This window comes from Trachypithecus francoisi, unplaced genomic scaffold (genome assembly GCF_009764315.1).
Source record: "Trachypithecus francoisi isolate TF-2019V2 unplaced genomic scaffold, Tfra_2.0 Lachesis_group0, whole genome shotgun sequence".
NCBI classification, from domain to species: Eukaryota; Metazoa; Chordata; class Mammalia; order Primates; family Cercopithecidae; genus Trachypithecus; species Trachypithecus francoisi.
Genome location: NW_022681453.1, coordinates 97,234,677 through 97,364,084, shown reverse-complemented (window position 1 = coordinate 97,364,084; position 129,408 = coordinate 97,234,677). Strand labels below are relative to the sequence as shown.

The window sequence follows — 129,408 nt, the reverse complement described above, 5'->3', positions numbered from 1 at the left end:
CTCAGTTGTGGAGCTATGTGATTTTACATATATGACTTAATTTCCAAATCCCTCTTTGATCTGTGAGCTCCTCAAGGTCAGAGCTGTGACTTATCCATCTTTGTATGTCCAGTGTCTAGATTACAACCTGAAATATGTCAGGCATTCAGTAATAACTGAAATGAACAGAAAGAGAAGCAGAATGGGACTTGAACTTGGAAGAAATTTATTCTAATGGTCAAATTATTTTCATACTGTATGTCATATTTATTACCAAGCTGTTTTATAGCACTTTCTTTTCATGTATACACTTGCTACCAACCTCACAACAAAGTAGAAATTACTATCCTCATTTTATTAAAAAATAAAATAAAATAGTAAATCTAGTAGTTTGCCTGAGGTGAAACAGGATTAGTTTAAGTAGAAAAATTTAATTCCATTTTAAAAGTCTTAGCTCTTCTATCCCAATTCAACTGATTAAAAAATAGATATAGAATTTCTCCCAATTCCAACATGTTATCAACCATGGAAGTAGAAATATATGGGAGGAAATTGCCTGTTTCGAATAGGAGGTTGCCTGGGCAACCTCCTATTTCTAACATCAGCACATTTCTAACATCAGCATTTTGGGAGACTGAGGCGGGAGGCTCACTCAAGGCCAGGAATTTGAGATCAGCCTGGGCAACTTAGTGAGACCTAGTATTAGTTCATTTTCATGCTGCTAAAAATAACTTCCCTGAGAGTGGGTGATTTATAAAGGAAAGAGGTTTAATTGTCTCACAGTTCTGCTTGGCTGGAGAGGCCTCAGGAAACTTACAATCGTGGCAGAAGGGGAAGCAGGCATCTTCTTCACAAGGTGGCAGGAGAAAGAGAAGTGGAGGAGAAACTTCCAAACACTTACAAAACCAACAGATCTCGTGAGAACTCAGTCACTATCATGAGAACAGCATAAGGAAACCACCCCCATGATCCAATCACCTTCTCCCTCACACATGGGTATTACAGGTCCCTTCCTAGAGATGTGGAGATTACAATTAGATAAGAGATTTGGGTGGGGACAAAGAGCCAAACCATCAGACCTCATATCTACAAAAAAAAAAAATCAAAGGAATAATAAATAAACAAAGTTTTAAAAAATAAATAAGAGGCTGTTGGATCTTACCGAATAGGGCTTGGATTACCATTCAAAAAGACCTAAAGGAATTCTATGCCAACCCAGCTACCCAGAAATAGAAAGGAGAAGGAGCAAAAGAGAGCATAGGCAATTCTGTCTATATTTAACATTCAAGAAGTTATCAAAAAAGACCCAAGATTAGAAGGTCTGATTTTATAAACTGTCTTTCCGGTATACCACAAATCCAACAAAACATCAGGGAAAAAAGGATCTACTTTCTGGTTATCTATTGCATTTTATCATTTTATTTGGTTATCTATTGCTACATAACAAATTACCCCAAGATTTCGCCGTGTCAAACAACAATTTTCATTACATTATATCTCACAATTTTGTGGATAAAGAAGTTGAACAGATCTGAGCTGAGAGACTCTACTGCTCCGTGTGGGATTGATTGAGATAATCACTGGCACCTTTGTTAAAAAGTCTAAAAGGCTGACTTCAGTTGAAGCTATTAAACAGAGCACCAATATGTGACCTTACCATCATGGCAGTTGCAAGATAATATTTCTTACATGACAAGTTACAGCACCCAGAACGAGTTTTGTAAGTAACAGTTAGTAAAAGCTGTGAGTTTCTTAAGTCCTAGAGACTGGCATAGCATTATTTCTGCTGTCATCTATTTGTCAAAGTAGTCATTGAGCCCACTATGATTTAAAGTGAGGGAACATAGATCTTCATGTTAGGATGGAAGGAATGTCAAGGAATTCGGGGTCATATTTAATCTACCACACAGCCCAATTAACTTTTAACGCTCCTTGCTTGTAGAAGATATTTTTCAACTTTTTTTTGTGCAAAACCAAAAATGAAGAAATAAAGCTTTTTGTTCCTCTCTGTTCTCAGAGTACTACTCTTACAGCTGTATACCATTCTACCTTATATTATCGCCACTGTATATATTTTGTCACCACAACTAAAGTTGATGCTAAGATATTTTTACATTTATGCTTAACTTACTTATACACCAATATAAATGAGTAGTTCAGGAAGAAATTTCATAAGACCTACAGCTGTCTGGACTCTTTCCTTCTTGGCTTCTGACCATTTAAATACCTCCAGACTCTGCTCTTCGAAGAGCAGGCTGAGTGTTCTACCATATCAGCACCTCAACATATACCAGAACTTCTCTCATCGTTGTTAAACCAAAAAGTACTTTGGGGACCAGATAGACCAAACTTGCCATTTCACGGAAGTTAAAACAGATTCAGAGTTGATATGAACTCATCCAAATTATGCAAATAGTGTACGCACAAGTCAGAACTAACATCCAGGGCTTGTTGAACATCTTCAGTTGTATTTACAGCATATGTATTTCGTGTTGGTATTTTTTCAAAAGAAATTTTATTAGGAAACTAAGAAGGAAAAACTATCAAAAAATGACAAATTAACTAAATCCAGAACATCAAATCATAGAAACCATTAAATTTCCTGAAAGCAAGTTTAAAAAAAAAAAAACTTAATTAAAACTATTAATCATCAGTCAATGCCTGTCTCTTGGCTCAGTCTGATTGGTATCCATGACTCTTTTTTTTTGTTTGTTCATTTTGTTTTGAGACAGAGTATCGCTCTGTTGCCAGGCTGGAGTGCAATGGCGTGATGTCAGCTCACTGCAACCTCCTCCTCCTGAGTTCAAGCAATTCTCCTGCCTTAGCCTCCCTCTCAAGTAGCTGGGACTCAGGCATGCACCACCATACCCAGCTAGTTTTTGTATTTTTAATAGAGATGGGGTTTCACCATATTGGCCAGGATGGTCTCGATCTCTTGACCTCATGATCTGCCTGCCTCGGCCTCTCAGTGTGCTAGGATTTACAGGCGTGAGCCACTATGCCCGGCCAACTCTTACTTTTTTAAACTAACTTTCCTTCCTCAGCTGACCTTGCTGCTTCTTTTTTTTTTGTACACCATAAATGTATAAAAATTTTACCTGTCAGTTTAAAAATAAGTAATAGAAAACAGAAAACAAAGAAAGACAATAGAGAATATCAATAAAGTGAAATGTTGGTTCTTTGAAAATATTAACAAATTAATAAATTTTTAGCAAGCCCTGCCAAGAACAAAACAGATAAGACATAATTTATTAAAATCAGAAATAAGGATATCACCCAGACTCTACAAAACTTAACATTATACAGGGAAATGATGAACAACTTTATGCCAACAGATAAGAAAACATAGATGAAATTGGAAAAATTCCTAGAAAGATACAAAGATGGCATCAGAAAAAAATCAGATCAGAAATATAATAGATAGTGACAGTGGGTCACCCATAACAAGGAATTTCTTACACACACATATATGCACAAATATACAACAGAACAATTCACACGTAAATAACACTAAGAAGAAATTTATTCTCTCATAAATATAAAAACAGAACTTTATTTGGGACTAGTTGGTGAAAGATCAATGTAAATCAGTAAAAATCCTTAATTTTGAATTTTTTTAAAGTGGCTCGTTTCTTTTCCCCCTTTTTTTTTTTTTTTTTTTTTTGATGGAGTCTCACTCTGTCACCCAAGCTGGAGTGCAGTGGCACAATCTTGGCTCACTGCAACCTCCGCCTTCTGGGTTCAAGTGATTCTCCTGCCTCAGCCTCCCAAGTAACTGGGACTACAGGTGCCCGCCACCACGCCAGGCTAATTTTTGTATTTTCAGTAGAGGCGGAGTTTCACCAGGCTGGTTTCGAACTCCTGACTTAATCCACCCTCCTCGGCCTCTGAAAGTGCTAGGATTACAGGCATGAGCCACCATGCCCGGCCTATTTATTTATTTCTATTATGTATTCTCTATTATTTCCGAGGGGTTCTGTAGGTGATAACCTTTGGAGACTTTGCAGGTCAGAATATTTATTTATTTTGATCTCACATCTAAATTCTAGTTTGGATAAGTATATACTTTATATACTTGTAGTTTCAAAATAATTCATACTCAGCATTTCAAGCATTAATCTATTGACTTCTACAGTGTAATACCCATCCAATGCTACATCACTGCTCAGCTTTAGGGAACATTTTCTGGACCCTGAGACACAAAGCCAGGGAATATCATGCACATCTGAGACACAAAGCCAGGGAATATCATGCACATGGGGCTGCCTAGAGTTTGCAACAGCCAGTTCCTGTGCAGACAGCGTTCTTTCTTTCTGGAAGCTTTTAGAAATTTATTTGAGTCCTAATAGTTCTGAAATTTCACAAGTAATTGTCTAAGGCAAAGATTTTCTTTGTTTGTTTTTGTCTTAACATTTAGAGCACTCTGAAATCTCAATACCTGTGGTTTAGCAGATTATGGGAAATTTTTCTCAGTTGCATATTTGTTTATTCATCCCCCTCATTTTCTCTGTTTTTGTCTTCTTGGTACTATTAACTGATAGCATTATGTATGGTGAATTGTTCCTTTTTTTTTAATTTTTTTTTTCTTTGGTAATCATCTCTTTGCCATTTGCTCCATAGTTTGGGGGAGTTCTGTAACCTTATTTTCCAAATCTTCCACTAATATTTACTGTTTCTTAAACTTTAATTTTTTTAATTTGTAAAAACTATGTTTTCCTCTGATTGCCACCTTGTCATTGCTGTCTGTTCTTATTTTGTGGATACTTTATCCTGCTGTATGACACCTTCTCTGAAGATAGTCAATTCATTTTTTTCAATGTTCTCTTATGGTTACTTGGATCATCTAATTGGCCATGTTGGTGAATGCCTTTGGTTTTGTCCAATATGTGGTAAACTATCTGACTGATGCTCTAAGTTGATGGGTGAAGGTTCTGTTATACATTGAATTGTGTTACCCAAAAAGATACTTTGAAATCCTAGACCCCATCCCAGAGAAAGTGACTTTATTTGGAAATACAGTCTCTGCAAATGTAATCAAGTTAAGATGAAGTCATGAGGGTGGCCCTAATTCTATATGACTGGGATCCCCTATAAAAAGGGAGATTTGGATCCACATACAGAGGGAGAATGCCATGTGCCAACAGATGCCAAGATTGAATTCATGCAACTAGAAACCAAGACACATCAAAGATTGCCCACAAACCACCAGAAGCTAGGAAGAGGCAAGGAAGGATTCTCCCCTGCAGGCTTCAGAGAAGAATGACCCTGCTGACACCTTGATTTCAAACTTACAATCTTTAGAACAGTGGGAAAACATATTTGCGTTACTTTAAGCCACTGAGTTTATAGTGCCCTGTTACAGCAGCCCTGGGAAACTGATACAAGTGGATTTCCTGGGTTTCATTTGCAGCTGCTGTGTGAGTCCTTTTCCTCCCAGTCTTCTCCCCTGAATGGACGAACTTTGTAAGGGAGGCAGTACTCGAAAGCCTATGTAGGTGAAGAGCAAACAAACCAAAACAAGCAAACGAAAGAAATAAGGCTGTGCCTCCCCACCCTCCAGAAGGAAGGCTTTACTTGAGTGGTGCATGAGTCAGGGTTTTATTCAGGGCTCACCCGCATTAGAGAGGGCACTCTTCTTTCCTCAGACCACCAATTCAAGTGTTAATTTCATCCTAAAACACCTTCACAGACACACCCAGAATAAAGTTTGACCAAAGAGCTGGCCACCCCATGGCCTACTCAATTCACACATAAAACTGTCATAAACCTACCGCTTGTCAACCTGGTACCCATAGACATGTCCTTAAACCATATTTAATCTCAAAAAAGACAACAAGGTCATATTTCCTCCTATCATAATAAAACTATTCTGTGTACAACCAGAAACACACTAACGTTTTAGAAGAGGAGATAAAGTCCTGAAATGATGTTAACTCTTCTCCTTGATGTCCTGTAACTTACAAACAATGATGTAAAGTCAACACACCTTATTTTATATGATAAGGGGGTACGAGGGAAGAAAACAACAATATTTGCTTTATCCATCTATGTGCACACACAAACACACACACACACGCACATTTGTAACAAAATAAGAAGAAAATATTCATGACAATTATAGTCCTCATTTCTCATTTCTGTAACTGGTCATTTGGCCATAGCTGGTATTTTTAACTACCTTCTTCCACCACCCAACCTGTATTCCCTTTGCCTTCAGCAAAAACTTCAGCAGGCCGTAGTTCTTTACATAGTGGGTAGCCCAAGTTTTCCTTCCTGAAAAATCTGAGCTATGTATAGCCCTGCCTGAATTGGATTGTTGCAGTTTTACATTGGCCTTAATCACAGAGCATGGCAGTAATAACAGACACCCTAAGGGACCTCTTGTAGTCTAGACATACTCATCCTTACCACCATTGTTGTGTATTGGTTCTATTCCCCTTGGTAGTCAGGATCAGTCACCCACATCAGAACACTAACTCCCTTCTTTGACTGGTGATTCATAGGCATGAGGAGCCCAAAGTGCCCAAGTGGCAGTCTTAACTTCCAGTTAAATGGACTCATTGTGTCTTGCGGTGGAAGCATTCCTCTCTTAGGAACTAAGACTTCTAGACCAGCGGAACATAAGACTGAGGTATCACGAAGCAAGCATTTTGCTAGTGGGTCATTAGGGGTACTAGTGAATGGTGCTTCTCCCATTTTCAGTCCTTGATTCTGGGACTCATGAATCCTGGCCATGGGAGAAGCAGCACCATGTATTGGATGCTGATCCAAAGCATATAAAGCCCTCTGAAGAGCCTTGTCCTAGCCTTGAAAGGTAATGCCACCTAGCTGGTTCTGGAACCCTGTCTTTAGAAGGTCATTCCACTCCTCTATTAAGACAGCTTCTTGCAGATGATGAAAAATATGATAAGACTAGGGAACGCATGAGAATGGGCCCATTGCCATACTTTATTTGCTATAAGTTGAGTTCCTTGATGAAAACAAATGCTATATGGAATACTATTATGGTGTATAAGGCATGCTGTAGGTTCACAGGTGATAGATTGGGTAGAAATAGTGTGTAGGGGGAAGGCAAATCCATATCAAGAGTGTCTATTCCAGTAAGAACGAGATGCTGCCCCTTCTATGATGGAAGAGGTTTGATGTAACCTGCCACTAGATGCTGGGTGACCACCTCAGGCAATTGTGCCTATTAGTGTTAGTCTCTCCTACTGGCAGATTGGGAACTCAGTGGTGGCTATAGCCAGGTTGGTCTTGGTTGTGGGATTTTATACTACTGAGCCCCTGCATAACCTCCATCCTGTTGAAACAGGAGAGTTCCCTGACTCCCTCATGGGACGTGCAATAGAGGTGTGGTTCATTCGGTCAGCCACCATGCACTCAAACCCCTTACGGGAAGAGGAGCATGCAGGTGAGCAGGTGCAGGGGCCAGGGCAAGTGCTTTTGGTGTCTGGCCTCACAGCAGTGTCTAGGGGTATTCCAATGCTCTTTTAGCCCTCCCACTGTGGACAGCTTAAGCGTTAAACAGCTCAGTAAAGAGGCAGTGTGACAGCCTTTTTGGGTTCGCACACCCAGTGCATCCCAAATTCTTGTCTTGCATCCAGGAAGAATTAGATTACTCGGACTTGAAGAATGGTAAATGTGGGAATTTTATTGAGTGATTGAGGTGGGGAGCTGGAGAGGGAATGGGGTGGGAAGATGATCTTCCCTTGGAACTTGGCCATCCCGTCGTCAATCCCCTCTCCAACTGCCCCCAGCTGAACTCCTCTTGATGTTAAGATGCTTTCTCTCTTCTCTGCTTCTCTCCCACACCACTCTGCTGCTTTCTGCTCATGGATCCTGGGGTTTGGAGTTTATATGGGCAGAGGATAGGGGGCTGTGGTGGGCCAAAAGGCAATGTCTGGGGCAAAAACAGGAATGCCCGTTCTCATTTAGGGCCACAGGTCTAGGCTTGAGGGTGGGGCCCTTGCCAGGGACCCGATCCTCCTCCCTCCTGTCTGTATCACTGCCACCATGGCCGCTTTGTTCAAGAGCCCACTGGACAATGACAGGGATGGTTGGGGAAAGAGGCTGACTAGTATCCACAGAACAGGCCATCCTGTCCACTTAACTCCTAAAATCCTCCTCTGCTGAGGTCACATATTGGTGAACATTCCCATGGGATACAAATATCTCCACATTTTTTGGCCTATTTAAAGTGATCTATCCACATATCCTTTCCTCAGATTTCCTTGTCACCAATTTTCTAATCATGTTCCTTCCAAGTCCCTTGCCATTTAGCTAAACCACAGGTTGTAGCCCATGAATCAGCATATAATTGCATGTCTGGCCATTTCTCCATCCAATCAAAGTGAACAACCGGGTGCACAGATCAACATTCTGCACATTAAGACTTCCCTTCATCTTGGTACTTCACAGCCTCCAGAAAAGGGCTGTATTGCTGCAGCTGCTCACTTTGGGCTAGTGCCTGCATATTATGCGAAACTATCTGTAAACCATACCTGAATCTTCTCTTCCTCCACCAACTGAATGTAGAGAACTTCCCATGAGGCCATAGGTGCAGGCTGGGAGAGAGAAGGTAATGTAGCAGGTGTGGAGACCATGAGCATTTGGGTCACTTATTCATGTAAGATACTTGTGCTTGATGTAAATGTTTACCACTTTTATTGGATGATGGAGTACCACTGTACACACCTAACTTTATGACTAGGTAGATCAGATATCACTCCATTCATCATGGGCCACTCAGGTCATATGGTAACTTAGTGGTTGCCTATGGATAACAGTCAGCCTCTACTAAAATGTAGTAGCAGGCCAAGAGCTGTTTCTCAAAAACAGAGCAGTTACCTGCAAAGGACAGCAGTACTTTGCTCTAAATCCTAAGGGCCTCCACTGTCACTCACCTATAGAGGCCTGCCAAAAGCTCCAAACGGCATCCCTAGCTGCTGCTGACACTTCCAACACCACTGGATGGCAGGATCATGTGGCCCTGGCAAAGAAGTTGCAAGGCAGCCTGGATCTGTGGCGGAACCTTCTTTTGTTCTCAGGCAAAACTAGCAGTTTTTCTGATCATTCACTAGATGGGCTGGAGTAACATATCGAAATAAGGAACGTATTGCCTCCAAAATCCAAAGAGGTCCATGAAGCATTATGGCTCTTTTGTTTGTTTATTTGTTTGTTTGTTTGTTTTTGTAGGAGGGACCATATGCAGCAACTTATCCTCCATCTTAGAAGGAATATCTTGGCATGTTCCACACCACTAGACCCTGAGAAGCGTCACTGAGGTGGAAGATCACTATTTTTCCCCTATTTCGTTTGTCTTTTGTTTCCTTGACTTTATGGGCCTTCAGTTTGTGTCAGATGTATTTCTCTGACATGCAAGTGTCTTACCAATACATCGAGGGTAGTGGCTAGTTCTTGTTCACATGATTAACATACTATCATGGACCAGTGTGATCCCTTATAAAAGGGAAAGACAATAAAATCTCTGTGAACAAAATTATGACATATGGCTGGAGAGCTGATAGACCCCAGAAGTAGGATCATGAAGGTATATTTCTGGCTCTGGCAGCTAAAAGCAAACTGCTTCAAACTGTTTTTTCCTTCATACCTGTCTTTATTGATAGGTATGAAGGAAAAAGCACTTTTCAGATCAAATACAGGGGATGTATTCATTTGCTCAAGAAATTAAACCACATCTGATATGGCAGTTGCAATTGGAGTGACCACCTGGTGAAGCTTACAATAATCCACTGTCATTTTGAAAGATCCATCTGTCCTCTGCACAGGCCAAATAAATAAGTTGAATGGGGATGTGGTGGGAATCACCAGCTCTACGTCTTTCAAGTCTTTGAATGGGAGCACTGATCTCTGCAATCCCTTCAGGAATGTGCTCTGGCTATTGTTTTATTGTATCCTTAGGTAGAGGAAATTCTACTTGGCCGTTGCCACCAGAATAGCCCTCATGCCACAGGTCAGGGTACCAATGTGGGGATTATGTCAGCTGTTGAGTATATTTATGCCAATTTCTGGAACTGAAGAAACTGAAGAAACTTTCTGGAACTGAAGGAATAACCATAGGCTAGGCTTAGGGGTCCCTGGGACTCACTGTGAGATGGACCTCAACTAAAACTCCATTGATTACCGGACCTCCATAGGCCGACTCTAAGCTGCAACATTAAATGTCGAATCTCTGCTTAGTGGGCTCATATCAATAAATTTGGCCTCATCCAACTTTATATTTCTTCCACTATTCTCCCACACCCTTAGTAACTATTCCCATATATGTTGCCCTTGGATTTCTTCTTGTGTAAATTAAAAGCCCAAGTAATTCTTTTGGAGTGTAGCACTCCAACTTATGGACCACACTTTGCATCTCACCTCTAGGAACCACTAGGGTCTTAAGTCTATTTATGGGTCAAGAAGCAAGGAAGGGTATTGGGAGTGAATCCTGAGAAGACTCATGGTTGTCTTGCATGGCAACTGCAACTGCTTTAGTGGAGGCCATTACAATTTCCTCAGGTAATGTGGTTAATCTCCTCACATGGGAATGGAGAGGCAGCTCTCAGTCAAGGTGGAGTGGCTTCTCCTACTGGGGTTCAGGAGGGACACCACTGACATTTAGGGGTTCAAAGGCACTGAGGTTTATCAGGGACTTCCCATACATGCTCATGCCAACTTTCAGGATACCATTCCTTCCCAATCAGTATCCTCACTTTAACAGTTCACACTTAACAAGGCTGGGAGTTCAACTTGCATTGTAATTTAGCAAGTCACAGAATGAGAATCTGGGTTTGATTCTCAGCCATCTCAGCCCTGCACGTACCAGAGCTAAGGGTCTTCTTCAGGGCACACACAGAAGCTTTTAGGTCATTCATGCAGCATGTGAGTTGAAAATTCAAATGCCTGGGTTCATCGTTTTCCTTTCTTCACTTGATTCAGTGACATTAGAAGCAACCAGCCCATCTCATTATACTCATTAGTTTGCCAAAAATATTTCAAAGTATCTTATACATAAACAGATTCTTGCTTCTTGTAAGTAGTTGAGTATCCAATGGTGATATTTTGTGTATCTCCATTGTCAGATCATGCCATGAACTATTACTGCTCTTTTCCTACTGAAAATAAAATCATTAGTGTTTATAAATTTAATCAGCTTAGAGATCCAATTCCAGAAATCCCAGAATTAATTCCTAAAACTCATCGTTAAAATTCTGTTCTTCTGGAATCACTCTTAGTGACAAAATTTGTGTTACCATCCTATGTAAACAAATAGAGCCAATAGGATGTATATATTCAGAGAGAAAAAGATCCATTTATCTGGGTGAGAGAGATTTATTATAAAGAATTACCTCACACAAATATACAGAATGACAAGTCCCAAGAGGTGCAGTCAGCAAGCTGGAGACACAGAAGAGTTGGTGGTATCATTTCGGTGAGCCCGAAAACCAGGCAAACCAATCATGTGGCTTCATTACAATTGCTGATAGGCTCAAGACCCAGGAAGAGCCAATGTTTCAGTTTGGTTTTGAAGGTGGGAAGAAACCAATGTCCCAGCACAAGGCAGTCAGGCAGTAGAAGACTCTCCCTTACTTTCGGAAGGGTCAGTCTTTTTATTCTATTTAGGCCTTCATCTGATTGGATGGGCCCCCCACCCTGCACATTAGGGAGGGCAATCTGCTTTACTCAATCTTTTGATTCAAATGTTAATCTCATCCAAAACACCCTCATAGACATACCCCTAAATAATGTTTGACCAATATCCAGACACCCATGGCAAGTTGACACATAAAGTTAATCATCACAGATAGTAAAAGAGTTTGCTGCATTTAGGAGCTGGGCAGATATTTGCCTCTTTTCTTTCATTGACAGTAGTCTAGGCATCACAAATTCCTCTTTGGAATAATGTTTTCTAGGCCTTTCTATGTTATAACAGAAGGCATACTAGTGATAATAAGCAGTTCATTTTATTATAGTGTAGTTTATAGGTTTTATATTCTACTCTTAAACAATTAAACAGTGCTACCTTCTGTTTAGCATATATAAGAAGAATAGTAAGACACTGTACAATCATTCACTCTGATGATTATTCAGAGACAACATCTCCTCCTCTTCATTTTTGTTCAGTTTCATTTGCCATTTTTCTGAATCTGCTCTGAATTCAGAAGTGGTTTTTTCAGAAAGTGTTTTTCTTTGAAGCATTTTGAGCTTTGGATTTTCTCTGTTCTTTTGCTTCTCAATCAATCCAATACAATCTACTTTTCATCATCCATAAATCAACCTTTCCCTTGTCCAGAAATTCCTCAAGATATCTTATCTGCTCATCGGTTCCTTTCTTTCCTTTTAAGGCTACTATGAATTTCTTCTCAGTTATTAAAGTATTTGGTACACAGGAAAAGTCGTAATGAGGCTGTGTGTGGAAAATATAGTGTTTCTAATAGGAAAGAGACAGACTAAACAAGCAGTCAGAAATAGAGGAAACAGAGATGATGCAGAAGTAGAAGAAAGCTTTAAAAATTATATAGTTGACTGCGCACGGTGACTCACGCCTGTAATCCCAGCACTTTGGGAGGCTGAAGTGGGCAGATCGCGAGGTCAGGAGTTATAGACCAGCCTGACCAACATGGTGAAGCCCCATCTCTATTAAAAATACAAAAATTAGCCGGGTGTGGTGGTAGGCACCTGTAATCCCAGCTACTCGGGAGGTTGAGGCAAGATAATCCCTTGAAACCAGAAGGCAGAGGTTGCAGTGAGCCGAGACCGTGCCACTACACTCCAGCCTGGGTGGAAGGGTGAAACTCTGTCTCAAAAAAACAAAAGAAAGAAAGAAAGAAAGAAAATTGTAATAGTCACAGAGAGATAACAGAATATATTGTCATCATAGACCTAATATGGGATCCTATTAAAAGGAAACGTTCTGAAAAGAATAAAGATACCTTAGAAATTAAAAGCAGGATAAAGTTAGTGTAGGAGAGTATATTATCAAAGCGATAATGCAATATAACATAATATATATTACATTTATTTTTCTGAAGATCTCTCTTCTCATGCCTCTTTTCTCCTTCTCCAATCTGAACTTCTATTTCTCAGGTCTAATGCCCCAGTCATCCTGGGATATCTGTGCTTTGCTCTTTCTGAGGTGGTTAATATTCATATTATAAATATAAAATAATATAAAATCACACTATATATTTCAAAACAATGTTGAGAAAAGCACTATACTTCTTAATACAACTCTAGATACCAAAACACCAAATAATGCACTGTGATTTATATTTATGGAGCAATGCCTTCATATTATTAAAGAAAATTATTTTCGGTCCACTTAGCCAAACTTGTAATTAATCATGAGGGAATAATGAAGCTATTTTCAGTCACACAAGATATTAAGAAATATCCCTTCGGGGTCTTCCTCAGGAAGCTTTTGGAGGATATGCTTATGCCACGCAATGGATTAAGCAAGGCATAGGATCTGGGATACAGAAAAGGAAGGAACTAGCCAGAAAAGCAGTAAAGCAAAAGACATCCCAGGATAACCACTGCATTAGACCTAGAGGAAACTAAGTTCAGAATTATAAGCAGGAGGAAAGAAGGGGACAGGGGGCCTCAGGAAAGAAAAAAAGGAATTTATAGTTTAATTGACATGTATTAGCATTTGGAAAGATTATTTATAGGTGTTTGCCATATCTGTTGATGTATTTGGAAAAACTAGAATGCAAAACAAAGGGAAAAAAGATAAAATTATTAGATTTAAGAAAAATTATAGGAGATGGGGAAAAAAATCACAGTGTACTATTTGGTTCGATGGTGAACAATCATTTACATGGCCATAAAAACTGAAATACTGCCTACTGATTTTAACTCCATAAAAATCCTGTAGTGAGGAAAATGTGGGATGATAATAGAAAGAGAACAAAATCTTCGTTTTAAGCATCATGTGTAAAACTGATAATTCAAAAATGGTGGTATAAGCATATTACTTAAAACTATGAAAGTAAGTCCAGGTGCAGTGGCCCATGCCTGTAATCCCACTACTTTTGGAGACAGAGGCAGAAGGACAGCTTGAAGTCAGGAGTTTGAGACAAGCCTGGGCAACAAACCAAGACCCCCCACCCCAATCGCCTGCCTATATGTACACAATATTTTAAAAATTAGCTAAGCATGGTGGCATCTGCCTGTAGCCCCAGCTACTTAGGAGGTTGAGATGGGAGGATCCCTTGAGCCCAGGAGCTCAAGGCTACAGTGAGCTATCATTGTGCCACTGTATTCCAGCTTGGGTGACAGAGCACAAGGACCCATCTCTAAAAAGAAGGAAATAAAAAGTAAAAGTAAGTATCAGAAGAAATATCAGAAGAAATTTAGCATTATCTGATTTTTTAAACTGTGTGTACGTATTGTTTTAGCAAAAATATCAAATCTAAAAAGAATACAGATGCAAATAAAATGATACCAAGATATGCTGAATATAATTTTAAAACATATTTGTAAATGTTAGTTCTTTCCTAAATGTGGCATTGATATGGTTTGGCTCTGTGTCCCCACCCAAATCTCATGTCAAATTATAATCCCAACATGTCAAAGGAGGGACCTGTAATCTCCACATGTTGAGGGAGGGAGGTGCTTGGATCATGGGAGTGGTTTTTCCCATGCTCGTCTCATGACAATGAGTGAGTTCTCACAAGATCTGATGGTTTTACAAGTGTTTTTTTTTTTTTTTTTGAGGCGGAGTCTCGCTCTGTCGCCCAGACTGGAGTGCAGTGGCCAGATCTCAGCTCACTGCAACAGTTCCTCCTTCATATGCTCTCTCTTGCCTGCTGCCACGTAAGATGTGCCTGCTTACTCTTCTGCCATGATTGTACGTTTCTTGAGACCTCCCCAGCCATGCCGAACTCTGGGTCGATTAAACCTCTTTTCTTTATAAATTACCCAGTCTCGGGCAGTTCTTTATAGCAGTGTGAAAACAGACTAAAACAAGCTAGTGCTAACACATTGATACTTTATATAGCCTCAAGGAAACAATAAATTGATCGCACACACACACACATATATATATAGCATTAGCTTCATGGTTAATAGCAGTTAACAGACACAAAAGTCAAGGTGACAGACATTACTATTCACCTTATGAGTTAAAGGTTAATTGACTAACAATAGTGGCAAAAAATTTTATTGTAAAATATATTTCTATAGACATGTAGAATCCAGAGACATGAGCATGTATGTCTTGATGAAGATACTAGATGCAGCATTCTGGCAGTATTTGAAGACTGAATTACAAAAATCTGCTTCATTTCGTGGATGTACCTAAAAGTTTGGGCCAAAAGTGCAGCATTTAGAATCTGCAAGGGAGAGGAGGAGATATTAGGAGAGAAAGAAGAAAGTAATATAGGAAAGAAAGATTAAGAACGGATGGCCATTACTATAAGGAAAGAAGGCACCTTGACTGTATTATACTACTACTACACTAAGTAGTAAAAGAACTAGTATTTTATCACTAAGCAAGGAGATGCTAGGTGATCCCTCAGCAGGAAACAACACTCAAAGGACTGTACATTCTGAATTAGCAATCTTCCTGGAGAGGAAGATGACAAATGATTACGGGGCATGAAGTTCCAATCCTTATCTGATACCGGTTTTCTGAAAAAGAAAATTAAGGTGGCATATAGACATTGTTATAAGTTGTAAAGAATTACCTGATGATATGTATGCCATTGATCTTATTCCCATTAACTAGCAGATTTTGAAACCTATCTACAGAGTTTTAGTAGTGATTAAATTTATGTTTGTTATAGGCATTATTAAAGCAGAGTGGAGTAATTTATACAATTACTGTAAACATCTAGAAGGCATAGGCGATTTTTAGAGTAAAAATGCAGGGATAATAAAGTCATAGCTTTGAAACTGACCCTGCTCCCCAACTACCTGCTTGGTAACGAATGACTTGGAAAAAATAATGATGCCTTAACTTTGTAAAGGTGCAACTTAATTTTATAAAAGAGTTCAAAAAAGATATTTAAAAATACTTGCTAGGCCGGGTGCAGCGGCTCACGTCTGTAATCCCAGCACTTTGGAAGGCCAAGGAGGGCGGATCATGAGGTCAGATAGAGACCATCCTGGCCAACATGGTGAAACCCCATCTCTACTAAAAATACAAAAATTAGCTGGACATGGTGGCACATGCTTGTAATCCCAACTACTCAGGAGGCTGAGGCAGGAGAATCACTTGAACCCGGGAGGAGGAGGTTGCAGTGAGCCGAGGTCGCACCACCGCACTCCAGCCTGGGGACAGAGTGAGATGCCATCTCAAAAAAATAATAATTAAAAAAATGAATATTTGCTCATCAATTAAAATTCTTACATGAAAATTAAAATGATTTAATATTTTCATTAATAAGGTAGATGAATTATGTCATATTGCTCTTCTTTACAGTTTGGATATCACCATTGTGTGAACAGGTTTCAATAAAAGTCTACCTTATATTTTGTGTGTGACAAAAATAATATGTAATTGGTTTAAATAAGTCAACCATACAAGAATGTATAAAAAGGCAGATGAATATTCTCCCCCCTGCTCCATTTTGTGTCACAACTTGTCTGTTATTTTAACATTCGGCGTGTGTCTGCTCATCTGGTACAAATATATTGCACTTACATAGCCTTGTTCTATTTTTTTCAAAAGTGAGAAAATACACTGTAATTTTTTAAGCTAGCAATTACTGTAGACATCTCTTCTGATCCATACTTTTAGGTCACTTTAACAGCTCATAACATAGATGTGTTATAATGTTTTGACCACTGCCCTACTGAGGGACATTCAGAATATTTGTAGTTGTTTATTACTATATTAAAATGAACTTCCTTTTACAGATATCTTTATATATTGCTATTTTATTTCTGTAGGATATATTCATAAAAGTAGAATTTGCACTTTGGGAGGCTGAGGTGGGCAGATCACAAGGTCAGGAGATCCAGACTATCCTGGCTAACACAGTGAGATCCCATCTCTACTAAAACGACAAAAAATTAGCCGGGTGAGGTGGCACACGCCTGTAGTCCCAGCTATTCAGGAGGCACAGGCAGAAGTTACAGTGAGCCGAGATCGCACCACTGCACTCCAGCCTGGGGACAGAGACTTCATCTCAAAAAAACAAACAAAAAAGTAGAATTTCTAGATTAACAATACATAAAATGTTCATTATTATCATCATTATTACTGTTGAATAGGTACTACCTAAGCACAGTAAAAAGAAAAACATTCAAAAAGGAAAAAGGGATATAAAAACCAAGTCTATTACACACCGATTCCTGTTATGTTTTAAAAGTTTGGAGAGGCCGGGCACGGTGGCTCAACGCCTGTTATCCCAGCACTTTGGGAGGCCAAGCCGGGTGGATCACGAGGTCAGGAGATCGAGACCATTCTAGCCAACATGGTGAAACCCCGTCTCTACTAAAAAGTACAAAAAATTAGCCGGGCGCGGTGGCGGCGCCTGTAGTCCCAGCTACTCCAGAGGCTGAGGCAGGAGAATGGCGGGAACCCGGGGGGCGGAGCTTGCAGTGAGCTGAGATCTGGCCACTGCACTCCAGCCTGGGTGACAGAGCGAGACTTCGTCTCAAAAAAAAAAAAAAAAAAGTTTGGAGACGATATCATCTAATATACATACTAACCCAGACGACTGAATTATGATAATCATTAATGTGTCAATAGATACACCAGTGACTATCTTGATATCAAATATTCAATGAAGTGCCTTTCTTACTGTATTTCAGTAAAGTGTCTGTGGCAGGTTCTTACTTTACAGGCATTTAAATTGGTTAGCTACATCACCTAACAGATTCTGAAAACTATTATTTTATGGATTATATAGACTACCAGATTTTCAAAGGAGAAGCAGACCTTTTAAAAAATCTGCAAATTTTGAACTTTTATTGCTCTTCCAGTACAAAATGAGAAACCAGATGAACCAGTGATAACTATTTACTGGCAACAAGTTTCATGATGAATGCCTAAAGTAGCCGCCTAGAAAAAACAAAGACCTCTCTAATCACTCCCAACCCCCAGGGTCACTATATGGTAACAATGTCTCTTAACTAGAATGCATGCTCATTAAGGGCTGGGATTATTATTTTTTCTGTTGTATCCCCCAGTGGCTAGTGTCAGAGACAGAAATTCAGTAAACACCAGTTGATTGCATATTATTCAAATTTGGCCAAGAACTTGAGGACACGGGCTTTCAAATTATCTGATTCTAACATTTAAGCAAGGAAGAGCTAAGAAGCATTCACTCTAAATAATATACATAAAAACAATTGAAAGCAAGTAACATATGGGAAGGGTAATTCGTTAGAAGTGATGTTATTCATATGATGCAAATCACACATCACATCAAAGTCTTGTTCTACTTCCTACTTTTAAGCTTTTTAGCTTTCCACAGTGCTAGGGTTAGCTAGTCTGATCCCAGAAGTATCCTTGCATCATGACCTATCACAGGTACATAATTCAATTTAATTCACACATAAATGGGGGGTGGGGGGAAAAAGAGAAACTTATGAGACTCAGAGGCACATTCAATAGGTTTACATTTAATAAAGGTTGTGGTGAGACACTTTAGGAAAAGTGAAGGCAGAACTCTCATGGTTTGGTAACATTAAATTGGAAGCAGGGCCGGGCGCGGCAGCTCACGTTTGTAATCCCAGCACTTTGGGAGGCCAAGGTGGGTGGATCACCTGAGGTCAGGAGTTCGAGACCAGCCTGGCCAACATGGTGAAAGCCCGTCTCTACTAAAAATACAAAAACTAGCCAGGCGTGGTGGCACATGGCTGTAATCCCAGCTCCTCAGGAGGCTGAGGCAGAAGAATTGCTTGAACCCGAGAGGTGGAAGTTGCAGTGAGCTGAGATCGCGCCATTGCACTCCAGCCTGGGGGACAAGAGCGAGACTTCATCTCAAAAATAAATAAACAAACAAACAAATAAATAATAAACTGGAAGCAGAACTATTGACTTAAGGCCCTTTCTGCCATTTTGAGTCCAGAAAAAAATAAAAACTGCCTGATTTTTTGCCAAACAGAAGTGATTAGTAGCAGGTTTTCCCTCAAAATTATGTAAAATTGAAATAGTTTTGATTTGTATGCATTTTTTGTTACAAGTGGTAATGAGGATATAGCAGTGAAACTTACAAATTACATCCTTTAATAACTAATACTTCCAAAAGTAAAAAAAAACTAAAATATTTCCAATTAAAAGCAATGATTAAGCTTAAATACTCTCTATATAATTTGGGAGCAAAAGGGATATCTGTAGCTATGATGTGAATCTGATTTGACAGATTTTATACTTTTACACTGAGTATAATGACTAATATTATAAAAGGGAGCTATAACTAGTAGAAAAATAACTCAATAAGATTCTGCTGTTTTGGAATCAGGAGATATATTTGTCATTGACTCACAAAACAAAATGTGCTTTCAAAATCTTTTGAAGCAATTTTTCTGAAATTTATTTCTAAAAGAGACAAAACTTTAGAAGTGACACGTTTATACTAAGCATACATGCGTGAGCAAAAAATAAGCACGGAATACAAAAATGAAATAGTAAAATTTTAATACAGTATTCTGAATACAAGTAGAATACCACTAGATAAGAATTGTATTTACCTAAGAAATCTATGATAGTGTGGGTTGAGATAAACCAGTTTAGGACAGCCACTTCACTATTCACATTTTAATCAGTGCTGACCAGAAGTTACAACAATTTATTTTAGGCTAAGATTTGCAATAAAATCATAGACCCAATCTTCCTTGTTATGAATCAAATGAACACGTTTTAAGGTGATTTGTCCTCACTTAATGGTAGCCGGGGTAAGTCAAACAACAGAGAGCCCTTACAAAGACTAAGCACCAAATGATGAACTGTTTGTGGCTTTTGTTTTGGGCTATCTTAAGTTTTATTTTGTGTTTTCCATTAACATTCATGTGCAAATTCTTACAGGCAAAATTTTAACATGGAAGTTTCAGCTTGGAGATCTTGCCAACTGCACTTACAACAGTTTTTAAAGCAACTGATACTTTCAGAACAATCTCAAGCTTAATTGGTTACCATTACAAGATGCAGAACCTTTTCTTGAATGTTTTCTGGTCCCTGAAAATACATGGGGCCAAATGCATTAACTGGAAATAGCATTTTTTTAAGTCTTAATCAAAGATGATAATGGATAAAATAACTATACAAGCTCTCATACACAATCTTTCTAAATTTTCACCCTGTAAGAAATGATTACAATGTCCTTCAGGCTTGTTATACACCTCCACAGAATCAAAAAGAAAGCCAACAAAGAATTTAACATTTCAACAAGCTAGGAACTATTTACTGTAAGCATATCGTGAAATTCTGGAAGACATACTATCAATACTTTGAGAAAACACTATTAACATGTGTTGAAGAAGGCAGTTTATAAATGAAACATTACAAATCTTATGTTTATGCATACAACTTATAAAATAGAAAGAAGTCGCTATTTTTCCAATAGTATAGCATCACACTAACACTATATAGTTCAGATTGAAAACTTCTGTACACACGTTCACTACACCTCCAAAGCAGCATATGCCTCTTAGACATCCTCATTTGTTATCTAACATATGCCAATCATGGTCTCAGGGATGTGCATCAGTTCGAGCAGGCTACAACAATCATTCTGCCTTATTTCTTTCACTTTAGACAAAGTCAACTAGCTTCAGGGAACAAAAGTTTCATAATCAATGAAGAAACATTAATACCAAATCCCCACAACAAGATGGAAAACATTTCTAAGGGGAGGATATAATCCTAACAGAATGGACTATGCCCCTAGGTAAGTGAATGTGGGAATTAGGAGTCTGAAAAATACATTAAGATATGTAAAATTTAAGTGATTATCAAATCAGTAGTAACTACTAGAAACTTAAATATGAATTATTGATGTTTTTCTAATGCAACATCATCCAGTTTACTGCTTAGGACCACTCTCAAAGCTGATCTGCCATTACATTTTGCCATTAGTGCAAATTAATACCCAAATAATAGGGAGCAGTTTCAATCACATGGAATTTCAAAAAACAGAATGATTGTATAATCTAACTTTTTGTATTCTGAAAACAGTGCTATAAAACTCAAATTATTCCTAGCTTCTAAAATCTACCATCTTGGATAGTTCAAATTAAACATGGTTGCCTGCAAATTCTTTTCTAGAGGAAGTAAACGCAAAACACATATGGTTATGTTTTGCTGCTGGTTTCCTCATACATGTGCTTCATCAATGAGAGCACTACTCTAGGCATGCATTTATTATACTACTTTAACGTAACTGAACATGAGGAAAACAGTTCACATTTTGATAAGTGATTTGTTTTGGTGGCAGGCTTATTTTTTTAATGAAAACAAAGCAAATCTCTGAAGTTAAATGGCCAGTTTGACAACCTGAATTAGAAACTTAAGTCTGTAAAAAAGTCTTAAGACATGGAAAGCTGTTACTGAAAAATACACAACCTAACTTTTTTTCACTTTGGCTTTTTCTTTTATAAATGAAGATTTGTGGTAAAAGTCAAAGAACTCCAAGTCACATAGGGCATAATTTGTCACTGCTTTGTAATAGAAATATATCTCATAAGTATTTTTAACTTGAATTTCAAAGAATTTAAGATTTTTCATTAAAGCTCTAGTCCAAGTTTCCAGCTGTTAAATTTTCAAAAAATATAATTTGGGTCTCTGAGAGAACTTAGCTAGGCTAAGCTACTTGGATAACCTTACAGGACAGTGAGGTTCAAACAGAGATCATTTCCTGAACATGGTTGATCTTTAAGAGAACAATTTCCTCACCCAAAGTTATGCAGGATACTGCCAGATCTCCACTACAAAAAACCTGCCAGAATTTCTAGACAATTGTTTACCATCCATGTTAAAAACCTTGTACCACCGGAGGCAAAGCAGATAAAGTAAACTTGTTTCTAGTCTAGACTATTCATCTAAATAAATTCATAAAGTCATATAGAAAAATGAATAGAAAGTAATTTTATCTGATCTGTCAGCCAAAAAAATCATTACTAATTCTCTATAAAAAAGAGAAAACTCAACCATAACATGTTTAAATAAAAATGCCAACATTGAAGTCTTTTAACAGCAAGACATAGAAAAAAGTTTGCAAATGCAAGATGATGCTTAAAATGAAAGCTATGGTTTGAAATTAGTATTCATAGTAAGAGACTAAAATCTTGTCACTGCAAAATTCCCCTTGGCTTTTGGCATCGACATTGAAAGATTTTAGTCTTTTGGTCACTTGAAGCTGCTACCAAATACAACAAGAAGCCTTTAAAATGGGGGCAGGGGAAGTATGGAATTGAAAGGTAAGTAACTGCATCATATACAAGTAACACGTAGTTTGAAATACACAGTCATTTCTGCTAGGGATCTGAAGATATAAGAACACTTTTTCACTATCCCTTCCTTTTTGAAGAGGATCCTCTAAAGAAAATAATTCCTTTAAGTTACTGTTAAGTGGTGTTACCTGGCGGCAGCTTCAATAGGCTAGTCTTCCATCCAAGTAATTAAGTAATCTTACAAGGAATCATCATACACGGCAACAGAGTAAAAAAGCAGGGCAGTTCTTCCATGCACAAACATTTCAGGAGAAAAACCATTAATTTTAAAGATAACCATCAGGTTTCAGGTATCCTAGCACACTCTAAACCTAGGTTTTGCTTTATACCATTGGTGACTAAAATTAACAATAAGTTTTGCAGTGAGGTGTTTTGTTTTTGTTTTTGCCTGCAACTATATACACATTGCAAAACTATTCTGCGTCACATGATTTTAAATGAAATAAATACAAAAATGAACCACACAATCAACACATAACTTTAATACTCCACATTTATCTTGATCACAATGGTGGTAACCTCCTAGTCAACAATCTTGTGAGTTGAGGAGTTGATTCTCATTCTCATATCCATCAGGAAGATATGCCCTCCGTAGCTGGTCTGACTTAGGTATGGAGCCTCCATTCTTCACATGGCGAGATAGGAAAGCACGGACTGCTGGGTGATCAGCCTTCTCAAGTGGGATGTTGGCTTCCAGGCACATTTTCACAAAGTCCTGGATAACACTGACTTTCTCTGTTTGCGCAGTACTGTTGCATTGAAGAGATGCAGTTAGGGGCCTCTGCTTCTTCCTCACATTCTGCTCTTCAAATTCTGCCTTCCTCTTGGTATGAGTCTTTGACTTGAGGTGGTCACTAATGGCAGACTTGCGAACATGATTCAGAACCACATTGCAAGAAGTGCAGAAGAGTTTTCCTCCATCCTCATGCAGCTCACCTCCAAACTCAGTGACTCGATCCAGGGGAGTCACATACAAAGCAGTCTTAGAACGGTTTCGAGCAGGCGGTGCTGTTACTACAAATCGCTCCATTCTGACTCTAAATAAATATGGTTCTTTCAAGACAAAAGAAACAAAGATAAGTATTATAACAACAGTTCATTCTGGAACAATAAAAGGCAGTATATAAACATTTTAAGATTAAATACTTCAAAACAACTTAAATTAGTAGACTGTGTGTCTATTAATCTTAGCTTACCTGAAATATATAAGGAAAGGCAAAACTAGAACAAATTACTAAGCAGTAGCAATCAGGTCTGTTCCTTGATTTTTATGAAATTCAAATAAATTAGACTATAAAGAAAGAACTCAAACTATCCCAGATGTCACTATTATTTAGGGAAACCTAATAACAGGTCAACATTTAGGATATAAATTACATTCAGGATATAAATTGTATTAATCTCATCCAATTTAGATATGCCTTCAAGTTCAAAAGCGTTTCTTTCCTGTCACTGTTCTGGGACAACTGACTTTAGGAACACAAATGTGGACAAAGTTTTACAAACAGGTGGGCCTAAAAACTGCCATAATTCTATATGAAGATGAATGTAATTTCCAAAACTGTTCTGAGTAAAAACCACACAAAAAAAATTTAGTATAATTAACAGCAACAATGACATTAAATTGTAAAGCCAAAATACACAGTTCAAAGCAAGTTATTTCGTAATGCATGTATACTTCTGTTTTCCAAAAGGTGTTAAGATATGCAGTCTTATTTCTCTAATACTTTTTTGTTTCCTTTTCCCATTAAAATTAGTAATTACATTTAACATTTACTTCACTTATTAACTAGTAAGAACAAAATCAAGAACATACTGTCTAGTATACAGCAGAACCTCAATTAAAATTTGATGGAAAAAGTAAATGAGTACCTTCACTATTTGTCCAAATATTTGTATTTATTTAATCTACAAGCAGCTTAATAATTTCTCAATTTACAATAGTAACACACTTTTATGAGCACTGCACTAAATACCAACATCACAGCCTTACGGGCATTGAAACCTTCAGATAATGAACACATTTTGGTAGGTGACAAATCATCAAGTCTTAATTGTTCCCTGGCCACACCTTTGGGCTCTTACAATAACCAAGACTTAAGAAGTTAAAGTGAATTTGATAAAATTCAAGATAGAATTCTGTCTGCATAAATATGTTAGAGAAATAATTCTAAGTGTGCGCTAAAGAATTATGCTTTATAAGTGTAATCAGAAACGATGGAGTACTCCATGAATACATACTAGAGAATAGCTGGGTAACATGAACTCTGTTTCAAAAGAACTTTAAATTGCCAAGGTATCAGACATTCATGGATCCAGAAGATTAAACATTCCACAGAAATTCTGAAAAGTACGACAAAGTCTAGGTTTTAATAGATTTAATTTTATTTTTTCCATTTTTTTTTTTTTAATTGCACAGCTCTCATTTGCCAAATATTGTGTTAGGCTACAGGTTTGCAACGGCAGAGAAGGCAGCTCTGATTCCTACCCAATACTTACCATTACATGTTTATATTCTAAGTAAATGGTATGTGTTTTATACTCCCCCGACAAATCAGTACCAATTATGATTAATGGTTCTATCCTAGTTGTGGGAAATATTAAATATTTGTGCCCCGTAATGCGTAAATCTTACTTTCTATGTAAAAAGTCTTGTATGGTTAAACATTTGGATTTCAAAAACAATAAGCATGTAATTCTTTGTAGCATAAAATGCCCAAACATTTGTGCTAATGTTAAAGGCCTATACTTTCCAATGTGTTTGTAATTTCAAAAAGTCTGTTTGTGTTACTGCAGAGGCAAATTTCCACCCAGTAGAGGATGCTCGAGTTTACATACCCAAAGAACAAAAGTGTTTTCAGCAGAAGATAAAGACATTTTCAACAGATGAAGAAATTAAAAAGTGCAAGAATTAGCCAACAAAAGAGAAAAAGCAAATCGTTTACTAGATCAAAATAAAACTCATCATAAGTTTTCAAGTTTAAATGTTTACCGGATTAGTTTCCAGTTTTTTTCGTCTTGATACTTAGCAGGGAAGGGTCTCCAGAGCAAAACCAGAGACGCATCAAATCCTGGCACTTTCCGTTTGTTCAACCCCGGAGATGCCTTCAAATCAGTTTTTCAACAAGTGGTGGTGGGGAAATAGTTTCTGGGCTTGCACCCGATTTTCCCTGCGGTGCCAGGAAGTCATGCCTTTACTGTAAAACACGAAAAACAAATGGAAGGAAAAAATGGGGGACGGAAGGAGGGTGACTGAAAAGATGAACAAGAACGTCAACAACTGCCACCACGAAGGTGTTTCTAAAATCACTTTATAGGTAACTCCACACTACAAACCCGATCCCAGCGTTTACCCTTAACACTTCCCCTCCCATGTCCTCCTCCGTGGTCTGCCCGCTTGGCACCTCCTCCCGCTCCCCAGGCCCCGGGGTTCGGGCGGGGGCGGGGGAGAGGCGGGGCGCGGGACGTTCCAGACGTCTGGGCTCCCACCTCGGGCGCCGAGCCCAGCACGCCGGCGCCCCGCCGTCCCGACCCCGCTAGCCCGGCAGGGCCGAGTCCCAGTTGCCAGCTGGGGGCCCGGGAACTCGACAGCCGAGTTGGCGGCAGTCTCAAGGGAGGCGGCGGCAGGCGCCTGGCGGAGGCGGCCGCTGTCAGGCTTCCCGTCTCCTCCCTCTTCCTCCCGCCGACAACTGTGTCCCGACCCCGCCCCCGGTTCCAGCTTCAGGACGGAAGGCCCCGGGCCCAGAGCCCGCACCAACGGCTGGGCCCACCCTCGGCCTCCCTAGCTCCTTGGTACCGTAGGATCGAGGCCGCCGTTAGGGAAAGTGGACGAGGCCCGGCCGGAAAGGAAAAGAGAAGGAAAAAAGAGGAGCAAGGGAATAAGAGAGGAGGAAGATCCGTCGCTGCCGCCGTCGCCGCCGTTGCCCGATCGAGCCCCGCGGCGGCCGCCGTGTCCCCCGCCGCGCCCCGTCCGCCTGCACCGCCTATGGCAGAGCCCGTAGGCGGTCCCCAGCAACCGCCGAGCAGCATTGACCAACAGTCGGCCGGTCTATCAAACGGACTGCTGATTTCACCAATAGTAGTAGAAGGGCGGGCATGGGCATGATTGGCAGCTTGCGTCTTCCAATGAAAACTGGGGGCGTGGGTGGGCGGAGCCGGAAGTAGAGCCCAGCCGAGAGGCCCCTGTCCGGCTAGGGAGGAGGGAAGGGGGAGGGAACTAGAGAGGAGGAGGAGGTTAGCCTAGGCAGCTACAGCGGCGGCGGCGCAGGGGCTGGTACGCGCTGGGCGGCGAGAGCCTCATGGCGGAGGAAGAGAGCGATCAAGAGGCCGAACGCCTCGGAGAAGAGCTTGTGGCCATTGTGGAGTCCCCGCTGGGCCCTGTGGGGCTTAGATCTGCGGGCGACGGCAGAGGCGGCGCTGGCAGCGGCAACTGCGGCGGCGGCGTCGGGATCAGCAGTCGGGATTACTGCCGACGTTTCTGTCAGGTGAGGCGCCCGTTGGCCGCCCCGACTTGTCACCCGGGTCCTGGGCCTCTCTGCGTCTCCTGGCCTTCTCGTCCATGAATCTGGTCTACGTCCAGTGCCCGCTCCTCCCCAACAAGGAGGGTGAGGCTGAAGCTCCCTCCTCCACCTATCCGGCTTGGGGTGGGGGGCGGGGAGCAAGGCGAGGGTGACCCACGGGCTTAGGGTTGCTGAGAAAGTGAGAGTTTGTCGGCAATGGAGGGGCTGGAAAGAAGGAAGGTCGGCTGTCCAGAAAGCTCTGTCCTGACATGCCGTCCCTACCCCAAACAGACCTTCCTGCCCCAGAGTCCCGCCTTTCTTATGTTTCCTACCCTGCCTGGTCTTTCTCACCTCATTTGGCACCTCTGGAAACATTTTCTGCCTTCCCCTCTCCGCCGATTGCCCCCCGTGTTCTCCCCTTTTTTCCGGGATGGGAGACATGCCATCTTTCCTGTCACTGCCACTGTTCACCCTCTTCTAGGGTCTCCTGTCATCCCCTCACAAGATCTCACTGGGCCGGCTCTCCAGTTGGTGTAGACGCTGACCCACGGTGATTTAGTTACTTTTTTCGGACCGAGGGTGCGTTAAGGCAATGTGATTGTCATCTTTTTTTTTTTTTTTAACCTCCTTCCCTTGATACACGCACTCTTTTCTAATTAACTGCTCATAATGAAAGTAATTTTCCTTAAACTCTTGCTCCGGTTAACATCACCAATCTCCCTCACCCTTCAATTTATAATGTATTTTATTTAGCTTGTAAAATACAGTGTCTGAACGGTGACATTAAATTATTTACTCAGTCGACCGTCACAGGGGTTTGATGTTGTTCAAAGTGTTTGTAATCAAATATGGCAAATATACCCTACTTGTTTAGGGGTAAAGTTTGAGTACTCTGAATTCTCATCTATTTGCATTTATAAGTTAAACGGTTTGTTCCCATTCACAACAGTCTTTCTTTGCAAGCTATTTTGGAAAAAAAAAAATTAACTGCTCCTTTTCCATCCCATCCCTTTTAAAATGTGTCTATTATTTTGGATGTACAGGGTTCAGATTCTGGCTCCACCATCTCCTGGCAGAAATTACTACCTTGAACAAGTTACTCTGTGTCTCAGTTTCCTCTTCTGTCAAAGAGGAGTAATAGTTAAATAAATATGTGAAGGGTTTGAATCAGGTAGCTATTCATTTCATTCTGATAACAAGTAGGAAATAAAGTTAATGAGAAGTGGGCATCATGTTTGCTGACATTTCTTTCAATGCTTGTACGGAATTTCTTTCAATGCTTGTACGGAATTTCTTTCAATGCTTGTAAGGGAAAGCTTGTAAGAATTCTCTTACAAGCACTGAAAGAAAAAGGATGGAGTTGACATTTTTCAGGTAAGTTTTTAATGCTTTAATTTAAATTGCCTTTTGAATTCATGTTTTCCCCCAGTGTCATAAAGAAGTTGGTTTGAAGGGTGTGTCAGTTTCTTTGGCATTGCTATTTAATGACTTTCTTGAAAATGTATTTTTATTTTGATAATTGGCATTCACTTTTCTTTTGAAAATTGGCATTCAGTGTCTTGTTTTCAGAGCACTTGTTTTTCTAACTATACCTTTTACATCTAGAAACCACGCTATTGGTAGATTTTGTATCTATAGGAATTGTAAACTTCTGAAGATTAGGATACAATTTATATTTTTAATATATTCAGGGGCTGCAAATCTATTTAATTTTTTTGTTTTGCTTTTTATATCAATAATGATCAACTGAAATTTTAAAATAAATGACAAATTTAGCCTGAAAACACAGTGACTGAATAGTGACAGTACAATATTTTAAGAACAAATGAAGTTGACTATGACTTCCCTTCCTCCTGTATATCCAAGCAAATAAAACAGGAAGAACTTAATGAACGTTTATTTTATATTGCTAAATTATGTTAGACTGACATACTTTCATGTTACCAACTTTTACCTGGAACACAGTTTATTACCTGAAACTTTACATATTTTATAATACTCTGGATTACTGATAGATATGCTCTGAGGTTCTGTCCTGATTTTACTTTGAAGGTGAGCTTTGTGAAGTCCTTTTTCATATTAAAGCTTTTGGATGGAATAAAATATTCCTTTACTAATTTGGCTTGTATGTACCAGAAATAAAATTCTGCCATAGTAATTGCTTCATTTGTCAGTAAGGGAAGTAGGGGATTAATCTAATTCCTAGTCGAAGATTTCTTTTTAAAAATTTGGTTTTCTGACACTTACTGAGGCTAATATTAAGTATAATAATTTGTATTTATTAGTGAATGACTTATTCATGAGTAATGAAATGGATATTGTGCAGCTGGGGTATGTGACAGTTAACTAAATACGTGAATTATACAGACAGCCTAGTGGTGTTTCAAAGAAAGGCTCTGGTTTATCTTCCTCTTTTTAGAGGGAAATATGAATCAAAATTTCTTGGCAGTTAGTTGTGTGGGCAAAGGGAGAGAGGAAGGAACACTTCTTTTCCAGAGCGGTTTTTGTGTCTTTTACCATAAGGAAAAGTAAAACAGAAGATACAGTGTAATGTTGGACTGGCCCTATCACATCCTCCCTTGGCTCTTGTTAGCTGACTCAATAAATGCTTAAATAAAACTGGCCCTTAACTGATACTTAATTTGCTTTGAGGATGAAAAGTAGGGGAAAGTAACTGTTATGGAAGACCTACTAACTCTTAAGCTTCAGACAGCAAGTAACATAGCTGAAATTGAGGACTGAGCAAGTTAATGTGTCTTAGTTTCCATTATGTAGACATGCTGGGATTCGAACTCAGTCTTCAGTTTCTGCTGAAAAGCACATTGAAATTATAAGTAAATCCTCAATTATAGAGGGATTTTTTTTTTTTGCAAGTGGTGTGAAAGGAAAAATAAGTTACCGGAAATAACTTGTTATCATGGATGAAAATTTATAAAGTACTCCTTCATTATGACACAGTAGTAAACAATATTTCTTTTTTTTTTTTTTTTTTTTTGAGACGGAGTCTCGCTCTGTCGCCCAGGCTGGAGGGCAGTGACCGGATCTTGGCTCACTGCAAGCTCCGCCTCCCGGGTTTACGCCATTCTCCTGCCTCAGCCTCCCGAGTAGCTGGGACTACAGGCGCCCGCCACCTCGCCCGGCTAGTTTTTTGTATTTTTTAGTAGAGACGGGGTTTCACCATGTTAGCCAGGATGGTCTCGATCTCCTGACCTCGTGATCCGCCCGTCTCGGCCTCCCAAAGTGCTGGGATTACAGGCTTGAGCCACCGCGCCCGGCCGTAAACAATATTTCAAGAAGCAGACTATTATTGTCTGACTTGTTAAGTGCTGTAAACACTTTTCTAATTCCTGAAAGTTTTAATGATTCAATTTATTTTGTCACCAAATACATTGAATTTTTTTTGTTATAAATTGATTGTAAACTAAGGAAGTTAAGATACTTCTTAGTATGGTGCCAGAATGAATGTAATGAGTAATAAAAAAGGATTTCTGGAACCACTTTGATATGTTGATTGAAATATAATTTAAAATTACTTCACACTACAATGGAGTTAATATTCGTGCCACAAGGATGTCATGAATATAAAAAGAGAGAAGAATGTAAAGTACTTAGTACTGTACCTAGCACACAGACAGACTTAAATAGGTAGATGCTATTAGTATTTCTCTCTTGTAAAATCCTCTGAGGATTCAGGAGGGATGTTAGAGATAATCTGTAGGTAGCTTATAATTTGTGTTTTGCACTAAACTTGAGAGAAAATGTAGAAATGTTACAATTCTTAAATTCTGTTATTTAACTAGAAAAGCTGAATGCTCCTGGTGAAACACAATGATTTATAAAACAATTATGGCAGGGGTTTGTAACATCTCTATGGCAGGGGTTCTCCGATTTTGTTTCCCTTAGGAGACATTTGGCAATGTCAGGAGATACTTTTGGTTGTCATGATTGAGGTTTGCTGCTGACATCTAGTGCGTGGAGGCTAGAGATGCTACTGAACATCCTACAATGCACGGGATAGCTCTAACAGCAAAGAATTATCTGGTCCGGAATATCCATAGTGCCGAGGTTGAGAAACTTGGCTGTACCCTTACTTTGGGACTGTTAGTGGGTACCTTATATGTGTAATGCTGATATAAATGGCAGCAAAGTTTTTAATGATCCTCAAATACTTTTTAAGTAATGACTATGCGCCAGGCACTGGACTAGCTGCCTTAAGAGATGGTATTCACAGAAAAGAGAGTTTGTCTCATTGTATTATAAAACACATTCTAATGTCTGTTAATTTTGAGAAATTAAAATTTGTCTCAGGAAGAAACAATCCTTATTTCTTGGTCTTGGTATAGGATTTACATAATACTTATTAGAGCTCTATGAGTAGTTTTCTAGGGTAGAATGCATTTTTACTAATTCTTGCTATTAATTGGGATTATTTTTACTTTATCTTTAATTTTTATTAATGTACATAGTTTTAAGAAGTCATATAAGGCCTAAATACCAGGAATTGCATGTTGGTGCTAATGGAGACCTGGTTTAAACAAGGTGGGCATTTATTTCTTATGTAAAAAAATCTTGAATAGACAGTGTAGGGATGGTACAGTGGCCATACTATCATTTGCTCTTTCTTACCAGTCATCCTTGTCTTACCATCCCGAGTTTGTGACATGATCCAAGGTAGTTGCTTGAGTCCCAACTATCACATCTGACTTCCCAGTGGCAGGAGCTGGTTGTCTCTATGGTGTAAACCAAAACAACTTGTCCTAAGTCCTATTCAGTGACCCACTTTCGTCTTGTGAGTTATCCCCATCTGAAAAGAATGTTAGGAAATTTTTCTAGATTTTTGTTTCTTGATCAACACATGCCTATGATTCTGTCAGTATGGAAGAAAACAAGAATAGATACTATTGAAACAACTAGCTTCCTTCTTTTCCTTTCTTTTTGCCACAGCTTGTAACAAAAAATAGCAGTCATGTCCTGTCCTCTTCTTTTTCTACTTCTTATTCTCCAGAGGCTATCACTGGCAACTCTTTGAGTTTTGATGTTTACCTCTATATTTATAAGTAATTTTTTCCCTAGTTGTTTTAGATGGAATCAGTTGGCCTAGTACAGGAAGGAGATCGGGACTACCTTACTGTCTCACTATCGATCTCACTATTGAGCATGTTCACTATGTACACTTCGATTATACCCCGTTTTTGTTTATTCCCTTCCTTCCTCCTACCCTGTTTGTGTCCAAATGTTCAGTCTCTTCAGAGAATTAGGAGTTAGTTTCCATTGTTTTGTTAGGGGAGGGACCTGGGGGAGATTTTGAACTGATCTTTTTGTTTCTGACTCTGTTTTCACTTCTTTTGGTGGTATGTGGTGCCTCAAATTCCTGAGATGTTCTGGGGTTCCGGGGTTTTTTCAAGCACACATTAGCTTGTTCCCAAACTCCCTCTACTGATGGCTTGGCTTTCAGTTTCTTGGGTCTGTTAAGTCAGTTACCACCCGTCCATCTAATTTCCAATACCCATTTGTAGATATCTCTCCTTTCTCATTGCTTTGTCCTGTGGGTTTTGCTCTTTTAAAACACAAATATTTTTTACTGTTATTTTAGTGGAGTTTTCAAGTAGGATCAGACGTAAATGTGGTTCAGTCTGTCACATTTAACTAGAAGTCTCAAATTAGTTTTCTAGCTCAGTAAATAATAGTACGAAAGATGAAAAGTATTGAAAATAATTTGCAGTCACTTCCTTTTGAAAAAGAGTATCCTATTTTCTGATCTATTCTGTAGTGAATATCCAGAGCTAGAAATAATTTAATTGCATTGATTTACATTATGTGTTCCTTTTGGCCAAATTATTTTTATTTCTCAATTGCAAATGAAAATTTTAGCTTTTTAAAAAGTTTTCAAATTTTGGCACATTTGGGATATTTCAAGTCTTCATAAAAGGTGAATTCCCTGGAAAGACATTAACTTGTTTATTATAATTAGGAACAAACAAAGCAAATGAATCTTAGATGTTGATGGCTGTATTTGGGGAGCTAAATTTTTTGTTGTTGTTGTTGTTACTGTTGCTCCTCAATGCCTTTATAGGTTGACTTTCAGAGCTGAGTTGAACTGATTGTTCATAATGACATTATTTGTAATAGCAAATCATTGAAAACCACCTAAATGACTATTGTTAGGGGAGTTAGTACATATAATGTAATCCTATGTCCCTTGTCCCTAAACAATCATGTATTTAAAGAATATTTATTCATACAAGAAACTGTTTATAGTATAACTAAAAAGACACAGGACACAGGTGTTTCACTTTTGTAAACAAAAAGACTGAAATATACCAAATTGTTGTTAACTTTGTAGTGTTATGCTTATGGCTGAATTTTATTTTATTTTTTACATTTGTTTATTTTTTTAATTTTAAAAAATTAAACCTACTTTATAATCAAAGAAAAAATAAAGTATATAAAATAAATTTCATTTTCTGTTCCTCACAGATTGTTTATTATTACTATTTTTTTGAGACAGGGTCTGGCTGGCTGTGTCGCTCAGGCTGGAGTGCAGTGTCTGCCATCTAGGCTCACTGCTGCCTCCCCTGACCCAGGCTAAAGTGATTCTCAGCACCCACCAGCCCTCATTCCCAGTAGCTGGGACTACAGGCATGCACCACCATGCCTGGCTAAATTTTTGTAGTTTTAGTAGAGATGAGGTTTTACCATGATCTGCAGGCTGGCCTTTTTTTTTTTTTTTTTGAGACAGAGTCTCGCTCTGTCCCCCAGGCTGGAGTGCAGTGGCCTGATCTCAGCTCACTGCAAGCTCCGCCTCCCGGGTTTAAGCCATTCTCCTGCCTCAGCCTCCCGAGTAGCAGGGACTACAGGCGCCCGCCACCTCGCCCGGCTAGTTTTTTGTACTTTTTAGTAGAGACGGGGTTTCACCGGGTTAGCCAGGATGGTCTTGATCTCCTGACCTCGTGATCTCCCCGTCTCGGTCTCCCAAAGTGCTGGGATTACAGGCTTGAGCCACCGGGCCCGGCTGCAGGCTGGTCTTAACTCCTGAGGTCAAGTGATTCACCCACCGTAGCCTCCCATGGTGCTAGGATTACAGGCATGAGCCACCGCGCCTAGCCCTAGATTGGTTATTTTGTACAAATAGGTGCAAAGTTATTTTGAGTATGATGAAATTTTAATTCTTTGTTTCCCCAAAACATGTGAGATGCTTTTTTTAAAAAAATGAATTGGTTAAATAAACTTGTGGACATCATTTTAGAATGACCAATGAGGTTCTAAACTTCAGTGACTTTTTTATACACAGTCTTTCATTAGATACATGATTATTATTGCTTTCCAAATAACTCATTACATTGCTTCAAAAAATCTATCCCGGCCAGGGTGTGGTGGCTCACACCTGTAATCCCAGCACTTTGGGAGTCCAAGGCAGGCAAATCACTTGAGCTCAGGAGTTTGAGACCAGCCTGGGCAACATGGTGAAACCTTATCTCTACGAAAAAACAAAAAATTAGCTGGGTGTGGTGGCACACACCTGTAGTCCCAGCTACTTGGAAGGCTGAGGTGGGAGGATTGCTTATGCCCAGGAGGCGGAGTTTGCAGTGAGCAGAGATCTTCAGCCTGGGTGACAGAGCGAGACTCTGTAAAAAACAAAAAACAAAACCTCAATTTTAATTTTGTAGATAAAATGGCAGGAGGAAATACTATTTACATGGAGTCGTTCCTTTTAAGTTTTTTAGTTATAATCATCTTTTCACAGTTCTGCCAAACACAAGTAAGACACCATTTGTACTGTTATTATTGGCACTGAATTTTCTGGCTTTCCTGCCAAAATGTGCTAAACTATACCTTAAAAATTACAAACAAAAACAAGAACTTTACAAAACCTGTAGTAAAATATTTGTCTGGTAAGATATGTGAAGAAATAAAGTAAGATCAATTAAATGTGGCCCATTGAATGACACGTTAATTGTATATTAATATGTAATGTTAAAGATATTAGGAGGTGGTGGGATATTGTGTCAAACTAAATTTGAGAGAGGTTGAATTGTGTAATTTATGAAATCCTAGAGTCCAGTACATTAACACCGTATACTGTCAACTTTTCAATGCAGTGGTGAATATAAAAATATCTAAACAGTAGAAAAGTCATTAATATGAAGGTTGAAGCTTGTCAATTATATAAGGCATTGGGGATATAGTGGTAAGCAAACAGACATTGCCCAATTTTGTGTGCAGTTATAACTTTGGTAAGTGCTATGAAGAAAAGGTATGTAATACTATAAATGGGAACTAATAGGCTTGACTATGTATATTTGGATACCTGGGCAAGTTCTGCTCTACTGAGATCCTTTGGTTTGGTTTGATATGTTCAATTTAAGGTGCTTTTGCCTCATCCAAGGAAAGATCTTGAGGATAGTTGGATTTAACAGAAGCCAGAGCTCAAAAGGGAGGTCTGGTTATCATAGCTGTGTGGATGGTATTCAAAGTCATATGTGTGAATGAGCTCACATAGGGAGAGAAAATAGACTAGGAAAAGGAGAGGACCTTAAAACTAAAGCTTGAGGAGCCTCAAAATTGAATGTCTCAGTAGGAAAGAATGAGTCTTCAAATAAAGTCTGAGAAGGATTAAAGAGGTTTCAAAAATCCAGAGAACTGTGGTGTCACAAAAGGCAAGGGAAGAGAATGTTTTAAGATGGGGTGAATGGTAACTGGCATTGCAAACTGTTGAGATCCAATCGTTGAATTAACATGGAGTCTTGGGTGACTCTAAACAGAGCTGTTTTGGTGTAGTGATGGGATCAGGAGTCAGGCTGGAGTAGTTCCAAGAGTGGGAGGTGAAGGAATAGACAGTAAGTATAAATAACCTATAAAGGAGAAGGAAAGATATGGTGGTAACTGGAGGCATTGTGGATTGAAGGTAACAATTTTCTTTTCTTTTTTTTCTTTTAGTAAATTGGTGTGAGCTGTGTACACTTTTTTTTTTTTTTTTTTTTTTTTGAGACAGAGTCTCGCTCTGTCGCCCAGGCTAGAGTGCAGTGGCCAGATCTCAGCTCACTGCAAGCTCCACCTCCCGGGTTTACGCCATTCTCCTGCCTCAGCCTCCACCATCTCGCCCGGCTAGTTTTTTGTATTTTTTAGTAGAGACGGGGTTTCACCGTGTTAGCCAGGATGGTCTCGATCTCCTGACCTTGTGATCCGCCCGTCTCGGCCTCCCAAAGTGCTGGGATTACAGGCTTGAGCCACCGCGCCCGGCCGAGCTGTGTACACTTAAAATCTAGTGAGAATGATCCATTTGAAAGGAAGCTACAAATCTACAAAAGAAGGGATTATCTATATTATAAGACCCCTGAAGGGGAGGAAGGACAACACTGAAAGCACAAGTGGAGGGGTGTTACTTTATATAGGAGTTTTCGTGGTAGGAGTAAAGTTCATTTGTTAAGAGTACATGGAGGTGGTTGGTAGCTGATTAGAGAGGTATGTTGAATTGAACCATTTGAATTTGATCATTGTGAATGCAGAGTGACCACTAGTATGTACCTTTGTTCATCAGCTTATTTGTCTAGGTGAAGGCATAAAAAATGAGTTACATTCATTCAGGATTGGGTGTAGACTATGATGAATCAGTTAATTAACTTTGAGAAAGAAAGGGACAGACAGCAGACAGGTTCATTTTCGGGCTCCACTTGTGGCCAAACGTAGTACAGAGAAGTGAAAGGAGAATAGAAGTGGTTGTATCAGTACATATTAATAGACAGGTGCACAAAATTGCCCTGTGTACTGTGAAGATAAGTGTGCATATATAATGTTATAATAAAATATGTACAGTTTGTTAATATGTATTTCTACAACTAGAGTTTATTGACATTAATCAGTATGTTTTGGTTACTCTAAAGTTGAAATATTATAAATACTATTCCTAGTGATTTGATTTGTGTATGTTAATGTTTTTAATATCTGAAAGCTACTATGGGAATGCTTTGTATATGTATATGCTGTATATATGTATATAACTCATTTTGAATGCTTTTCATGAATCAGGGACTGCGATAAGTCCTTTACCTGTTTTAGCTTATTTAATCTACTACCCTACAAGCTATGTGCCATTATTCTCATTTTTATAGGTCAGGAAACTAAGACCAGAAGAGATGGCTTGACTAAGTCCTGTACCTAGTATGTGATAATCAGACTGTAACCTAGCCAGTTTGACAGTCAAAAGCCAGCCTGTGCACTCAGCCTCCACAGTATACATATACATTGTATTGTATCTAGGAATAAGCATTTGGTATCTATTGTATCACTGTGCATATATATTTGATATGTACTGTAGCTTACTAAAGCAGTTTTGATTGAGTGGAAGCATTGGAATGGACACTGTTGAAAAGACTCCAGGCAGCAGAAATTAAAGATGTTCATAAATGTGAAACAGAAGAAAAAAGTCAAATTCAATCTAGCAGAAGTTCCCCATCAGAGGTGATTCTCAGGCCAGGCGCGGTGGCTTACACCTGTAATCCCAGTACTTTGGGAGGCCGAGGCAGGTAGATTACCTGAGTCCAGGAGTTCAAGACCAGCCTGGCCAACATGGTGAAACCCCATGTCTATTAAAAATACAAAAATTAGTCGGGCATGATGGTACATGTCTGTATTCCCAGTTAGTCGGGAGGCTGAGGCAGGAGAATCACTTGAACTCTGGAGGCGGAGGTTGCAGTGCGTCTAGATTGTGCCACTGCACTTCAGCCTGGGTGACGAAGTGAGACTCTGTTTAAAAAAAAAAAAAAAAAAAGTGATTCTCAACTCTTAGTCCACCCCCCAACTCACTTGAATGGGATATGCTTAGATGAGATAGTAACAATGGCTTAGTTATAACTTTTCTTCATCGCACTTAACTACACAAAACAGGACAATGTTTGCTTACCACTATGTCCCCAGTGCCTTATATAATTGACAAGCTTCAACATTCACATCAGTGACTTTCCTACTACTTAGATGGAGAGTCTTTCAGTTATTTTTGTATTCACCATTGCTTTGGAAAGTTGACATTATAGAGTGTTAATGTACTGGACTTCAGTATCTCATATAATATATTACACAAATTATAGCAGTTCTCAAAATACAAAAGTTATGGTGACTACAAACCAGTAGAAGTTATTTTATGTTTATTATCTTGTGTTTTGAAAGTAGGAGGGTATGGGATGTGTTTTAAATGTTTATCATAAATGATTAAAGTTTGTCAGTCTCTCCATATTTAGATTTAACCTTGAATATCTGGAAATCTTGCCAGTCCCAAATACAATGAATGTGCTTTTTTGGCCTTTATCTGTCTTACTGTGGTTTGACAAATCTCTCAAATTACAGAATTTATTTTTAAAGTCTAAAATTTACATATATTCCATTCTTATGAGAGCATGAAGATCTCTTTCAGCTGATGGGAGTACAGATCACCACAACTTTTCTGGACTACAATTTACCAAGCTATGTTAGAAACCTTAAACTAATTTGTACCTTTTGACTTAGTCATTTTCCTGATAGCATTCATTTATGAGGAATTATAAATTTGGACACAATACTATTCTTCATAGCATTAATTATAATTAATGTAATGAATGAATTAAAATAGGAAACCAGAACATCTAAAATAGGTGAATATCTTTTCATCTCCCATAAATTAAAATTTTATGCAGCCATAAAAATGATCTTTTCAGTGTCTATGTAAAGTTTTATTTGCATTTTCTTGGTGAGCAGATCCAAATTTTTTTTTCAATCAGATTCTTTTAAGAATTTCAAAACTTGCCAAACAAGTCCAACCCAACAATAATTCAGACACACCAAAAAAAGTTATGAACCTTTACTATACACCACTGTGGCAAAGGCAACACTGCCGTTTTTTTTTTTTTTTTTGCAAATAAATCATATTGGTGTTTGCCCATTTAATTTTATATATTCTGTGATTGCTTTCATGATTATAACAGCAGGGCTGAATAATTGGGTTGGAGAAAGTATGGCCCATAAGCTACTTTCTGGCCCCTTAAGAAAAAGTATGTCAGTTCCTGTCCTAGATTCTCATTTATCCTTTGCAACAACTCTGTGAAATACTGTTTTGTTTTGTTTTGTTTGTTTGAGACGGAGTCTTGCTCTGTCGCCCGGGCTGGAGTGCAGTGGCCGGATCTCAGCTCACTGCAAGCTCCGCCTCCCGGGTTTACGCCATTCTCCTGCCTCAGCCTCCCGAGTAGCTGGGACTACAGGCGCCCGCCACCTCGCCCGGCTAGTTTTTGTTTTTTTTTAGTAGAGACGGGGTTTCGCCGTGTTAGCCAGGATGGTCTCGATCTCCTGACCTCGTGATCCGCCCGTCTCGGCCTCCCAAAGTGCTGGGATTACAGGCTTGAGCCACCGCGCCCAGCCATAAGTACTGTTTTTATCATCATTTTGTGAATGATGCAGCTGAGACTCTGAGAGATTAAGCAGCTACCTTAAGACACACAGCTAGAAAAGGGATCAAGATGTTAATAGTAGTTATATGTGGGCAGTGCAGTGATGGATACTTTTTTCTCATATATTATCCAAATTTAATGTAGTGAGTATAAAACATAAAGCATAATCAAGAGGAGGGAAAGATATAAAACGTAGGTAGAAGAGAGTTGTGAGAATGTTAAAACTCATTCTTTTCTCAATTTATTACTTTGATTTCCTGCATATCATCCTGTCATCCTGTGTTTATAAACTTAGAGTAGATAACACAATTTTTGCTTTCCTTCCTGGCACCTAAAACTGTATTATGCAGTTCCCCAATTCTTGATTTTATTTAAAAAGAAAGAAATTGTTATCTCGTTTCTTAAAAACTTATGTATTGGGCCGGGTGTGTTGGCTCACGGCTGTAATCCCAGCCCTTTGGGAGGCCAAGGCGGGCAGATCACCTGAGGTCAGGAGTTGGAGACCTGCCTGGCCAACACGGTTAAACTCCGTCTCCACTAAAGACACAAAAATTGGCCTGGCGCGGTGGCTCACGCCTGTAATCCCAGCACTTTGTAATCCCGCTGCCAAGGCAGGCGGATCACGAGGTCAGGAGATGGAGACTATCCTGGCTAACTCGGTGAAACCCCGTCTCTACTAAAAATACAAAAAAAATTAGCCCGGCGTGGTGGCGGCGCCTGTGGTCCCAGCTACTCGGGAGGCTGAGGCAGGAGAATGGCGGGAACCCAGGAGGCGGAGCTTGCAGTGAGCCGAGATCGCGCCACTACACTCCAACCTGGGCGACAGAGCGACACTCCGTCTCAAACAAACAAACAAAAAAACCCCACAAAAATTAGCCGGACTTGCTGGTGGATTCCTTTAATCTCAGCTACTCAGGAGGATGAGGCAAGAGAATCACCTGAATCCGGGAGGCAGAGGTTGCAGTGAAGTGAGATCGCGCTATTGCACTTCAGCCTGGGCGACAAGAGTGAGACTCCGTCACAAAAAAAAAAAATCAAAAAAATTTCTGTATCAAGTGAATCCATTTTGTACTTAACTTTTAAGACTTTTTATCTTCTCTCTCATATTTTGAAGTTAACTTCAACAACTATTAAATGCTCATAACTTTTAAGTCCTCATAGAATGCTGTATTTGTCTTGTCAGACAGTACATAAATTGCTTTTTCCTAATATCAATCAATTGAATATTCTTAGATATCTTAGGCATAAATCTACATACATAAAGTACAATAATTGAGTATTGCAGAGGGTATTCCTTTAAGAAAATAATAGGTGCTATGTGAAAAGCGTCATTTTAGTGATTATAGGGAACTTAAAGGAAAAACCACACAATCCTTGCCCTAAAGGAACTGAATTATCTAGTAAGGGGGAAAAGGCATATCTAACCATTATTTCTGTCTGTTATGACCCTGATCCAAACCGTAGTTATCTTTCTCCTGGATTATTTTATTTCCTTGTTTCTACCTTTCCTCACTTTCAGTTTATTCTTTACGCAGCCGTCAATGTGATCCTTTTAAAGATATGAGTGAGGTCTCTTCCAGACCTTCCATACTTTTCTCAGAGTCAAAGCCAAAATCCTTATAGTGGACCACAGGGCTCCATAATCCTGCCCCATCTAGCATTGTGACTTCTTCTTTTATTACCATACACTCACCAGCACTAGTGTTTTTGCCACTCCTTGTATGCATCTGCTTCTTGGCTTTTGTTTTGTCTGCCAGGAACATGTTTCATTTGGATATCTATATAGTTTGCTGTGGGACCCTGCTCAGATAGCCTCTTATTAGAGAGAGAGAGGCCTTCCCCTGAACACCCCATGTAAAGTAGCATCCTATCTCTAATATTCTTTTTCTCCTTACCTGTGTTTTATTAATATTATTTTAAGGTACTTAACACCATCTAATATACATTCATTTACCTCTTATCCCTCCACAAAAAAATGAAAGCATCAGTGAACTTGGTACACAGTAGGAACTCTAAGGTTTGAATAAATTAATGAATAAATATAAATAAACTCTAAAATAGGGAAAATGTGATTAGTGCCATTATTTTAATTCCTATGCGAGTTCACAGAGAGACCATTTCTCATAGAGATAATTTGGAAAATTTTAATGGATGAAACAGCATTTGACTTGACTCTTAAAAAGTTAGTATTAAAATGTACGCATGAAGAAAGGAAATAGTATGGGGTAGGTGGACATTTTAAGTAGAGGAGATAATCTGTCATGGCATATTTATGAATGGCAGTAGTTAATTGATTAGAATTATGGTTCTTAATGTGTGGATCTCCAGACCAGCAGTATGAGCATCACCTGCAAAACTATTAGCAGTACAAATTATTGGCTCCACCCAGACCTACAGAATCTGGAACTGTGGGACTAGGGTTCAGCAATGTGACTGTCACATTTTCCTGATGATTCTGATGCATGCTAAAGTTTGAGAGCCACTGGACTAGAACGTAGACTCAAAATAAAGTATTGGTAGATAATAAATTGGAAAAATGGATTGAGGCTTGGCTTAGGGGTTTGAATTCTGTGGGATAATATAGCATTTAAGGGCAAAGTCATGCCATTATTAATCTTAAAATATTGTTTTAAGATACCACAGGAGGTAAAGAATGAAAGTCTACATAAAAAAAGTAAGCTATCGAAGTATCCCAGAAAAGAAATTGAGGGCCTGGCTGAATAATGGCAATGAACATGGAGTGGCTGGAACAGTTTCAAGGAATATTATGTACAATAAAGTACTTAGCATTTTGCTAAAAGTGGAGACAAGGCACCTAAGAATTCTATGAAATTATATTGGGTTTCTAATCTAAATATCTGAGAGTATAGTGATGGTATTAACAATAAGTGGTGGGAGAAACAATTAAGATATCTAAACGAACAGCATAGTTTTGGTTCTATTGGGTTTGAAGAGTTAGTGCATTCTTTTTAAAAAAGGAAGAATAAAAATTGTTCATCAGTCGCTACAATGTACATTTTTATTAATCTTGAGTATATTTATCCCTATTTAAGAACAGAGCAGTGGATTTTCTAGTAACTTATGGTAAAGTTTACCAAAATGTAAAACTCATAATTTATTTTCTCCTTTTAGTAATATCCCAGTACTTAGAGTATAAGGCTTTTTAAGAGAGGCAGTTTCTGTGTTTGAGAAAGCTAATTAACCTATGATAGTTTTTTAGTTTAAAATTTCCAGTTTTAATTTGAGGACATAAGTAGCTTTGGTACAGGGGACCAAATGTCCACAAAAATAAGAATCTACCAGATTTGATCATTTGTCTCCCATTTTGAGTTCACAAAGAAAAATTAAAGTCTAGAGTCTAAAGATGTTAAGATCCCAATTCTTCCCTTTCTAGAGTATTACTGAATCCGAGCCAGTGGGTCTCATGTGCTCCTGTGATGCAGAGATGGGCATTTTTCAGGAGCTGCAACTTGGTTTGTCTTTCTCTGATTGGGAGTGGCTTCTTTTAGCCTTCTAAAGGAGAATTCTTTAACTTCCAGTCTCTTTTGTGTCTTACTTTTTTCTTTTTTTTTGTTTGAGACTGAGTCTTATTTTTTCTCCCAGGCTGGAGTGCAGTGGCTGATCTCGGCTCACTGCAAACCTCTGCCTCCCAGGTTGAAGCGATTCTCCTGCCTCAGCCTCCCAAGTAGCTGGGATTACAGGCACCCACTGCCACGCCCGGCTACTTTTTATATTTTTAGTAGAGGCGGGGTTTCACCCTGTTGGCCAGGCTGGCCTTGAACTCACCTCAAATGATCTGCCCGCCTCGGCCTTCCGAAATGCTGGGATTACAAGTGTGACCACTGCGCCCGGCCTGTGTCTTACTTTCTTAAGGGTCTTGAAGATCAGTAGGGCAAACATTTATTACTGCACCCAACCCAATACACATTAAATTTAGAAATATACTAATATTTCTGTCAACTATACTATGTACTAAATTCAGGGAATTACTTTTGCCAGTAAAAATTAGTGATATCAGAAGGATGATGGATGTACAGAAAACAGGATACCAAGTGAATGTTGTTTTCAACCTCACCAGGCTCACCAGTGTGCCAGTTAGTTGTGCCAACTGCCAGTGGCCATAACTTGTGCTTATATTTTACTAGGAAAACTCATCAAGTGGTTAATTGTGCCACTGTCTGTTTACCATATTTTGTAGAGGGTGCTCTTACCCTATTTCCTCCTTCCTGAAAGTAGTATCCGAATTTCTGTCTTATTGCAAAGTTTACAAATTTCCATGGATGGTAGCCCTAGGTACTTCATCTTAATTGATGTTTCCTACTTTAGATCTCCATCATATTAAAAGCTTTTAATTTCTATTTCTTCTGTGTTTTCCCAGTACTCCTTATGCTGAAATAAGTATGGAATCTGTTTAGTGGCACCACTTCTACTGCCTGTTACAAAGAGCATATCACTTACTTGTAGTTTGTAAAGCTTCAAGCATAGTCATTGCCTTGCAGTCTCCACAACCTGTGTTCTGCTCTTGCATCTGTATTTCTCTAGCCCCGAACGTGTGCCAAGACATTTTTAGTCCTGTGCTACCTAGACTGTTGCCATGCCCCCTGAACTAAAGTTTTAGGCCTATCATAAAAACACTCTTTGTGCCCCCATATTTGTATTATTTGGATAATAACCTTTGAATGGGTACCTAAAGTGGAAATGCTTTTGTCGTTTCTGATGTCTGTGCTTTTAGGAGCCCAGTAAAAACAGTATCTCTTCTGCTGCTTGCTCTTTTAGACCTTTTCTTTGCTCTGCTTTTAATTATTCTAGGCCTTGCATAATTTGTTCTACTTTATTGGTAGAATAAACATTCCTTTTTGTTACATTTCTTTCAGCAATAGTAGGATATGTCATTTCAGATAAGCAGCTGGTTTTTGTGTTTCTTTACATTTGAGCCTGTTCTTAAATTTGCTTCGCCTATCTTCCTTTTCTTTTCTCTTGGTTTTTTTGTTCCTTCAGTTATCTCTTGTAGTGTCTTCCATATTGTTAGAGAAGGAAAGTCAAGGAGTTCCAAGTTCATCAAAAAGCATTCAATATCAAGCAAATTTTGCTCACTCTCGTCTCTGACTTAAGAAAAAAAATCTTACCAGCACAACATTGAACCCAAGACTGACCTCTTAACTGTTTCTTTTCAGCATAGCTTTTCCCATTCACTCCCCTGAGACCTAACTTTGACTTTCTGGAGCACTTTTCTTTATGGCATAGTGCCATACCATATGTTATCATTTGTAGTAACTAGTAACCTGAAATGCACCTGAAATGCTTTAGATATTTTAAGGTAATCTCCCTGCTTTTTATCAAATCTGTACAGATTTTATATTACTTGTATAGTAGTCTCAGTCTTCAAGGTGTGGTTTTTCAGTTGCTTTTATTATAGACTTTCTATCTGTCTTTTAAAAAGCAAGCTTTTGCCATATTGCCATAGTTGGATCTCCAGTCTGGTTCACTCTTGACATTTCCATCCCATCGTTACCTTCTGTCCCGCAGTTAGGTACTTTTGTAACCAGTCACCCTTCCTTTATTTTCAGTAACATCTCTATTCTTTTTTTTCCCTCTAATTTCATCTTTAAGTACAGTAACTTCTGATATGTATCTCCTTTTCTTTTTTGATACTTGTCTAGTCTAGCCTCTAAGAGTAAACTCTTATTCCTAAGGAAGTCCCTCTTCTTTCTTAATCAGTATGCCCTCCTTTTATTTTTCTTTAATTCTTCCACTGTTAATTGTGAGTGCATCATCTGTTTTTTTTTTTTTTTAAACAAATTAGTTCTTGAAACTGAGCAAACCTCATCCTAGAGTTGGTGTTTGTTCATCTCTTATTTTAATCTGATCTTCATGTACTTCCTGTGCATATATTTTGGGGTTCCCTTGTCCATGCACCAATTTTAATATTTATGAAGGAAGCATTTAATATACTACTCTCAACTCTGATTTTGGAATCAAATGAAAAATTGGCAGGGGTCAAAATTCATCAAAAGCCTTTAAAATGACCTACTATTTATAAGAGGAAATTTGGATCTTTAGGCAGATACCTAAGCTGCCACATGGAGGACTCTGACCTGCCTCAAACGTGGTGGAAGTAGACAATTCAAGAGGGATATGAGAACCAGACCAATACATTAACCTTGGCCAGGAGCTGATAGACTCTTATTAGTATTGTTGATTTTACTTCCATGGAGTAAAAGAATTTTAGGGAAGGAGGAAAATCATTCTTTCACTAGTATTTTTTGAGATGGAGTAAGTAATTATTTTATAAACAGGAATGTAGAGGAAAAGATAAAAAGTTTGCCCCAAACTTACCATGTCCAGAATTTAGGAAGAGGATAAAAATACAAGGATCAGAGTAGAGGAGGAGGATTCTGAATGAATTTTTGTTGTTTAGCCATCTCTACTCATCTCTCTTTCACGCACCAATATAGGCAGTCTGTTTTCCATTTCTTTGCCATGGCTTATAAAATGTTGGTTGCTACAAAAAAGAGAAAAAGTTACAGACTTAAATTTGTATGGGGAATCATTGTTCTTCATTTAATTTATGAAATATATCTATGAAAAACTTGCATTTGTGGGAATGTCAGAAAAATTATACTGCTTCTGAGATAGGGATACCTTTTCAAAATAACACATAGGAAAGATAAATGAAACATGCTGTAATACTATTTTTATGTAAACTAACAGAATGCAATTTAACAGAATATTTTAAAAAACTGAAGAAGTCACAACTGATTTTAAATATTAATGTCAAATGTCTTGGTTCAAAGAGTTATTTACTGTGTGTTTAATGGAAATCATTTCTGAAAACCAAGTTTTTTTTAAGTGTAGAAGTAATTCTGTATACTCTGTGTTGTAGCTTCACCGTATTTCACGAGTCACCAAAGCCCCTTGTTTTGTATATGTTGAATTTTAGGTGACTATTGTGAATGTAAATAAAATACTTCATAGGCTGAATTCCTTTGTATAATTTCTTTGTATTTGATATAAAACATGCTTAATTCTGGAATCCCTATATTAGCAAGTATAATACTTACTACATTTGAAACTTTTGTGAGTATCTGACTGATTTCTTTGTTAAACTAGTTAGTAGGGTTTTGATACATATTCTTTCCTCTTGGATGGAATTAATTCCTATAACATTATTTAATTTCATTCCTTCTTGTGCATGTTCATTATCTTCTATTAAATCAGCCGGTGTGAATGAAGGGGGTAGACCCTCTGCTTTCCATAGAAAAATAAAACTACTTCATTTTATTTTTGAAATTTCTAACAAGGTGAATGATTTTTCAAATTAGTAACTAACTGTGGTTAAAAGTATTAAAGCCCCAAACAGGTAGGGAAAGCTGATAGGGTATTTTAAATAAGTTTAAATCTCATCCCAGGATACTGGGGAGGGGTGGGACAGGAAACACTTTATTTAAGATTTGAAGATACAAATAACTGAAGACATACTGTTAGTCTAGATATGGGGAAATATTGTTTTTCAAAAAGGTAGGTTATGGGAACAGATGACCACTAAAAGTAATATAATGTTGAGCAAAATTATTGATGGTTAGAAAGGGAGCTCCTCATTTCTAGCCATCACTATGGGTTCATTAAATCAGGTCATTCCAAATTTTTGTTTCTACTTTAAAAAAATGGATTACTGGTAATGGCTATGAGAGAGATGACAGACTCAGCATATATGGATTTCAACATGGTTTTGTATACAAAACTTCTCATAGTATTCTTATAGATAGATAGGGAGATGGGGGATGGATTGGTATTAGTAACTGACTTAACACTCTTGCCTAAAGAATACTGATTAATGGTTCTAAGGATAGGTAAGGAACTGAACTTGGTACTATTATAAATATCTCTGTGTGAATTTTTTTTGTATACAACTTTGATGATAAAATAAAAAACTAACTTTTCAGATTTATAGGTGCCACAAACTAGGAGGAAATGCTAATGTATTGGCTAAAAAGGCAGTGTTGAAGGTTTGGGCTGAAACTAAGAATGGGAAAAGTGAGAGGATTAACGTACAGTTATACCGTAAAAAATCAACTATAAAAAGTTATGGGATCTGGCCGGGCGCGGTGGCTCAAGCCTGTAATCCCAGCACTTTGGGAGGCCGAGACGGGCGGATCACGAGGTCAGGAGATCAAGACCATCCTGGCTAACACAGTGAAACCCCGTCTCTACTAAAAAAAATACAAAAAAACTAGCCGGGCGAGGTGGCGGGTGCCTGTAGTCCCAGCTACTCGGGAGGCTGAGGCAGGAGAATGGCGTGAACCCGGGAGGCGGAGCTTGCAGTGAGCCGAGATCCGGCCACTGCACTCCAGCCTGGGCGGCAGAGCCAGACTCCGTCTCAAAAAAAAAAAAAAAAAAAGTTATGGGATCTATATGAAAAAGTATTTTTGCTGAGTGAAACTAAAGGAACTTCAAGCTAAATTAATATTATCATAGAGTCAAAAACAGGGAGATAATAGTCCAACTAATTCTGACTAGAGTTGACGGAAGTCTTATGTTACATTTTGGGAGCTTTGTTTAAGAGGAACATGCACATTTTGGAGCACAGACAGATATGCTAATGAGAAATGAAAATTTTGTAGACTATGGAGAAATAGTTAAAATGATGAAAGGATAGCAGATATTTAATCTAAGTAGAGACTATAATAAAGATGTATCTGATAGCTGCCTTATAATATTTGATGGGATATTGCATGTTTTATTTACATAATTTTAAAACTTCAAACTAGAACTGATAGATGGATGTCACATCTATCTGTTTTTGCTTCATAATGAATAATTTTCTATTAAAGATGTCTGTAAAGTTAAGTAAATTGTCATTTGAGATGTTGCATTCCCCATCAGTAACAGTATTCATGTTGGTTAACTCTCTGGGAGTGATACTGTAATGGGTATTTTTGCTCTGGTTGGTAGGTTGGACTAGATAATCTTCAGGATTCCTTTTAACAGTATGATTGTATGGAATATTAATATTTTAGAGAGATGCTTACTCCATTTTCCATTTTGAAAAGGTTCTGTCTTATTACATTTACAGAACCTATCAAATACATTAATGTTGTATAAATACCAGCTTTTAAGGAGTAGTGAGTTGAACAGTATGCTTTACTAAGCCCCCAAAAGTACCAGGTTTTAGTTGCTTGCTACTGTAGATTATGTTCTTTGCATATTTCCAACAACTTTTAACTTGGAATGTATTTCTAAACCATTTTGGTGTTTTTTTTTTTTTTTTAAACATGACTTTTAGATTTCCATTACATGATTATCCTGATAGAAAAGGTCAAATTGACAAGTGACTCCCTTTTTTCCAAACAATTTATCTTTTTCACTCTCCAGGGAGAATTGTAAAAACAGTGAGTCTTCAGGTATCTGTTCAGGCATGTAGCGTTTTATTTATATTGCCGTATGTAGGATATGCTTCGTTTGTCAGATGAGTATCGAACTAAATAGCTGAAACTCAGCAGTCGTTTTCAGATTTTATTTAGGAGTGATCTGTTTGCTTGCTAAAAGTGAGTAAAATTTGTTGTAATTAATCATACTTGGAAACAAATAATGAACCAGTTGTTAATGACGTAATGAAATTGTCACTAAAGCAAGCTTGATTTTGTTATTTTCTTTTCTTAAAACAAGGTGCACTAGTAATGGTGCACTTTATATCTGTACCATTTTTATATCTGATAGCTCTTCTTTGTTACATGCCAGAAATTATCCTATATTTTAATATATGTCTTAAATTTTCAGTAGGCCTGTGGTTAAAATGATATTAAATTCATTTTATAGGTAATTTAGAATAGAAGTTTAATGACTTTGCTAAGGTTACCAGCTAACAAGTGACAGAGCTGGAATTTAAACCTAGGTCTGTCTGCTTCCAAAGCCTATACTCTTTCCATTCTGCTGCCAATTTACCTGCTTTATTTTTCCGTCTGACTCTTAAAATAATACCTACAGGCAAGGGCAAATCTTGAGGTGCAAATAGGCAATAAAGTAGAAAAAGTAAATGTAGAAATCTGCTTATGTTATCAAATAACATCCAGAAAATCTGTAACAACATTGAAATTTGAGGGAAAAGGTTGAACAGATAGATTTGTTTTTATAATTTTTAAAACTGAACTAATTTTAGACTTACAGAATACAGTACAGCTATCAAGAACAGGAAAGTAACATTGGTACAATAGTCACAAAATTGTAGACCTTTTCAAATTTTTCAACTAATGTTCTTTTCCGATTGCAGGATGTTATCCATGATCTCACGTTGTATTTAGTTGTTTCTCCTTAGTCCCTTCCAAACAGTTCCTCAGTCTTTCCTTGCCTTTGCTTGCCATTTTTGAAGAACACTGATCAGTTATTAATATTTTTTTAGAATATCCCTCAATTTGGGTTTGTCTGATGTTTTCTCGTGACTGGAATCAGTCTATGCATTTTTGGCAGAAGTACCACAAAAATGGCATTGTGTCTTTCTCAATGTATTGTTATGAAGAGATTCATGATAATAGTGTATTTTATTACATAGTTCACAGGTGATATTTACCTTGATGGCTTTAAGTTTATGTTTGTGGGGATTTTCCACTCTAATGTTACTGTCTATGTATCTGTTGATAAATGTCTTGAGGGAGATACTTTGAGACTGCAAATCCTGCTTCTCCTCAAACTTTCACTCACTATTAACATCCATGCATGGATGTTGTCTGCAACATTTGTCATTGTGGTGTCTGCCTAGTGGTGCTTCTCTGTCTTTTTCCTTCTTTCACTGTAAGAAACAGCTGTTTCATTGCTAACATTTATTATTTGTATCAGTATGGACTTACATATATTTAATTTATTATATGCATTAAAGTCCAATGCTATCATTATTTTGTTGTTCAAGTTGTGCCAGCTTTAGCCTTTTGGAGCTCCTTCAGGTTGACTCCCATATTCTCATATCCTGTTGTTTTTCACAGCATTTCTCTACTTTCTGGCAACACAAGATGTTCCAGGCTCATCTTGTGTTTTCCCTATCCCAGCTCTGGAATCAACTGCTTTGTTCATTTTATTGGAGAATGGTGTTTAGAGACCAAGATTTGGGCACTAAGTGTGTTACTGTAGAGTCATTGCTTCTAGGATCTCTCAATGGATAGCTAGGAAATATTTTTATATATACAACTACATTACATATGAATAACATAAGCATACTCAAGGGGGTAAGACTAACCTAATGTGTTTTAAAACATTTTAGGTATTTAGAAAATTAGCAAACTTATCAGTGCACAGATTGTATTAGTCTGTGTTCAACACATTCATACAGGTGTGTATCACAGCCATTCTTTGATGCTCCTAAAATGGAGGGTCATTGTGACATGTCTTCTGGTTTGTTAATTTTTTTTTTTTTTTGAGACAGAGTCTCACTTTGTCGCCAGGTTAGAGTGCAGTGGCACGATCTCGGCTCACTGCAACGTCTGCCTCCCAGTTCAAGCGATTCTCCTGCCTTAGCCTCCCAAGTAGCTAGGACTACAGGCGCGTGCCACCACGCCCAGCTAATTTTTGTATTTTTAGTAGAGACAGGGTTTCACCATGTTGGCTAGGAGGGTCTCGATCTCTTGACCTTGTGATCCGCCCACCTTGGCCTCCCAAAGTGTTGGGATTACAGGCGTGAGCCACTGTGCCTGGCCTGTTAATCAGCTTTTAAAAGTGACTGGATTCGCTGTAAACAAATGATGAACTTAATATTAGTGAATAGCTTGATTGACACCTATGAACTGTGAGGTGTTTGAAGTAGGGGAAGTTGATGACAATGGGAGTCTTCAGGGAGGAGAGAATAACAGGGATGTGAATAGCCAACTAATAGAAATAAAGACATGCTTGATACTGTGTTAATGATCTAGTCTGTTAATATGGGTTTAGATATGAAGATCATTGTTTGCTCAGTGACAAACTAATGTTTGGTAGTTTTCTTTGTTATATTACAAAAAAGGAGAGGTCAATTAAGAAACAGATACCGATGTTTTACTTGATCACTTTATATGTTTAAATAGTTGTGTATTACTTAGGCTGCCATAAGAAAATGCTGGGTGACTTAAACAACATAAATTTATTTTCTCACAGTTCTGGAGACTGGAATTCCCAGATCAGGATGCCAGCATGGTCATGTTCTGGTGAGGGCTCTTTTCATGGCTTGCAGATGACCTGTTCTTGCTGTGTGCTCACAGGGCCATTCTTTGGTGAATGTGCATAGAGAAAGAGAGAGGTCTTTCTGCCTCCTCCTCTTCTTCCCTCCCCCTCCTCACTCCTCCTCATGCCTCTCACTCTTCCTCACTCCTCCTCCCTCTTCCTCACTCCTCCTCCCTCTTCTTCTTCACTCTTCCTCCTCCTCACCACCAATTCTACTGGAATAGGATTTCACCTTTATGACCTCATTTAAACTTAATTACTTCCTCAAAGCCCTATCTTCAAATACAGTCCCATTGAGGGTTAGGGCTTCAACATATGAATTTTAGGAGGAAAAAAATCAGTCCTTAACAATTTAGGTGATATATTTTAGGGTTCCTAAATGATTTAATGTAATTTTAACTTAATAGTTTTATATTAAGTTTACATTTTGACAGTTTTGACTGACAAGTCTTCTCTCATTCCCACATTAATTTACCTTGGTCAATTAAGATACGACATTTTATAGTATATACTGTATCCCATTTAGAGCAGAGTATATGCTCTTGAAAGTGCTGTCAGATTATTAGAATAGTCTAACATCTTTCTTTGGCATCAGCTCTGTCCTCTTCAACTCCCTTTATATCATAGTATGCATCTGGCCTTGGCTACTGCTTCTGTCAGCAGTATTCCTATAATTTCTGTAAATATTCACTACAGTAATGTTTGTTATGCTCTTCAAAATGAGAAAAGGGCTTCCACAATCCATAAAGATTGCTGGCCTTAATCTTCTGCTTCTTAGACGATTTTCTTTAAAAGTTTAGAACTGTAGTAAGAGTGGGTTTTTAAGATCTTGGAAAACAGTATTCTTGTATGTTTGCAGCAGCTTCAGCGTTATCCTGGCCACCATTATGTTAATGGCAACCTACTAGAATACCAAAAAAGAAAGAAAGTGAAAGATGTGCTTACTGCCTTGTGGCCTGGTAGAACACACAGATTAGCTGAGTGCCTATGATAGCACTCACAGCACAGGAAAAAAAATTCATTTTAATAGGGCACTGTAATGTACTTATTTTATATATATAGAGAGAAAATATTTCAAAGAGAAATAGTGTTATAATGAATTACAGTGCCTGCCACGACATTAAACAATGTAAGATGGTATCTAAATTTCAGTTGATTTTGTTTATGTTCCTTTCAGGGTATTGTAGCAAACCTAATGGAAGTGTTGTCCACAAGGACTTGTATTGTGTTAGGTTTGGGCTCAGCTAGACCAGGCAATGGATTGGTAGCTGAATCTGAATGAATGAAGGAAGCTATAATGAGAACAGAACCTGAGAAAGTAGAAAGCTTCTCTTCTAAGGAGATAAACCCAACCCATAAATAGGGAGCAGGTAAGGTTGCAAGTAGACATGGGCTGTGAAGAAGAAAAATATGAGGCTGTCGGGTACCTATTTTTTATGTGGCACCAGAGTAGGGGTTTGGTAACCAGGGAAAGGCAATAAAGCTGGTTAGAGACTTCAGGGAAGAGAAAATTTAGAGCCAGGTTACCAATGTTTTTTCTAACATTCCTCCTTTTTTCGTCTGTACTGATGACAGCATAGTTAGTAGTGGTTTTTACTTTCCAGCTAGTGAAAACTGCAAGATCCAGACGAGATACAAGTTCAGAAACAATCTCCTTTAGCTTTCTTTTTTATCTGTATGTGTTCCCAGAAACATTGGAAAGATGTATGAGTACCTGGTATTGCTATTGGGAATTGTCAAGAACTGTGAAGAGTGAGCTTTTATTCAAGTTTGTCTGCCACAGTTTTACAGGTGCTGGCAGAAGACACGAAACTCTTGAATCAGAGATAATGGACTTTATTAATCATGGCACAGCAAGCAGCATGAGTTTCAAGTTTATGATGGTGCCCCTTGCTACCTCAAGTCTCATACAGTTGACATGGTAGCCCAAGTGGATGCTACACTTAGTAGGTTTTCATCACAGTTGAGGAACCTCAAGTTTAAGGAACCCTAATCTTTTACAATGGTCTGCAAGCGTATCTGCCTGAGCTTTGCCCTAGAGGGAGACAATGTCTTTATTATACTGGATATAAAGTGGTTCTCTGCTCTGGAGGGAGACATCATCTTTGTTTTTCTTTTTTCTTTTTTTTTTTTTTTGAGGCGGAGTCTCGCTCTGTAGCCCGGACTGGAGTGCAGTGGCCAGATCTCAGCTCACTGCAAGCTCCGCCTCCCGGGTTTACGCCATTCTCCTGCCTCAGCCTCCCGAGTAGCTGGGACTACAGGCGCCCGCCACCTCGCCCGGCTAGTTTTTGTATTTTTAGTAGAGACGGGGTTTCACCGTGTTAGCCAGGATGGTCTCGATCTCCTGACCTCGTGATCCGCCCGTCTCGGCCTCCCAAAGTGCTGGGATTACAGGCTTGAGCCACCGCGCCCGGCCATCTTTGTTTTTCAAGGCTGCTTGCTATAAATATCTTCAAAAAGATAAAGTCAGCAAGGGCTTTTTGAAAAATTGTAGAAATGTGAGAGACCCATGGAAAATTGTCTCCCAGTAGGAAGTGATTAGTGTGAAAAGTCTTTTCGGCTCTGTTCTTGCCTTTTGTATTCTAGTTTTCTTAGCTTGAATATCAGGAGTCAGCAAACTTTTTTCTGTAAAAGGACAGACATTAAATATTTAAGGCTTTGTAAGCCATATTCTTTCTGTCACAACTACTGAACTCAGTTGTTGTAGCAGGAAAGCAGCCATAAACAAACATAAATGGATAAACCTGGTTGTGTTCCAATAAAACCTTATTTATAGATGTTGAAATTTGAATTTCATGTAATTTTCACATATCACAAAGTGATTTGTTTTTCCAGCCACTTAAAAATGTAAAATCACTTTTACCTCGTAGATGTACAAAAACAGGTGGCAGGCCAAATCTCGCCTGCAGACAGTAGTTTTAGATGATGAATTTTGTTAATATAATATATTCTTTTAATATAGCATTCTTGCAACATAGCAATTGATGTTTCTAAAATGTTTTCTCATAAATTACCCCAATTTGGCTTCAGAGAGCATTGTCATCTCCATTTTATAGTGAGGAAACTAACGCATTGAGAAGTAAGATGACCAGTTGACCTAAGCAGATTAATAAAACTAGTTAAGTGACAGAGCCGAGACTGACTGTATTCTCGACTCTTCCCCATAATATGGTACAGGTTAAATATTCATAATTAGAGTATCATGTCATATATCTTTTGTTGCCAGAATATTCATTTATTGCCAGAATGCTTAGAGCCTTATAATAATAATAATGATAATGCATGATCGTTTCTAATTTTCTTTATTACTATATTCTACTCGCTAGCTATTTTAATATTGAATATTATTTTCACTAAAGCTGGACATGGGAGATAAAGGGCATTAGTTAACAAAATTTGGTAAAAAAAAAAAATGGCAGTTGAATAGTACAGACATTCATACACTATATTTTACATCTTTTCAAAGATAATAATTGATTTTATTTTCAGATATATGTCATGAAAATAAACAGTATAGAAGATCCCTCCCTCCAGTCACCTGTGTTCCTGCTGAACTAATATTTTAATTTATCCAGTAACTTTTATGCAAATTTTTAAACTCGAGATGTTGAGAACATTTTCTATAGTAATATCTGGATTGCTTCCCTGTCAGGTGGTTGAAGATTATGCTGGAAGATGGCAGGTCCCTTTGCCACAGCTTCAGGTTCTTCAGACTGCACTTTGTTGTTTTACAACAGCCAGTGCATCATTCCCAGATGAATGTGAGCACGTACAATATGTTTTGAGTAGCCTTGCTGTGTAAGTACTTTTTACTTCTTATAAATGCATTATTTTTCTTGATGTGTTTGAGAATTTGTTTTTGATAATTTCTTCTGAAGAAGAAACCTTTCCTAAATTATTCCCGCAAAAAGTAATGTTTATTTTTTCACTTAAGTATTCAGGTTTAATTTTGAACATGTAACCATAATTTTACTTTAAGTTTTAATAGTTAAATGGAATTTTGATACACAGATTCCTCTGGTTGCTACAAGCACTTTACTTTTCTTTTTAATTCTCCATATTGCCTTGAGAAGTTCTAATGGTTAAGTCCCAGAATACAGCAGTTTAGGCTATGATAGTTAGCAGAGAGAGCTTACATCAGGCCAGAAGGAGGTTAGGAAAATCCTGTTTGTTTGTTTTGTTGTTGTTGTTGTTCTTATTTATTTATTTATTTATTTTTTGAGACGGAGTCTCGCTCTGTCACCCAGGCTGGAGTGCAGTGGCGCGATCTCGGCTCACTGCAAGCTCCACCTCCCAGGTTCACGCCATTCTCCTGCCTCAGCCTCCCGAGTAGGTGGGACTACAGGCGCCCGCCACCTCGCCCGGCTTTTTTGTGTTTTTAGTAGAGACGGGGTTTCACCGTGTTAACCAGAATGGTATCGATCTCCTGATCTCGTGATCCACTCGCCTCGGCCTCCCAGAGTGCTGGGATTACAGGCGTGAACCACTGTGCCCGGACCATTGTTTTGTTTTTTTGAGACAGAGTCTCTCTGTCACCCAGGCCAGAGTGCAGTGGTGTGATCTTGGTTCACTGCAACCTCTGCCTCCCAGGTTCAAGTGATTCTTATGCCTCAGCCCCAGAGTACTTGGGACCACAGGTGTGCACCACTACACCCAGATAATTTTTGTATTTTTAGTGGAGATGGGTTTTCACCATGTTGGCCAGGCTGGTCTTGAACTCCTGGGAGGTGATCTGCCCACCTCGGCCTTCCAAAGTGCTGGGATTATAGGCGTGAGCCACCCCTCCCGGCTGAAAATCCTGGTTTTTAAAAAATGCTTATAGAGAACTTCAAATTAAAGATTAAAAACTGAACATTTGTGATTATCCCTTCTGCCCTCCTAAGAACCCACTAAAACGATAGTAAAAAAGTAAAAGAGAGAAGAGAATGAAAATAAATAAAGATTATCAGTGAATGAATGATTTCTACAGTTTTCTGGGGGACAGAAAGCAGATAGAGGAATGGTCATTGAAGCACAGCAGAACAAGTCACAGTTTCATCCGTTATTTATTTATACCTCAAATTGTACTCACACCACAACAGTGGCTTATAAAATCACTTATCATTACAAATTGCAATAGAAAGTGTCAGAGTATGTCTCATAGGATAAGTATTATTATGTGAAACATTTATTTGGAGGAGGATGCAGATAAAGAAATTAATTATAATTTTTTTTATTTAGTTCAATCACCAGGCCTTATGGTCAGGTTGGGTTGGGGAAACAGCATTAGAGGTTGAGTATCCCTAATGAGACAATCCAAAATCTGACATCTGAAATGCTCCAAAATTCATCACTCTTTGACTGCTGACATGATATTCAAAGGAAATGCTCATTGGAACATTACAGATTTCAGATTTCTGGATTAGGGATGCTCAATCAGTAAGTATAAATACAAATACTATGAAATCCAAAACCTGAAACACTTCTAATTCTGAACATTTCAGATAAGGGATACTCAGCCTATACTACTTTTTAATTTCCTCTATATAAATTAACCCTGAAGCAATGACCTTTGCATTTTAGCATTTACAGATTCCTCATTGAGGCTGCTAATTCCTTAATTACTCTCAAGAAAAATTCATCAGCCAAGAAACTCCAGACTCATGCTCATAGGACTCCCAATTATTTACATATGGCCTGATTTTTACATATTAATATCTAAGAATCATCAGATATTCAAAAATGCCTTCAATATGAAAAAAATGCAATGAAAAAGTGAAAAATAATTTTGAAAGAAACAGTGTTAATGTTGAAAATAAAAATGAAATATAGAATCTGTAATTAGCATTTCTAGAGAGAATTGAGAAGTTATGTACAACATTAAAATCATCAATATCATGCTGTGTGAAAGGAATAATGAGATATGAGAAATGAATTTGAAATTAAGAAAATATGATGGTTAAAATTTAAAGTTCTGTAGGAAGGTTGGAATATGTAAAGCTGAAGAAGAAATCCAGAATATAAAACAAAACCAAAGAGAAATTTAAATATGTGCATGTACATTGTGCCTCTTTAAAAATTGATTTGTATATATTTAAAATTGTAGGCCGGAAGGAGAGTTTAGAATGTATCATTTAGATTTGTAAGAGTGAGGCAGTTTAAAAAAACCCTTTATTTATAGATGGATGGATGGATGGATGGAGTCTGGCTTTGTTGCCCAGGCTAGAGTGCAGTGGCATGATCTTGGCTCACTGCAGCCTCCTCCTCCTGGGTTTAAGCAATTCTCCTGCGTCAGCCTCCTGAGTAACTGGGATTACAGGCATCCGTCACCATGCCTGGCTAATTTTTTGTATTTTTAGTAAGATGGAATTTCACCATGTTGGCCAGGCTGGTCTCGAACTCCTGACCTCAGATGATCTGCCCACCTCAGGCTCCCAAAGTTCTGGGATTACAGGCGTGAGCTACCACACCTGACCTAAAAAAAAAAAAAAAAACTGTATTAAAAAATTATATTTACTTTGTGATGCTGGAAGGAATATGTGAATGTATTTATATTTGAACTTTTTGATTATACCTGACAAATCTTACTCAAGTTTAAGTATTTAAAAAAAAAAAAAAAAAGGCCAGGCGTGGTGGCTCACGCCTGTAATCCCAGCACTTTGGGAGGCCGAGGCGGGTGGGTCACGAGGTCAAGAGATTGAGACCATCCTGGCCAACATGGTGAAACCCTGTCTCTACTAAAAATACAAAAAATTAGCTGGTCGTGGTGGCAAGTGCCTGTAATCCCAGCTACTTGGGAGGCTGAGGCAGGAGAATCACTTGAACCCAGGAGGTGGAGGTTGCAGTGAGCCAAGATCACGCCATTGCACTCCAGCCTACATATACAGTGTTTATATTTCTACATTAGTGTATAGTCATGTCATAGGCCTTTACATTCATTTACCATTCACTCACTGACTCACCCACAGCGACATCATTCTTGCAAGCTCCATTCCTGGTAAGTGGCCTATACACATAAACAGCTTTTATATTTTACACCGGGGTGTCCAATCTTTTGGCTTTCCTGGCCACACTGGAAGAGTAAGGATTGTCTTGGCCCATATATAAACTAAGTAACACTGATGACAGCTCGTAAGCTAAGAAAAAAAAAAAATTGCAAAAAGATTATGTAATGTTTTAAGAAAGTTTACGAATTTGTGTTGGGCCTCACTGAAAGCCACCTGGGCTGCACGCAGGCTGCGGGTTGGACAAGCTTGTTTTATACTGTATTTTTACTTAGTTTTCTGTGTTTAGATACACAAATACTATTGTTACAGTTGCCTATGGTATTCAGTACAGTAACATGCTATACAGGTTTGTAGCCCAGGTGTGTAGTAGACTATACCATTTAGGTTTGTGGAAATACATTCAGTGATGTTCACACAAGGACAAAATCACCTAATGATGCATTTCTCAGAACATATCCCCAGCCGTACTATGTTGGCTGCCCCATCAGAACCATAGAAGTGTTGGAGAGGTAAATAATTTCCTTAAAGAATTGGTTATGTAGACAAAAATAATAAACAAAAAATTAATAACACTACAAAGAAAATGTTTACATTATTTTGCAGATTACCAAAAGTGTTTCAGTTATTCTCTACTGATTTTTGAGGAAAATAAGTATTAAAAGAAATTATTCGTGGCCCGGCGCGGTGGCTCACGCCTGTAATCCCAGCACTTTGGGAGGCCGAGATGGGCGGATCACGAGGTCAGGAGATCGAGACCATCCTGGCTAACACGGTGAAACCCCATCTCTACTAAAAATACAAAAACTAGCCGGGTGAAGTGGCGGGCACCTGTAGTCCCAGCTACTCGGGAGGCTGAGGCAGGAGAATGGCGTAAACCCAGGAGGCGGAGCTTGCAGTGAGCTGAGATCCGGCCACTGCACTCCAGTCTGGGCGACAGAGCGAGACTCCGCCTCAAAAAAAAAAAAAAAAAAGAAATTATTCGTAAGCAAGAAGTATTATTGTTTCATGCATTTTTTCCCTCTTTCATCTATATAATCTTTGTTAATTTTAGCGTTGTTATGTGAAAATTCTTACAAAACTTTCAAAAGTTCTTTGGTTATATGTCATTTATTGACTTCTCTTGCATTGCCTGCTAGCTGATATGATTTGGCTGTGTCCCCACCCAAATCTCATTTTGAGTTGTAGCTTCCATAAACCCCATGTGTCATGGAAGGGACGCAATGGGAGGTAATTGAATCATGGGGTCAGGTTTTTCCTGTGCTGTTCTCATGATAGTGAATAAGTCTCATGAGATCTGATGGATTTATAAAGGGCAGTTCCCCTGCACACGCTCTCTTGCCTGCCGACATGTAAGACATGCCTTTGTTCCTCCTTCGCCTTCTGCTGTGATTGAGGCCTCCTCAGCCATGTAGAACTGTGAGTCCCATTAAACCCCTCTTTTTCTTCATAAATGATCCAGTCTCGGGTATTTCTTCATAGCAATATGAAAATGGATGAATACACTAGCTTTTCGACTACTGCCCGTGTAAAAAATAATGTGTTAAGCAGAAGCATATCTTATCTAAGATGTTCAATATAAGTCAAAAGAAATACATTATGTTGATGACTAGTAAGATTGCTTAGAAGGAAAACTTTTTGCATTATTTGTATTTACTTTACAGAGAAGTTAATTATATTTTCCGTACCAGAAGAAAAATGGGGAAATAGCAGCATGTTAGTTCTACTAAAGGAGTAGTCAATCTACAACAGTATGTTATTTTATTTAAATATTTAATCAAAAAATTTTTCTAACAATTACTGCATAATTACTCATTTATTCTGTAAAGCTCTGCTTGCTTCTAGGGATAAAAGAGAATATAAGATAGATAAATTCTCGTTCTCAAAGATGTTACAGAGCTAAGAGATATATCAAACAAACAGTTACACTTTTATATAATTGTAGTTAGGAGGGAATTACAGGGTGCAATGAGAGGGCATAACAGGGACTTGACCTGTCTTGGAGGTCAGTGAAAATGTGCTGGGTGAGCTAACTTGCTGTACTCTGAAGGAATGACAAGAATAACTTAGATGAAGGAGCAGAAGAGCCTCTTAGGGATGGCAAACCGAATGTTTAAGGCACCTGGATATTAACAGATTTCAATATATTTATTATCTGTTTTTACAGTTCTTTTGATTTATATCATGACTTTAAGTTTTTTATTTGCTTGACATATGAAAAATGAGGAGACTGTCTTTTATATATGTATAACATTTACAAATAAAATATGTTATATGGAAAAATTGTAAGTTACTATATTTTCTGGCAGTGTTGTCTGGTATATATGTCCACCTTAGTAAAAGCCTTTATCTACTTTGTAATTATACTTATGTATTGATCTGCCTTCTATCAGCTGGGAGACTTGAAAAATTAGAGTTTTGCTCGTGTTGTCTACAGGGAAGGAAAGTGGATTCTGCTTTTATTTATACCTGAGTGTTATTTCCAATGTTACAGAAATAAAAAGTCACGTGGTGAATTGTCTTAAATCAGCTAATTATAATTCTGTCTACCTTTACCTGGGTCGACTGTCCTTCTAAGCTGTATTTTCTAAAGAAACAGAGATTTTGCTTTGTGCATATGGACCTCAAATTCATTCTTTGCAGATAAGAAAACCGAAACCTGAGAAGTTGGGGGACTTTTCCAAATTGAGTTAATTAAGTTGTCACTGGTTTTTTTCCTCTTGCCTTGTTTTAGATTGGTTAAATACTGGTTCCTAAGTTAAGTTTCACAGGTGGAACAAAGTCAAACACTCTGAAACTAAGTGGACTTTCAGGCAGAAAACATAAACTTTATAAGTTTTACATAAAAGAAAAGCACATTTTAATGCTGCCTTCACAACCTCCTTTTACCCAACAGGAAGGAAGTGTTCATAGATTTCAGCATTCCAGGCAGAGAGGTGAGTTATAGGACAGCAGGTATTTGCCTGACGGCCACTAGGTCCACAAGAATCACTGGAGGAACTAGTTCAGCTAGTAGTATTTGGTGTGTGCACTGGCAAAGACTAAAAGGTGTATTGGCAAGTTGTCTAAGAGAGAAGACCAAATGGTCTTGTCTTCATGGAGCTAAGTGGGTATAATCAGTCTCTTATTTTGAGTGGCTAGATCATCTTGGACTAGACTACACATGTAATGTTAGATCACTGATGTTTTCTGATTATGTTGCTAAATTGTACTGTATTTCAAACACAGCATTTATGCCTAGTCTAACTTCAGTCTTTACTCTATGATCAAGTTTTACTTGATTGCATTTATAATTTAAGTCTAGGCTTTCAACTAATTTAGGAAATGGCTTGGAAATACAGGAAGAAAGGCTAATTATAAAGGTACATTTGTTTTTTGCGGGGTCTGGGCCCCACATGTCTTGTAGGGTTCAATAAGTATTGCCCATCTCCACAGCACATAGCACTCTTACTACTTCCTGACTCGTTACATTGATGAACACTTATTCAGCACCTTAACCAATTTTGTATCTACTGTCTTTACTAATCATTTGTGACATGTGAACTTGGTCATTTTAAAGAAAAATCTAGGCCATCCAGTCTTCTATCTCTTTGTCTTCTCTCTCTGAGAAAGAGATGATTTCATATATATATATATATATTTGAGGCAGTTGGTGGTCTTAATTCTTTTCTCTTACTAAACTTCATGAGATAGTTTTGTTCTTCCCTATTACACTCGAATATTTTGTTTATAGGATTTGTTGTAGCTAAAGTCAATATTAAAAAACTCTTAGTGCATTTGTTTATATTAGCCATCTTTAGAAACTTAGTATTGCATTTGGACTTAGTGGTGACGAGCATCTTTTCACCTGTAATTTTGGTCTTCATTGCTCCCTTTATTGATTTTGGAGTAAAGCGGTTGGTACTGTAGTTGTTTTATGGGCAAAGAGATAGATTACTAACTGGTATATTTGTGTTGGCAGGGATGGAAAGTGATCAGGGCAAAAGAAATACCCTGTTCCCACCCACACTACTATATATATCAGAATCTACAGGACTGTACATGTGTCGTTTTGGAAAATGGTATTTATTGTTTTTCTATTCTGAAGGAAGGAAAGCTTGATGGTTCTCTTGGTCAGTGTGGATATACAAAAATTAAAGCAAAAAGCAGGTGACTACAACCTACTATTAGGAAGATCTTTATTCTTTAAAAGTTATTCTTTAAAGGATGTATATAGTCATTATGAATGGTGTAAGTACATTTGAATTTTTTTATTTTGAATGGCTTAACCTTGTGCTAAGTCAGATCATTTAAAAACTACATATCTGAACTTTTTTTTTTAAACTTCTTTCCCACTAATATTTTTGATTTATAGAACTACAATATTATACTGGCAGCTTTTACTGTGGAATGAAGAAAAAAGAAAAAAAATTACATGAAATGCTTCTGTAATTATAAAATTGACAAAATTTTGCTCACTGCTTCTTACAAAGAAAACTTACGAGAAACTATCCCAGGATTAAGGCACTGGAAGAATTTCTTCCAAGTTTGCTATATAAGAAGCAATGAACAGAATTAATAGAATTCAAAATATTTAAGCAAATCATATATTTTTAGTAATTTATTGGTTGAAACTTATTAGCTATAATTTTCTTAAGCTATGGTACCTTGAAAAGGTTTTCCCTTTTAATTTTGGAATTGAGATTAAGAAACAATTTGCTCCTTGTTTTGTAGGGAATGATTTTCAATGAATTCACTTTTGTTTCCTTTTTTATTTTTTCCCCCTATAAATAGGACTATCAATTATGTTAAAGAGAACCAATACCAACTTTTCTCCTGTGGAGCACACTGATAAGCACATTTTTTCAACGATGTGTTTAGGATAGAAAGGGGTGGGGAGAAGGGAAGAGACAGGAATGTGAATGTATTATGTACTAAGAGAAGTGACAGGGATCACCCCCTCCTTTAGCCCTTTGCTGTTTTTTCCTCTTTGTTTTCTGCATCCTCAAGGTATGCATGCAACATCAGTCTCTCTTCATAAAATGCTGTCCTAGTTTTGTAGACATCTCACATTAGCTTCTTTTCCAAGAACCAGGTCTGCTTCATCTGTCTTTCCATTTCATTAAAAACATAAATCGCCACAGGAATCTGTTGCCCCAATGATCTTTTCTGGTTCTAGTCTTATCTCAAAGCCCCGAGCGATATCATTGCTCTGTTCTCTGTTTTGGACTTGGTACTGTCAGCACAGTTTGAGAAATTGGATTTCCTTGCTACTTTCTGACTTCTCCCCACGTTTGTTATTTTAACCCTCCTTCATCATCTTAAACTTTTTTATAAACTAAGAAATGAGCTAAAGGCAATCCAAGTTTTTCTCAGATTCCCAAGTATTGTGCTCCTCAGAAAAGCCTTTCCACATCAGTAGATACTCCTCTTGCCCCTTAACCACATGCCTGTCTAGTACCTTCTCCACAGTGTACTCTTCATTCTCTGACGAACTGTCAGCTGTGTGCTTGGTTTTCTTTCCCATGTTGCACTGTTCCACCTGAAGGACTAAGGCCACTGCATCTCAGATACCCCCAGTTTGTTCTTTCCCTCTGGGCTATCAGTAGCGGCCTCCCCTCCTGGGTCTAGGCCTTGGCAGACTGACCTTCATTTTCTTTTTGATTAAGATATATTTCAGTCAAGATTCGGTTAGGTAAATGTAAACCATGCTAGATAATTCAGTAGAAGGAACTTACTCATAGAATCACTTTTAAAGGTGTTAGATGATGATCTGAGAGAATAGACAGGAGATGGTGAACCTGGACAATGGCAATTGTGGCAAGTTGCTGTTAGCTCTAGAAATGGAAGGACAGAGGAAAAAGAAAGTATTACTAGAGCCCACAGACAGGAGATGGTTGATGAGAGGAAGCAGCACTGATTTGTGTGAGAGGGTACCTCTGAAGAGATATAACTACTGCTATAGAGGATCCTAAAGCAGAGGGGTTAGGGGAGAAAGACCCTCGTTTCTCCTTCCTCTTGACTTCTGATTTCTACCACTGACTTCCTTTAGCCAAACCTAACCAGAACCCAAAGACCTTTGTTTTGAAAGAGATTTCCACTGATTACTGAATTTTACATTGGCAATTTTTTTTTTCTTCCCATACTTTAAGTCCATCCAGTGTCTTCTGGCCACATTTTCTTCTGATGAAAAATCTGCTTTTTATCTGGTTCCCTGAATATAATGTACACTTTTAGGGGCTTGCTTTTAAGATTTCTTTATCACTTTTCATTTTAATTTTTGAGTAGGTAATACATGTTCATGGTTCAAAATGCAAAAAGTATAGAGTGTACAATGAGATACCCTTGCCATTTACATCTACCTGTCCCCTAGTTTCCTAGTTTCCGTTTCTGTAGCCATCCAGTGTACTTATTTTCATGAATTTTCCTTTCAGATGTATAATGCATATATAAGAAAAAAAAAAAAACCCATATTCTCAAATTGGACAAATGTTAGTATACTATACACACAGTTTTGTATCTCCGTTTTTCACTTAGTTATCTTTCCTCATCAGCATAGAAAGAACACTGGTTATCACATTGGCTGTAGAGTATTTCACTCTTATGTGTATATCAAAATGTAATTAACCAGCCCCTTACTAATAGATACTTAGTTTTTGTTTCAATCTTTTGCTGTTACCAACAACCGTTTAATGAATTACCATGTATGAGTGGAATATGTACAAGGGTATTTGTATATCCTAGATGTATCCGAGGAGTAGAGTTAATTGCTTGATGAAAGAGTATAATTTATCAGTTATCATACATTTATACAAAGAATATAATTTGTCATTTTGGTAGATACCGCCATATTTCCTCTGTAAAGGTTGAACCGATTTACATTTTTGCCAGCAATGTAAGAGAGTAACAATTTTCTCACACCTTTGTTAACAGTGTTTTTTTTTTTTTTTTAAATAATGGGAGACTTTAACACCCCACTGTCAATATTAGACAGATCAATGAGACAGAAGGTTAATAAGGATATCCAGGACGTGAACTCATCTCTGCACCAAGCAGACCTAACAGACATCTACAGAACTGTCCACCCCAAATCGACAAAATATATATTCTTCTCAGCATCACATCACACTTATTCCAAAATTGACCACATAGTTGGAAGTAAAGCACTCCTCAGCAAATGTAAAAGAACAGAAATCACTATACTGTCTCTCAGACAACAGTGAAATCAAATTAGAACTCAGGATTAAGAAACTCACTCAAACCGCTCAACTACATGGAAACTGAACAACCTGCTCCTGAATGACTACTGGGTACATAACAAAATGAAGGCAGAAATAAAGATGTTCTTTGAAACCAATGAGAACAAAGACACAACATACCAGAATCTCTGGGACACATTTAAAGCAATGTGTAGAGGGAAATTTATAGCACTAAATGCCCACAAGAGAAAGCAGGAAATATCTAAAATTGACACCCTAAGATCACAATTAAAAGAACTAGAGAAGCAAGAGCAAACACGTTCAAAAGCTAGCAGAAGGCAAGAAATAACTAAGATCAGAGCAGAACTGAAGGAGATAGAGACATAAAAAATCCCTCAAAAAATCAATGAATCCAGGAACTGGTTTTTTGACAAGATCAACAAAATTAACAGACCGCTAGCAAGACTAATAAGAAAAGAGAGAAGAATAAAATAAACGCAATAAAAAATGATAAAGGGGATATCACCACCGATCCCACAGAAATACAAACTACCATCGGAGAATACTATAACCACCTCTATGCAAATAAACTAGAAAATCTAGAAGAAATGGATAAATTCCTGGACCCATACACTCTCCCAAGACTAAACCAGGAAGAAGCTGAATCCCTGAATACACCAATAACAGGCTCTGAAATTGAGGCAACAATTAATAGCCTACCCACCAAAAAGAGTTCAGGACCAGACGGATTCACAGCCGAATTCTACCAGAGGTACAAGGAGGAGCTGGTACCATTCCTTCTGAAACTATTCCAATCAACAGAAAAAGAGGAAATCCTCCCTAACTCTTTTTATGAGGCCAGCATCATCCTGATACCAAAGCCTGGCAGAGACACAACAAAAAGAGAATTTTAAACCAATATCCCTGATGAACACTGATGCAAAAATCCTCAATAAAATACCCGCAAACCGAATCCAGCAGCACATCAAAAAGCTTATCCACCACGATCAAGTTGGCTTTATCCCTGGGATGCGAGGCTCATTCACCATAAGCAAATCAATAAACGTAATCCAGCATATAAACAGAACCAAAGACAAAAACCACATGATTATCTCAATAGATGCAGAAAAGGCCTTTTTACAAAATTCAACAGCCTTTCATGCTAAAAACTCTCAATAAACTAGGTATTGATGGAACCTGTCTCAAAATACTAAGAGCTATTTATCACAAACCCACAGCCATTATCATACTGAATGGGCAAAGACTGGAAGCATTCCCTTTGAAAACTGGCACAAGATAGGGATACCTTCTCTCACCACTCCTATTCATCATAGTGTTGGAAGATCTGGCCAGGGCAATCAGGCTGGAGAAAGAAAGAAAGTGTATTCAATTAGGAAAAGAAGAAGTCAAATTGTCCCTGTTTGCAGATGACATGATTGTATATTTAGAAAACCCCATTGTCTCAGCCCAAAATCTCCTTAAGCTGATAAGCAACTTCATCAAAGTCTCAGGATACAAAATCAATGTACAAAAATCACAAGCATTCCTATACACCAGTAACAGACAAACAGAGAGCCAAATCATGAGTGAACTCCCATTCACAATTGCTTCAAAGAGAATAAAATACCTAGGAATCCAACTTACAAGGGATGTGAACGACCTCTTCAAGAAAAACTACAAACCACTGCTCAACGAAATAAAAGAGGACACAAACAAATGGAAAAACATTCCATGCTCATGGATAGGAAGAATCAATATCGTGAAAATGGCCATACTTCCCAAGGTAATTTATAGATTCAATGCCATCCCCATTAAGCTACCAATGACTTTCTTCACAGAATTGGAAAAAACTACTTTAAAGTTCATATGGAACCAAAAAACAGCCCTCATTGCCAAGACAATCCTAAGCCAAAAGAACAAAGCTGGAGGCATCACACTACCTGACTTCAAACTATACTACAAGGCTACAGTAACCAAAACATCATGGTACTGGTACCAAAACAGAGATACAGAGCAGTGGAACAGAACAGAGCCCTCAGAAATAATACCACACATCTACAACCATCTGATTTTGACAAACCTGACAAAAATCGGAAATGGGGAAAGGTTTCCCTATTTAATAAATGGTGCTGGGAAAACTGGCTAGTCATATGTAGAAAGCTGAAATTGGATCCCTTCCTTACACCTTATACAAAAATTAATTCAAGATGGATTAAAGACTTAAATGTTAGACCTAAAACCATAAAAACCCTAGAAGAAAACGTAGGCAATACCATTCAGGTCATAGGCATGGGCAAGGACTTCATGACTAAAACACTAAAAGCAAGGGCAACAAAAGCCAAAATTGACAAATGGGATCTAATTAAACTAAAGCGCTTCTGCACAGCAAAAGAAACTACCATCAGAGTGAACAGGCAACCTGCAGAATGGGAGAAAATTTTTACAATCTACCCATCTGACAAAGGGCTAATATCCAGTATCAACAAAGAACTTAAACAAATTTACAAGAAAAAATCAACCTCATCAGAAAGTGAGTAAGGATATGAACAGTGTGGTGATTCCTCAAGGATCTAGAATTAGAAATACCATTTGACCCCGCCATCCCATTACTGGGTATATACCCAAAGGATTATAAATCATGCTGCTATAAAGACACATGCACATGTATGTTTACTGCAGCACTATTCACAATAGCAAAGACTTGGAACCAAACCAAATGTCCATCAATGATAGACTGGATTAAGAAAATGTGGCACATATACACCATGGAATACTATGCAGCCATAAAAAAGGATGAGTTCATGTCCTTTCTAGGGACATAGATGAAGCTGGAAACCATCATTCTGAACAAATTATCGCAAGGAGAGAAAACCAAACACCGCATGTTCTCACTCATAGGTGGGAATTGAACAATGAGAACACTTGGACACAGGGTGGGGAACATCACACAGCGGTTCCTGGGGTGGGGTGGGGAGAGCAGGGAGGGATAGCATTAGGAGATATACCTAGTGTAAATGATGAGTTAATGGGTGCAGCACACCAACATGGCACATGTATACATATGTAACAAACCTGCATGTTGTGCACATGCACCCTAGAACTTGAAGTATAATGAAAAAAAAAAAACTTTATTATGACAATTTTCAAATATACTTGAAAGTAAAAGTAGTAGAAGCAACTATCACCCAGCTTCAACAGTTACCAGTATATTGTCAATCTTGTTTCATTTCCCACTCCTTACCCACTGCTAGTTATCTTTTTTTTATGTAAAGCTTTATTAAACAGTATAAATTCCATATAATTCACCCATTGTCAGTTTATAATTCAGTGATTTTTTGGTAAGTTTTATAGAGTTACGCAACCATTACCACAATCCAGTTTTTCATTTTTATTGCCCTAGAAAGCTCCCTCATGCACATTTGCAGTCAGTCCCCAGTGCCTACCCAGTCCAAGGCAACTCCTGCTCTGCTTTCTGTCTCTATAGAGTTGTTATTTCTAGACATTTCATATAAATGATATCATACAATATGTAGTCTTTTGGATACTTTCACTTACAGCAAGTGAAAATACTGAAAAATAGTTTTGTGAAATAGTCATGTAAAATAGTCTTTTAAATGACTATTTTTTGCTTAGAATAATGTTCTTGAGGTTTACCTATGTTATAGCATTTATCAGTAGCTCATTCCTTTTTTTGCTGCATAGATTCCAGTATATGGATATATTACATTTTATTTGTGCATTCAGGAATTGATGGCTGCTCAGATTACTTCCAGTTTTGGGCCATGAACATGTGTGTATGTGTTTTAATGTGGCCACATCTTTTCATTTCTTTTAGGTAGATACCTAGGCATAGAATTGTCAGATGTATGATTAGTTTATGTTTAGCATGTTGTAAAACTGCTACTCTATATCCAAAGTGACTGTACGATTAAAATTCTAACCAATTTCCTATCGAGGTAGCAGTTTCTTTACATCTTCACTAACAACGTTTTTATCTTTTTCATAATAACCATTCTAATGGTTGTACAGTAGAATCTCATTTTAGTTTTAATTTGCATTTCCTCAGTGCTGTCATTGGTAAGCATCTTTTTGTGTGCTTTGCTATTTACATTTTCTTTGACAAAATCTATCAATTTTTTGGCCCATTTTTAAATTGTATGATTTGTCATCTTACTGAGCTCTAAGAATTCTTTATGTATTCTGGATATACACTCTTTATCAGATACATGAGTTGTGATTTATCCCACTGTATATCTTGTCTTTTCATTTTCTTATTGGTGTCTTTTGAAGTTTATTGCTGGTTTTAAGAAATTTGGTTGTAATGTGTTTTGTGTCGTTTTCTTCATGTTTCCTGATTTTAAGCTTCTTGGATCTGTGGGCTTATAATTTTTGTCAACTTTTGGAAATTTCCTCAAATAACTTTTTTTAGAAACCACTATTATGTTTTCTTCAGGGATGCTACCTGAAGGGGAACAACAGCTGTCCTGCAGCTCATTAATAGCTCTAATTGTTTTTTGTCTTTCTCTTTTATTTTAAATAGTTTTCTATTGCTATACCTTTGTTTTTCCATTATATATTATCTTCTATAATGTCAAATTTGCTGTTAATACCATACAATGTATTCTTCATTTCAGACATTATGTTTTTTATGTGCAAAAGCTTGATGAAGTTCTTTTGTTTCTTCCATTTATTTACTTAACATGGTTAATCTTTTCTCTACCACTGGGGTTCACAAACTATGGCCCATGGGCCAAATCCTGAAACAATATCTGGCAATTCAGTCTCTACTCTAAACCCAATATAATAGTGCAAGAATTTGAAGCCAGTGGTGCACTGAATGTCATGATAGCAACAACAAAACCCATATTCAGTTTAACTTCTGATTGGTTTTACCCATATGCTCCACAATAAAGCCCTAGCAGAAGAAAAGACATGCTTCTTTCTAGGCATAAATGCTGTTTACCTCAACCTCTACTGTCTTTTTTTTTTTTTTTTCTTCTTTTTTTAAATAGTAATTTCAACTTTTAGTTTACATTCCGGAAGTATGTGTGCCAGTTTGTTGCATGGGTATACTGCTGAGGTTTGGGATATGAATGATCCCATAACCCAGGTGGTAAACATAGTAACCATTAGTTATTTTTTAAATCTTACCCCCTGCCCCACTAGTAGTCTCCAGTGTCTGTTGTACCATTTTTATGTCTATGAGTACAAAATGTTTAGCTCCTACTTATAAGTGAGAACATGTGTTATTTGGTTTTCTGTTCATGCGTTAATTCACTTAGGATAATGGCCTTATATAATGAAGCCCAGCTTTCAAAAACCAGAAATTATAGACACATTAAAAAAAAAAAAACACTATTAAGAGATAAAGCAATCAGTAAAGCCAGATCCAGATATAAAGGCTATTGTGGAAAAGACAGAATACATTTGAGCAGATTGGAAATTTCGGCACAGAGATGGAAACGTTAGGGAAGATTCAAATGGAAATTCTGGAAATACACACAGTAACAGATGAAGAATGGCTAAGACCTTCAGATTCCTTAGCAGACTTAATGCAGCTAAAGAAAGAATGAACCTTGAATATAGATTCATAGAAATACCCAAACTAAAAGGCAAGGAGAAACAGTATAGAGTGTCTAAGAATTTAGGAAAATCTAAAACTGTCTACTAGAATCTCAGAAGAAGATAAAATGAGGCAGAATAATGTTGACAAAATAATGGCATGAATTTTCTTAAAATAATGAAAAGGATCCAACTACAGAAACTAGAACACAAGTAGGTCAAAGTAACAAGAGAAAAAAAGACATTATCCAAAGAAGAGTGAAGATAATGTGTAGCAGACATCTCTTCAGAAATTGCAAGCCAAAACACAATGAGGTGACAACTTTAAAGTGATGAAAGAAAAAAGAACTTTTTTTTTTTGAGATGGAGTCTTGCTCTGTCTCCCCGGGTAGAGTGCATTGGTGCCATCTTGGCTCACTGCAACCTCTGCCTCTCAGGTTCAAACCATTCTCCTGCCTCAGTCTCCCAAGTAGCTGGGATTACAGGCGCTCGCCACTATGTCTGGCTAATTTTTATATTTTTAGTAGAGACGGGGTTTTGTCATGTTGGCCAGGATGGTCTCAAACTCCTCACCTTAGGCAATCCACCCGCCTCGGCCTCTGCTGGGATTACAGGCATGAGCCATCACACCTGGCCAGACTTTCAGTTTGAGAAAATATATTTCTAAAGTAAAAGAGAGAGATGTATCTAGAGAGATGTATCTAATCAAAAACTGAGGTAATTCATTTCTGGCAGGCCTGAACTACAAAAAAAGTTAAAGGGAGTTCCATAAGCAGCACCAGATGCTAGACAGAAATTTGGATGTATCTAAGGAAATAGAGCTGAAAATGGTAAATAAAAACTGAAGATAAATATCAAATTAAATTTTTCTGATTTTTAAACACTGTAAAATATAACTGATGGTCTAAAGCAGGGGTTGACAAAACAGTTTTTAAAAGGGCTATTTTAGACTCATGGACCCTAGTGTCTCTGTTTGTAAACTCAACTTTGCTCTTGTAGCAAGAAAGCAGCCATAAACACTACATAAATGAATCGGTAGGGTTGTGTTTCAACACAATTTTTATAGAAACTGGCAGGCAGCCTATGGGCCGTATATTCCAGATGCCATGAATAAAGCAAAAATTATAATGAAATATTATTGGTCTGTAGCATATTTAAAATCAAATGAATGACAAAAATAGCACATAGGTTATTATACCTAAAGCACCATAATATTATTTGAGATTAGGCTGGGATTTTTAAAGACATACATATTTGTAAACTCTGGAGTAACCGCTAAAAACAGGTGGATGTGTTAAGCCAAGGTGGACACTAAATGGAATCTTAAAATTGCTCAGTCCCAAAGAAGGTGAAAGAAGAGGTCAAACGGAACAATGAATAAACAGAACAAAGGAAGCTATTAAGATGATAGGTTTTCATCTAAGCATATCAAAAATTACATAAAATTTAGCCAGGCACGGTGGCTCACGCCTATAATCCCAGCACTTTGGAAGGCCAAGGCGGGCAGATTACTTCAGGCCAGAAGTTCAAGACCAGCCTGGCCAACATTGTGAAACCCTGTCTCTACTAAAAATACCAAAAATTAGCCGGGTGTGTTGGTACACGCCTGTAATCCCAGCTACTCGGGAGACTGAGGCACAAGAATTGCTTGAACCCAGGAGGTGGAGGTAGCAGTCAGCTGAGTCATACCACTGCACTCCAGCCTGAGCAAGAGAGCAAGACTCGATTTCAGAAAACAAACATAAATTACATAAAATTCAAATGGTCTGTGCCTATTAAAGATAGGAATTCGGTTGACAGAAAAGCAAGGTCCAACTAACAGATAACATATCCATGCCCCCATGCCCTTTTTTAGATAAACAGATACATACATTTTTCCACCCTGCTTTTTTTACTTAGTATTATATCTTGGAGATCACTCCACAGTGATACAGACTATTCCAAATTCATTTTTTACAATTTGTAGTATTCTGTGGATTCTATGAATTCTATTGTGTTGATGTAGCATAGTTTAGTCAATTTGTCCTCCACTGGTATGCATTTGGGTCGTTTACATTCTTTTCCTGTTATAAATAGTGCTACGGTTAATATTCTTTTGGATACCTCTTTTTGAATTTTTGCCAGATTTTGGGGGTAGGTTCCTATATTGTAATGTTGCTAAATATGCCCAGTGTTCCTTCCATAGCGCTTGTACCATTTTGCATTACTACCCACAAAATCTGGCCTTGTATATACCTCTGACCTCATCACAATTTATTCTGTCAATCTTTTAATTTTTTTTTTTTTGACTGAACTAATAATGAGAAATGGCATCTTGGTGTATTTTTAATTTGTATTTTTCTTATTGTGACTGAAGTTTGAATATCTTTTTTTCACATCCTTTGGTATGCTTTATCCCCCCAAAACTCATATTGCAATTTAATTGGAATTGTAACAGCATTAAGAGGTGGGACCTTTGAGAGGTGATTAGGCCATGAGGGCCTGCCCCCTCATAGGTGGGATTAATGCTGTTATAAAAGGGTGAGTTTGGCCCCTTTTTGCCACTTGGCCCTTCCACCTTCTGCCATGTAATGATCTAGTCTTCCTCCTCTCCAGAGGATGTAGCATTCACCGTACCATCTTCTCGGAAGAGAAGGGCCTCACCAGACACTAAACCTGTTGGCGCTCTGATGAGCTGCCAGAACTGGGAGTCAAGTAAGTTTCTCTTCATTATAAATTACTCAGTCTCAGGTATTCTGTTACAGCTGCACAAATGGACTAGGATGTTCTTGAAGACCATTTGTGTTTGATTTTCCATGAGCTATCTGAGTATATGTCAATCCTATTTCCTATAAATTAGTTGGACTTTTTCTTCTCATTATTGTTATAGAGATATTAAGTTCTTCCTGTGGTGTAAGTTAAAAATGTATATTTTTTCATTTATCTTTTTTTTTTTTTTGGAAGACAGAGTCTCACTCTGTCGCCCAGGTTGGATTGCAGTGGTGTGATCTTGGCTCACTGCAACCTCCACCTCCTGGATTCAAGCAATTCTCCTGCCTCAGCCTCAGGAGTAGCTGAGATTACACATGTGTGCAGCTATCCCCAGCTAATTGTATTTTTTGTAGAGACAAGGTTTCATCATGTTGGCTAGGCTGGTCTCAAACTCCTGACCTCAATTGATCTGCCCGCCTCGGCCTCACACCTCAATCCCAGAGTGCTGGGATTACAGGTGTGAGCCTCTGGGCTCGGCCCTTTTTTTCATTTATCTTTTGCTTTGCATGTGATATTAATCTGTTTAATGCTTTTTTAAGCCATGTAGATTTTTAGAATGTAATTAAAATATATTAATGTTCCCCTATTGCTTCTGAGTTTCTTATCATAGCTAAGAAACATTTCTCAGTAACCAAGTTATATAAGGATTTTTTTTCTGATATTTGTGCTGTATAATTTTTAACATTTGGCTGTCCAGTATGAAGAAGTGAATTTTTCCCTGATTTGAGATGAGATGCTGTTTTTTATCATAAACTAAATTTTCACATACAATTGTGGTGTCTTTTTGGATTTTCTATTTTGTTTCATTAGCCTATTTGTCTGTTCGTGTGCCAACACAATGTTGATTTAATTATAGAGGCTTTACCAAATGTAATATTGGCTAGTCCCTTTTCATTTCTCTTGTTGTTTCATGTTTCCTAGATACTCAATGTTGTAATGAAATTGTCTGCCCCCAGAAAAACTTGAAGATACTTTTACTGTATGTAAATGTGTAAATTAGTTAAGGGGAATTTAGCTCTTAACTTACTGAGGGATACACTTTATATACTTTATCTTCCTCCGGTAAAATGACATTGGAACACTAATGCTGAATGAATGCTTATATGTTATTGATGTCATGTGTTTTTGCTCTATTTTTGAAGCCCAGATGAGATTATTTTTATTAGTACTTCAAATTGCCAAAATTCTTTAGCCTATATATTTACTGATTTGCATCTTAGACCTTTCTTTCCAATTTAATTTCCCATGTTTTTGTAAACAATCTATATCTTCCTCTGTTTATCCACTGCTCTTTATTGGTATTTTATAGTTTATTATGATTAGCTAGATGTATGATTATTTTATTTATCTCTGTTCGCATTTTCTGGGCTCTCCTGAATCTATGGATTCGGATTTTTCATCAGTTGTGAAAAATTCTTGTCCAGTTAATGTCTTAGCCACATTTCTTATTTCCCTTTTAGAACTATGATTAAACATGTGTACTCCACCTCTGTGTTCCTTAATTCTTGCTTCTTGTGTTTTCCATCTCTTTTTCTTTCGGTAGGTACTCTGGATAATTTTTTCAGTGTATCAATTTTTTCTTCAGGGGTATCTAATCGTCCATAAAATCTGCCTACTGACTTTTAATTTCAATGATTTTATTATTTCTGGAAGCATTTTGACTACTGATAATTTTACCTTGTTCTTTATATTTTCAATGTCATCATTTCTTAAACTATATAATACCCTTATTTTGTATTCTCTATGATTTTAATAAAGTCTCTGTGACTAATGTTCTTTTGGCCTTGTTCATAGTGCTGTGTTTCCTTGTATGTTGTGGTTTTTATTGTTCTTATCATGATTATTTTTGTTTATATTGTGAGTTTGTATTGTCTAGAATAAATTTATCTGTGGTAATTGAAGCCTGGATTGAAAGAATTTGCAATTTGTTTTTGTCAGGTGCCTGGAGATATTACTAGCTTGGGACCAATATTAACTAAATTCTTCGCTTGAGAATATTTTGACCATGTAGGTATATGAATTCAGGTCACAACCTACAAGAGAAGATTTTCAAAGTAGTTTTTTTTTTCTTTTTCTACTTAGCTCCAAAGTCCACACTGGCAGTTTTCCTTCCAGTCTAGAAATGTGGGGAAGAATATACTGGTGTAGCTATTTGAATTTTTAGCCAAGGCAAGCTCATTTTAATTGCTTTCAGAGGGAGAATCATTAAAGGTACCTAGTGATTCATACTACGGAAAATACAATGTACAGTTTCTTTAGTTTTGTCCGTACAGTAGTCTCCCCTCATCTGTGGATTCACTTTCTGTGGTTTGTTACCCATAGTCAACTATGGTCCAAAAATGTTAAATAGAATATTCCAGAAATAATACATTTTAAAATTACAGGCCATTCTGAGTAGCATGATGAAATCTCACACCATCCCAACTAGGATGTGAATTATCCCTTTGTTTAGTGTATCTACACTGTACACGCTACCTGCCCATTAGTCATTTCGTAGCCCTCTAGGTTATCAGATCAACTATCATGAGTATCACAGTGTTTGTATTTAAGTAACCCTTATTTTACTTAATAATGGCCCCAAAGCCAAGAGTAGTGATGCCGGTAATTCATATATGCCAAAGAGAAGCTATAAAGTGCTTCAATTGAAAAGGTGAAAGTTCTCAACTTCAGAAAAAAAAATTGTATGCTGAGGTTGCTAAAATCTCACAGTGAGAACAAATTTCCTATCTCTGAAATTGTGAGGGACAAAGAAATTCATGCTAGTTTTATTGTCCCACCTCAAACTGCAAAATTTAAAGCCACACAGTGTATGTTAAGGTGCTTAGTTAAGATGGAAAAGGCGTTACATTTGTGAGTGGGAGATATGAACAGAAACATGTTCAAATTGATGAAAATTGGGTTAGGTACTATCCGTGGTTTAAGCCATCCAGTGGAAGAGAAGGGTCTGGTAATATCCCCCTGTGGATAAGTGGGCACTTGTGTGTGTGTGTGTGTGTGTGTGTGTGAACAAAATGTTAACTTTTTCCTCCCTCAGTAAAGATGTTACTGAAGAAAGTATTTTGAAGATTAAGTGCATTGGAATAGTTGAGTATGTCAATGTTACCCACAATCAAATGCTCTTTGTTACTGTTAAGTAGGACTGAATAGAAATTTATGTGAGATAACAAAACTTCAGTTAGTATATATAGAAAAGTTGTTAAAAGTTGAGTGGTTTAAATAAAATGTGGGTAAAAGTTTATTATATTTATTGTTTGACTCACGTAGAGTAGACCTAATTTTCCTTTACTTAAATTGGTTAAGTGGATTTCTTTTATTTGGATAGTTAAGTATCATATCATAGAAAATTTAGTGGAATTTTCCTATGGTCAATAAATGCACAAATCTTTCTTGTATTTTAGTGTTAAAATTACTAATATGCTACAGAAATCCAAAAAAGAATAATAATTCTGGTTATCACTATCAAACACTCTATGTCTGTCTGTGTGTTTTACGGAAGCCTGGTACCTTATTACCATTTGTAATACAGTCATATGCCACAGAATGACGTTTTGGTCAATGACTGACCACATACATGACAGTGGTCCCATAAGATTATAAAAGCGTACTTTTACTGTACCTTTTCTGTGTTTAGATACACAAATACTTAACCATTGTGTTACAGCTGCATATAACATTCAGTATACAAATGTGCTGAACAAGTTTGTAGCCTAAGAGCAATAGGCTGTATATCATATAGCTTAGATGTATAGTAGGCTACACCAGCTAGGTTTGTATAAGCACACTCTGATGTTTGCACAATGACACAGTTGCCTAAGGATGCATTTCTCGAATGTATCCCTTTCAGTAAGTGATGCATAACTGTATATAGGAAAATATGGTCTGAATTCCTAGCATCCAAATGACAAAATCAGTCTGTTTCATAAATAGGGACTTTAGTAGTACTCTAGTTATTTGCTTGCATAGCAAATAGGAAGATACTGATTGATGAAAGGCAAATAAGTATGATTATGTATCATAGATTTTTTCAAATTCAAAACATATATCATTTAGCATGTATTTGTCCTACTACAAATTATGTTTGTCTGTATATACAGTTGACCTTTGAACAATGCAGGGGTTGGGGTGCTGACCACCCTCCCCCATGCAGTCATATTCACATATAACTTTTGACTCCCCTAGAATTTAAGTACTAATAGCCTGCTGTTGGTAGGGAGCCTCACCAATATTATAGAGTATTGGTGCACACACAAGTTGTATGTTATATGTATAATACACTGAATTCTTATAATAAAGGAAGCTAGAGAATAAGTGTTATTAAGAAAACTATAAAGAAAAGAAAATATATTCATTCTTCATTAAGTGGAAGAGGATCATTATAAAGGTCTTTATCCTTGTTTTCATGTTGAATTTGCTGAGGAAGAGGAAGAAGAGGGGTTAATCTTGCTGTCTCAGGGTTAGCAGAAGTCTGAGTTTGTTTATAAGTAGACCTGCACAGTTTAAATCCGTGTTATTCAAGGGGGAACTGTAAATCATTGTGTTTGGGAATATCCTGGATAATTATTTCAATTTAGGTAAATGAACTGTACATAACTTATAATTTGGACTCAAATTTTTTATAAATGTATAAACTATTAACATATTAAAACATGGTAAAAAATGTATTAAACACATTTATTGTAGAAACATATTAAACATATTCAACATGAAAAACTGATAAATATGATACAATAATAAATTTTTGGAAAGAAATCTTTTGATGAGTTTAATCAGATATTTTTAAAAAACTTTATAGTTTAAAAATAATTAGTCTGTTACATTTCAACAAAACTGACATATGTATAGCTGAGCAGAACAAACCTCTGAAGATCTTGTGGTTCCTTATAGATTGTTGAAGAAAATCTGGACGGTGACATGTTAATAAATCATGGTTGTACTATGTTATTAATCAGCAAATACCTGTAGCACTAAGTGCCAGGAGTTATGCCAAGTGCTTTTCAAGAGGCGGTTACTAATATTATTACTTGTGTTTTATAAATAAAGAAACTGAAGTATTGAGATATTAAGTAACTTGCCCAGGAATACTCATCAATTAAGTAGTGGAGCTGAGATTCAAACCTAAACATCTAGACCATGGGTCTGTAAAGGACCAGATACTAAATATTATAGGCTCTCTGCCTACAATAGGTCTGTGTTGTCACCGGTCAACTCTACCACTGTGGTATGAAAGCAGCTATAGTCAATATGTAAATAAATGGATATGACTGTGTTCCAATAATACCTTATATATTGGCACTGATCATTGTATTTCATGTAATTTTCACCCACCATGAAATACTATTCTTTTGACTTAAAAAAATTTAAATATGGCTAACCATTCATATCTCATGTACTGTACAAAAACTGGCCTTCCTCGGGCCAGATTTGGCCTGTGAGCAGTAGTTTACTAGCCTTGCTGTAGGCTGTTACTTCTTATGGGCTTCTACTTTATACTATTTTGGACTCATTCAGTCTGCACCCTACAGAGTTTTCTTCCATTAGGAGGGCTACACAAGTTGATCTCTGAACATTTAGTTGATTATTTATACAGTCAATAGGAAATACAACAGGTTGGAAACAAGAGGTTTCTAATTCTACATATATTTCAGTTTCTTATAGTAATTTCAGCCTTTTCTTACTTCATAAATACTTGCTGTCTTCCTTAAAACTTCCTCTAAGGAAAAGGTTTGATGTGTTTTGCCTTTATTTACTGTTACTTTGCATGTGGTTTTTCTCTCTTTAATATCATTATCATGGAGTTGGACCATGTTATTTAGGTAACTGGTAGTGGGGCATGCACACTACCATCTGTGCTTTAGATGGTACAGTCCAAACAGCAGTTTGTAAAGTTGGTGAGTAGTGGGTTCATTTCTGTTTTAGGAACATAATAACTGCTGTGTTGAACATGGATTTTGAGTAAGTATGGAATGTCTAGAGTGGAGGTCCATTAGATGTTTAAAGATGAGATAGATGTGAATTAGTGCTTTGTTACTAGAAATAGAGAAGATTCCAGAGGTACTTTTTGTTGGGCTTGTTTTATACTTATTAATAGTAAAATGAAAACTTACAAAAGGATTAATAACAAAAAATAATTCTGCCTTTCATTTCTGACCCCTAGTTCTTATTTGCCCTTTGCAGAGTCAGTTGCTTTGCTGGATATCCTGCTAGATAGTCTGACAATGTACAAACTTTATGTATTGGTGTATATGTTCCCTCCACCCCTTGACCCCTCACCTCCATTCCCATTTACACAAAGATAATGTAATGAATATATATCTCTGTGTCTTTGCTTAACAATATATCTTGGAATTTTTTTATTCATATAGATGTAGCTATATTCTCACTAATGTTCCATTAATATTTGTATTATATTTCATTGTATGGATATATTTAATTTACCTAGTACCCTATGGTAGACATTTCCAGAATTTTTCCAGTTTTTTGCTACTATAAACCATTTGTAATGTATATTGTTGTTTATGTCTTTGAGCTTATATATGTATATTTCGAGGATGAAATTTCTATAAGTAGAACTGCTAGGTCAAATGGTATGTGTACCTTTTAAATTGTGATAAGTAGAGGAACATTTACATTCCCTCCAACAAGATTATCAAGTCCTGTTTCTGTACACCAAAGCCACCACAGAATACATCATCTCTTTTATTTTCATAAATATGAGAGGGGAAATGGTATTTCATCTTTATAATTTTGGCCTGACAATGAATAAGAGCATGTTTTTCTATTTGAAAAAAAAAATCCACTTGCATTTATTTTCTGTGAAATATTCTCTTGCAGTTTTCTACTAGGTTATTGACTTTTTATTTTTTTTTAACCTAACTTGTAGAAGCATTTAAATTAAGGAAATCATCACATAATCTTTCTCCGTGTTATCAGTTTGCTTTGGACTGGTTTTAAGTTTTTTGGTCTGTTGATATTTTAAAATTTGTAGTAGTCAAATTTATAAAAATGTCAGGTTATGGAGTATGGTGATTGTGCTGTAAGTGTGTAACTTTGTAATATTTAGGTCTTTTATATAATTTTAAAAGCACATATATTCTCATAGTTATATTTTATAATTTTAGTCTATTAATGATTTGATTAAAAGCAAAAACCATTTATTAAAAAAACAACTTCAGGTAGTTACACTTGAGGATTCTGCTAGATGAATTAAGATCTAAGATTTAGAGGGATTTGTCACTTGTACTACTTTAGGATTGCTAAACAATAAATAATTTTATAATTTTCCATGCTCATGATTAGGAAATCATTCATGTTCTTTTCTTTATGAATCATAAATTATTAAGAGCACATATTTAGTAACAGTATTTCCAAATGATTTATTTAAAAATGAGGAACTACAGAATTTGAGCAATCCTGTTATGAGTGGGATAATCAAGGTAAGCTTAGTGTGAGGAACCATGTGTCATTTATTAGATATAGTTGTTAGTATATGCTACAATAGAAATGTTGGCCAAGAGTTTTATGGTGATTCTCTAACTTATGTTTTTGTGTTAATTTTATACAACTCTTATATCACCCTGAAAAAAACGAGATTTCGGATTTTCTCTGGAGTCCTATTATATTACGGTGAAGCCGGACTTTGGGTTCATTTTAGATCATCCTTCCATATATAGCTCTATCATTGCTGTGACCTTGTATGCCATTAAATTGTATTGCATTGTGGTCATTAGTAGGCATGAGTAATATAATTGTTTCATTCTATAGTTCTAAAACTGAAGTATATTTCTTTGTATTTTCCTTGAAGGCACTTCTTTTAAAATCTTACAGAAAACATAATATGAATTCTGGTGATCAGTACAATTTTTTTAAACCAAAAAATTTTAAGTCAAATATTTGATAACTGTTACTAGTTGATAATCTTTTATTTGGAGCAAAACTCAAAGAAAGCAATGAAAGTTATTCACTTATTCTTTCTAGGAGTTTCTTTGAGTTGCTGCTGTTCTTTGGAAGAGATGAGTTTTATGAAGAGCCCTTAAAGGATATTCTTGGATCATTCCAGGTAAAAAACAGTTTACTACTTCACATTTTGTTTACACTTAAAATAGACCATTATGCTCTTGCTAAATACAGCTTATTGGTTATTTATTGCTTATAAGTTTTTAATGGTTGCTAACGTGACAGTGTTTAAGATCCTGTTATTACTGGCTGATAAAGAAAACTCATATAATTAATTTTTAACTGTATTCCCAAGCAGTTCCTAGCTGGAATTCATATTCCACATTTGCTAGAAAAGAGCCTGCTACCACCCTTGTGGATTCCTAGAACTTTCCGTGGTAAAAAACGATTCTTCTTTGCCAGACTTGAAGCAAGCTGTCTATCCCATGCCACTTTTTCCCTAGTCTGTACCTTGATTTTCTCTCTCATAATAGCTTTCCCCAGCTAGGAGGCAGAAGATTTTTTTTTTTTTCTTTTTTCGGGCACCTGGTATAGGAGAGAGGAGAGTAAATTCAGATGGGAATGACAAAAGATTCAAGACCTTTCCTGTAGATGAAAGACATTTGATCTTTTTACTACTTACTGGGAAGCAACCCTGACCCACTCAGTGAAGTAAAGGAAGATGTACTTTGAGCTCCCCCTAGGGGTGAAGTCTCCCTGACCACCCATTTAGAACTGAAATACACAGACAACGTTATCTTGTATTTGTTACCATGGTGTTAAAAGAAAGGGTTATAGACAACCACATGGCTGTATTAGGTACATTATATTGAACATTCTACTTTAACCATTCTTACATTCAGCAAAAGAGGTAAAAATACGTGTTCTCATGTATATTCAAGTATTTAAAACTTATTAATTTTCCATTCCATTTTTTTTGGACGCTTGTATTCTCGGTAATCCATTCTTAAAATTTTACTCGGCAAATGTTTATTGAGTCCTCATAGTATGCTTTGCACTAAGGTCTGAGAAAAACAGTAGTAAGCAAAACAGAAAAATCCTCCTATTGTGGAGTTATTAATTCTGGTATAGGGACAGAAAGACAATCAAACCTTTATAAATGAAAAACTGACAGATTCATTAGAGAAAAATAGAGGAGGATGGGGATAGTGCTGGCATAGTGATATTGGGGAAGGATATTTCAGTATTAAATGGAGAGGTAAAGAAATACCTCATAGAGATGTCAGCTGACCACTGATAATGGGAACCATTGAAATGTTTGGAGTACACGAGGGACAATATTTAACTTCCACTTTAAATGTATGGAAAACATAACACTAGTGAAGGTACATATCCTTTATTTTTTCCCTTGTAAGCAGGGTGCCCATTCAGTTATCAAAATAATAAATTTTTCAAGGAAAAGTTAACGGTTTTGCATACTTTTCTATCTCCTGTTCTGATCCTTTGACACTCTCTAATCCTGGCTGATTCTAAAGCTCATCTACTAACCCCCCAACCCCACCTTTTAAAAGTCTCTGCCATTTCTGCCACTTTTGTTACTGTGGCTTCTTCCTACTCTGAATTTCCTTGAGACCGTAACTCCTACCTTCTAGGAGAGGTTTCACCTTTTGCTCTCATGTTATCTTTACTTAGAGAAACATCCTTCATTTGCTGACCTGAGCTTCTGCTGTAGGTGCTTCCCAGGTCTGTGCCCTTGGGAACTCAGGAAGGGCCAACATGTGTAGTCCATCATGTGTACCTCCCTAAAACCTTGTATTTTCCAAGCTTACAAATTCTCCAGGCTTTTGACTGACATCGATAATAGTCACTAATAGTGATAAGTGACTAATTCAGTGACAACCCCAAATGTCACTTTTTGAAATATTTTTAATATATTGTACTGTGCAAGTACAAACCCCAGCTCCCCAAGTGGTTCATCTCCATACATCTTTCATACAGATTCATACCAGCATAAGATGGTGTTCTTTCTCTTCTCCCATAAGTAGGACAAGCACTATCCTACTCATATTTTAATGTACATAAAGATCACCTGGGGATCTTGTTAAAATTTAGATTATGATTCAGTAGTTGTGGGAGGGGGCCTGAGAGTCTGCATTTCTGATAAGCTCCAAGGTGATATTAACGCTGCTAGCCCCTGAACCACACTTTGAATACTAAGGTATTCTTTGTTGGATTTGAGTTAACTTCTCTTTCCCCTGCTGTATTTCCACCGTGAGTTTACCAGCTTTGCTGCTTACACTGTGTCATCCTGGGCAAGTTTCATAATTTCTGTATCACTTTCTTTATTTGTAAAATTGGGGCAATAACTATACTTGCTGCATAGTAACTTTATGGGTTAAATGAATAGAGTGCTTGGCATAGTTCCTGGCAAAATGATCATGTCACTGTTTTTAAGGTAGGCAGTAGAGCCTGTCTGCTGAAGGGCATGAGTTCTCAAGTCTTACTACCTGGATTTTTACTTTTACAACAATACCAAAACCACGCTATTAGATTTATTATTTTCTTCCATGAATTTCTGATCTCCTAAAATCTCAGTTGTTCAAGTAAAAAGTTTTAACTCTTCTTACCTATAATTTTTCCTCTCTGTTATTCCTAGAAGAAACTTCATTCTTAGAGTCAAATGTTCCATTTACTGGCTTATAAAAGTTTTCTTCTTAGCCTTTTACTTCCAGTAGTTTTGTTTATATTTCTCATATGATGCATCTGCCTCATCATCATTATATCTAGCAGTTTTCGAGATTCCCAATGAAATGCTAAAAATAATGTATAATGAGGGAAAATAATAATGATAAATGCTGGAAATTAGGATGGGAGCTTGGTGTCAATTGCTCAGGGATGAAACCAGATTGATGGGGGGGCGAACAAATAATACTTGATTGACTGAATGCGATGAAACAGGGAAATGTGTGAGAGAGGAAAAAATAATACAGAGAGAAAGAGAGAACTTCTAGTAGTATCCAGTCATGTGCCCCCCTATCCCATGCTTGTAACAACAAGGGCTGGAGGAAATAGCAGGTGGTAGGGATTTGGGGTGTGGTCAATCTCATTCTTGTTGCTGCTTCTCAGAAGTGCATCAGGCATGCAGCAGAGCCTAATGGACAGAAATCCTGAGTGACTTTTATATCCACATTAAAAATAAGATATATGGGCTGGGCGTGGTGGTTCACGCCTGTAATCCCAGCACTTTGGGAGGCCGAGACAGGCAGATCACCTGAAGTTGGGAGATCTAGACCAGCCTGACCAACATGGAGAAATCTCGTCCCTACTAAAAATACAAAATTAGCAGGTCGTTGTGGCTCATGCCTGTAATACCAGCTACTCGGGAGGCTGAGGCAGGAGAATCGCTTGAACCTGGGAGGCAGAGGTTGCAGTGAGTAGAGATCACGCCACTGCACTCCAGCTGGGGCAACAAGAGCGAAACTCTGTCTCAAAAGAAAAAAAATACATATATATACACACATACACACACACATATATATATATGTGTGTGTTGTGTGTGTGTGTGTATATATGTATGGCTTTTCATGAGAGCATTCTTTCCATTGAGAATGAGGGTATGACCCAAACTAAATGCAGCCAGCCCCATTACACAGAGGTCAGAAAGTCTCATAAGAGAGGTGTCGTTGTCTTTCACTGAAGCTTCCTATTTACTCTCTCATAGGCCATGATCTACCAAATTAAACTGTAGTACATATAAACTTTCTCCTTCTCCCTTTGTTTGGGCATGAAGGATTTGACAGAGACTTACCTACCTGCTAGCAAAACAGTTCTCTGTTACAGATGTTCTAAGTAAAGATGACTAAAGAGGATCAATGCCTCAGTTGTCATCAGTTAACTGGAAAGATATCTTGTTTAAAAAATTGTTTTCTTAAAGGATCTGTACATTTTTGCCAAGGTCGAGTTCATAATATCTTCCATGAATGTAAGTGAAATTGCAAAGAAGGGACAACTCCAAAGTCCCAAAAAGGATATACTGAAATAGCTCAGTAAATACATAATTCTACTTATTTAAACAAATCTAATAATTTAACTTATAGGCATTCATACATTTTTATAATTTTGAGACAGTCATCTTAAAAAGTATTAATCCAATTCCCTTATTTAACATATCTGAAAATTAAGCCCCACCAGAGTTGAGGTTTATAGAAGCAGAATGAGGGCCTAAGTCTTACTCTCAACCCAGCATTCGAATTCTTTCTATGCCATATTCCCTAATCTATTATAAAGATATACTCATATGTTTACAGTAATGTATATGACTAAAGAACAGGTTTAAATGTTTTATTTATACTGCTATCTTGAGAGCTTTATTGTCTAAGATTTTAAAACCTTCTAAAGACTGCCTTATTAGGGATGGGGAGGGATGAAGAAACTTTACTTTGGTGATCTGAGTGGTAGTCAACAAAGGCCTAGACTAGAATGGTAATTGTAGAAATGACAAGGAACAAACATAATCAATCAGGAGATGATGAAGAAAACTGACATGATAACAATAGAAGACAAACATGAGTTTTATATTCAGCCTCAAACACAAATACAAAAACAAATACCACCTAAGACCAGGGTCTCCAGACTTCTGATATACCATACAGTTTTTAAAATACAGTTTAAGCACATATCCCCTTTATGCATATATTACTTACGCACATGTACTCATACTATATACGTTATAAAACACAAGTACATTTAAAAAGTATAAAACTAAAATAATGTTTTAAATTCAACAGTATCAAGTCAGTGACAGTAGTGTGATTATGGTGTATTTTTGAAAAATTTTCAAAATTACTGTATCACAGTGATACAGTAATTCGAAGTCAGATGTTAGGTTCAGTTTACTTTGATGTTTTGTCATAAGTTAAAAGGATATTTTTGATAGAAAATTTCTTGTCTGAGCATTAGGACAAGTACCTAATGCATATGGTGCTTAAAACCTAGATGATGGGTTGATAGGTGCAGAAAATCCACAGTACATGTATTCCTATGTAACAAACCTGCATGTTCAGCACATGTATCCCAGAATTTAAAGTTAAATGAATAATAAATCCAAACAAAGATGAGCAAAATTTAAAAAAGGAAAATTTTATTTTCTGAATTGTGATGCTCAGTTTAAAATGCCTTCCGTGAATTATGCAAAATTGGACTACCAAAGTTGTATTCCTAAAGTCAATCCATGTTTTCTTTAATACTAACCACTTTTACCAATGAATTAAAAACTCATTAAAATGCTCCAGTTGAAAATTTTTTCAACAGAAAATTCTTAAGTTTTTTAATGGCATAATAGAAGCATTATAGGTGACATACTGATTTTTGGCAACAGCAATCATGTAATAAATGCAAATACTTCCAAACGTTCATTTTAATTATTTTCTTTGTAAAAACTTTGTATTGAAAAACAGTAACTTCTTTCATTGTTACAACTGTCGCCTTTATTTTATATGGGCAAGCTCAGAATGATTAATTTTTGAAAATACTAGGTAAATATTCCTCAGGAACCTACCATAAAAAAAGAATGGCAAATTAAACATGATTGCCTTTTTGTAAAAGAAAAATGCATAACATCCTTAAATTTTATAACTTTATGAAATGCTTTGCTATGAGATAACCAATGAACGTGTAATAAGATTTATGATTATTCTCATCTCATTTCAAAGTATTACAAAGACTACTGTAATTCAAAGATTATGTTTTTATAATATTAACCATATTGAAGACCTTTTACATTTTTGTCTTAATTTGCTGCAGTAACTTGCTTATGAGTGAATTGGATAGGTGGTGGTCTGTAGCTTTATTCTGGAATCTTCATTCAGACTCCATAGTGCTTCCATTTACACAGATTTCTATAAAACCCTATTTTGATTAAAAAGTTATTTATTATTGGGAATGTATCTTCTCTGGCACATCTTTCCTTTCTTGTCTCTGTTTGAAAAAACTTTTAACCACCTAAGAAGATCTCAACACTTAAGAGAGTAATGCAAGGCCTTCCTCTTACATAATAATGTAGCACAAATGTTCAATATGGCAGGAGAAGAAATTAAGTTTATTATGGATTAAGGTAGCTAGTAGAAGCCTCTTGGGGAAAGTGGGATTGTGTAAAGATAGGATTTAGATACGTTTATGGAAGTTGTAGGAGAATGACATAAGAAATGGCCTAGGTAAGAAAAGACAAGGTGAATTTTGGGAGATGTGAGAGAGACCAGACTGAAGAAAAGGATTCATGATGTGCAATAGGTGAATGAGTAGGTAGGTAAGTTCAGAAGTCCTTAAATCTGAGATTAAAGTAGTAAGACTTTCATTCTATTATAAACTGCTGATGGATCCAGACCAATTATGTAGAATGGCCAGAACACTGATGTATAGCTTCACAGACACATGTTGTAGGTGCCTTCTCCAAAATGGCAACCAGTTCAGGGAAAAGAAATCTTCCTTTTGGAGTAAAACATTAAGAAATGGACCCTGAAAGAAGTGAGGGAGTTGTATTTTCTCTCCACCTTTGGCAAAGACACAAAGTTGAATGGAAGTAATTAAGGGGATTATATTTAGCACAGTGTAATGTGGGTATCAATAATAATAGACTGATGACTTAAAGGATTAAGATAGAGGCACAATTTATTATTTAAGTCAATATTCTAGAAAAATACAATATGTATGGCTGGGTATGGTGGGTCACGCCTGTAATCCCAGCACTTTGGGAAACTGAGGTGGGCAGATCACCTGAAGTGAGGAGTTCAATACCAGCCTGGCCAACATGGTGAAACCCTGTCTCTACTAATAATACAAAAATTAGGTAAGCGTGGTGGTGGGCACCTGTAATCTCAGCTACTCGGGAGGGTGAGGCAGGAGAAACGCTTGAACCTGGGAGGCCCAGGTTGCAGTGAGCCAAGGTCGCACCATTGCATTCCAGCCTGGGTGACAGAGTGAGACTGTGTCTCAAAAAAAAAAAAAAAAAAAAGAAAAGAAAGAAAAATACAATGTGTATATATACCCTAGGAGAGAATAAATTGAGAATTCTACAGTAATTTAAGTGCTTCCTTATTCACTTTGGAAGTGTTACCTTGAATATCATCCAAAAAAAGCCACTATTCTAGTTAAGGAACAAGGAGCCAAAAAATACTTGTAAGCTTATTGTTCTTTCTTCCTTTGTCTTTTTAAACAGACCAAAATGAAATCTTTATTTCACCTGTTTCCTATCCTGAGCTGTTCTCTATAGGAGTGCTCTCCAAAATATGGTATTTTTGACCCCCGAAGTGTACATCCACAAAAACACCATTTATAATTCATTTTTATCTTAGAAAAAGGAATGGAAGCTAGTTTACTAATTTTTAACAAGGATCGGCAAGAGTACAAGTATATAATTCATTATGTAATCATTTTAAAAAATTTTTTTTTTTATTATACTTTAAGTTCTAGGGTACAGGTGCATAACATGTAGGTTTGTTACATATGGATAATTGTGCCATGTTGGTGTGCTGCACCCATCAACTCGTCAGCACCCATCAATTCGTCATTTATATCAGTTATAACACCTAATGCAATCCCTCCCCCCTCCCCCCTCCCCATGATAGGCCCCAGTGTGTGATGTTCCCCTTCCCGAGTCCAAGTGATCTCATTGTTCAGTTCCCACCTATGAGTGAGAACATGCGGTGTTTGGTTTTCTGTTCTTGTGATAGTTTGCTAAGAATGATGGTTTCCAGCTGCATCCATGTCCCTACAAAGGACGCAAACTCATCCTTTTTTATGGCTGCATAGTATTCCATGGTGTATATGTGCCACATTTCCTAATCCAGTCTGTCACAGATGGACATTTGGGTTGATTCCAAGTCTTTGCTATTGTGAATAGTGCCGCAATAAACATACGTGTGCATGTGTCTTTATAGCAGCATGATTTATAATCCTTTGGGTATATACCCAGTAGTGGAATGGCTGGGTCATATGGTACATCTAGTTCTAGATCCTTGAGGAATTGCCATACTGTTTTCTATAATGGTTGAACTAGTTTACAATCCCACCAACAGTGTAAAAGTGTTCCTATTTCTCCACATCCTCTCCAACACCTGTTGTTTCCTGACTTTTTAATGATTGCCATTCTAACTGGTGTGAGATGGTATCTCATTGTGGTTTTGATTTGCATTTCTCTGATGGCCAGTGATGATGAGCATTTTTTCATGTGTCTATTGGCTGTATGAATGTCTTTTTTGAGAAATGTCTGTTCATATCCTTTGCCCACTTTTTGATGGGGTTGTTTGTTTTTTTCTTGTATATTTGTTTGAGTTCTTTGTAGATTCTGGATATCAGCCCTTTGTCAGATGAGTAGATTGCAAAAATTTTCTCCCATTCTGTAGGTTGCCTGTTCACTCTGATGGTAGTTTCTTTGGCTGTGCGGAAGCTCTTTAGTTTAATTAGATCCTATTTGTCAATTCTGGCTTTTGCTGCCGTTGCTTTTGGTGTTTTAGACATGAAGTCCTTGCCCATGCCTATGTCCTGAATGGTACTACCTAGGTTTTCTTCTAGGGTTTTTATGGTATTAGGTCTAACATTTAAGTCTCTAATCCATCTTGAATTTATCTTCGTATAAGGAGTAAGGAAGGATCCAGTTTCAGCTTTCTACTTATGGCTAGCCAATTTTCCAGCACCATTTATTAAATAGGGAATCCTTTCCCCATTTCTTGTTTCTCTCAGGTTTGTCAAAGATTAGATGGCTGTAGATGTGTGGTATTCTTTCTGAGGACTCTGTTCTGTTCCATTGGTCTATATCTCTGTTTTGGTACCAGTACCATGCTGTTTTGGTTACTGTAGCCTTGTAGTATAGTTTGCAGTCAGGTAGCGTGACGCCTCCAGCTTTGTCCTTTTGACTTAGGATTGTCTTGGCAATGCGGGCTCATTTTTGGTTCCATATGAACTTTAAAGCAGTTTTTTCCAGTTCTGTGAAGAAACTCATTGGTAGTTTGATGGGGATGGCATTGAATCTATCAATAACCTTGGGCAGTATGGCCATTTTCACGATATTGATTCTTCCTATCCATGAGCATGGTATGTTCTTCCGTTTGTTTGTGTCCTCTTTGATTTCACTGAGCAGTGGTTTGTAGTTCTCCTTGAAGAGGTCCTTGACATCCCTTGTAAGTTGGATTCCTAGGTATTTTATTCTCTTTGAAGCAATTGTGAATGGAAGTTCATTCATGATTTGGCTCTCTGTTTGTCTGTTACTGGTGTTTAAGAATGCTTGTGATTTTTGCACATTAATTTTGTATCCTGAGACTTTGCTGAAGTTGCTTATCAGCTTAAGGAGATTTGGGCTGAGACAATGGGGTTTTCTAAATATACAATCATGTCATCTGCAACAGGGACAATTTGACTTCTTCTTTTCCTAACTGGATACCCTTGATTTCTTTCTCTTGCCTGATTGCCCTAGCCAGAACTTCCAACACTATGTTGAATAGGAGTGGTGAGAGAGGGCATCCCTGTCTTGTGCCAGTTTTCAAAGGGAATTTTTCCAGTTTTTGCCCATTCAGTATGATACTAGCTGTGGGTTTGTCATAAATAGCTCTTATTATTTTGAGGTACGTTCCATCAATACCGAATTTATTGAGGGTTTTTAGCATGAAGCGCTGTTGAATTTTGTCAAAAGCCTTTTCTGCATCTATTGAGATAATCATGTGGTTCTTGTATTTGGTTCTGTTTATATGCTGGATTAAGTTTATTGATTTGTGAATGTTGAACCAGCCTTGCATCCCAGCGATGAAGCCCACTTGATCATGGTGGATAAGCTTTTTGATGTGCTGCTGAATCTGGTTTGCCAGTATTTTATTGAGGATTTTTGCATCGATGTTCATCAGGGTCATTGGTCTAAAATTCTCTTTTTTTGTTGTGTCTCTGCCAGGCTTTGGTATCAGGATGATGCTGGCCTCATAAAATGAGTTAGGGAGGATTCCCTCTTTTTCGATTGATTGAAATAGTTTCAGAAGGAATGCTACCAGCTCCTCCTTGTACCTCTGGTAGAATTCAGCTGTGAATCCATCTGGTCCTGGACTTTTTTTGGTTGGTAGGCTATTAATTATTGCCTGAATTTCAGATCCTGCTATTGGTCTATTCAGGGATTCAACTTCTTCCTGGTTTAGTCTTGGAAGAGTGTAAGTGTCCAGGAAATTATCCATTTCTTCTAGATTTTCTAGTAGATTTGCGTAGAGGTGTTTATAGTATTCTCTGATGGTAGTTTGTATTTCTGTGGGGTCGGTGGTGATATCCCCTTTATCATTTTTTATTGCTTCTATTTGATTCCTCTCTCTTCTTTATTAGTCTTGCTAGCGGTCTGTCAATTTTGTTGATCTTGTCAAAAAACCAGCTCCTGGATTCATTAATTTTTTGAGGGATTTTTTATGTCTCTATCTCCTTCAGTTCTGCTCTGATCTTAGTTATTTCTTGCCTTCTGCTAGCTTTTGAACGTGTTTGCTCTTGCCTTTCTAGTTCTTTTAATTGTGATGTTAGGGTGTCAATTTTAGATCTTTCCTGCTTTCTCTTGTGGGCATTTAGTGCTATAAATTTCCCTCTACACATTGCTTTAAATGTGTCCCAGAGATTCTGGTATGTTATGTCTTTGTTCTCATTGGTTTCAAAGAACATCTTTATTTCTGCTTTCATTTCGTTATGTACCCAGTAGTCATTCAGGAGCAGGTTGTTCAGTTTCCATGTAGTTGAGCGGTTTTGATTGAGTTTCTTAGTCCTGAGTTCTAGTTTGATTGCACTGTGGTCTGAGAGACAGTTTGTTATAATTTCTGTTCTTTTACATTTGCTGAGGAGTGCTTTACTTCCAATTATGTGGTCAATTTTGGAATAAGTGCAATGTGGTGCTGAGAAGAATGTATATTCTGTTGATTTGGGGTGGAGAGTTCTATAGATGTCTATTAGGTCCACTTGGTGCAGAGATGAGTTCAATTCCTGGATATCCTTGTTAACTTTCTGTCTCGTTGATCTGTCTAATGTTGACAGTGGATTGTTGAAGTCTCCCATTATTATTGTATGGGAGTCTAAGTCTCTTTGTAAGTCTCTAAGGACTTGCTTTATAAATCTGGGTGCTCCTGTATTGGGTGCATATATATTTAGGAGAGTTAGCTCTTCCTGTTGAATTGATCCCTTTACCATTATGTAATGCCCTTCTTTGTCTCTTTTGATCTTTGATGGTTTAAAGTCTGTTTAATTAGAGACTAGGATTGCAACCCCTGCTTTTTTTTGTTCTCCATTTGCTTGGTAGATGTTCCTCCATCCCTTTATTTTGAGCCTATGTATATCTCTGCATGTGAGATGGGTCTCCTGAATACAGCAGACTGATGGGTCTTGACTCTTTATCCAGTTTGCCAGTCTGTGTCTTTTAATTGGAGCATTTAGTCCATTTACATTGAAGGTTAATATTGTTATGTGTGGACTTGATCCTGCCATTATGATATTAACTGGTTATTTTGCTCGTTAGTTGATGCAGTTTCTTCCTAGCCTCGATGGTCTTTACATTTTGGCATGTTTTTGCAATGGCTGGTACCGGTTGTTACTTTCCATGTTTAGGGCTTCCTTCAGGGTCTCTTGTAAGGCAGGCCTGGTAGTGACAAAATCTCTAAGCATTTGCTTATCTGTAAAGGATTTTATTTCTCCTTCACTTATGAAACTTAGTTTGACTGGATATGAAATTCTGGGTTGAAAATTCTTTTCTTTTTTTTTTTTTTTTTTTTTTTTTTTGAGACGGAGTCTTGCTCTGCCACCCAGGCTGGAGTGCAGTGGCCGGCTCTCAGCTCACTGCAAGCTCCGCCTCCCGGGTTCACACCATTCTCCTGTCTCAGCCTCCCGAGTAGCTGGGACTACAGGCGCCCGCCTCGTCGCCCGGCTAGTTTTTTGTATTTTTTAGTAGAGACGGGGTTTCACCGTATTAGCCAGGATGGTCTCGATCTCCTGACCTCGTGATCCGCCCGTCTCGGCCTCCCAAAGTGCTGGGATTACAGGCTTGAGCCACCGCGCCCGGCCGAAAATTCTTTTCTTTAAGAATGTTGAATATTGGCCCCCACTCTCTTCTGGCTTGTAGAGTTTCTGCCGAGAGATCTGCTGTTAGTCTGATGGGCTTCCCTTTGTGGGTAACCCGACCTTTCTCTCTGGCTGCCCTTAAGATTTTTTCCTTCATTTCAACTTTGGTGAATCTGGCAATTATGTGTCTTGGAGTTGCTCTTCTGGAGGAGTATCTTTGTGGCGTTCTCTGTATTTCCTGAATTTGAATGTTGGCCTGCCCTACTAGGTTGGGGAGGTTCTCCTGGATGATATCCTGAAGAGTGTTTTCCAACTTGGTTCCATTTTCCCCCTCACTTTCAGGCACCCCAATCAGACGTAGATTTGGTCTTTTTACATAATCCCATACTTCTTGCAGGCTTTGTTCATTTCTTTTTCTTCTTTTTTCTTTTGGTTTCTCTTCTCGCTTCATTTCATTCATTTGATCCTCAATCGCTGATACTCTTTCTTCCAGTTGATCGAGTCGGTTACTGAAGCTTGTGCATTTGTCACATATTTCTCGTGTCATGGTTTTCATCTCTGTCATTTCGTTTATGACCTTCTCTGCATTAATTCTAGCTGTCTAGCTGTCAATTCTTCCACTCTTTTTTCAAGATTTTTATTTTCTTGCGCTGGGTACGTAATTCCTCCTTTAGCTCTGAGAAGTTTGATGGACTGAAGCCTTCTTCTCTGATCTCATCAAAGTCATTCTCTGACCAGCTTTGATCCGTTGCTGGCGATGAGCTGCGCTCCTTTGCAGGGGGAGATGCGCTCTTATATTTTGAATTTCCAGCTTTTCTGCCCTGCTTTTTCCCCATCTTTGTGGTTTTATCTGCCTCTGGTCTTTGATGATGGTGACGTACTGATGGGGTTTAGGGATAGGTGTCCTTCCTGTTTGATAGTTTTCCTTCTAACAGTCAGGACCCTCAGCTGTAGGTCTGTTGGAGATTGCTTGAGGTCCACTCCAGACCCTGTTTGCCTGGGTATCAGCAGCAGAGGTTGCAGAAGATAGAATATTGCTGAACAGCAAATGTACTTGTCTGATTCTTACTTTGGAAGCTTCCTCTCAGGGGTGTACTCCACCCTGTGAGGTGTGGGGTGTCAGACTGCCCCTAGTGGGGGATGTCTCCCAGTTAGGCTACTCAGGGGTCAGGGACCCACTTGAGCAGGCAGTCTGTCCCTTCTCAGATCTCAACCTCCGTGTTGGGAGATCCACTGCTCTCTTCAAAGCTGTCAGACAGAGTCGTTTGCGTCTGCAGAGGTTCCTGCTGCTTTTGTTGTTGTTGTTAACTGTGCCCTGTCCCCAGAGGTGGAGTCTACAGAGACAGGCAGGTTTCCTTGAGCTGCTGTGAGCTCCACCCAGTTCGAGCTTCCCAGCGGCTTTGTTTACCTACTTAAGCCTCAGCAATGGCAGGCGCCCCTCCCCCAGCCTTGCTGCTGCCTTGGGGTTAGATGGCAGACTGCTGTGTTAGCAATGAGGAAGGCTCCGTGGGTGTGGGACCCTCCCGGCCAGGTGTGGGATATATTCTCCTGGTGTGCCCGCTTGCTTAAAGCGCAGTATTGGGGTGGGAGTCACCCGATTTTCCAGGTGTTGTGTGTCTCAGTTCCCCTGGCTAGGAAAAGGGATTCCCTTCCCCCTTGTGCTTCCCAGGTGAGGCGATGCCTCGCTCTGCTTCAGCTCTGGCTGGTCGGGCTGCAGCAGCTGACCAGCACCGATTGTCCGGCACTCCCTAGTGAGATGACCCCAGTACCTCAGTTGAAAATGCAGAAATCACCGGTCTTCTGTGTTGCTCGCGCTGGGAGTTGGAGACTGGAGCTGTTCCTATTTGGCCATCTTGCCCCGCCCCCCCCATTATGTAATCATTTATGGGAGTATACACTAAATGTGGGAGGTGTAATTTTAAAAGTGTCCCAAAGTTGCCTGTGGGTGGGAGTTGTTAAATATTCAAATTATCAGGGCTTTCCCCTAGAAATTCTGATTCAGTAGGTCTAAATTAGGTCCTACGAATCTGTTTTTTAAAAAGAGCTCCAAGTGTTTCTTATTTTCAGCTAACTTTAGGAAGTTGGAAATACATCTTGACTTAGTCCTAAGTCCACTTCTATGTCCCATAGCACTGACTGATGCCGCACCTATCATTAGACAACTAGAAAGATGGATTGTCCCATGGCTGAGCAGCAGAACTAAGCTCACCAATGACTCAGGGACTAGTGTCCAACTTACCTTATTTCTTGTGCTTTGATTGGACCAAAAGATAGCTTACAGTCGTTGAATTTTCGGGGCAGTAACCTGTATGTCTAGAGTAATTTGGGAGCTTGCTACCTTGCTTACCTTGGGAGGTTTCAGTTGATCTTTGTTTTTACCCATGAAGCTGTTGCGAAGAATCTGTATTACAATGTTCTATGTATGTTAAATTCATACCTTTATATTTACCACATATTTAATGAATGCTTTAACATGCTGACATGTGGAAATGCAGTAATTAATTTCATGCCAAGGAAATTAAATGCCCTAAAGTATTTATTTAAACTGTTAAAATACTAGAAGAAATAATAGCTAATGTCTTTTGAGCGCTTCCGAGGTGCTAGGCATTGTTCCAAGCACTCTCCGTATACCATTACTTCACCCTCACAACAATCCTATGAAGTAGGTGTTTTAGTATCCATTTGACAGAGGAATTGACTGATAGAGCAGAGAGGTTAAGTAACTTGCCCATTGTTTGTAGGATTTTTGTTTGCTTGATTGCTTAATTTGGGACCAACCTTAAATACCTTTTAGAAGATACTTATTTTCATAACGTTTGACTATTTACAAGTGATGTTTTTACTTGACTGAATGATTCTTTATTTTAAAGCTTGATTTCTTCTACTACTTTATTCTCTCATAAAACAAGTAAAACCTCTTGTCTATTTTAACCAGGAATGCAATGTGGCATATATAAATCACTATATAATCTCAGCAAATTATGAAAGCAAAGTGTTTGTAGCCACTTTGAATATGTAGCCTTGATTCGTCTAATAAGTAACATTTGTGAAGATATGTTTTTTAAATTCTGAAGCTTTACTTTATAACTGCTACTAATATCTGAGAGATTTTAATATCTGAGAGATTTTGTGAGCACAGAATTCTGGCAGTTGCTTGTGTTTTGATTGATGTACAATACTCACTTTTTTTTTTTTTAACATTGCCAGTTTCTACATCTAGTTTTTTTCTTAACACTTTAAGCTCTATTTATGCATTTTTGAAAATAATACTTTTACTAGATATTCAGTTAATCTTTTTAAATTGTCAAATTCGATTCTCTGAACCATTTTAAAAAACAATACCTTGGCCGGACACGGTGGCTCATGCCTGTAATCCCAGCACTCTGGGAGGCCGAGGTGGGCGGATCACGAGGGCAAGAGATCGAGACTGTCCTGGCTAACATGGTGAAACCCTGTCTCTACTAAAAATACAAATAATAGCTGGGCATGGTGACACGAGCCTGTAGTCCCAGCTACTTGGGAGGCTGAGGCAGGAGTATCACTTGAACCCAGGAGGCAGAGGTTGCAGTGAGCCAAGATCACGCCACTGCACTCCAGCCTGGGCAACAAAGAGAGATTCCATCTCAAAAAAAAAAAAACAACAATATTTAACAAAGTATGTAATTAATCAGAAAGCATAATCAAACTAAACAAAGCTTATAAATCTAAATCTAATAATGAGATTTATAAATTCAATAAACTAAGATTCATTGCTTACAGACTTGTTACAAATTTCATATCACAAGTCCAAGCAGATTCTCTGAAAAAAACATTTCAAATACCTTTTTTTAAAAACCCAGAAAATGTGTGGACAAATTCACAGCTATTGCCCAACTTAACAATACATCTTTATTTTAAATCCAAAGCAGAGGTTGGATTTACTTATTTATAGATTTATTTCTTTAACCTGTCATTTTTTTAATCCCAAAACTGCAAATCTAACTATCCAACAAAGGGAAATAGAATCTCCATCTTCCAGCCTTCTACCACGACTTAGATTATATATTTGGGATCAGGACAGGAGACTTTGTCTACCTGCCAGCCAGAGAGAGACTGTACATTTAGCAGGCACCCCACACCCCCTGCCGTACCACTTTTTTTTTTGTCAGGCTCTTGCCTGCCATTGTTAAGAGGAACTTTATGAACCTTTATATAAATTTAACTGAACATTTTTCATTTTTTTGCAACCTGGTTCTTTTCCTAGAAATGATGTGTCCCTTAGGTTACACGTCATCCCTGTTTGGGATTTTCTAAGTCCAATTATACAGATACTGCTGTATAACCTTTGGCATTAAAGCCTATTTGTGTTCATGGGGTTTTGACACCCTACTTAGGTTACAGTAGTAACCCTTTCTCTTTTATAATTTAATAGCTGCCTCACTGGCCATCAGTCATTTTACTGACAATGATGATCAAGTTTAGTTTTTAACCCCTTTAAATTCACAGAGCCAAAATGATTTTTCTCTCCTAGGAATGCCAGAATCACCTCCGCAGATATGGAAATGTGAATCTGGAACTGGTGACTCGAATCATTAGAGATGGTGGCCCATGGGAAGATCCAGTGTTGCAAGCTGTCCTTAAAGCTCAGCCAGCATCTCAGGAGATAGGTACTTCAGGAGATTCAAAATCAAACCAACATTTGTGAGAAGCAAATACACTTTCATTTACTAACTAGAGCAGTAATAGTTATTTTTCTTCATTTTATAATACTGAATAATGGGAGTGATGTATTTTCACATGAACAGTGTTTTTCTAACCTGGCCCAAAGTGACTTCTGACACCCGGATCGGTACATTTATTTCTCGAAATGGAAATTCTGAGTGGTAACACATCTACTAGATGTTACTTATTTACAGAGAGTGTATTTTTGTCACTTCAGTTATATTTTTAAAATCTGTTTAAGTAGGAACATCTTTTTCTGTTTTTTAAGAAACAAAAAGTCTGCTTTTCATGAAAGCATATGGAATCTCCCTTCCCTTACACAGGAAACTTCATGAGGGCTGGAACTCTGAATTTTTGTCACTACTAGTGCATATCCTGTAGCTAGCCCAGTGCTTGGTACAGAGTAGATGCTTAATATAAGTATTTGTGGATTGAATGAATGACCACGTGATGAATGTGTGAATGAATAAGTGACTAACTGAATGAATAAATTTGAATTCCAAGTACTCTAGAGCAGTATTTCCCAAACTTCATGAATTAGAAGTTTTGTCTCATACCCTTACTACCTGCATATTTCTTTGATATTACCTCCTGTCCAATCTGATTTAACAGTGGTCCTTTGTAGGCCAAATTTTTCTTTCAAGGCAGGAGGCTTTGTCAACTGCTGTTAGTTAATTCTTTTTTAAAATGTTCCCCACATTATTCCTGAACCTCAGAACATTTTGAATCACTAAAACTGTAGAGTGTAAGCTCAGTAACAGTGAATAAGCACAAAAGTGTAGAAAACATTTAAAAATGTGGAGAGAGCCAATGGAGTTTAGTTATGAGACAGCCAATGGGAAAAAAACAAGACCTCCCAACCCTGGAACCAGTTAGACCTTGGTTTTGTGAAAAAGACATTTCATTCCACAGATTTTGTTAAGCAGGTTATTTCTGTTAGTCACAGGTTAAGGGGTTAGGGTGGATTGTGAATGCAGTTAAGTGGAGGAGGAGCTTTGAAGGGATGGGAGGTGGGACAAGACTAGGAGGATAGGGCTAAGGTATATGTGACAGTGTTATGAAGAACCCAAGGGGTAAAAAGAACACTGGTGTTTGAGGTGTGGATCTTGGAAAGGGAGTTAAAAAAAAAGAAAAAAAAAAAAATGAAAAGGGAGAGAGTTGAAGCTGAGTTCCTCAGCTGAAGAAGTATGAAGAAGTATGAAGAGTCAAATACAGGAAAGGCAAGGGTGACAGACTGGAGAAAATTAGGAGAAGACTGCATGTGCCCAGAGGGGAAGAAGCTAGACAAAGACAGAGCTTCAAGAGAAGTGAGGACAGGGGAGAAGAAAGTTTGAGCTTTTAAGGGATAGATTTAGGCTTCACTCGTAGAATCTAGAATAAACCTGTTGTTGGTTGGTCTGAGGGCTGATGACCTTTTAGGCTGGGAATTACATTAAAATAATAAATACTCCTTTGATACCTATACTAGCATACCTCACACTTTGGGAAAAGCTGCTCTTAGAGCCTCATTGATATGGATGACTTTTCTCTAGTTGGTGATGATTAGGGGAAAGACCAGAGTGAAGTTATCTTTGCATTAACTATACAAGTCAGTATCATATATTGTAAACAGAATTGCAAGACAAATTTTTAAGCCAAAATAAAACATTTGTAAGCACTTTAGAAGCTACTGATTAAATATAAGTAATTAAAATACTTCTGGATTCAAAATCATAAAAATATGGGTTCCAGTTCCTGCTCTGCCACTTAATTATTTGTCCTTGGGCAAGTCATTTGACCTCTCTGAGACTCAGTTTTGCAATCTATAAAGCTAGTATCATAATACCCATCATAAGGTTGTTGTTAGGTCTAAATAAAGTTATGTAGCTAATGGTGTTTATATATTTTAAAATTGTGTAAAGTATTAATTAGTAATTATCCTTAGTGATACATAAATGTATATTAATAAGCAGTCCTATTTGGCACTACTTTTGGATTAATTTTATCTTTAAATAAAATATATTTTTCTTGTGATTCAACTTTTTCATTAATTCAGATTACATCTCTATAATTAATGTGAACTAACATGGTTTTAATGTGACAGATTAGGATTCAGCCTTTTAATCTTAAAGAAAATATTGAGCAGTAAGAAGATAAAGTATGTAATCTTAGACTAAAAAGACACAGACCCATGTTACTTGGAACATATTTTAACATATTAATGAACTGAAAGAAGAAAAATTTTTTTCTTTTAAAATTTTGTTTCTGTTATTTACTTTTTAGACTGAGAAGAAATCAACAAATATTTCTTGAGCACTGTTTTGGTGTCACTCTTATTTTCCTTTTTCCAACCATATAACTGAATATTCTTTTCACAAATAAACTCCTACTAAGGAAAATGCTATTTAAGTAGTTAAATCTAATTAGAAACCATATTTTAGTGGTAAAGTTTCAAAGAACAAAGTTTGAGAGAATCTTTTCTTGAGAGTAATAGAGTCTGTTTTCTTTTTAATATAGTGAACAAATATTTAAGTTCTGAAAATCCACTGTTCTTTGAACTACGTGCCAGATACCTAATTGCTTGTGAACGCATACCCGAAGCAATGGCTCTTATTAAATCTTGTATAAATCACCCAGAAATCAGTAAAGACTTATACTTCCATCAAGCACTCTTCACATGTCTGTTTATGTCACCTGTAGAAGATCAGCTATTCCGGGAGGTATTGTTTGAGACTATTTTTGCCTATTACCATTTTAACCCTGCCAAAAAAAAACAAAAAAAAAACAAAAAAAAATAGTAGCCCACTGTTGTTGTTAAATTCCTTTTACAGTAATGCCAAAGATTTAAGGATTACATTATCTAGATGTGTTTTCTTTTGGCACCATAACTTAAGGTCATGTTGAATTAGTCAAAATCTGATATTAACAAATGATGAACTCAATAAAATATACTCATTAATAAGTATTATTCACATTGCACTTTTGATGTGATGGAGAAGAGGTCAAATAAAAGTCAACAAGCTCACAGCTTGCCAGGAGTAAAAAAAAAAAAAAAAAAAAAAACCCAAGAAGCATTATGATCTTGCCTTTAAAATAAAGTACTAGAGGTAAAATGCTCATGTTTATTTTGTTTCTTAAGGTGAAGGAATTAATCTTTTCCTAATATGGATCATATGTACCTATAGGTTGTCGACATTAATGAGATTAAAAGTAGTCATTGTAAAATGTAGGTGCTGTACAGTGAAACTATGTAACCATGAAAATATTTCTGTACAAGTCATCATTGTCTTTGTAGAAGAAAACTAGAAATCTAAGTAATTTATTTTGAATGTTTAAACATTTATTGCAACTAGCTTCTTAGATACTTTTAATGATATGAACTGATTTCTCTTTTCCTCTTACAGCATTTATTGAAAACTGATTGTAAGAGTGGAATTGATATCATCTGTAATGCCGAAAAAGAAGGCAAAACTATGTTAGCCTTGCAACTCTGTGAATCCTTTCTTATTCCACAGCTCCAGAATGGGGATATGTACTGTACCTGGTAAGTGTTCGTAAATAAAGAAATTGAAATGGTAAGATGGGCAACAGAAAGAAAATTGCAGTTTGAACTTTGTTTTTTAAATTGTGTGAAAATGTCAAGCTACTTTAAAAAATATTGATTGTGCAAGGAACAATAGTAGATTCTAAGAACTAGAGAATTTAAAAAGAAAATGATAATGTGCCACTAAACTGATAGTGTAAATGTTTAAGGGATGTGCTATAATGAAGCAATGGTTTGAAATTAAATTTTAATTTGGAGTCTGAGTTTTAAAACATTTAAAAGTTGCTAGAATATATGAAGCAGCAGGTTTACCTAGCAGTCATGTAATTTAAAATGTAATATGAGTGTTTTTAGGTACCTAAAATAAAAACACTCTTCAGGGGCTATTAAGAATTTCTGTTTCCTCGACTCCAGTACACCCATATACACACATAAACACACAAAACTCTTACCACTTTGCTGTTTCATTATATTCTTAACAGAAAACTAGGTTTCATTTGCTAAACATAATACTCTGAAATGATCATGGGCTATAAAAATTTTTTTAAATTCTCAAATACTTAAAACAATAGCTTGAAGGCATATAGCTGCAAATCATAATGCTTCAGTATTCTTGGTTAGTTTTTGTTTTTGTTTTTGGAGACAGGGTTTCATTCTGTCACTCAGGCTAGAATACAGTGGTGCGATCAGAGCTCACTGCAGCCTCAACTTCCTGGGCTCAAGTGATTTTCCTGCCTCAGCCTCCTCAGTAGCTGGGACTACAGATGTGTGCGACCACGCCCAGATAATTTGTTTGTTTTGTAGAGACGGGGATTCACCATTTTGCCCAGGTTGGTTTCAGACTCCTTGGGCTCAAGTAAATCTGCCCTCCTCAGCCTCCCAAAGTGCTGGGATTACAGGCATGAGCCACCGTGCCTGGCCCTATTCTTGTTTTATAGATTAAAATCTTCAAACTCAGAGATAAGAGTCAAATAGCTAGTTAGTAGCAGACCTGGATCTGGAAACAGGTAAATTTGTTTTCTAGGGGTTACAATATACCTTTAGTTAGATTATGCTAATTTTTATTTAAAATTATACCATGTAAATTGGAATTTCAAATAGAGAAAGGGATTAGGAGGTAGTGGTAAGACATACATATGCCCTTATATACAGTTATGCAGCACCTAATGATGGGGATATATTCTAAGTATTATGTCAATAGGCAATTTCCTTGTGTGACTATTGTAGAGGTACAAACCTAGATGGTACATCCTACTGCAATCTAGGCTGTATGACGTAGCCTACTGCTTCTAGGCTACAAACCTGTATGGCAGTGTTACTGTACTAAATGCTATAGGCAGTTATAACACAATGGTATTTGTCTATGCAAACATATCTAAATATAGAAAAAGTACAGTAAAAATGATGTTATAATCTTATGTGACCACTGTTGTATACACATTCTGCTGTTCACTGAAATGTTACACTGCATATAACTGTAATTTTTGAAGTATTATCATTTTTTGATATGTGGTTATTTGGAAACTGAAAACAGTCATGACAGTTATAATAGATCTTTTCCTATGGGAATAGGAATGTTCTCTGCCCTGAGCTATATCACACTATTTAAACAGGGTAACTTTCTTTCTTTCATTGTAATATACTCATAAATAACTAGAAACAAGTATACATACACACACACACAAAAAAAAAAAGAAAAGAAAAATACATTTTATTTTCTTCTTCTATTGGTAACCCATTTCTACTGTTTAGGGAAGGACCTTAAAAATACTACAATGCCTATCTTCCAGCTCCTGGCCACAGGCACCTTCTAAGAATACAAGCTCAGTGTCTCCAGCTGCCTAACCAAAAAGGAGTCTTTAGCCTTCTTTTTGTCCCTTCCTTCTTAGTAGTGTGTGTTCTGATGGCCTACCCTCTTATTTCTTCTACCTCTTTTCTATATTTCTGAATGTTAAAGTCCCTTTTCTTCCTTCTAAAAGTTAATTTTCACTGTAATTTGACGAGCAGGATTCTTTTCAGCCTCCAAAGTCTGTGCTGTCCATTTCATCCTGGCCTTGCCTATGAGTCAGCTTGTCATTTGTCTTCCCTCTGTGTGAACAGAACCAGATCCACAGTTTTGCTGTATCCCAAGCCAATGGGGCAAGTTGCTAAACCCATTTCTCTTTCACAATCATTAATAATAATAGTAGCCGCAAATATTTGCTGAGTGCTTCCTATATTCTTTGCTTTATATATGCATATGTCATTTAACCCAGCAAGCTTATGGAGATAATACTGTGTTCAAGCCATTCAATACTGTGTTCAAGCCATTCAGCTAGTAACTAGTGAAGCCAAGATTCAAACTTAGGCAGTCTTCCAGCCTCTGCTATATTAAAGTTACTTAAAATAAATGGGTCAAGTTTGAAAAAAAAAAAAAAAACCTGCATTGTAAGGGTAACTGACCTCATTATATAGGTTTTCCTCAGAAAGTAGATGACTTAATGGTAATATTAGTAGTTAATAGGGTCTTGTATTAGTTACCTGAGAAATGTGCTGTGTTTTCCAACGCACACATTGAATAAAAGAAGACGTGCATAAGCTTCATTAAACCTGCTCTTTTGGTCTTCTAAAAGACTATCAATGGTTTTCAGGATGTTTTTCATTGTTGTTTTTTGTTTTCCTTCAGAATCCACTGTACAACTAACACCTAAGATCCCATGTTGTAAATCCAGTCAAAATGGAGCTTCATAACACTATCCTAAGATTTCTGCTTTGCCTGCTTTAAAGCAAAAATCCATAGTGGTAGCCTTCTCTTGGCAAACTTACTAGGATATTGCAGTGTACATATTACAGGCTTTCAGCATTTAGGGGAAGTATATGCCAGACATTTCACCTAGGTGTTTCAATTCTCTCTCTTAATTCTTTGGATAAAGATGCTGAATAGGAATAATCCCAACCTTTATGTATAAGAAAACTGTATATAAAAGAGGTAACAGTCATACAGCTAGTAAGAAATGGAGTTGGAATTTGTACTAGTTTGCAAGTGATAGCATCTGTGCCTAACTAGTATAGGACAATATTTAGGGTGCAGTACGGGCTACATGAAAGCTACATGGAAGGCCACAGGTGGTTCTCAAAGGTAACTGCTACCAGGGACACTGAGATTGATAATGTTTTTCAAAATCTGTTTATTTTCTGTCATTTGGCTTCAGTCTCTCTTGCTGCAGACCAGCAGGAACATCAGCAAACCCCAAGCTTAATAGTTTAGAGTTGAGAACATCCCAGAGATTCTGACTAGCCTGACTGGGATCACTTTCCCACCCCTGAAGTAATATCTGAAGGGGAATGCAGAGGAGGGTCACACAGGAGACATGGCCACTGGCCTTCTACCTTTGTGTTTTAGGGCTTTTCCTAGAAAAGGGTGACTCACTGAACTGGGTGTGCCACTCCAGCTAGTGTATAATGCTGTATTGAGATTTAGGTCTCTTAATTCCATGTTCTTGCCACTGCATCCACTAAACAATGTGTCATTGTATATATTTACAATATATTAAGGGTTGGGGAAATAGGTAGGACCTAAAAAATATAAACAAGGAAGCATATGATAGGCGAGGGATCTTTTCTGAACTAGGTATCACTTTAGTTTGGGGTATTCATGAAGGCTTTCCTGAAGAGATACTTGATAAGGCCTTTGAAAGCTAAGCTCATCTTAGGCATGAAGTACTTTCCAAGTACAGCAGTCAGTATAAACAAAAGTGAGAATAAATAAAGCAGTTTAGCTGAGAGTAAGGAGTTCCTAAGATTCAAATCCTGAAACTCCTAACTCTAAAACCCACATTTCTATTGCTGTTAACTTTAGAGCATAAGTACTAAATGAAATGTGATCAGGAAGGCTGAAAACAGATCAGGTTAGAAACCACTGTAGAAATACATGTGTAAAATTAAAGGGCCTAAAAGGGTAACATTGAGAAAGAGTGATACAGCTGAGAGAAAAAGTATACTTGAAATGTAAAGACACTGCAAGATAAACAGGTTAGAACCAGACGAGGATAGAGGAATGTTTAGTGTCACTGACTATCTAGAAAAAATCATCAATTTTGCAGGAATATGATTAGTTCTGAGTGGGTTAAGGTGATGGAAAGCAATATAAATTGAAATACCCAGGCATGAAAACTGGAAAGCAGTAAAAGCTAGAGATGCGGTAGGAAGGTATGAAACCTCAAGAGAATTCTAAAAGAGTATGAGTGCAAAAAAAAGGGGGGATAGTGGACTGAAACTTAATAAATAGCTAGCATGAAATGGAAGTGGAATGTTGGTTTTACTTCTCGTATGCTGCTTGCTGTCATTTGCTGTTTTGTGCTTTCTGTAGTGTCTAAGTAGACTATGTGCACCCTCACGGTGGTAATCAAGCCGTCCTTAGACTTAATACCTGTATGTGCTGAGCTCAAAGTATGTGTTCATCACTTTAAAAAAATATTTTCATTAATTATTTTAATAATTTTAGATTTTGATGCTTTGTACACTTTTATGAAATGTTTTGAAGAATTCTAATTTGCTAAAATGTGATATTGAAATATATCAGCTCTATCATATGATTTGCCTTTGTCTCAAAACCCACTGCTCTTAGGCTTGTGCATCAAATAACAGTGGCTGTATTAGAGAAAAGAATCTATGTATGAAATAGTTCAAATGGTCCATAGCCTGTCTGTTTAAACGTATGATATCTGAAACATACTATTTCAGAATCAATACTATAACATACTTACAGTTTTAATCTTTAGAACTTTTGATGTCTTAATAAATTGAAAATGAAAAGTATGAACCATTTCTTTATAAATAGTCTACAACATTGGTTTTGAAATTTACAAGTAAAATATTAATTAAAGGCCAGAATTTATTATTTTTAAGTAATATCAGTATTGGCAAATTAGTATTAGAATTTGTTTTGACCCAGTACTAGAGGCAACTTAGGTATGCCAACATATTGTTGGAATTCATTCCTTACCATTGTACATTTGTGATTTCTGATATTTCTTCCTCTCCCAACTTCTTTTAGTTTCATATAGGTGGCAGAAGTAGCTTGGGGGTGAATGTAATACATATTTACACTCATATACATTCCAGCCAGGGCACTATAGAATCAGGGAAAGATAGCTAATGTCTGTATTTGAATAAACTGTATTTTTGATAATTCTCTTTTTTTCTTCATTTACAGGGAGTTGATTTTCATATGGAGTAAACTACAGCTTAAATCTAATCCTTCAAAACAAGTTTTTGTAGATCAATGCTACCAGCTTTTAAGAACAGCAACTAATGTGAGAGTCATATTTCCTTTCATGAAAATCATCAAAGATGAGGTAAATAGATTCTATTGATCCCTTAAATTTAAAATTCAGTGGCAGTTCACTGACACTTGAATCTCTTTTGAAAAAATTTATTTGATTTTAAAATTGAAGGAAAGGAGGATTTTAAGGCCTCATTTTCCATACATTACATTCTCCTCTGTCCTAACTGCAGACTCTCAACATGGGAGGCTAATTTATTGTTACTTAAAATTTAACATGGAAGAAATTGCTTCCATTACAACCTTTTTTCTTATAATTAATTTGTTACTTTCAATATTATCCTAAATCCCATTTATAGAATCTTAACTAATTTGCAAATAAACTTGGTGTATCTATCGATAATACCAGTTCACTGTCACAGAGAAATTTAGTTCCAGTTTTAGGTCCACTGTTTACGTGTAAAGGAACAATGAATTCTGAGGTGTTTCTGAAACTTAAGGACAAAGTTTTTAAATTGTTTATTTGAAGTAATTGTAAAAATGTATTACCTCTTTCTAAAAATAGTCCTGAATCAAGTTTTTCTTGGGCCACTTGCAAGTGAGTACAATCCTACATGAGTCTTACGTAGACATGAAAGTGGATCCTGCAGATCTTTTAGTTTTTCCCCCAAAATATCAATAGGACTTTGAGTATAAAGATAAAGCCATTTTACCTTTTAGGTAGCACCATTAAACTGAATCTCTATGTTGGTTACTTTTAAATATATAAGGAGGTGTCTATTAAATAATACATTTTAATTTTTTTATGTTTTTATGCATTTATTACATTCATTATCACATCACTCATTAGATGTATGATCATGTAGTGATCATATTCTCGTGGTATTTTGCTAACTGCATTCATGGTATGCTTATTAAATAGTGAAATATCATTCAAATGCATTCTCAAAGTAAACCTCTCCTTCCAACAAAAGAAGAAAACTATGTTACAGAACATGTCTTAACATTTGATGTGCATTAGAATCACCTGTAAAACTTAATTTTAAAAAATAAAGATGTATCCATATTTTTGTACATGATTCTTATTTGTACCAAAAATTGATACATATTATTATAGAAAGTTTACAATGTAAGTGAGGTTTTGCCAGTCATCACAGAGCTTTTTTCTTTTCACATGTGGGGTAAACCTACGAATATATTATAAAAGGAAAATTCAAAGATGAAATAAGTATTAAAAATACGATGCTTAATAGTTTATACTCTACTAAAAAGACTTATTTGTTGGAATAAATCATTCAATTGCCTCAGTACTGTGAAGAGTCATAAATACTGTTTGAGTTCAGGAGACATAGATGGCATATCTAAAAAGGGTTCACAGAGGAAATACTTTAAGCTGGGTTTTCAATGACATGAGGATAGTACTAACATTTGTAGAGAATTTTATAGTTTACAAGGCAGTTTTTCCTCAGTTTATTATTTGTTTTTCACAACCATCTGGTGACATTAAAGGGTAGCAGAGAAATGTGGGGAAGTGGGTGGAGGATGAGACTAATGCCAGAGACTGTGTGTGGTAAGAGGAGTGATTGTCGGAGATACTTAAAGGAATCTGAATGCAACAATTCATTCATTTCATTGAATGAATTGAAAATTCATAAATATCCTGGAACCATCAAAAGATTTCAGGTAAGGAAGTAGCCTGTTCTCTTTTTTGATGATCTTAAGATTTTTAAACGTGAGCATCTGTATACATTATAATTTTATGAGCCAAGATAGAGGACATAGGCTGGGAGCGATGGCCTACACCAGTACTTTGGCCCACCCCCAGTATTTTGGGATTCCGAGGTGGGCAGATCACTTGAGGCCAGAAGTTCGAGACCAGTCTGGCCAACATGGTGAAACCCCGTCTCTACTAAAAATACAAAAATTAGCCGAGTGTGGTGGCTCATGCCTGTAGTACCGCTACTGGGGAGGCTGAGGCAGAACTACTTGAACCCAGGAGGCAGAGGTTGCAGTGAGCCGAGATCGCGCAATTGCACTCCAGCCTGGGTAACAGTGCGAGACTCTGTCTCCAAAAAAAAAAAAAAAAAGAGGATGTAGATAGAAGTATGGAGAAAGAAAAGGAATTCTGTTTTGAATGAATGGATTTTGAATTTGCTGTATCTGAAAAATCTAGGTAGTAAAGTCTAATTATAATTGACATTTAGAAATAAGTAGTTGGAATTCAGAAAGGATTCCAAGTTGTAGATGATGGATTTGTAGGAGCAAACTAAGTAAATGCAATAGGTCCGATTTTCACTCATTCCACAAACATTTATTCAGAGGTTACGATGTACCAACTTTTATGCTAACTATAGGGAGATATAAAAAATGAAACACTGTCCCCTGTAATTTAGGAATTCAAAGTTAGGAGGTGAGGACATACATATACACAGATATTTATAAAACAAAATTAAAATGGTTTTTAAAGATAAGTTATTCTGGGTGGAAAGAATGGGGAATTTTAACTGTACCTCAGGGCAGAGACCAGGATAAGTGGGAAGAAAAACCTTCAGATTAGAGCTGATTCTCAAAAGAATGAATAGGAGGATCAGGAGGAATTTACTAGCTAGATAAAGTGAAAATAAGATGTGGTAAGTTAAGGTCTGCCTGTGGGAAAGCTAAGTAGTTCTGCAGGGTTACACAGCATGTAAAGGACTAAGAAAACGTGAGGCTGGCAAGGTAGTATCGCTTCCTGTAATCTATACTATACCATATGTAGGCAGTATGACATATATACATATATATGATGTCAAAGACATTATTATGGTATCTCCTCCAGTCAAAATAAGCCTTTAGATTATTCCATACCACTAGAGAGACACTATTATAACTAAGATGGGTCGACAAAAGATTCCCAAGTAAAAGCTGATGCACATTATCCTTGAGTCATCAGTAAACGTTTCAAAGCTTGAGTACTATTCAGATAACTTCCAGGGGGGCTTATTATTCTGAGCCTTATATATCTTATTAGATTTGGAAAGATTATAACTGCTTTCTTTATGTGGGCCACATTTCCCCCCTTTCTGGATAAATAACATTACTTAATAAGCAAAATAAGTAATATTTTTTCATATAGCACCATAATAAAAGTTCCCATAAGCAGTTTTTTTTAAGCCTAGTTTATTTCTTGATGTGGAAAATTGATAAATCTGTTAAAATACGTATAATGTTGACCCTTCTCTCAAACAATATGAGATTTGTACCTAAAATAATAAATGGGGGTCTAGAATTCTAAGAAATCTTAGTCACCATAAATTTATGAAACACCGTAAGTCCATTTTCTATTATGGATAGTGGGGCTTGTCAAATGTGAAAATTAAATAAATTGGAAGCTAAAATGCTATCTATTCCACATTATTCTCAAGTTTTAAAAACAGAGAAAGGTATATATTTAAAGAGTTAAACAAGGCTACTAAATATGGAAAACTGCATAATAGAATACTATGTTTATTCAGCTTTCATTTTTAAGAGTTGTATTTTTTAAAGATAGACTAATGTAACCATTTTTTGGAAAAAAAAAAGTAGCACTAATATTTTTGTTTTTCCAGGTTGAAGAAGAAGGCTTGCAAATTTGTGTCGAAATATGTGGTTGTGCTCTGCAACTCGACCTTCATGATGATCCCAAAACTAAATGTCTGATTTATAAAACAATTGCACATTTTTTGCCAAATGATTTGGAGATCCTCAGGATTTGTGCACTCTCAATATTTTTTCTGGAGCGCTCCTTAGAAGCGTATCGTACTGTTGAAGAGCTTTACAAACGTCCAGATGAAGAATATAATGAAGGCACAAGTAGTGTTCAAAATCGTGTTCGTTTTGAATTGCTTCCGATTTTGAAAAAGGGATTGTTTTTTGACCCTGAATTTTGGAACTTTGTAATGATTAAGAAAAACTGCGTAGCATTATTGAGTGATAAATCAGTAGTTAGATTTCTAAATGAAAGCACACTGGAAAATAATGCAGGTAATCTAAAAAGGACAGAAGAACAGCAAGGTTTGGATGAAGGGTTTGACTCTCTTACAGATCAGAGCACTGGAGAGACTGATCCTGATGATGTATCTGGAGTGCAGCCTAAAAGTCATATTAATACGAAGAAAAACTTTACAGCTCTTAATACTTCCAAAGTAGATCACAATGTCCCAAGGCATCGTTGTATGTTATGTAACAAGGAATTTCTAGGTGGTCACATCGTAAGGCATGCCCAGGCTCATCAGAAAAAAGGCAGTTTTGCATGTGTAATATGTGGTAGGAAATTTAGAAACAGAGGACTTATGCAGAAGCATTTAAAGAATCATGTTAAGAAGATACAGAGGCAGCAAATTGCTGCAGCTCAACAGGATGATCAGGAAGTCACTGCTTTGGAAGAAATAAATTGTTCTAATTCTTCCATTTCATTTGAAAATGGGAATTCTGATAGTAAAGATTTGCAAGTAGAGACTCTTACTGCTTCTAGTGAAGGAAACAAAGAAGTCATCCCTGAGCATGTGGCTGAATTCATTGAAATTCCCATAAGTGTACCAGAAGATGTTATTGAAAACGTTATTGAAAATGGCAGTCCTGATACTTCCTTAAACAATGTCTTGAAGCCTTTACCTGAATGTGGGGATGATTATGAGGAGGAAGAGGATGAAGAAGGTGATTATGAAGAAGATGATTATGACCTGAATCAAGAAACTTCAGTAATTCATAAAATCAATGGAACTGTGTGCCATCCAAAAGACATATATGCCACAGATCAAGAAGGAAACTTTAAGTGTCCTGCTCTTGGCTGTGTCCGGATATTTAAAAGAATTGGGTTTCTAAATAAACATGCAATGACCGTACATCCCACTGATTTAAATGTGCGACAAACAGTAATGAAGTGGAGCAAAGGAAAATGCAAATTTTGTCAAAGGCAATTTGAAGATTCTCAACATTTTATAGACCACCTTAATAGACATAGCTATCCAAATGTGTATTTTTGTTTGCATTTTAATTGCAACGAGTCATTTAAGCTGCCATTCCAGCTTGCCCAGCACACAAAAAGTCACAGGCTATTTCAAGCTCAGTGTAGTTTTCCAGAATGCCACGAGCTTTTTGAAGATCTTCCTCTGCTATATGAACATGAAGCTCAGCACTATTTAAGTAAAACACCAGAATCATCTGCACAACCAAGTGAAACCATTCTTTGGGATGTTCATACAGACTCAAATCCTAATCATCAGGAAAAAGACTCATCTAGTAATGAGAAACAAACTATTAGTCTGCCAGTTTCTACTAGCAAATCAAGGAAAGAGTCTACAGAACCAAAGACATGTATAGAAAGTATGGAAAAGAAAACAGACAGTTTAGTTCAGAATGGAAATGAACGTTCTGATGACACTGTTTCAAATATAAGCTTGATAGACCAAAAGATGCCTGACATAGAGCCAAATTCTGAAAATAATTGTAGTAGTAGTGATTTAGTCAATGGACATAGTGAAATAGAGCAAACACCTTTAGTTTCATCGGATCCTGCTTTGAAAATTGATACAAACAGAATCAGGACAGAAAATGGTTCCATTTTACCCAGTGTTGTACCACAAGAACACAATACCTTGCCAGTATCTCAGGCACCTTCCAAACCAAATCTGACAAGTGAACATACTTCATATGGCTTAATTTTAACAAAACCATATGTCAGACCATTGCCTCCCAGTTACCTTGATGAACGGTATCTTAGTATGCCAAAACGCAGAAAATTTCTGACTGATAGAGTAGATGCCTGTTCTGATCAAGATAACGTGTATAAAAAATCAGTGAAAAGATTAAGATGTGGCAAATGCCTGACCACCTACTGTAATGCAGAAGCACTTGAGGCTCATCTTGCACAAAAGAAATGTCAGACACTCTTTGGATTTGATTCAGATGATGAAAGTAAGTCTTCTATCTTCTTAGTAGAGATAGCTGTAAAAAGAGAAAATGGCATAAATAAAACTATTATAGATCTTTGAGATTTAAAAACTTGACATTTGTGTAGCACAGATAGTGAAGCATTACTCCATATGTTATTTCCTTTAATACATACAACCAGTATGAGGTGATACTAATATTCCTGTTTGATAGATCAAGCTACTGAAATTCACAAGTAATTTGCATAGGGCTTTGCCTATGAACTTGTGCAAGGCCGAACCTGAACACAGGCTTTTCATATTCTTTGATTATACTTCTTCCACTGTATCAAAAGTTCTTCTTCATTCCAAGTTTCATGTAATAAAAGTTGTAATTTTGATGGGAATTATTTTTCATATGCATTCCAGAATATAAATAAGTGAATCTGTGTCTCTGTTACAAAAATAGAAGTAGAAAAAGAACAGAAAATAATTGAGAAAATCAGAAAAAGAGCTTGTCTTTCTACTAATAGCAATATCCTTTAAAATGATAGGGTGTAAATTAAACAGGAATCTGACTTGGAATTCCGGTTGAACGTCAAGAAAACTTGAATTAACAGATGTGTTCTGTTTTACAGGTGCCTGATGAAAATATTTCAGAAAAGATCTATCAATCAAGCAGTAGTGTGAAAAAAACACTATAAGAAAATGCATCATCAGTTTGCTATTTCCCTGATGGCCTTAATTTTAGAGTGGTCGCGGATTACTAAAGATAAAGACAAAGCACATTTTCTAGAATGAACTCACAGAGATGTGCTGGCTTAGACTCCAAAAGGGTTATTATAAAACTCCCAAAGTACCAGTTTTCCAGAAAACCACATTTTCAAGTTTATGATGATGAATAGCAGCAGCATGTTCAGTTTCGCTTATATGAGAAACATGTTTAGGCAACTAGTCAGAAAACCCGCTGTGGCCTTACAGAAAGGGAAAAGTTAACACGTTATTAAACAGTGTGTGTGGGGAGGGGGCTGGTTTACAATAATAAACCATTTAAAGTATTGTATTCTACAAACGGGGTTTGTTTTCTCATCATGCATAATCAGATTATGTCCCCTCCCTTCTGGTCAAACATGTTGAAGGAACCGCTGCTGTTTGGTTTGTGATGATTTAGAAACTTATACATTAACACACCACAGTGCTATCAATTAAAGATTGTAACTGGTTTCCAGATGATTAATTAAGTCAAAGTTCAATGAATGGCACGCCAGCATTGAAAATTAAGAAATTAAAAAAAAACCACAGTGCTTTGCTAATAAGCTCTTGATGGAACCTCCCACTAACCACTTTTGTGGTATAAATTAGTTACATTTAAAGGGCAGCAGTGTCAATAAAATAGGGGAAAAAAACCATCAGTAACTCTGGGGAGAGATGAAAGGAATCTAAGACTTTACAGGCTTTGTAGTTGAAGGAAAACACTGAATTGCAAATTATTCAATGTGAATAATGGTAAAAGCACACTGGGATATTTCTGTTTGTATATATGTTGGGACACTGCTTGATGATTCATAGTAAGGTCCTTTAGACATTAATATGAGTTATCTAAGTACAGTCCTATTACAATAACTGGCTCAAAAAATCGGCTAAGAATCAGGTTGAGAATTCATTCATTTTATTCTATTAGGAGAGGTAATTCCAAAATAAGCCATACTACTCCTGTTTTTTTATTCATTAGTGATGACTCTGGTCTGAATAATAATTTTTATATGTAAAAGGCAGTAGTTACACAAAACATTTGCACAACACAATAAGAGAGACATTCATGCATTGTTTTCCTTAGTGATAAGTTATTTTCCTAAGAAAATTTTAACTTAATATAAGTGTTAACAAAATAAATATTTTTTAAAATACTCTCTCAGATGTTTTCCATTTGTCCATTATGGAAAGGAAGATGCTTAAAGACTTCCTTTTACCTAATAGTGTGTAAATCTAAAACAGGGATAAAAATAACAAAAAGGCAAACTGTTTCAAAACGGATCTCCTAATGTCCCAATGTCAAATATTCCAGTTATTCTAAATAACAAAATCTTTGTTCAAGGCAGATAATCTCATCAGACCCTATTATATTAGAGCTTCTTCAATGAGGCTACTATGGAAGTGGGGAATTTCTTCCAGGTAGCATCCATATTTTATTAGGATTTCCAGATCATGATAGATCAGATGATTTTTTTTTAATTTCCCGGTTTTATTCGTTTATCATCAGCATTCACTACTATGCAATGATGGTCATAAGTCCATTCCAAATTTAAATTTGTTTCTGTTATGTAGCCTACATTAGGCTGTGGAATTTACATTTAGGTAACTAAACACAGCTCATAATTAAAGTCTTTTCTTTAAGGTCAGCTAAAAAAATGTTTTCTGTATTTCTTGATACTAAAAATGTAATGAATTTTATTTTAGTTCATTCTAAAAGTATGTCTTGTAATAAAAAGTCTGTTTGGAAACTGGTTCATTTGGACAGTGAAGTCTTTTGAAATATTTCTGCTTTGTACATTTTCCAGAAGTTTAATATTTTATCACATTTTTCACAAGTTGTAACAACTGATATAAATCCATGCCCACAAAGTATTCCATTTTCATTACTTCCATTGTTCATGCAAAGATGTTTCAAATATATTCCATTTGTTATTTGTCTTTAATTTGAGGTTTATTTCTACTTTTGTGTTGCTAAGAGAAAATTATTTCTGAAAGACTGAGATCAAACTGGTTTATATATAACTAAATCAAGGAATGTTTTATAAAATTCTATTTGACCACCCTGTCTTAACCTCGGTTTATATATTTCTCAAATAGCTATTGAAAGAATGTGTTCATTTTATTATGTCTGTCTTTTAAAACATAAACCTACATCATTTTGCTTTTATAGGGTGCATAAACTTCCAACAGTTCTAATTTGAGCTTCAGAAGAAAAGGAAGCTTGCTTCTTATTCCTCAGATTCTTCTTCTTTTCTTCTGTTTTGAGGATGTATTCATCCTACATGGACCAAGAATCTTCATTTTTAAATAAAAATTTCCTTCAAAAAATTAAATGTTAAATTTCTGCTGTGTGTCAGTAAGGTCAAGAAAATAGCAAATCTGAATTTTTGCTGCTCAGATATGATGGAGGAGGTAAAAAAGGTAATCTCCATGGACAAGGACACTGGTACTTTGGGCTTTAGCCATATTCATTTTTTTAAAACCACCAATTACATAATACTTAAATAATTTATATCATTGAACTTGTGATTCTTTTCAAATCACACTGAAGGTTCAGCCGTACTCCTTTCATGTTTGATTTAATACTGATGTATGGATGAAAAACCTAAAAGGGATGATAGTGTTTATTTTTTAATTTATTTGGTACTGTAAAACACCTTTTCAGAATGAGTAAATGCTGCATATGCATTTTGGAATTGTTAATATGTGAAAGATATTACAGATTCAGCAAGAAAGGAAATTTGTGCTTCCTTGTTGAATGTTAAATTATTTTACTTTGCATTTTATAAGAGTACAAATTAAAACTGAGCCATTGAACTGCAATAAATCAACAATAGTGTCTCATTTCAAGAAATTTTTTGTACTGTACATAGATTTGTTCAATAAAACGTTGTCCTTGTTGGTAATCAAGTGTTCAGTTTTATGTAGTACATTGCTTTCAAAAGGAATTAGACATATAAGGTATATATTAAATGAAAATGTCAATTATGTCTTATAAAGGAATGACATATTTCAATTAGTATCATTACCATGTTTGGATTGAGTGATTTTTTTTAAACATAATATAGAAAATAGAAATATCTAAAATTTTACACAAAATAGGCATTTTTAGACATTTTAACGAATGCCTATATGGAGGAATAAAAGTTGATAGAATTCTGTTTCACCAAAGTCACTTCAGGTAAGTGGGTTCAGTGCGATACAGTACTTTCTGCAAACTCAGTAAGTGTCGGAACTCTCCAAAGGCAAGACAGTAGATAAATTTGTCTACATTGGTAATTCTTCAAAAATGAAGAGCTTCTGGTGGAACTTAAAAAAAACAAAGACTGAAATCATTTTGAAATATTACAATATAAATGATGATGAAAATTACTTCCTAGGAAAGAATTTCACTGGGGAAATAAACGTTTTAAAGTCAGTAAGCTGTAACCCAAAGTGATGTCCTTGAGCATGAGGGCTCCTACTTTTTTGGTTCAGTAACAAAGGAAAACCCTCCAAACTATTTGTTATAACTTGCAATTGGAAAAAATGGGGCTTTAAGTAGGAAAAAAACCTTTCTGATGTGATGAGATCACACTGCAAATGATAAATGGGATAAAATGATTTGTGCAAGTTACAAGCATTATGCCTTGAAACACTATGAGAGTGTTATTGAAACATTCTAGAGCTGAGATCTAACATTATCAGTCTGATTTATGGTCAGATGATCTTAGACTCAATATATTCCATATTCAAAATAATGAATGTATTGAGGTATTTGGACAAAGTTATTGGGGTTTAGATAACTTCATTTTCCTTTTCTGAAATTTGAGGAATTCTGGGAAGCAACTACTACTAAACAGGCTTCCAAGATAACCAAATTCAGCTGATTTTCATAGCATAATGTCTGTACTGATTTTAAGAATCAACTGATAAAACAGGGACAGATGTTTTAACTGTACATCAAGATTTGAAATAGAGTCAATCCACTAATATTTGGAATAAAAATTGTAAATGATAGAAAGTTTCATGCCTTATTGATGGGTACTGCACAGCGGGGAAGAAATGGCTTGTTGATACATGCTACCTCTAATAGGACAGCTGGAGGGTAAATATGAACACTGCTATGTAGACACCAAAGTTCAGAAAGGTTAACCTGATTAAAATCACACAGCTAATAAATGCAGAGGGTGACTGAAAAATCAGATGTGTCCCAAAACCATGTTTCCATTGTGCCACACACTTTTCCCTACAAATGTAGAGCATGAGTGGATCTAATAATCCAAATCGGGTCAGATTTGCCTGAGGATCAGTGATTTCAGAGTCAAAGGATGAAGCCTGGTAGCGATACATTTGGTTGATGTACTAGTATCTTCTAGCAGTGATTCTTATGTGGTTTCTAGAGCAGCAGAATCAGCGTCACCTGGAAATTTGTTAGAAATGCATTTGTGGTCAGGTTGGAGGCCATCTGTCTTAACAAATCCTCCAGATGATTCTGATACAAGCTAAGGTTTGAAAATCACAGATCTAAAGCAATAAGGTTCTTTGTATTTCCCTAGAAGATAAACTTTCCCCTTAAATTTATAGAACCTTCTCAAAAATTAGTTTCCAAGACATTTAAAGAAGTCCCCTATTACTAGGTACTTAAACTGTTGGGTGAATGGATACTTGAGTAGTAAGATCTAATATCCCAAACCGCTCTAATGGGGAGAGTTTTTTGTTTTTTGCTCAAGTTGTATTCAGTAAATGAAACTATCAGAACGGAATTTAATGGAAACAGTGCAAAGAGGTGTGGGGATCAGTTACACTCAAATTCCAGCACACTAGTTTTATCGTTGTGGAGAGCTGTACATCCCACTGATACAGAATTTTGCTAAGTTTCTCTTCATGTTAGGTATGGCTCCTGTACCCTGTCTTTGGCTTCAGTCATATTTAAAACCCCCATCTACCCTCATCATGTTATTTTAGTCCATGCATTTTTCACTACTATTCCCTTTACTGGTTGTTCACCTTTTTCCCTGTCCCATTTCTCATTTTTTGATTTAATCCTTCCTAAGCATAACCACTTTGTCAGAAAGCCAGGTCTCTTAATTACTCCCCTGGCATTCCTCCTCTCGATAAATGGCAACTAGTTGCCCGAACCAAAACCTTCTTATCATCCCTGACTCTATCATGCCTTTCACTCTAATTCAAGCCACCATTTTCTCTAACCTGGACTATTTTACTAGTCTCCTAACTGGGTTCCCTGCTTCTACCCTTACTCTCCCTTCAGTCTTCACACCAGCAGCCAAAGTAATCCTGCTCTGAGACAAGTCAGATAATGACATTCTTGTTTAAAACCTGCCAGTGCCTTCAAAGCTCATTCATTTATTCAACAAATATTCGTTGGATACCTACCGTGTGCTGGCCTCTGTAACAGGCAATGAAAAACAAAAATCCTTGCCTCACAGAGCTCATATTCTATTGGGGGACAACAAACATACAGTATGAGTGCTATGCAGAAAAATAAAGTGGGTAGGAAACGCGTAAGTAAGCATGGTGTTGGTGGTGAATTTAAGCAAGATGATGAGGCAAGGCCTCTGATAAGGTGACTTTTGAGCAGGAACCTGACTAAAGTAGGGGAAAGAGTCATTCAGATATCCAAGGGAAGAATATGCCAGGGGCAAGAGCAAAGGCTTTGAGGCAAGAGCCTGTGGCAAGTTGAAGGAACAGATGATAAGGGAACCACTGACTAGTCTGGAGAGATTGACAGAATAATGAGAAAGAGAAAAAATGAAAGCTAAAGTCCATATAATGGTCTACAAGGTTCTAGACCTACACTATCCAAGACAGTAGTCACTAGCCACGTGTGGCTATTAAAATTTAAATTCAAATAAAACTTAAAATTCAGTTCCTTAGTTGCACTAAACACAAGCTCAGGAGCCACGTGTCTGATAGTTACTGTATTGGACAGTCAAAAGAACATTGTCATCATCTCGAAAAGCATCTTGATAGGTTTTATATCAGTGGCTCTTAATTGTGGGTGATTTTGCCCTGCAGGGGACATGTAACAACATCTGGAGGTAATTTTGGTTGGCGCAGAGAGGGAAGGAGGTGCTACTGGCACCTAGTGGGTAGAGGATGGGGATGCGTTAAGCATCCTACAATGCACAGGACAATCCCCTCGACAAAAGATTATCCTGGCCAAAATGTCAACAGTTCTATGATCAAGAAACCCTGTGTTAGATCAGTCTTGACTGCAACTCTAACCACATTGCTCATTGCCTCCTCCTTGCTCAAACGGGCTCCAGTCTCCTGGACTCCTTCCTCGAAATCTCTTGCCTCTTCCTAACATGCTTCTCCTGCGGTTCACTCACTTTCTCGTGATCTTCAAAGTCACTTAAAGAAGTTTTCCTTTCAACCTGTATAAAATACTAACATCCTCTCCCATCCCTGTCTTCCGGATTTATTTTTTTCCATAGCATTTCCTGGCCGACTATATAGTTTCTTACATGTTTACTGTCTATTTCCTTCCACCAAAATGCAAGCATTGTTTTTTGCCCCAGTACAAAGAACAATAACTGGCAAGTAGGTGCTGAACTATAATACATTTTTAATGAACGAATGAAATAAGTTGGACATACCCTCCACGTGGTCCCACACCAACATATTTTAGCACTTATCTTGTCAGCTCTTTACTAACAACACTCCCAAAAGCTCCTTGAAGAAAGGTCAGGGTCACGTCTCTGAACCTTTAATAGTAGCAGGCATTCATTAACACTTAATTTAAAATATGAAGAATTGCTGTGTTGAGCAAATGGTACCCCAAATAACATCCACTGACAATTTCACCATATTTTGAATGCCATGTTTTAAAGACTACATGTACACTGTATGACTGATATTTAGCTATTGTTTATTTTTGAGACAAGGTCTCGCTCTGTCACCCAGGTTGGGGTGCAGTGAGTGTGGCATGATCTCGGCTAACTGCAACTTCTGCCTCCAGAGTTCAAGCGATTCTCCTGCCTCAGCCTCCAAGTAGCTGGGATTACAGGCGTCTGCCACCATGCCAAGCTAATTTTTTTGTATTTTTAGTGAAGACGGGGTTTCTTTATGTTGGCCAGGCTGGTCTCGAACTCCTGGCCCCTTGTGATCCGTCCGCCTCAGCCTCCCAAAGTGCTGGGATTACAGGCGTGAGCCACCGCGCCCGGTCAATTCTATTTTTTATATGTAAAAATATATTTTAAAGTTAAATTTGCTCGCCAGGATCTGCAGATGTGTACATTTCAGCTACTAAATGGCAATACCCCAATTAAAATGTCAACTGATCAAAAACAGGCCTTAAAAATGGAAATAGAAAAAGGCAAGTGCCAATTTAGTATGATTCCTGTTTAGCAGAGCATGACTATTTCTCTCGTCAATGTGTGTTGCTACCATGCCAATAGTAGTATCAGCTCTTTAGTAAGAGCTCTTTAGTAAGAGCCACGCACTGTTCACCCCGCACCCACAACCCCAAGAAGTAGGCATCTCCACTAGATCCACTTCCATAGGAAACTGAAGGGGAAAAGGCTAAGGAGCTTGCTTACAGTCTGAGTAAATGGCGGAGTAAAACCCTGGCAATCTGGCGTCCAGAACCCCCAACCTTAAATTGCGCGCGACATCGCCTCTTCTAAGGCCGAGCCGGCAACAAGGGAAATGGAGGCAAGAGACTGTCCCGGCGTGTTTGAGAGGAAAGTCCGCTGGAAGGCGGCCAGGCACAGTGGATTATCTATTTTTAACTTTTCATACTATAATGTTAAACAAAACTAAATTATTTTAATTTACTTAATTTAAGGAATCAAACTACCGGCTCACCCAACTCAGAAGTGGCCGCAGAAGACATTCAAGCGCTCCCGGGGGCCCGGCCCGCGGGCGGGGAGGAGCCGCCTCCATTGGACAGCCCCGCGGCATCACGGGAGCTCGCGGTGCACCCGGCTTGCGGGCTGCTTTCTACGCACCTGCACCTGCGCAGCCCTCCAAGGCGGTCTTTTGGAGGAGGGACTTCTCTTTCGGTAACCAGCTCCCTTGCTGAAAGTGTATGTTCTCCATATAAACCCGGTACTTCCCTTAATTGAGATACGTGGGACTTCACTCCGTCCCCAGCCCGGAACCACAAGCGGGAGCACTTTGTTTCCTGATTGACCTCTTTGGCGATTACTTCCGCCCAGAGGCCTGAAATACTCGAGGCCCTTCGACGGCGAACAACGAGAAAGGCACTTCCGGTGTCTGTTGCCAGGCGCGGGCCCAGTGGGCCGTAGGGGCGACATTATTGCCGTCGTCTTTACCCCCAGCCCCGGGGGTGGAGATGTCGGGACTCAGCTCTTCGGAGATGGAGGGCTGCCGTAACCTGCTTGGCCTACTGGACAACGACGAGATCATGGCCCTATGCGACACCGTCACTAACCGCCTGGTGCAGCCTGAAGACCGCCAAGGTAAGAGCGGACCCTTCACCTAGAAGGCTGCCGCCCCTCCCCTGGCCTCACGCCTACCCCGCTTAGGCAGAATCCCCGGGAATCTTGGTCGCCACGGCAGATCCGCGGCTCTGCAACCACTACCCAGACTTGGGCTGCCGGGTCAAGGGAGGGAGGTGGTGGTGGTGATGATGGCGCGGCTTCCAGGTTTTATCCATTCAATATTATGGGCAGCGCTTGTTAATTCAAGGATTCGGAAGAAGTCATTAGTAATTTTTAAAATTTTTCTGGGGAGCCAGAATGTTTTGCATTTTCAGTTCCGATCAGCTGACGAGAGTCAGCTGCCGCTCGGGCGTTTTTCTTCAAGTTTGAGTGGGAGGAGGTTGGCAAACATTTTCTATGTCTCTGGTAAAAAGCAACTACTGTAATTAAATGGCAGACACCTTGAATCCGTGTCTCTTTTTGGAGGCAAAATGTTTCAGAGCTGATTTGCGTACTAGGAATACATACAAGCGAGCTAAATACATACTCCGGTGGATTTTTAAGGACTATTAGTGCGAAGTCTGATTGTGACTAGTCCATGTAAAAATGTAAAGCGTTTGTTCATTTTGTGTGTCGGGTAGCTAGTTTTATTTTAAATTTGCTGAATTTTACTTCAAAACGTGAACAATTCCAGATTCCCATATTAGTATATGATTATCTTTAAAAGATTCTGCCCTTTTAAAACTAGGTTTTTCTGCTTAAGTCGGATTTCATTTTTGGCATTGAAGAAAGTCATTTATCACTTTGAGCCATGGACACTTAAAAGAGGAAATTCCAAATAATTAAGACCTAAAATAGTTTTAGACTTACATGGTTCTTCAGCGTTTGTCTTACATGCCTTCACCTTCTTACAGTCATGGTGAGTGTGAATTTAAAATTACAATGGATAAAATGCTGCATTTAATTGATAGGGTATCTAAAAGCAAATAAGAAAAAAATTCCCAGTTCAAAAACGTTCAAATGACTTGAAGAAACATTGTTGGGACGTGGGGGAGAATAACATTTAAGCATATGAAACTATACTCAGTGCCTTTAGAAACTAATGAAATGAAAACCAGAAACAGAAGTTGTCTTTTCTGTGTACCAGATTGGAAAAAAAAAATGAAAAATATACACTATAAACTTCAAGTGTTCATGATCAGGTGAAGCAGCTCGTTGACAACTAGTGAAGGAGTTTAAGTGAAAACTACCACTTTGAAGAACAAATTTGACATCTCCTAAAATGGCAGATTAGACACATACTCGAGACCGACCTAGTCTTCTCAAACTTGAATATGCTTTTGAATCTCTCAGGGATCTTGTTAAAATGCAGGTTCTGATTCATTAGTTTTAGGGGAGGCCCAGAAATTCTGCTTCTGACAAGCTCCAGGCTGATGCTCATACTGCTTGCCCCTTTGGGCACTGGGAGATATGTATGAGAATGTTCAAAGTAACAGCGTTTGTAATTGGACACAGAGTAGAAGTCTGTAAACAGAAGAATAGCTAGGTACCTTGTGTACAGTCATATAACTAATTATGATATAGCAGTGAAAATGAGCTAGCTATGTGTATCAGATTACTCCAGAAAATATTAAGTGAAAAGCTGATTATAGAAAACTATATATTGTGTATGGATGGATTGAATTTATAGCACAATTTAAAACATACCAAACCAAATATAGTTCAGGGATATATACTTATGCTGTACAGCTATAAAAAAAGGGAAATTTTAAAGCAACATTTAGTATAGTAGCTACCCTGAGGTGGATGAGAAGAAAGAGGAATAGCATTAGGGAAGAGACGGAATGGGGGCCTCAAAGATAGTATTATTTCTTACGTCCTAAGTTAGGAGGTATGCATATGGAAGTTCTTCTTATTGCCATTCTGTATGACTCACACATGTCAGAAATATTCTTTGGTCTGTGTTTATTTTTTATTTTTATTTTTATTTTTTTATTTTTTATTTTTGAGACGGAGTCTCGCTCTGTCGCCCAGGCTGGAGTGCTGTGGCCGGATCTCAGCTCACTGCAAGCTCCGCCTCCCGGGTTCACGCCATTCTCCTGCCTCAGCCTCCCGAGTAGCTGGGACTACAGGCGCCGCCACCTCGCCTGGCTAGTTTTTTGTAGTTTTTAGTAGAGACGGGGTTTCACCGTGTTAGCCAGGATGGTCTCGATCTCCTGACCTTGTGATCCACCCGTCTCGGCCTCCCAAAGTGCTGGGATTACAGGCTTGAGCCACCGTGCCCGGCCTGGTCTGTGTTTAATATAAATATTTTAAAATACAAGTCGGCCAGGCGTGGTGGCTCACGCCTGTAATCCCAGCGCTTTGGGAGGCTGAGGCAGGTGGATCATCTGAGGTCAAGAGTTCGAGACCAGCCTGGCCAACGTGGTAAAACCCTGTCTCTACTAAAAATACAAAAATGAGCTGGGTGTGGTGGCACACACCTGTAACCCCTTGGGAGACTGCGGCAGGAGAATCCCTTGAACCCAGGAGGTGGAAGTTGCAGTCAGCCAAGATTGCGCCACTGCAGTCCAGGCTGGGTGACAGCGAGACTCCGTCTCAAAAGAATAAAAATTAAAATAAAAAGTATAAAAATACAAGCCCTGGTTCTCCACTTTCTAGAAATACAATAATTGGGCCAGATGCGGTGGCTCACGCTTGTAATCCCAGTACTTTAGGAGGCCAAGGCAGGCGGATCACGAGGTCAGGAGATCAAGACCATCCTGGCTAACATGGTGAAACCCAGTCTCTACTAAAAAAAAAAAAAAAAAATACAAAACAATTTAGTTGGGCATGGTGGCAGGCACCTGTAGTCCCAGCTACTCAGGAGCCTGGGGCAGGAGAATGACATGAACCCGGGAGGCAGAGCTTGCAGTGAGCCAAGATTGCACCACTGCATACCAGCTTGGGTGACGGAGAAAGACTCGTCTCAAAAAAAAAAAAAAAAAAACAAGAATTGATACCTAATATGGCCTCAACTTTCATTATCTGTAGAGGAGATAGGACTAAAATTCCTTGACATCTAAAATATTGTTGTAATTGTCCCTATTTTTAGAGGTTGTACATGAATTTAGGACTCTTGGCCTTATTAGAAAAAATGTTTTTTCTGGCTTGTTTTCTTAAAATGCAATTCTTTAAGAGAAAATGCTGAACTTTCACTGTCACTTATGGGAAGTGAAGAGATTTTAGGTAAGGGAAGTTTAAGGCATAAAGACATTAAAAGAAAACTGACAGTGGACTTCCTGTTTTTTTTAAGTGATGGCTATCATGCAGCAGCAGTAATACTGTGAAAAGAGCTTGTAAATATTATTTAATAGAGTTTCTGCTGACCTGGCACAAATTTGTAAGTGCCTCATGATTTTTTATTAATCTTCGCTATTTCTTTCTAGATGCTGTTCGTGCGATATTAGTGTACAGCCAAAGTGCAGAAGAACTTCTAAGGCGTAGAAAAGTCCACCGAGAAGTTATATTTAAGTACTTGGCAACACAGGGGATTGTTATACCTCCAGCTACTGAAAAACACAATCTTATTCAGCATGCAAAAGATTACTGGCAAAAGCAACCACAACTGAAATTGAAGGAAATGCCAGAGCCAGTTACAAAGACAGAGGACATCCAACTCTTTCAACAGGTAAAATAAATCTTAGAGTTCTTTTCTGAACCTTTGTTCTGTCTGAAACTTTGTTGATAATCCTAAATCTTGGGGAACATGGTTAATAATGTTTGTGGGGTTTTTTTATTTTTATTTTTTAAGAGATTCTTGCTCTGTTGCCCAGGCTGGAGTGCAGTGGTATAATCATAGCTCACTGCAGCCTTGAATTTCTGGGTTCAAGTGATCCACCCTCCTCTGCCTCCTGAGTAGCTAGGGCTACAGGCATGCACCACCATGCCTGGCTAATTTTTAAAATATTTTGTAGGGATAGGGTCTCAACTATGTTGCCCAGGCTGTTCTTGAACTCCTGGCCTCAAGTGGTCCTCCCACCTCAGCTGGAATTACAGGCATGAGCCACCATGCCTAGCCTATTTTATTTATATTTTATAATTTTAACTTTGTTTCATATTCTATCAGTCCCGAAGGAAGGAAGAGACCAGTAAAGCAACTAAAAGAAAAAATGTTTCTGACATATCGTGATATGTATGGAATCATCTATTGATATGTGAGAGAAAAAGTATTTTTCAATATCAGCATCATCAAATGAGGACTATTGGATTTTTAGAGAGTAAACTTCAAGGTTAATTTTTTTTTTTTTTCCGGTGGAATACTGTTTATTTAAAAAAGGACTGCTGATACATGCAACAACCTGTATGAATCTCAAAAACATAAAGTAGAGCAAAACAAGCCAGACAAAACATACTATCTAATTACTTTTATATTAAAGTCACTTCTAGGCAAAGCTAGCATTTGATAATAGATACCAGAGCAGTGGCTGCTTTGAGTGAGGGCGAGGAATTCAAATTGAATGGAAAAGGGGCCTGAGGAAATGTTCTGGGGTGATTGAAATGTTTTGTATTTTGATCTAGATGATGATTATGTAGCTGCATACATTTGTCAACATTCCTCATGCTGTGTGTTTAGTTTTGTGATTTTACTATATGTAAATTCCTTAATAAAATACTATTATAAAATAAGCTGTAAATTAAATGGAATTAACTTCAAGTTTATATTGAGTTTATACGTTTCCATTGAACAATCACTAGTGCTGGTTAAAAGTGGCTTATCGACTTACTCATTTCTTTTATTTTTCTCAAATATTACTGATTTATTTATATGCAAATGCCTTTTTTGTTTATATCTTCACTTTTTTTTTTAAATTATACTTTAAGTTCTAGGGTACATGTGCACAACGTGCAGGTTTGTTACATATGTATACATATGCCATGTTGGTGTACTGCACCCATTAACTCGTCATTTACATTAGGTATATCTCCTAATGCTATCCCTCCCCTCCCCCCTCTCCCCACAATAGACCCCGGTGTGTGAGGTTCCCCTTCCTGTGTCCAGGTGATCTCATTGTTCAATTCCCACCTATGAGTGAGAACATGCGGTGTTTGGTTTTCCATTCTTGCGATAGTTTGCTGAGAATGATGGTTTCCAGCTGCATCCATGTCCCTACAAAGGACAGGAACTCATCCTTTTTTATGGCTGCATAGTATTCCATGGTGTATATGTGCCACATTTTTGTAATCCAGTCTGTCACTGATGGACATTTGGGTTGATTCCAAGTCTTTGCTATTGTGAGTAGTGCTGCAGTAAACATACGTGTGCATGTGTCTTTTTAGCAGCATACCTTATAATCCTTTGGGTATATCCTCGGTAATGGGATGTCTGGGTCAAATGGTATTTCTAGTTCTAGATCCTTGAGGAATCGCCACACTGTTTTCCACAGTAGTTGAACTAGTTTACAGTCCCACTAACAGTGTAAAAATGTTCCTATTTCTCCACTTCCTCTCCAGCACCTATTGTTTCCTGATTTTTTAATGATTGCCATTCTAACTGGTGTGAGATGGTATCTCATTGTGGTTTTGATTTGCATTTCTCTGATGGCCAGTGATGATGAGCATTTTTTCATGTGTCTGTTGGCTGTATGAATGTCTTCTTTTGAGAAATGTCTGTTCATATCCTTTGCCCAATTTTTGATGGGGTTGTTTTTTTTCTTGTAAATTTGATTGAGTTCTTTGTAGGTTCTGGATATTATCCCTTTGTCAGATGAGTAGATTGCAAAAATTTTCTCCCATTCTGTAGGTTGCCTGTTCACTCTGATAGTAGTTTCTTTTGCTGTGCAGAAGCTCTTTAATTTAATGAGATCTCATTTGTCAATTTTGGCTTTTGTTGCCATTGCTTTTGGTGTTTTAGACATGAAGTCCTTGCCCATGCCTATGTCCTGAATGGTATTACCTAGGTTTTCTTCTAGGGTTTTTATGGTTTTAGGTCTAATGCAAGGTTAATTTTAACTTTAGCTCTGTGTAATTTTTTTTCACTTTAGAAGAATTTTATGGCAAATTCTTTCTCACTTTTAAGACATTTTTGGTATTGCAAAAATGTCATGAAAACAACCTAAAATTTTACTTAAAAAATTTTTTTTGAAGTTCCAGGGTATGTGTGCAGGTTTGTTAAATAGGTAAACATGTGCCATGGTGTTTTGCTGCACCTATCAACCTATCACCTAGGTGTTAAGCCCAGCATGTGTTCGCTATTTTTCTTGATGCCCCGCCCCTACATTGGAACCTAAATTTTTTTTTTGCTTTTTTTTTTTTTTAGCTAGAAAAAGTTCTATTGTAGAAATTTTCTCCAACGGACATTGGCTGTTTCTGTTCTTTGTATCTCCACTGTACATTTTAGATATTGCACAAATATTTAAGTGTTCCTTGAATTAACCTCTAGGTAATTTGCAGATTTTTAAACTACATACCACATTTTTTGAATTAATGAGGTTTCAGAGTGAGAAAGCTTTGCCTTCACATTAGGAAAGAATCTTCTAAGAGCTTTCTTACTTTATGTACTGATAAGAGCATTGACTTTGAACTCATACAGATACAGCTTCCAATTAGGGTCTGCCATATACTAGGTGTGTTAACTTAGGCAAATAACTTGACCTTTCCGAGCCTTGTTTTTTTAATCTATAAAATGATCATAATAATATCTATGTCCTAGGGCTTATTGTGAAGGTAGGAAGAAATAGCTCTTAAGTACCACACACAGTGCCCAGCATATTGAATAGCAGGTGCTCAGTGAACCTAAGATCTCATACATCTCGGTAAAGTAGTGTTGTGGAACATATGGATGAATGAGATCTAGTCTATCAGGTAGATTTTTACAATAACTTTTTTTTTTTTTTTTTTGAGACAAAGTCTGTCCTGTCACCCAGGTTGGAGTACAGTGGCATGATCTCAACTCACTGCAGCCTCCGCCCTCTGGGTTCAAGTGCTTCTCCTGCCTCAGCCTCCCAAG

General features: G+C 37.4%; 3 protein-coding genes, 1 long non-coding RNA gene and 1 pseudogene across 11 annotated transcripts in view; 2 read left to right on the top strand and 3 right to left on the bottom strand.

Annotated features, from left to right (window-relative positions):
- Positions 1 to 19,446: 19,446 nt before the first annotated feature.
- CGGBP1 (CGG triplet repeat binding protein 1) lies at positions 19,447 to 26,364 on the bottom strand. 2 transcript variants are annotated; one of them, XM_033211589.1, is made up of 3 exons: positions 25,876 to 26,172; positions 25,379 to 25,583; positions 19,447 to 23,439 (listed from the first exon to the last, which is right to left on the bottom strand). In XM_033211589.1, exon 3 carries the CDS (start codon positions 23,414 to 23,416, stop codon positions 22,913 to 22,915), a length of 504 nt encoding a protein of 167 aa, XP_033067480.1. In that variant the 5' UTR covers positions 23,417 to 23,439; positions 25,379 to 25,583; positions 25,876 to 26,172; the 3' UTR covers positions 19,447 to 22,912. The 2 variants fall into 2 exon arrangements, with proteins under 2 accessions (XP_033067480.1, XP_033067479.1); XM_033211588.1 differs by lacking the exon at positions 25,876 to 26,172 and adding an exon at positions 26,183 to 26,364 and having other exon boundaries at positions 19,449 to 23,439.
- Positions 26,365 to 26,589: 225 nt separating this feature from the next.
- On the top strand, positions 26,590 to 116,936 carry ZNF654 (zinc finger protein 654). 6 transcript variants are annotated; one of them, XM_033211580.1, is made up of 9 exons: positions 26,590 to 26,870; positions 55,131 to 55,276; positions 81,927 to 82,008; positions 98,413 to 98,548; positions 101,100 to 101,302; positions 101,987 to 102,126; positions 107,321 to 107,462; positions 110,977 to 113,323; positions 113,916 to 116,936. In XM_033211580.1, exons 1-9 carry the CDS (start codon positions 26,685 to 26,687, stop codon positions 113,921 to 113,923), a joined length of 3,390 nt encoding a protein of 1,129 aa, XP_033067471.1. In that variant the 5' UTR covers positions 26,590 to 26,684; the 3' UTR covers positions 113,924 to 116,936. The 6 variants fall into 6 exon arrangements, with proteins under 6 accessions (XP_033067471.1, XP_033067472.1, XP_033067474.1 ...); XM_033211583.1 differs by lacking the exon at positions 55,131 to 55,276 and having other exon boundaries at positions 26,628 to 26,870; XM_033211582.1 differs by lacking the exon at positions 98,413 to 98,548 and having other exon boundaries at positions 26,628 to 26,870.
- On the bottom strand, positions 37,588 to 51,503 carry LOC117083649. Its single transcript, XR_004437147.1, has 3 exons — positions 51,411 to 51,503; positions 45,635 to 45,800; positions 37,588 to 37,628 (listed from the first exon to the last, which is right to left on the bottom strand). It is a non-coding gene; the product is annotated as an uncharacterized LOC117083649 (long non-coding RNA).
- LOC117084519 lies at positions 63,406 to 65,433 on the bottom strand (annotated as a pseudogene).
- Positions 116,937 to 121,939: 5,003 nt separating the features above from the next.
- Positions 121,940 to 129,408, top strand: part of CUNH3orf38 (chromosome unknown C3orf38 homolog) — a 10,295-nt gene continuing 2,826 nt past the window's right edge. Inside the window, exons 1-2 of one of the 2 annotated variants that reach the window (XM_033211587.1) lie at positions 121,940 to 122,459; positions 125,849 to 126,090. In XM_033211587.1, the coding sequence (XP_033067478.1) occupies positions 122,333 to 122,459; positions 125,849 to 126,090 (369 nt within the window). In that variant the 5' untranslated portion in view covers positions 121,940 to 122,332. The remainder of the gene's footprint in view (positions 122,460 to 125,848; positions 126,091 to 129,408) is intronic. The other variant, XM_033211586.1, reaches the window with a different exon arrangement.

Bases quoted from the DNA above. Each gene is read 5' to 3' on its own strand.
- CGGBP1 (XM_033211588.1), bottom strand. From the start codon at position 23,416: ATGGAGCGATTTGTAGTAACAGCACCGCCTGCTCGAAACCGTTCTAAG.
- ZNF654 (XM_033211580.1), top strand. From the start codon at position 26,685: ATGGCGGAGGAAGAGAGCGATCAAGAGGCCGAACGCCTCGGAGAAGAG. The intron at 55,277-81,926 runs GTAAGTACTTTT...TATTCTTTCTAG, and splicing joins GTTTTGAGTAGCCTTGCTGT to GAGTTTCTTTGAGTTGCTGC. The intron at 102,127-107,320 runs GTAAGTGTTCGT...CTTCATTTACAG, and splicing joins GGGGATATGTACTGTACCTG to GGAGTTGATTTTCATATGGA.